We start from the raw sequence: 121,896 nt of genomic DNA, 5'->3' as shown, positions 1-121,896 counted from the left end.
CCTGTCCACCTTTCCCTTCTCCTTCCCTGACCCTGCGTCAGTGGGGAGGGTGGCAGACGGTGAGAGGGGCAGAGCCTCCACGTGTGGTCAGATGTTCCTGATTTTCTCGTACCTATCTCCTGTTCAGCCCTTGAAGTGGAAACCACAGTGGAAACACATGACCCAGCTTTACAGGAAGAGTGGAGACGTACAAGAGGGATGTTTCTCAGACTTTCTTTAAAAGGATGCAGGAAGGATCCTTTTTTTTAACTATTTAAACCACTCAGCATCGTTGCTATTTGTGCCCCCGCTCCCACCAGCCTGCACCGCTGCAGCTGCACTGCTCCTGCTCAGCCTGCACCACTGCTCCTGCTCAGCCTGCACCACTGCAGGGTGATGTTGCCAGCCCAGAATTCTGATGGGCAGAGTTGGAATCAGGCATATGGGGAGCTGCTCTTCTTTTCCCACAGCAACGACAGAGGTATTTCCTACCCACGCCCCTCCCTGCCCGACATTTCAGAAGAGCGGCTTTTGTTTTGGAGAAGCACCGCCTCGTACCAAAGCACCCGGTATTCTGCAGTAAATTATCTTAAAATAGAGACCTCTCCCACCAGATGTTTGTCTTGGAACTGGTCTCCAAACTCTGTGACAGGAACGAAAGGATGGGAAAGGCGAGGCACGTAAGGCAGAGCAGAGGATGATGCTGTTTGTGGAGCAGGATAGAGCCCCATCCACACCAGCCCAGCATGTCCAGAGGGTCAGGGGTACAGCCAGACAAATCTCCCTACTCTGTGCCAGGTCACGACAGGTCACTAGCATCTGGAAAACCCCTCAAGCTCATAAGATGTGAATTTTCCCTCTCAGGCAGCCAGCAGCTCAGACACGACCCAAGGCTGTGTCAGGCCACTCCCACAGGGCTACACTGAGTAGACAGAAAAATCTTCAGCCTCCAGAAATTTTAGTTTTCACTCTTTTTCCAACTCTACACATTTTCCTGTTACATCCCAAGGCATCCAATTCCATTTTTTTTAGTTTCAAAGGCACATCTTGATCTGGTATACTTTATCATGCTTTTTCCCAGCCACAGAGGATTTCTCCTTCCCCATGGGGCTCCCAAGCCAAACAAAACTTTGCTTCTCCTGGGAGGAGAGCCATGAGTGTCTCCAGTTTTTCTGCAAGCTGAAGTCTGTGTCTTCTACCGACTTTTTCCCCCGTAGTATCATTTGAACAGGGAGTAGACACAGGTGCACATCACATTATGGCACCACTGCTGCCATTTTCCTTTTATTTTCTGTTTGTTGTAAGTGCCTGCATTTGTTTTTGACCACTGCTACCTTAAGGAGCACAAATCTTTCATCTAAGAGATCAGGGTGTCCCTTTAGCATGCAGGACAGGAGCTGGGGTATCCTTGGCAGGAATTTGTACCATTATCTAGGTCTAAGTGTAGGTGGGCTGAATCTAGGGAATGTGTGTGAGCTCTCAGGGGGCCGGGAACACTCTGAGCACACTAAAAATGCAGCAGGAACCTTCTCACATCCATTGCTTTCACCACATCAGGTCCCTCCAGCTCACGGGCATTCAGATGAGCCTGTGCCCCTGGGGAAGTTTGTGGCTCCCCTGCCACAGGCACGGCAGGCTGTGGCGTGCCCGGCTGCATGGCTGGTCTCTCTTCCTCCCCCCAGCCCCTTCACAGGCTCACTCATCCACTTTGAACAGAGAATTAAGGAAGAAAAATCTCCAACTTAAGAAATTCTGGACCACACTTTCAATGTCTCAACAGCACTCTGTTTGCCTGCTTAAATTATGCTTTGGCAATCAAGGTTGTGTAAGTGCTGGTCCAGTGCCTAGAAAACATAACATTTTAAGAGGACTGTGACCTAGCAAGGTCTCTTGCAATAGCTTTTCTCACTTTTCTAAAAAAAAAAAATAAAAATTATAATACCACAGTAGCAAGTATTTGCTCTTTTTTTTCCTAATCTTTTAATCTGTTTAAGACAGGAAAGCTTCATAATGTACAATTTTAAACTGTCAAAATTTACAGAACAAAAAGAGTCAAATGTAAAACTGGTCATAACTCACAAATATCCCCATTAAAACTGTATAATACAGACATTAAGCCACAGGTCACTTTTCTATTTTTAGGAAAGTGTGCAAAGAGCTAATTGTATAGTACATGTAGATGTTAAAAGTGATGCCATGTAAGCAGGTCTGCTGCTGCTGCTATAAAAAATAGACAAGTATAAAATTACTTCTACAAAATTGGTTCATTTTTTTGTTGCTTGTAATAAAAAAGTAGACTTGTAAGAACTTTCCTCCTCAACAAACAACAACTTTTTGAAACCAGTCATTGTAACTGTTATCCTGCTACACAGGATGAAACATAATTTAGCTAAATCAGAGAGTGGTAGGGAGAACTGTTTGTTCCAGGACCCACATGTGAATGCAGGAGTATGCTGCCCGATGGTGTATTTGTTGAACAGCACAGTCACTGTATCACTGCAGGGTGGGATGATTGCAGGTGTTTCAAGATTGCTTCCTCTGATACTACAACAGATAACCTAAGGACCACAAAACACAGTCACTGAGCTACTCTTATTTGTAACACCACACTTTGCCGTTTGCACTGATGCACAACCCTTAGCACTCACTAAACACTTAAGGGGTAGAGGGCACGGTTCATACACAAAATGCTTGGTTTCATTTGGACAGGAAAGGAGAGGGAATGAGAGGGGAATAACGTTCTTTTTCTTTTCCTTGTTTTTGGGTTTCCCTTTGGCTTTGTCACCTTCCCAGACGGGCAGCACGGTCTGGCTGCAGAGGTCGGTGTCAGCCGGCTCCCGCTCAGCCACACACGCACGCACACGACGGGTCCTCAGCGCCGGGGTCCCGCTCTTGTCACTTGGTCCCACACGTGTTGATGTTCTTCCCGTTGGCAGCATCCTCCACCAGCGAGATGTGGTAGTCCGTGGAGAGCGTGAGGTGGGAGATGCAGCCCACCAGCCCGCGCAGGTACTGCCGGTTGGTGTGCAGGGCGATTTCCCTCATGCCCCCTGCGGGAAAGGCAGCTCTCAGAAACTGCTCCTCACCAGCACGGGCCCCTGCTCCTGCCTGGCAGGCTGCACACCCAGCAATGCCACCCCTAGTAATGCAACTCAGAAGGGAATTTTGATTTATAGGTTGCTTTGTGTTGTTTTAAGTAACGATTTTAAGCACTTGAAACTACAGAGGGGATAAGCAGGAGGTAATGAATTAGGACACTAAGTATTTATTCAGAAATTGTATCATCAGTAAGACCTGAGTCAGCTTGAGCCCAGGTGGGGGGTTTCTAGCTGCCTCTGGCTGTTTCTCTATGTACCTGCCAGGAGTTCCACAGGGTGTCCTATAGTGCTCATCCCTCCTGATTCCCATTCCCCCATCCCACTCAGAGAGGCCTCCTCACACAAAACTCCTGTGGCAGACTGGAGGCTGCTCTGTGACACCTCCACCAGGAGCTGGACAGAGCTGGACACCCCTGCCTTGCAGCTGACCGCACTTATGTGTCCTGAATATGAAGAATTAGCACCCACCTACGTAGAGATCTCCACTGATATTTAACTGCCTCATCTTCCCAGGGGATTTACCGGTCCTGGCACCATAATCGTCCACGGTTACTTTGCCAGACTGTCCATCCCTGAAACAAAAAGGAAACCACTCTCATTCAACCAGCCTACAGTCAGAAGGGAGGAGGAGCAGTGGCATTTTCCACTTGCCAGGAGACTTGCCACAGCAACTCAGAGCAGAGCCGGGCTCATGGTGAAGGCTTGGATGGAACTGGGAAGCCCCACAGACACAGCGTACTCAGGCCATCCAGACTTTTCAGGTTTTAGGATTTTTTTTTAGAGATTTAAAAGACCTGCAAAGTGTGCAGGACACATTTTCAGAGCAGAAAATGCTGGAAAATAATCAGATTGTACAGGTAGGGGACATAGGAGAAGGGCACATTCTGACCTATTGTTAAAAATCAAAAGTAATGTTAAAAGTGAAGAGCAGAAGTTTCAACACCAGGGAAAAATGGGCAAGCTATGGTAAAACTTACTTTTAGGCAGTTTTGTTACTCACTAGAGATATTTTACATATGGTTAATAACAGTATTAACAGGAAAGCTACTTGATGGGTCCTATTCTCCCTGAATTTGGTAACAAGTTGAGCTAAATGTGATTTCCAAGGAATCAACCTCTCATGAAGAGAGGGATGTATGCTTTCCCTGCTAGACACAGCAGCCTCCCATGAGGTAATGAGTTATAAATATGAGTTATATATACACTGCAAGATGTCTGCACCTCCTCCAAATAGAAAAACTAGGTTTACACTGTCTGTTCTCCAATGCTTGTGCCAGCCCACAAAACGCTCACCAGGGAATTTTAAAATGCAGACATTAAAGAAAAATACTCTTGACCAAAATGGTACGGGTTTAACAGAATGTCTGTCACAGCCCCAGAATAGCCCTGCATGACTTTGGCAGCCTGCCCTGAGCTGTGCCGAGCTGGCACTGTCACCTCAAACACAGCAATCCTTGTGCACTTCATCCTGAAACAGCCAAGCTGCTAACAGCTCCACTCTTAAGCGAGGTGTGAGTGTGGAGCCGCAGTGATTCACACCCCACCAGCCCCCAGGGACACCAACCAGCATCTTTAATGGCAGGGTGGCCCCCTGGTGCCCCCAGATGGAGCCTGCCCACTTATTGAACTCTGGCTCTGTGCCACCCAGGTGCCCCAGATGGAGCCTGCCCACTCACCGAACAGCTTTGACTCTGTGCCACCCAGGTGCCCCAGATGGAGCCTGCCCACTTATTGAACAGCTCTGGCTCTGTGCCACCCAGGTGCCCCAGATGGAGCCTGCCCACTCACCGAACAGCTTTGACTCTGTGCCACCGGCCGTCGCTGAAAGAGCCGTTCACTGTGATGGAGGCAACGCCGCTGCCCAAATTGTAGCTACAGTTAAAAAAAAAAATTGAAATGTTACTGCCTTCCTTGAAAGGACCTGCTCAGGCATCCTTACTCCCTTTTGGCTCAGATTCTGAGGCAAGCAGTGGAGTCCCAGCACAGCAGTGCTCTTATTTTGTAAAGTCAGTCTCATGGACAAGCAGGAGAACTCCCTGAGTCAGAGTGGGTGCCATCTCCACCTTCCCATGGGAGCAGGATGAGAGCCTCTGCATGGCCATTCTTCCCCAAAGCAGGGGACTATGAAGGTCAGTGATCTACAGTTTCAAATATGGCAAATAAATAAATTTCTGCAAGACCAAATAAGCATGCAATCCATAACTGATCTACAAACCGTCTGGAATATAGGGAAGGTTGAGACCTGTGATGTTAGAAAAGATGAAGTCTAATAAATGCAGCTGCTTCAGCTTGCCACTCTAATTATTTCTTTGTGCTTGCTTCTACTAAAATAACTCAGCAGATATAATGTCCCCATCATGTTTACACTTCAGGCATCTTAATTTCTGGGTCCCTGAAGCTTGGGCCAACCTTAACAAAAGAGAAGTAGCTGCTACAGCACAGTGAGCTATTGAGTGCTCCGGATGAGCTAGCTGCTGCTGGACTTCAGCCTGTACAAAGCAGGAGGGATTAAAGCCAACATCACCCCCTCTCCAAAAAAGACTGAACATGGAATGAATTCATTGCCAGGCTGAGGTTCTGAAGAACAGCACATTAAACTGTGAGCTGTCCAGTGCAAACTGGTTACCCTAAATTTGTGTCCTCCCAGGGGTTTAAGAGAGTCTCAGGCAAGCACCCCCTTTTACCCAGGATGCAGACACCAGTCTAAGTCAAAAACAGCAAGAGGATTTGAGTGTTCAGGACTGCATCTAAATGTTAGACCTTTGATAACAGAAATGAGATTCATATCCCTTATGAATCCCACTACAACAGCTATCTCCCTACAACAGTGAAGTAACCCTTGACAGAAGCAGGGAGCAACAGAAAGAATTTCTAGCAGCAAGTACACTGTACAGGGAATAAGGGCATAGAAAATGGGAAAGTAGAAGTGTGGTTTGGATTTCAAATTGGATCAGAACACAGACATCTAAACTTGAACTGCAGGAAAATTCTTCAGACAAATTCACAGCCCTGATAGTCTCTTGACTTCACCTCTCAAAAGATGAAAATCTAGCATGAGGATCAAGCTTTCAGAATTTTTTTTTCTGCATTTGTCCTTTCACCATCTTCTCTGATGCTCCCCTTCAGTAAGCAGTTATTGCTTATGAGGGTTTTATTTTGGTAGATTAATTTTTCACCTTCCTAAATGAATGTGGAATGTACAAATATTTCAGTAAAATTCAGCTGGTTTGGACTAAAGCATTTGACTATCTCCGAGGAAGAGCAGCAACCTAATAAAAATTGGACTATGTTTTGGAAACAGAACAGAGTGGCCACTTAGTATCATGCATGCTAGAAAGACAATACCTTCCAAAGACATTTAAACAACACACCACTTCTGCAGAGTCAGTTCCTTGTTTATAAATCAATGAGGAAACTAAGAGTTTTTGCCAAGTTAGCCACTGTTAAATCACATTTTTAAAAAAGCTTTAAAAGAAATTAATTTAAATAGAAATGTGCAACTTATCTATACATTCATGGTAGCAAAGAGCAGCCAGTTAAGTAAAGTAAAAAAAAAAAAATAGCTTAAATAATACTCTCTGCCACATGATCAGTGGTATCTCACAACAATCCATGACAGTGATGGCATCTGTGATTTGCTGTTTCAGTGTTTGTCTAACACAACCTAAAGGAGCACCATGAGGAAACACAAGCCTTTCAAAACACAGGACTCCCAAAAAAGCATCATGCAAAAACTTGCACAGGGTGTGCCTGAGTGACTGCCAGGGAGAAAGAGATGCTGGAGCAAGACCCCAGCATTTCCCAACACTCCCCAGTTTCACCATTTTGGCAGTGGTATTACTGCTTAATTAATGATTCTGTGGATGGTGGCAGAAACAAGGTGTGGTGTGTGTCACAGGGCAGGATATCTGGGGGTTTGAGGTGGTGGAAGCCCTGGTCCTGTGTGCACTGTCTGGCAAAGGGTGAGCCCACAGCGAGCAGTGGCACCACCAAAGTTTGTCTTTGACCCCTGCCAGCCCTGCCCTGCTCCGCCAGAGACAGATTTAATGGGTATGTGGGGGGTTTACCAAGAGTATTCACCCCCTCAGAAGAAGGCTTTCAGAAAATCACTATAACGCCCTGATATCTGAAAAATTGGGAAGGAGGAGTGATGCAAATCTTGCAGCACATCACCTCTTCAACTTACATCCTCTCCCAGACAGAAGATGGGACCCATCATTGAAAAAAACTTTGAGGATGAGATTGTCTCACACTGTGCCAAGGGACAAGTGCACTGTATGTGTTGTAGCAACTCCTTTGAGCCCTGTGTGTTACACAAACAAGGGAAAGAAAAGCTCACCTGAATATTAATGCTCCCTCCTGAAGGCCTAGAGAGATGAAATCACTGTTGGGTCGCATGGGACTGTTTCCCCTCCACATCAAAAGGCCTTCCTTCATTGTGGTTTTAAACCTCATGAACACGTTCGTTCTTGTTCCTGATACCCTGTTTAATGTAAAAGGAGGAAATAATAGTAAAAAAATTAAATTGTGCCAGTCTTCTTTCAAAAAAACATAAAAGCTTATGCAGTATTTAGTCTCTGCTGGTCTGGTGGGTTACTCTCCTGCAACTCATTTACATGCTGATCTGTGAAGGATTCTGGCTCACATCCCCATTTCCATCATTTCAGAGCATGGGAATTTAACTCATCTCTCTACACAATAGCTGCTAGGTTATTCCATATAATTAAGAGAAAATCCTTTTAGTCCTCTAGCATAGTGTGAAATCCAGCCCAAAAAGCAGATTTTGAGAATGCCTAGCAGATGTGATGCCCTCAGAAGCCAGAGGAAGGAGCATTAGAAGGGCAAATCAGTAAGTCCCAGTAGGTGGAAGGTGAGGGCACTGGTGAACCCTTCTCTACTCGGTGCCTGAAATAAAGGTAGATGGAGGAATCTGTTGAAAGAAGCCAACATTTGCGGGAATGTGGGGATGTTCTAGGATACAAAGCAGTCAAAAAAGTAACCTTGAGGATCTAAATGTTAGGCTAAAGCAGGAGTTAAAAAGGAGTTAAGGTCCTTAGTCTCTTTTGAGACACAAGCCCTGTATGGCTGTTCTTTGCCCTCAGGGAAAAACCAGTCCCTCTCTGTGCCAGACATAGGTGTGCTATTTCTTGACAGGCTGCAAGATGCTCAAGTATAATAAACAAAGCCACAAGGATATGCACTTAAAATGTATTTTTCCCTGAAATGTAAAAATATGGCAGAAATATAGTTAGAAATATTGTAAGTATGGCTTAAAACATGTACTACTCTCTCACACATAAGGCTCCTAACATTATAACACTTAAGAAACAGAATATTTAGGTCCACAGGAGATACATTACCTTTTCAGGATATCTGGATTATCATATGTGAGGTAACTGCGACCAATAAATTGTGGGATTTCAATTGCTTCTGTAATGGCTGAGAAGTAAATACAACAAAATGAAGATAAGTGTCAGATAGCTGACTTGGAAATGGAAGGAAAAAAGAGACACGACTCTTTTACTGATTTACTGCTGCAGTGGCAGGTACCTACCAGTGGCACAGAACTGAGCTGAACCCACACTGCTCTGCAAACAGGCACTGCCAGATTTTGCCCAAATGTAGGGGCAGCAGTTAAGGGAGTTTAAATGGCTGACAGTCCCTCTGCTTACAGCCTCCATGTCAGGAGCTTAATGTATTGCTCCACTACAAATGTTAGTGCAGAAAATTATGAAGCATTGGGAAAACATTGCAAATTTTCTCTTTACCCCCATTTCCACATTTCTTCATTCTCTGTGTGCTCCAACACTCCCTCTTGCCAGACTGCGCATTAACCACCTTTGTTTATAGGCTGAGAAACTCCTCCCCAGCTGCTAACAGAGCACCACATGCAGAGCACATTAGGGACCTCTCACCCTGCCAAGGGAGGCTGAGGCAGCACACACAACCTGCGAGCTGCTCTCTGTTTTCTGTTTCAGTGTCTGTGACTGCCCTGAGTGGCTGCTGCCTGCCCAGAGCCCAGCCCTGGTGAGCAGTGTGGGGGGCAGGCTGTCTCAGGGAGGAGGCACAGAGCCCCACACCACTTTAGTCCATTGAAAACAGCTGGGACTATGCTAAAGGCTGCATGGCAGAGGCTGTGGAGCCCTTTGGTGCACTCAACACTGCAGTGCAGCCTTGGGGGTCTTTTTCTGTGTCCCCCATACAGCATTTCTCTAGGGACAGCCCCAGGTGCCCCTGTGGTGTATGGCTGGGACAGTGGCAAACACTGCAGCCAGAACTGGAGTGGGTGCACTGCTGCCCACAGAGAAGACTGTGGCAAAATAATTCAGCTGTGTGACATAAACAACAGAACATCCCTGATACAGAGCCCTTCACCAGGCTGTGAGCACTGGCCCAAACAGATTTTTTTGTTGAGTGAACATCCTACAGTTTGTTGCTGATCTCCCACAACTGACTGCTGCATTGCATTAATATAAGCCAGTTGTATCAATTACTTAAAATAGGTGCCTTCATCCTATTTTCTTACTGAGGAATAATCCCTTCAACCCACAGCTAATCCCATCTATATAAATTTCAAGCTTTCCAGGGCAAGGGCCTGGCTGGGCTTTCAGAGCTCAGCGTGACACAGATATGCAACAATTGGTGTGTCTGGCAGCCAGCAACAGTAATATGAAATTTAGCTCTAGGTGCCAAGACTGAGAATTTTAGACAGTGATGAATGACTGTTTTCATCCATAGTGAAATCAGGAAAGCTGCCTAATGTGTCTAAAGAAACCACCACAGGCCATGTCCAGCCTGCAGTCTGCCAATGGCGTTGGAAGATTGCAGAAAGTTGTGTTACACTGGCCAAACATTCCTCGCCAGGTCTGACACTTCCTGCACTGGACAGCCTCTGATGGCAGCAGAGCATGAAAGGAGCCCTTGTTCCCCCTCCACATCCTGCACTGGAGCCCCACTGCTCTTGCCTTCAGCAGGGAGAGGTGTCCACGCCATGCAGCCACCTTTGCCTGTGCCAGAGTACTCTGATTTCCTCTAGAGAGCTTAATGGGCATTTACCTCTGCTTGCTCTTCGTTTGTTTCTCTGAATCTGAGTGCAGAAAAACAAGCAAATTTTAGCAGTGCCCTTGATGCAGCCAGGATCTTTGCAGCTGCAAGGGAGCAGAGCCAGTAAGGAGATCTAGGACTACACACCTTCATTCTTTGCTCATCATGATTCAGCAGACCAGCACCAAAACCCTCATGCCAAGCAGGAGTGAGCTCTGGACTGCAGGGCAGCCTCAAGTCACACCACAAAACCCTCAGCCAGCTACCTGGCCCTCTGCTCTGCAAATACAGGGACAGCTCTATAGCCACTGTTCTGAGCTTGGCAAATGTGTTGGGTGAAGTTTGAAATATCAACAGCATGATGTTTAAGGAAGTACTATATAACCTTAGAAAATATTTTGGCTTAATGACAGAAACTTGACAGGCTCAATGGAAACCCAGCATCCAGACAAACACACAATGACAGAGCAGTTTTCACACAATTTGCAGTACTTACTGTTCAGGCAGTAACTTCCACACTCTGCAGTGAGTCAGCACAAAACAAAACAAGAACATTCTGGGTTTATTATTCTAAAGCATAAACATTTCCTTTAGCCCAATTTCATATCCACTTTTCTACACATGTGTAATCTCCCACCTACTATTTGCATAAGTGGCTACAATCACCTGTGAAGGTAGTACTATTTTCATAACTGGTTTGCTCCAAGTATCTCTATTTGTCTGCTCAAAACACACAAAGGGACAGACAGGTGGGACCAGCAGCAAGTCCTTCTGCTACTCCTGTTTCTCAAATCTCAGTGACTCACCAGATTTTACCCAGGGATCAGCTCTAGCCAAGAGAAAACAAGAGTTTGCTGTTCTATTCTATCTTACAGTTAAAGTATAAAAATATCTTTAGCACTCCCCCAGCTTGGACAGAAGATATAAAACTTAGCAATGCCAGCAAAAACTCTATTGAATTTTCAGCTAATGATCCATTACATTATAAATCAATATCTCATATACTTCATACAAGCATTACTTGAGTTTTTAAGTGGTGTGTATAATTTTGAACAATGAGGTGAGCTCCATCAAAAGCACTTTGTTTTTTAGGGTTTTTTACAACAGCCTACCACCAAGAAGGATGGAGACAGCACCTTCACCTCACATACCTTCTGAGTGCACTAACCAAAACCCTGTTGTGAAACAGAAGTGACACAGATACGCATCTCACCTTAACAATATCTACATCCCAACAAAGACACAGGTAAGGATTATTTTGAGGAATCTCTTTCAGGTGGTTCTTATCAAGGCTGAGGTTCAGGAGCAACTCCATGCTCTATGCACATCTATCAGAAAAACTTTCAATTTTTTGGGGTGGCTGAGGTTGCACAAGTGCAGAGAGGTTGAGCTGCACCTGAATAGGAGCCACAGATATCAGGAACAGAAACCAGCTGGCTCATGCTTTTGGACACCGTTAAAAATGAATAAAGATTGGATTCACATAGGCAGCAGCACCCAGCATCTGGCTAAGTCATAGGCAAAAGTGCTTCAGACTGTCTCTGAAAGCCTGGACATGCACTGAGGTGACAGCAGGGAGGACATGCCGGCCAAGTGGCACCACTGCTGATAGCACGAGGTCAGACACTGTTCCCTGGGCTCAGCACAGGCCAGGAGCTGAGCAGGGGTGGGGAGCTGCAGCCCCAGCACTGCCCACCAAACAGGCAGGCAGTCACACACCTGGCTGCAAAGCATTCCCGTGAATGACTGCCCTGGGACACATGTTGGTACTGCTGCAGATATCATCTTGAAGTCAGGAATTTAGCACCCTGCACACACCTAGAAAGTCAAAATCCCAATTCTCCTGCACCTCTACAAAAAAGCCAGTGTAAATGATGTTGTTTCAGCTCTTAGTTAGACCACAACAATGTAAGCAAAGCGGTTTCTCGCATTGCATTTTATTATAATGCTTTTGTTCTAAGATATTGTCTGTTTTGAGAAAAAAGCCAATATATTCATTGCAATTTAACCAAAACCACTACATTTAACTTTGAAGTTTATGACTGTGAGAAATGAGGCAGTGGGTGAGGATAATAATGTCAGCCAGCTCTTTTGAACCAAGTTTACTGTTACATTACAAAACCTCCCCTCAGGAATTTTTTAAGATCAAGCTTGACAGAAGTGAAACGACTCCATCTAGTGGAATAACCCAAAGCACAGTTTTTAAACACTTTTCTTGCAATCTTATCCCTTTCCTGAATCTAGGGTTTAAATTATTACAGTGGCTCCGAAGAAAAGAGAATAATGTGCACGTGGATGAATTTTCTCCTTGGTGGTGTCCTTTGCCCCACCAAGGCAGGATCTGGGCAGATGGTGCAATCTCTCCATCAGAGCAGTCAGTGCCTAGAACAGGGGCAGACCCTTCTGTGTGTGAGAACAGCGCTTGCTGTCAGCTGTATGGCGGATAAAATTACAAGGGTTATCCATGCTCATGCTTCAGGATGTAACATAACTGCTGGCTGGAGGACCCTGGCAGGAATTCCCCCTTTGCACAGCACTGCACAATGTGGGATGTGTACCAAGTGTGTGGGTTCACTGTTGTTCACCACAAGCAACCAGATACCAGGTTGCTATCTATGGATCCTAGCCCCGTGCTGGGATAACAGTTACCACATTCCTAAATAACAAAACAAATTCTTCCCTAGATACATGGAAAGTGCACAGATAATAGGGGTTCTCTGGCCTCCAGGGTTTCTATTTAAAGGCATGTGTACAGCAGCAGTTGCAGGTGCTAAATCTTCCTTATTTGTGTGATCAGCTCCTGACCCCTGGGTTGATATCCAGCCCTTGTTACCTTTTTGGCAGTGCTGCCCATCGAAGCCCAGGGGACAGTCACACTCGTAGCTGTCCTTCTTGGGAACACAGGTGCCTCCATTGGCACACGGTGAGGTCACACAGGGGTGGGCAGCATTTATCAGGTTGATTCCAAAACTGAAATCCTGTTTCACATCAATTGTCCGGTCATTCAAGATAATCTATATGTTAAAAAAAAAAAAAAATGGTGTGAAAAGACAATGAAAAGACAAAAGACTTCCAAATCCAGAGTATCCTACTGCTAGTTAGATGACTCCTCTGAAAGACTTCATTGAAATGTAACTCTCAAAGCTTGGCCAAATCCTATTCTTGTGTGTTTTCCAGCTGCAGAGGTCCAACTCATACTTTTGCTCCTCCTGATGCCCTGGAGATTAATCTGTTTTGTGTCCTGTGAAACAGCCTCAGGCAACCCCTATAAGGGGTGAAGCTGTGTGGAATTTTCAGGCCCTTGCCTGAACACTGGTGCAATACTGCTTGTAGCTGAACTGTGAGCTGGGATGGTAAAATTAGATGAGTGCTGCTGAAGAAAAGCATTTCTGAGATCAGAAAACCCCCCAGGAGATGAGTGTTGACAACAGAAATACTAAACAGAACAGCTTGCTTTTCACATTTTCTATTGCTTTCTAGTATCTCATCTTGCCTGAAAGAAGCTAGAGTTAAGATGAATGGAAAACATAAATAATGACTTCACAAAACTGTTTGTATATAAATGGAAGAGAACTGCTAAATGCTGGGATTTTTCCAATATGTCAGTAGCATATGTTCTCCAAAATAAACCAACATTTGTATATCTCAGCTGACATCTCAGCAAGAGAGATTGCATGCAGGCACAGCATCTGATCTCAGCTACATCAAAATAAGTACATCTTTACAAACAATACATTTTAAAGCCAGGACTGAGAAAGGTAATAGCTGCTCTGGCTCCTGATAACCTGGACAATGCACCTTAAGGGATCCAGACCAGAGAAGAGGTTACATAAAGCACCACACAACTCTAACAGCAGAAAAAATATCCAGTCCTGTCATGTAATGAACCAGGGAAACCTCCATTATATTTTCAGCTTCTTTCTAAATTTTGTTGCAGAGGTTAACAAGCCTCCACTCATAAAAACATGTCTTTTGTTTTAAACTTCTATTCAGTTTTCAGCCCTTGTCTCTCATAATGTCTTTTTCTGCATAATTCGATGACCATGTATCCAAAGAAATCTCATCCTTATCTAGGAACTAGAAGACCACAATAAAGTCACTTCTCAGACTTATCTAACTAAACTAAACGTATTGTGATCTTAGGTCTTTCTATGCACAGCATATTTTCCAGTATTTGGTGATGTTTGCAGCTCTGTTTCTGTATAGTTTTCCAAAATCCTACCATGTGTAAAGAAGGCAACCAAATGTTCCCCGTGCCCAAAAGGCAGGCAGTACTTTTCCTTGACATCCCATTCATGCCTCTGAGAATAAAAATCCACCTTACTAACTACATCATAGAGATAAAGGCTCACACTCTGCATTTCCCAATACTTATCAGTGCCTTTATTGTACGACCCCTCACCTTGTAATTGTAACCTCTGTTAATTGCTCCCAGGCTCTCTATCTTGCATCTCAAAATACATTGTGTTTAGTCAAGTCTACCTTCCCAATGGTCTTCACGTGTCTGACCTGTTCCTATCACTATTATTCACTCCCTCAGTTTTCCTGAACTTTATGCTTTCTGCTGGACAGCTGACAAAGGCAGTAAAAAGTGTCAGACTGAGTGACTGAACCATTTACACTGAACTACAATTATTTTTCTATCCTGGAGCAATTGTTAACTGTAGAGCTTTAAATTATTTTTTTTTTAAACCCTATGTTTAAAATTGTGGGTTTATTTGTTATTTCTTTGCACTAATCTGATGCAATTCACTCCTCTAACACTGTGAGGATTCAGGGCCAACCTTTCAACTTTATCCAATTATTTTAGGTATGTTTAGAAAGAAAAATGTAAGTTCAGTTTGCACTTTCATTTGATTATTTACTAGGCCTTTACAAACTGCACTCATGCTGAGGTGACCACATGGGAACATCATCCCTAAGGTCTGCTAACAATGGAAAACATCTCCTCCATTCATGTGCCTCATATAAAATTGTAAGAGGGGAAAGCAGTATGGTGCTCATCTCCATGGTGGTGTAAGAATGCACTAGGCAGACTTTTCACTGTGAAATAATCATTTAACCACTTCATGGTGGGCTCCTGAGGAGAAATCCTTGATTATTTTGAATATTGCCAGTTGAATAATGGCGGGTTTGCATAAAAAGCATGCATGGATACAACGGAAATAAATGCCCACAGTGTGTTTCTCTGGGCACACACCTTCTGGATGCTCCCACTGAAGGGTCTGAGGATCCCAGAGTTCTTCTTCACATCATCATAATTAGGGACTCCACCAATGAATATTTCAGAGCTGCATTTAATCTGTGTAAAAGCCCCCTGCAAGAAACATAGAATAGAATTTTATTAGAATAGCTTCTATATTAGAAATGCTTCTGTCTTCAGATTAGCCCACATGAGTTGTCATATAGCTTATTTCAATGCCTCTTCTTTGTACAATCAAGAAAGCCACTGTGGAATACTCTTGACAGACTTTACACTATCCCTGTCAGAAGTAGCTGAAAAATCTCAAGTATTTCAAAATGGCAATACTGAAGGAAGAAAGAAAGGAAAATGACTCATTGTGTTTTCTGACTACACATCTAGCTATATTTGCAAAGACTTGAGGTACACTGATATAAATCTGTAACCAGAATTGGGTTCATAAAGCTAAAATCAGAGCAAAGTTCATGCAGCAGAGACTCATTCAGTATTTCCAACATCTAAGTGATAACCTACTGGAAGATATGGGGCTAAATTAAAGAGACATTGAGTTTGCATCAATTACCAGAAGCAGCTGCTCAGGATACCTGATGGGAATATTCAGGGTCCTGGAGTTAATGGGAAGACATTTAACAGCTAAATACAGAATAACTGTGTAACTCCAGTCCTGCAGGAGCTTCTGTGCCTTCATGGTTCCCAGTCACCCTCCTCCTGGAGCATTGCAATACAGCACTTAAGAGAAAAAAAATGGGAGTGTTCACCTTAACTCATCTATCTAAAGAAATCTTGAGTGCTCCAGTCAAATGTTTCTCACTCAATTTGTTTCCTGACAGACAACGGGAATTTCAATTTGTTTAAATTTTTGAAGAGAAGTCAAAGTTTTGGTAAAAAAGTTTCCCAGTTTTCTGAAAAGCCTGCTATGGGATTTTTCTGCTATGGGATTTTTTTGCTACAGGATCTGGAGTCTGGTTTTCTGTCTGCACTCTCCACTAGGTAAAAGACATTTCCCAAGCAGGTCTAGCCTTGGCTTTTATCAAGACAGAAAATGTATCTCTGTGCCGGCATTTAAGTGCTTAGAGTGAATATCCTGCTTGGTACAAGTACAGTTTCCCTTTATCACAAATTTGACTCACAATGATCACTTGGTGAGTGAAGAACAAAAAGCAAGTCATCAACTGTCTAACTGCTCCAGCACTTACTCTGGCCTGCAAATTACTTTAGCAAGAAGAAGACAAAGAAACAATTCTCTTCAGGCCTACCTTTCCAGGACAACATTCAGCAAGAGGTAAAAAAAGACTGGGCACAAACTTTTCAGCACGATACTTCCCAAATTACATCTCTCACAGTGCACACATTGCTAACAGACTTAGCCACAACAAGAGCTAACAGAAGAACCTCAGGAGGATATATGAGCCAGAATGAAAATGCGAGTCCAGTTCCATGTCAGGAGCAGGCACAGTCGGGTTCCAGTGAGATCCCTGCCTTTATGGGTGTCCTTGCCCTCAGAGGGAAGACCTTACACACAAATTCCCAACTCTGGGCCTAAGAAAATGTTACCCTAAAGTGTACACTGTTTTAAGCTAGTAAGAGCTTTGAGAGCAACTGTGCAGTCTACCATGCAATCACTTTACAGTCCAAGAGCTGCCTTCAGGACAAGTCTGCCAGGAGCTCACCTCTGCCATCCCTTCCACTGGCCTCTGTGTGTCCACCTGCAGGATCCCATTCTTGGCCGTGCGAGACACTCGCAGCTCGTGCCACTGGCCCAGGCTGACAGGCTCCTCACTCCTGTTTTAAGGGCAAGAAAATTTTCAAGCATGTAACACTGCGCCTTTCTGATACTCTGCAATGTTAAAAAGTCAAGTCCTCTGGGATGATTTTCTAAATAAAAAAGAAGTATCAGCCACTGTGATTCTTCCCTTATAAGGAAGTAACAATCTTCTGAGCCCCATCAGCAAAGACCATATATCTAGAGCAAATAACAAGCACTCTAGTTTTATTTATAAATGAAACACTATCACCAGCGCACACTTTAGCCACCTCTGTGCTAGTTTATCTGCTCAGTCATTTATAATACATAAAAATGAGTTTTTGTCTCAGCTGTACATCCTCAATTCACTAAAAGCTTCCCACTTAATGGTTGGTCTAGCCCCACATTCTTCATCCTCTTTTAAAACAGAACTACTTTGTGTTGGCTTATCAGCTCTATTTATGCATCCTGCTACATTGACATTGACACACACACACGTGCAGCCCGGATGCTGTACATAGAAGGGAAGTAATTAAAAAATTATCCTAATGATGTGATGAGATCTTGGCTAGGAACAATAATCCCCAGTTGTGCAACATATTCACCAGTCTCAAAGGAAGCATTTTTAAGCAGTTCTTACAATCTTTACAGGCACAGCACTAATATGAATAGCAGCCTGTATGAAGGGCAAAACCACATTCCCGTTCACAAGTTCTATAGATCTTTGTATCTTGTTTTCAAATGCCATTTTACTACACTGGTTAAAACATTTTATGTCTAAATGAGATGTAGCACTTTCCTCCAGGAGGACTGGAAACTTGTGTTTGATTTACTGACCAAGCTGGAAAAATCAGACTGTGTTACCTCAGACCCCTAAGATTTCCTAGCTTCAGTAAAAAAATACATAATTTCTGGGGATGAAATAATGTTTTGTATTTTCAGAATACTTGCATTTCAAAACAAAACAAAACAAAAAAATATTTTGAAATTAAAAACATGTAAAAAATTGTAATCTGGAATAGCGAGTCAATAGTGATTCAAATGCTGATTAAAAAACTTATATAATTTTGAAAATGTGAAAGCAATATTTTCTTTTTTTTATTAACAATCAACATCAGTTTTGAAACATTTCTGTTGTGGGTTTTTTTTTCTGATCCTTCAAGTTTTCCTAAAGCTCATTTTTGTCTATTTTAATGATGCTGGCAGTATTACTTGCATTTCTGAATGATACTTGGTTCACAAAACCTCCACTAAAAATATTATCAAGCAATGCCAGTCACTCGTCCTCCTTCTTATGTAGCACCATTGAGGGTTTAACTGTCTTGGGTAAATCAACAGCTAAGGAAATCTAATCACCTTGAAGAAGTCAACATATACATATAAAGGAATCAGATAGGTTTGGCTACATAGTAAGTGGCCATACAGACATTATCTCTTCTGCTGCTTAGGTCTCATCCTGCTGACCCTCCTGCTTTCCTAGATTTAATTACAATCAGGGATGATTAGGCCTTGCAGAGTCATCACTTCAGAGCTGCAAGCTCTTTTGTGGAATCATGAGCTTTTTGAAACCAGCATGAGTTTGGTAACACTTTCTTGTGATGTTTGAACACTCCTGGCTCTTCATGTGCTGTGGTGTTACTTTTTCCCATGTAAACCAAAGCTTAAAAAATATATCAGATCATAAGATCTTGATGCTGCTTGGCCAAGGGAACTCCCAACAGCTTCTCCTCTGAGACATTTCAGAGCTCAGGTTCTGCATGCCTTCTGCCTGTGGAGCCCCCAGAGCACACTGTGCTGCTTCCATCTATCAGGAAATCACAACCTTCACCAGCATCAGCTCTCCTACTGCTGCAGCTGATGTACACAAATAAGCTTGCCTCATCCTAATTATAAAGTTATTATGGCTGTGTTCTGATTATAATACAAAATCTAACAGCCTGGAGGTCCTATGGCAGAGGTATCAGGATGACCAGAGGTATACCCCTGTTACAGACACAGTGTAGGCATGACACAGTATAATTAAGATGGACTTTTAAGTAGACATTGACCAGGCAGGCATGAAAAGCAGGGAATCTATTTGTCGTGTTTAATCACTGACAGAGCTGATGACAGGGTGCGAGTCGCACATTTTATCTAGAAAAAGAGCTAACAGGACAGCCTGACAACTTTCACTGAATCCTGATGGTCTCCTGAGTCTCATCCATTCCTCAGCTACCTCACCACACTCTTTTCCTCCAGTGCATGTAGCTCAGGCAGTAGCTGCCATCCAGCTTGCTGTTCTGCTTTCCAGCAGAAAGGGGCAGTTTCTACTCCCAGGCATATGCTTGTGGCTCTCTCTACACTTCATAACACTACACATCAGTTAAAATTTAGTACAAGGTGTTTTGAAGTGCTACAATATTCTTGGAAGAAAAAAAATTCTACTGTAATATTTTATGGTTGCCAGTAACAGGAATTAGAAGGCTGCAATCACTAAAGATTGAAGGCTGTTGTAAGAAGGGCTATTCTAAGTTGGAGAAAAGGTCTCCAAAATTAGCTATTTCTGCCACTTTTCAGCAAGTGAATGGAATAGGGCAAGTATGAAGTGATTCTCCCCTTGATATATCATCTCAGCTTCTGGCAACTTGTCATTTAGCAATTTCCTGAGTCAGAGGCTGCATCCGTACGACTGTGTTTGATCTCCTTCAATGGAGCTTTCTTCAAATTTCTCCAATTTTTTTAACCTATTTATAGTTTTGGCATCTGTAACTTGCTGTGACGATTAGTTTCCACAACTTATTTATGTACTCCTCTGAAAAAAAAAACCAAACAAACCCCAAACCCAAAGAAAAAAAGTCTTATTTTCTTTGGTTCCTTATTTTCTTTGCACATTGAAAAAATACCGAATACTCATTAATCTCCATGCCATTTATTATTTTAAAACTTCTATCATACTTTGACCAAACTCTTTCTTTTCCAGGCTGAAAGGTCCTGCTGCGGAAGAGTTTTGTGGAAGATATTTCATTCCCTCTCCTGCACGTCAAAACTACTCTTCCTTCTTAATTTTGTTAATTTCTTTTGAAATGATGCAACCAGAATAGCAGCAAGTTTTCAAGACAGGGTGCATTGTGGGCTTCAGCAGAGGCATTCTTCCTTATTTCATTCCTAATAATTCTCTGCATTGTACTTAGGTATCTGTATTTGTCTCTAAACAGCTTGCTTTGCTTCCACAGAGCTATCCATGATGACTCCAGGATCTTTCTGTCTGACAACACTAACTGTTTTTCCACAGCTGCACATTGTTAGGCTTGTGCATTATTTTGCATTTGCTCCCTTTATATTTCATATCTAATTTTGTCTGCAAAACTGAATGGGTTTGTTTGCTTGAGTCCTCATTCATTGCAAAATCAGTGCATTTTCCCTAATCACAGTATAGTCAAAATTCCTGATGCCCATCCACAGGATTCATTGGTATGCAAGACTTGCAGAGTGTACACATTTTGCATAAACTTTATATAGATCATTTCTAAATATCAGGTCAGCCTGGTCAAACTGGCAGCCTCCTGGGCCATAATCCAAGATACTCAGTGCCTCTGTTCAGTCCAGTGCCTTTTCAGAAAGCCCAGGAACAGCTGCCCAGTGACTGGGCACTCAGCTACACAGGGGGAGAGAACAGTGGTTTTGAGGTATTTCATTGCTTCTATCCTCCTAGACATTAATTTTAGGATGCAATGAGTCACTTACAGAAGGTCTGTCTGGGAACTGTAGTGACCAGGTTAAACCACATATTTATGTTTTAGACAGCTTAGGTTGTATGAATTGGATGCTAGCCTCAGGTCCCTCAAAATCAGCACTATGAGGGAGTGGAGGGACATGGAGCTGTCTCTTCTTGCCCCACCTCCAGCCTGGCATCCCTGCTGGAACTGGAAACCAGAAAGGAGGATGCTCACATAAGTGCCAATATTGTGAAATCCTATGGCTAGAAAGTATATGCATGAAATATTTATAGATCCCCTAACAGTGTCATGGGAGCAAGAAGGGAATTACTGCAATACCATACAGACACAAATATAACAAGTTCAGTAAGACAAAGCATAAAGCTTTGAAATACACTGACATAGGAAAAAAATGGGGACAGGTCCCCTTGACCAAAATTATTGTGATTAATAGTGATTCTGTGCTTCCTCAGAAGCAAGCACAAGAGACCAAGGGGCTCGCACACCTCATGATAGGCTGTGACCCTTTCCAGCCCCCTCCTCTGCTGGATGAGCACCGTGGCACTGCTGGGAAGCAAACACCAGCTTTGGGGGGTGTTAACCATGCATTTACCTGATAACAGCTGTTCCTGAGCCGCAGTCAAACCTGAACTCCACGTAGCCAGCCACCAGGGTGATGGAGAGGAAGTCCTTGCTGTCTGTGTCGTAGCTGTACAAAAGGACACCAGTCTCTAAATCTGGACGAAATGTCAGCTCAAACTCCATGAAGGAAAGGTAATTCTGTGGTTCCAAGGGCCAGGGTGTGCTAGCAAATGATCTTAAGGATTCGTTGAACTGAGGTATGGCCAAGGTGAGTGCTGGAAATCCAGAAATCACAAGCAGATCACTTGAGGCTCAAACATAAAGGATTGACTCTTACCAACCAGTGTCTGTTCCTTGTGTTAAGTACTTAAGCTAATGATTAGCAAAACAGTCTGATAGTCTGATTTTTTTTCATCTAAATTAAAAATATTTTATAATCCTACCCAATACTAGTTAATCCATTCCTTTTCCAAGGATGTATTTGTACTGTAAAGCATTTTGTACCTTTTCTTTAGTGATTCATAATAGTGCCTTTCAAAGTAGCAAGCATGCACACAGTTGGTGGTAGCATGAAAATTTCTACAGCATAAAAAATATCGCCAGATGTATTTTACTACTTGCATCTCTGATATTAGTAGGCAATTGACATTATGTCCTTTACATTTCAAAATATACAACTGACACTGGTTTTAGAGGAAGGATTTTTTAAGATTAATGTGTAGCTGTAGAGTGGTACATTATTTTAACTTCTGAATAGGAATTTCAAGATGCTTAAGCACAGTTAGCTTAAATAAGCAAAGAGGTTTGAGAATAACAGATTATGTAGGAGCTGAATGTAGCTCCAAAGCAGTAAGGGAAGGGTTTCAGTACCTGACTTTAAAAAGATAAATTAACAAGTATTCTCTTCTGTCAGTGTAACAGTATGAGACCTCCTCAGATGTCTTTAAGTGGAAAACACATTGAACACTAAATAACACACACAAAGAAACAGAGGATCCCAGTATCCACTCACCTTCCTCACAATGATGACCCTTAAATCCAAGAGGACAAAGGCAAATATAAGAGTCTGCTTTGCTTGCAGTGCAGGTGCCACTGTTGATGCAGGCTGCCTCATCACAGATGCCACTGCTACACTCACCTAAACACAGGAGTCAGAACATTAAGTTATTGGAGAAGTTTGTCAAAGATTTATTTGCTGTTGATCGCTGCTACTAACCAACACAATTCGCTCTTATGCCTAGATTCTTTCCCAATTTGTCAAATGGTGTGTAATTTAGAAAAGGGAACTTGATTATTAGAATTTTTTTTTATATATAAGACCAGCAAGACACCTAATAAATAGCAAAAAGTAGCTCTTAGAAGCAAACCATGATAGAAATAACATTCAATCATTCCTTGGACTACTTATTGTCTGCTCTTCTTCCTATTTTCTCATAAGATACAAATTTTTCTGAATTGTTTACATGCACCAAGCCTGGCTTAATTGTAATTATCTTAAATGCTTCTTTGCTTACTATAAATTCATGCCATGCTGAGCATGGGAGGTGTTAATCATTATCAACTAATCTTATTAACCAAAATGAGGTTGTCGACCCTCTTGTCCACACTAAAAGGGATCCATATCATCAACATATGGACTTTTTAAGAAGTATCTCTACTATGCTGGCACATCAACTTAAATAACAAGGAGGTTTTTTCTTCTTGCTGGATTTTAGCCGAAATCGTTGTAGAACAAATAAATTCTCGTTTGCTTTTTAAAAGGGATATCTATTAAACTGTCAAACTGAAACTACACAACCATCAAATCTACACCTGATTGACATTCTTGTTGAATTTATTTTCTCCTTTAGTTTCTGATCAAATAACTCTCTCCTTGTCAATAGTAACAAGCTGATTACATTATCTGTATACATTAAGAGAGACCAAGTTGTGGTGTACGGTGGTAAGCACACTATTTGGAGGGGCTTAGTGTCTTACAGCAAACTAAGAATTACACATTTATTTTGAGGGACATTGAAGTATCACCTCTGAGATGACAAAGGTTTCATGAGGCAGTTCTGGCAATAAACACCGGGGAAGTGTTTTGCAACTTGAAGTGATTAAAAGAAGTCTTAAAAAATTATTGCAAGAAGGGGATATGCACTTTTGTTTTTGTTTAAACACAGCACTCTGATTGCAAGGACAGTTTCAACAGCAGGTCTTTACACATCTTCAGTAAGGCACTGGTGTTTGTACAGCACCAGCTTTACAGTTTGAATTCCACAAACAAAAATGCAGATGTAAATGGTGGATGTGCTGGTCCAATCACTCTGCTCTCCACAGTGGAAAACAACCTTTTCTAACTTCAGGGCAGAAGCAGAAACAACTCATAGGTCGTTTGGTACCACTCCCTGATAGACCAGACTTATCTCCTATTGCTCATCTACAAATCTCCTACCAGGACCACTTTTCAGTGTAGGGAGGGCAGGTCTGAGTACAGCAGCCATGACACAGGACTCCGGGGCTCACCCGAGGAGCACAGACAAAACATTAAAGTACCCCAGCAGGGAAAAAATGCTCCTTTTTCATGGAAGGGGACAGTTCTATCTGCCCCATGCACAGCCATGGGATCAGGGTGCTGGCTGTGCTCATTGAGCTGCCTTGCACTGTAATGGCCACAAGTGAACCAAGGCAGGACAGGTATCTTGTCCCTCAGATCCCTCATACACTCACCAACTATCATGACCCTGACAGAATAGCACTAGCCCTGTTTTACAGGCAAGGAAACAGAGCCAAGACATGTGTAAACAAGGATCTCCATGCGTCAAGTGTGTGATCTCTGTGCATCAATGCTCATCTTTGCTGTCTCTGCTCCAGAGTTAATGTTCACAGTGTGTTCAAACAGATCAGAGTTAAACAAAGTCTTTGAGAAACAGAAAAGAACAAGGAAGACAACAGCAACAGGACCAGTCATGGGACTCCTGATTTGAGAAACAGCTTGAACTGGAGTAGTCTTGATGTTTAAGGACAATGCTCTCCCAATGTCCCAGTGGCTTTTCACAGCCTTTGGGCCAGCATAGGTGACTATGCTGATGAGGCAAACCACAAGAGTGGTGGCTGCATTTGCTTGGCTCCAGTGGCAGATGAAGAAGGAGAGAAACTGCATCAGGACTCCCATGTCCTGCCATGTCTGCTCCAAACCATGCCCAGTGGTTGGACCGTCCTCTGCTGCATCCTCAGCTCACAGTAGGATCTCTGCTGTAGCCCGAAGCGAGAGCAGAGAGATGGATGGACCCCTCTCCTCACCCTCAGTTCTGTGATCCATGTAGCATAGCACTCCCAATTTATATACTGTGCCAACAGAAAAAAATCTCCAAGTGACTGACCTGCAAAAGTCATTTCTAAACCCTAGCAGAGCTTACTTGCAATTTTTTTGAGTTATACTTACATGACCTATTGTTTGCAAGTCTCTTCTGTTACAGTTTCATATAAATGTGTGCAGTGACACAAGGACAGCAAGGCTTTATCAGTCAGTTTCGAGTCACACATGGCAGAGCACAGCATTTATTTTCACTGATGTTGATTGTTAATGCAGTAGTATGTGGAGCATTCATGGATGGGAATGAAGCTAGCTGCATCCCAAAAGGCAATAGAGATTAGGGCAAGAGTAGTTCAGCAGGGCTTTCATCTGTCTAAACTCCATAGATTTTCAGTCTATCGTGAAATTACACTCTGATTCCAAAATTTTACTCTTTTCAGCAACTCTTTCTTTGGCCAGTCTGTTCTACCCCTGCATTGCACAGAAGTTTGGCCATGTTATCTAGAGAATACAGCACAATTGTTACAAAGTTTCTCATAAATCATTTCCTTCTTGGGATGTCAGATGCACAGCACAGAAGAGAAGAAAGATGACTTTGTGGCAGAAGCATGGCAGGGAGAGTTCAGTGGTATGGAATTTATTTCTTGCTGCTAGCACTTGCCTTCTGTCTTGGGTTTACCCTTATACTGTTTAGACTGGGAGATCACTGAAGCAAGAATTTTGTAGCCCTGCCTTTTTCCAAGTGTCCATTAAAAGGATGAAATAGACGAATAAATAAGACAGGACTAGTTAATTGGCTTCCCTACTTCTCCATTTTTTACTCTGTGAAGGAAAAATAATTTTATAACAACACTTCATAAAGCTGCTGGAAGTATTTATTTCAAGCTATTTTTAAATCACATCCATGGCTCTGGACAGCAAAACAAAGGATGGTATACAGGAAAGCCTATATGCTTCAGCAGTGGCTGGGTGCAACACAGAAAGCCCTCTGTAACATCCACAGGGCCTCAGAGATCCATGTGTTACTTTGGACAAGTGCAATGATGTCTTTAGGCAAAATGCACTTTGTTGGGCCCCTATTGTTTCAAAGGCAAGCTCAGCATACAGACTATTGATTTCTGAGGACATGACTGTGTCAGTCAGGGGCACGAAGTGGTGCCCTGAGAGCTGCTGGCAGAAATACCGGTGCAGTTGTAATGATATCTGCAACACAGATCCTACTGTTCGCTCTTGAAAATGGGTTTACTATTTGCTGTGCACCGGGTGTCCTCAAAGGGCTTGCTGGTGTCCAGTGTGATGAACTGTCCTACTACAGACCCAGCAAGAGCAATGTGCAAAGGAACAGAGGAAAGCCAGGCCAAAAGTAGAGACCGCGTCTTCCCCCCCTCAAACCTGGACCATCACTCAATTTGTGCCAACAGGATAAAAAGCAACCCCTGGTTAGTCACTGATTAAAGGCCCCACACCATTTCACTCACCAACGTCAGCACCACTGAGAGCTTTCCCTAATGGCCAGGGTCTCATGTCAATTGTCTTCCCATTGATGCTGAGGGCCTGCACGCAGCCCTGGAAGCCGCGGTTGGTGCCGGCGGCCCTGACCAGCCAGTACACGCTGGGAGCACCGCCAACGTAGAAGGGAGTCTGGAACGTGATCTTGCTGTACTGGCCCTAGGGGAGAGCAGAGCACAGCACTCTGTGTAACAGGTATAACACAGCAGAAATCATTAAGCTACAGTGCTTTACAATCCGTTTTTTTCCCCCATGAAAAACTGTTTCAGGAAATGTTGTTTCATTGGTAATTCCTTCCCATTAGTCATTCCCTAAATCAGTCCACCATTTGAAACCAAACGTTTTCACCTGCATCCCATCACGATAACACGAACAACTAAAAGCACAATAAAAAACACTAAAAACCACTGCTTTGAGTGGTCTGTCTTTTGCTGTGATTTCTTCTTTTCTTTCTGCCAAAAAATTGTTTGTCTTCTAAACTGCAAGCCCTGAGGGATAGACCAATGAGATATTGTCTTTTGGACAGAACCCAGCAAGTGTTTGGTATTTAATAATTATGAAATGACAAAAAAGGTAAAAAAACAAAGAAAATGCAAAAGCCAGTCGCAAAAAGTCGCAACTTCAGTGGGGTTCTGCTCATTTTGCAATTGCTAAATGTACTGCCCATCTCTTTAACAAATCTATAGAAATCTACATATATAAGTTTACTAAAATTGCTACAGTGAAAGAACAAAAAACAGAACAGAAAGAACAAAACCAACAGAACCTGTTTGGACCACTGACCCAAACTCCATGCCGCTGCGGCCAAATGAGTCACAATTCCTTCCACAAACTGATCAAAATACGACTTTTGCCTCCTACTCAACAGCTCTTTCAAAACCCCACAGACCTTTAGAAGAAAATAGTTAAAATTCTCAGTTATTTGGGGCCAGGTTTTACCAACCTGTGCTTTTGACAGCACTGACCTCTAGCCTAAAATCTTTCAGGGTTTTTCACCCCTGTCCTGCCCCCATAGTGCTTATAACAATATATTCTATCACCATAGCCTGGATTTGGCCAGGCTAAATAAGCTGAGTTTATTGAGTCTGCAGGTGTTCACTTGCACAGTACACTGCAGAAGCTGTGTACACATCTCTCCTGATCACATCTGCCCTTTGCATAGCCTCATAGCATTGGTAACAGCAACACATGACACACTGAAATTCTTTCCTCTGTCACTGCCAGCTGATGAGAACTCAATACACTGCAATTTTTTCTCTTCAGTGCCTGCACATAAAAGTGGAAAGTAATAAGACATCTGAAACTGCTTTCTTTCAGGGCTAGGGATGGCATGTTAATAGTGGCTATCAAAGGAAAGACATCTGAAACAATTTGAAATTGCCTTTTCTTCCAGTGCCTTAATTTTGTTTTCTGGCCCAGCAACAGATGAGGAAGTCAAAGCATCTTCCTGCATTATATTTTATCTTGTCAGCCTTGTATGAACTTGCTGGTGTTACCATAAGTCAGGGCAGAATGTCTATCTCCATTACTATGCTTAAATCATTGTCCAGAATATGCATGTAATTATACCTCTGTACACAAATCTCGTGTGGGTATATGCATCTTATACATAAATATATACTGATACACACATATGCATCTCATTTTTATGTCTGAGGGAGCAGAGCAGTTCTCTGAGGCTTGAAAAAAAAACCAATCAGGGACAGCAGCTGAGCAATCTAGTAAACTTCCAATGGCCTGTATTAGAGACGGGTATAGGGTAGATGAAAGGTAGCAGAGCAAACACGGAGCACAAAGGGAAAGAGTGATGGGATTCAGCCCTGAGATATCTATCTCTGTGATTTCTAAATTATGTATTTGGAAGAATAATCTGCACTCTGATCTCAGTTCACTAAATGTCCTAACATCAATAAATAAGACTGTACCTTTTAAATCTGATCAGACTTCTGGTGGTAAGAAAAGAAATATCATCACAACCTTGAGAGACCCCAAGATTGAGCCACAAGCGCAGGATTACCAACCTGAGATTTTCCTGTCACTGGAGCATTGTTGTCCATCCTGAGCCAGCCATTCACCCCATCTCTGAACAATGTGACACTGTGCCAGTTCCCCAGCTTGATTTTGTTTTCACTCGTTATGACTCCAACTCCTGTGCCACAGTTGAACCTGGGATCATGAGATAGAGAGGGCAAGGTGACAATCTTACATTGCCCAAATAACCAAAAGTTGGTTTTAGACTCCAGACATTCTTTTTGTACTCGGAAATCTCTCTGTTCCACACTGCATATTAGCACAGGAAATTCAGACAGCAAGTCTACATAAGATCTGTTCCAAACTTCATTACCTGTCTTTCAGGGTGGAGAAGATTTTGCATTCTCTGTTCATACCAAGCGCATTGCTAAGCTTGCCAACAGCTGAAACTCTTTCAGGATGGAGGGTATTACAATCTGAGCTCCTGCTATCACAGTAATTTCTCCTGGGAATTTTTCTAGCTCCCCGGTGAAAGGCAGTGATACATTAATAACTCTGCTAGTCTACTCGAAACTCAGTGCCAATTGACAGGAAGACCTCCAGTAGAGCTGAATGTGCACAAAATGTCCCATTTTCCCTGACTGTCATGCAGTGCAGGTGAACAGAAACACAACTAAGGCACATCACCCACTTTGTTATTCCCCACTTTTAAGGGATTCACCCTCCCAATTTAGGAGGTCCTGGAAATACTCTCTCACTTGCTTCATATCTATCAGATTACAAGAAACACTCTCCATCTTCATTTAAGAAACCTAAACAAGGTATCATCTAAACAAAACATATAGAATGAAGTTCCTGGCCCCTTGCTGTCACTAAATCCTTTGTTTTGCTACATTATCTGCAAGGCATTTTCTGTGGAGCAAAAACACTGACTCAATATACCATCAATGTACCATCAGCTCAGCAAGTACAGTGGCTCACTGGCATTTCTGGTGACATAGCTATGAGCCCCAGACAAATATCTTAAAGAAAACTGATCATTTTGCCTTTACTCTGAGGTCTGAATAAAAGAACTCAACATGGTGCATGTTCACACACTAAAGAAAGATGAGAGAAAAAAGTATTGAAGTACTCTTAAATGAAATTATACTGCCCATTTGGTGCACTGTATGGGGCAGAAGTCAAAGACACTGGAAATATTCATCACATGTAGCAGTCCCAGGAGGCAGCAATAGCCCTGTCTCTTTACATCAGATGTGGGATGGAGGTTTTACCTGAACTGGAGGCTACGTCGGATGATTGCCAGTGACATAAAATCACCACGACCATGTTCATTTTCTCCACAGTACAGCAGCAAACCATCCTCGGATTCAGCCTGCAATCATTGCACCAACATGAAAAACCAAAGCCTCGCAATTACAGATAAAAGCAAGCAGCAGTGGGGGACTTGTCTCCAGAAAAGGGTCATCATTTTTCAGAATGAGTTTTTAACTTGCTGAATCAGAAATTGCTTGATCAGTTTTGAATCCTGCATTTGAAAAACCTAGAAAAACACTGCCTTAATGGTTAAACAATTTAAGACCATCTCTTAAAGTATGATACTATCAGACCAGAAAAAAGCTTGGAAGTATTAAAGACTGTCAGACATATCCCATATGAGACTCCTGAGTAAAATGTCTAGCAAGAATGTCCTAGCAAGCCTGGTAAGTGCTGACACATCAGACTCACTGTGTATGAATACATACACCCTACTTCACATGTTCCATGAGACTGACACTCCTCAAGCCAAACAGGCTGTGCTGGCAGCATTTCTCCATATGCTCATAGCAGCTGACACAGTGGCTTTTTGCAGCCATCCTGCATTTTAAAATGACAAATTGCCAGGGGAGTGTAAGATCAGCACTGAGGCAACTGATTGCTGCTGCTTTAATAGCAGTCTTCTTCCCAGATTGTGAGGCTGGGGAGTCTGCTTCATATGGGGGTACGGATGCATCCAAGAGCTTGGCCACCTTCCCTAGAGGCAGCCCTACATGTTCTGTCCATAGTGAACAGACAGCACTAACACAAGCCAGCGTGGGATGTATCCCCACTTTAGTCCTGCATTTTAAGTAATACAGTATCTTGAATGTATCAGTAGCCTGTGTGGCAGACTTCAGAGGGAGAAAATAATGTGCACTTAAATCCTGCAGAGTGGGAAAGGAATGCTATACATAGGGCAGTGTTTTGCTTAGTATGACAGGATCATCATCTCTTGTCCACAAAGTTACTGTATACCACTTTCAAAGTCTAATTCACAAAAATTCTGTGTGTTCTTCAGCCTGTAGCTCATCCACCTGGCTGTAACCTCACTAATATACATTGCTGCTAGTCCACAGCTACCAGTCCCAGGGATTCTCTCACACAGTGCCTACCAACCATGGATGAAAACCCTTCAGCTGCTTACAAACTTAATTCACATTCACTGAGGGTCAAGCCAGATCTCCACAGATGAAGGTTACACACAGGTTCACCACAATTACACTGAAGCTATGCTGAAGCTAAGTTACTGCTCTATTGTCCACCACATCAGAGTAAATAAATAAAATTTAAAAAACAAGTCTGAGAATTCCTTAAACTTACCCTGAATTCAAGAGTAATTTGAAATGTCTGATAGGACTTTTTCAGTGGTTCAAAGGTGATATATGAGTAGCCAAAGAACTGGGGATATTGGATACTAATATCTGAAAAGCAAAGAGGGAAGCATGTTATTTAGCAGTTCTCTTCTGAATAAAAATCAATATACACATTTAGTACTAGATAACATCAGATGGCAATGAAAGGCAGAGTTCCTCCAGAGACAACCATTAGGCAGTAGCAGTCAACAATCAGTTAACCTACTGCCTTGTCCTCCCACCATTTTTTACAGCTAATTCCTTTATTCCCAAGGACCTGGTGAACTTGGAAAGAAACAGGATACCAAGGGCCAAATAATGCTCAATAGTTTAGTCAGAGAATTCAGAGGAAATTTTGGCAGGTTTTCATCCTTGTTGTAGAAGAAAGACCACATCAACTTTATATTTATCTTCTTTTAAGGACTGATTTAAGAAAGAGAGGACAAAGTAATTTTCTGTTCTGCAGGATTACAAAAACACACACATGGAAAATATGGCCAGACTCTAGGCAGCATTAGTCACTGCTACTCTGTAGATGCTGCGTCCAGCATCTGGAGAATCACTGGATGTCTCATAACAGCCCAGCAGCTTCCAGCACTTCTCTCAAGTCAGCTCAGGGCAGAAGCTAAAAGGAGTGATGGGGAAAAGAGAGTCCTTGCAGCCATCTTTCCATCCCTGGCTGCAACAGCGGCTCTTTTAACTGCTCTTGTCAAATGGCATTATTAACCTTCACCCTTTGCTGTCTTGTGTTAAATCCTGACACCAAGAGAAAATGAAAATTAGAGATGTCTTACTGCTAGCCACTGTCAGCTGTAAAATTACCTTTGCAGCCTATTTTCCTAAGAAGCACTGAGGAGAGAGAGTTTCAGGCCTGAGCTTTTATATGGACAGAGGTTTTAAGTCTAATGAGGAAGGAAGGATGTGGATTCCTATTCCTCTTTGCTATTTAAATACTGAGTTTTCTCACTCAGTTTTTGAATCTGGGTAGAGTTCTCTCATCATTTTTGCTTGCAAGGCATACATTTTAGGCTGAGTTGAAGGGGATTGGTGCTATAAACCTGAATGCAACCGCAGCAGAGAACAATTATCTCATGTCCTGATCACAAGCAGAACTGACTGGACCAGAGTACCAGGCAGCTGTTGAATGTGAAGAAAAGTCTGTTTCCATCAGACTAATATATTATTTAACAATACTGGCTGCTGAAGACAAACTCTGTACAAAGGAGCATTGGCACATGATGTTTATTCTGGAATAACACCCTCCCCTGTGAAAAATAGAGGGTTTGGGCTGGTGTTAATAGACTGCTTTACAAGTTGTATATGGCCTTGTCAGTTCAAATAAATCCTCAACTCTTCATACTTGATCAAGGCCTAAAATCATATCTGCAGCTGTTCCATGTGGCTGACTCACATCAAATTGTTTTCAGAAGGAGCTCTCTTTGTTCCAGCACTCCAGTTAAAGAAGATGAAGCACCCTCAGTGTCTGTATCCCTGATGCTTGACGCTGTGCAACATGAAAGTCTAACATGACCCTGTAGAAGAAACCTGTATCCCTGCTCTGCTGTATGGCACAATCTTGCCAGATCAGATCAGCATGCAGAGGGATGGGCAGATCAGCTCCCTCTTAGCTGGAGGAACAGCACCTCCATAGCCAATGGGACATTTTCTTTTCATGAGTCCTGGCATTCATCTGAACCCTTGGTCACCAAACCAGAAGAAAAATTACTTCCGAGGGAAAAAGTGACCTGCTTAAGGCCTAGTGAGGGAGCTAGACTGACTCACCCAGTGATCTGCTCAGCGTTAACCTTGTGAAAGGGTGGGTTTAGGTCTCTAGAGGGAAAGAACAAGAAGGCAGCGAGGGAAGAAGTAGGACAGCCTCCTTCAGCTCAGCAAGTTCTTGCTATGGCTCAGCTGGCCTGAAAAGAGCAGTAGGATGGGTGGCAAGTCCTGACCAACGCAAACACTTCCTCACATGCTTTTTGTACTGGGGATGAGATTTTGTTCCTCCCTTGCCCAGTTTGCCTGACATGAGTGCTGCACTCCAGACTTGCAGATCATGGGGAAAGCCTCCTCTGGAGGTATTTTTACAATGGGAGTTTTCTCACATCCCTGCTGTGGGACCAGTATCATCTGGACTACACAGAAAATGGGGGTGATTCGGGGCTTAAGCTGCTGCTAAAATGCAACTGTCAAAGAGGGGCTGAATGTCTTCAGTTTCCATCTGAGGGTGCCATGAATGGATCCTGTCACACCTGGGAGATTAACAGCATATCTGCTCCACCATCCCCTGACTCTAGGTGGGGCAAGGATGATTATCCGCCCCTGTGCATTTTTACACAGGTTCTGCATTCAGCTTTATTAGGGAATTACTTTTTCCCACCTGAGGAAAAAAAAAGCAAATGGGGCAATGCCAGAACTGCAATTTGTGGGTAGGGACCCACAAAGCCCAGCTGGCTGTTCCCAAAGTGCACATTGGCGGGCTCTCTGCAAAGCCGCTCCTCGACCCAGGCAAAGAGCTGCCAGCAGCCGTGGGCACCCAGAAAGAAGCCCACCTTCCTGGCAGGCCTCCCCTGCTTTGCCCAGGTTGCAGTGGCAGCGGGAGCCGCCGCGGTCATAGTCGTTGATGCAGAAGCTGTCGGCAGAGCACACGGCCTCGTCGCAGGAGAGCTCGGAGAGCCGCGGCACCGGCGGGGACACTGAGGGCCCCGGACTGGCAGCAGGGACAGCAGTGGGCTCGGAAGTGGTTGTCAGGACCCGTGACAGGAGCCTGGAACTAGACCCTGGAGTGACTTTAGTTTCGACCAGAAATTTTCTGTTGCCTCCTTTAATAGCAGGAAGTGGTCTGAGCTGAAAGGAAGTAGAGAAACACCAATTCAGTAAGGTTAAAATTCTGTGAGGAAACGAAATTAACGCATTTTAAGATACAGATCTGAGACAACAAACTCATCCTCAATGAAGAAAAAGAAGGGACCACATCACTATATCTAAGCACTTAATATCAGATATTAAACTTCTTGACAGGACCAGACACTCTAAAATATTCAGACTATAAAGAAAACAGAAGTGCCAACAACAAATCTTGACATGTACCTCTTCTATATAAATGTCATAGTCTGAATCATCGATATCAAATCCATCACCATCACCAGTCACTGTGTCTGTGATGTACCGATGCCCAAAGCTTCCACTTCCCAACTCCTCAGAGCCTGAAAAGACATAACTGGCATATTCACTTCATATAGTTTTTTCTCTTTGCACACAGCAATTCAGACCTTACTACTCCCCCAATTCACAACACTTCAACCTAAACTGATGCTAATGTTCATGCTGTGCAGACAATGCAAGTGTCAGTCTGGAGAAGTCAGATCCTGTCCAAGTGGTATACACACAGCTTAAAACAAAGTGAAGATGTTCATTTAGTCACTTAGTAGCTGATTAAACAAAAAAAGCAGGCAAAGCTCAGTTCTCTCTCTGCAAACTTGACTTGTATTCATCATTTTTCCAGGACAAAGGTTTCAGACTTTTTTGACTGAATTGTTTTTAAGTCAAGCTTTTCCCTTTTGGAAATACAGTGCCTTACTGGAACAGCAAAAGAGAAAATAAATAGGAAAAGCAAAAGTGATGTGTACAGGTAAGATACACTCTATTTAGGACTTAATCTACCTCCACTGACTCAAAATCTCCTGACATTAGTGTCCTGTGTGTATTCTTAGACTATTTTTTAAAACACAATTCAGCACCTTGAAACAAAAAGCATGCACAAACACCTTCACCCAGAGGGTTGCTGGGCACTGGAACAGGCTCCCCAGGGAAGTGGTCACGGCACCAAGCCTCACAGAGCTCAAGAAGCACTTGGACAATTCTCTCAGGCACATGGTGGGATTATTGGGGCTGTCCTGTGCAGGGCCAGGAGTTGGACTCCATGATCCTTCTTGGTTCCTTCCACCTCAGGATATTCAGTGATTTCTATGGCCGTGTGTTTTGCAAGTACATAATCTACTTCTGCCACTTCCCAGAGTGCTGAACTGCACTTTGGAGGACTCTGGGCTGGGAATGGACGGTTTGAATGAGGGGATCCTCATTTCTATTTCACAGAAAGTGTCTGTACTTTTCTGCACTTCACATAGTAAATTCTGCCTAAACAGTGGTTTGTGCTTTTTAACTATTAAAATTCACTAGGTTATGAAGAAATACAGTAAAAGTAACCAAACCATTACAGTTACTTGTCATTGCAGTGAGGCTGAGAACAAATGTCTTTAAACCATTAAAACAACAGACTGATATAACTGCCTTTTCCATACAGTATTTTTCCATCATTTAAAAACAACATAAGCAACCTTTGGTTTACAAAGTCTCTCTACTAAGCTGAGTGTGCCTACCTAAATCTTTTTATAGTCTCTCCTCCTTTGCTGAATTGCAACCCAGAATTCCTGGCAGGCAGTTGTGAAATCCAACATATGTGCCTCAGAGATGAATGTGTGCCCTGACTTACTGACTGGCCACACTCCCTATGCTCTGCAGGGGTTACTTATCAATGGGCTTTGCACATTACATCAGCATACAGAAAAATTAGAAACAAATGAGTAGACATAAGGAGGCATACACACTTGCAACATAGAAAGCATGCTGGACTGGCACAGAATGTGTATAAGTCTTTCCACTCTAACATGTATACCTAGTCATCTGTAAATAATACATTTTATCTGTACATTAAATAGAAGTATTCAGCACTGAGTTCAACCAAATGAGCCAAGAAGAGAGCTCCCCTCTATGACTGGTAACAAGATGAGGCAAATAGGATAAACTACATCCAGATTATTTCTGCTCCTGACTGTGAATGCACAGGCAAAGGATTAAGTGTTAGGGAATCAGACTGCACATTTATGAACTGGTCCCAGTCCTACAAAAACTGGAATGAATTTCACCATGCTGAAATAAAAATGTAAAAAAACCCTCTTACTCCTAATATTCACCTTTATAATCATTCAGGTTAATCATCATCCAGAACAATTTTACACCAGGCAGGAAGCTAGAGAGACTAAAGCAGAGAAGAGTAGAGTAGAGCAGAGTACAGCAAAGCAGAGTACAGTAGAAAATTATTCAGTTGGAAGGAACCTACAATAATCATCCTGTCAAGCTGCAAGTTCTACCTATCATTGCATCACATCCCCTTCTTTGGTAAACAGTGATTCTGTAAGACATGCATTTCTACAAGAGAGTTCCAGTGTGTAAAGCCACAAATACATGCATTACAAATATGATTTGCAGTTGGATTGGTTTTGCAATGCCTGGTTTTTGTAGCAGGGTGGGGTTAGAGGAGTGCCTTCTGTAAGAAGCTGCCAGAAGCTTCTTCCATATCCAGCAAAGCCAATCTCTGGTGGCCCCAAAGATGGACATGCTGGCCAATGAGAAATGGTGGCAATGCCTCCGTGATAACATATTTAAGAAGAAATCAAAACAAAGTTTGTGGTGCAGTTTTAATCCCTGACAGAGAAGAGTAGGAGATGAGAATATATGAGAACAACATGTGGACACCAAGGTCAGTGAAGGAGGAGGGGCAGGAGCTGCTCCAGGCCCAGAGCAGAGATTCCCCTGCAGCCCCTGGTGCAGCCCTGGTGAGGCAGCTGTGCCCCTGCAGCACAGGGAGGTGCACAGGAATGCAGAGATGCCCCTGCAGCCCCTGGAGGAGCCACAGCAGGGTGGGTGCCTCAGAGGACCCTGAGGGAGACCTGTGGGAAGAGGGCCCTGCTCCCAGGCTGGAGCAGCCTGTCCCCGAAGGACTGCACCCCACTGGAGAGTGACCCAGTGTTTGAGGGGTGCTGCTGCCCATGGGATGCACTCACACTGCAGTAATCTGCAGGGAGCTGCTGTCCATGAGATGGAGCCATGCTGGAGAAGTTCATGGAGAACTGAATCCCACAGGAGGGACCCCACGGTGCAGCGGGAGTGACTCCTCTCCCTCAGCCTTGAGAGAAGCCCTGGGTGATGAACTGACCACAACCCCCATTCCCTCTCTCCTTGCACTGCTGGGGTAGGAGGTAGATGGAAGGACGGAATGGGGTGGGAAAGGTGTTTCTAAGGGTTTTACTTCTCATTATCCTGCTCTGATTTTGATGGTAATAAATTCACTTCATATCTCCAAGCTGAGCTGTTTTGTCTGTGATGGTATTTGATGAGTGATCTCTACAGGTCCTTACTTCAACACATGAACCCTTCATTAATTTTTTTCTCCTCTGTCCAGCTGCAGAGAGGAGAGAGAGAGAGGCTTTGGTGGGGGCCCGGCATCTGGCCCAGGTTAACCCAGTCCTCTAACTGGAGAATGTGGGCAATCATGAAGATTTTCAGATAAGGACAGTAACTGGGAGAAGTAATGGGCAAAACAAGTACTGAAAAGTGTTAAGTATTACAGAGTAGAATGATCATGGGGAATTTTTCTTGTAATGGTGGTGAAGGACAAAGGAGTGAATTTTGTGCAAGTTGTTCATTTTTGTTCTGTGTTGTGATAATTTTATTTTGGATGTAATGTTGGGGTTTTTTTTAAGTTCACCACAAAAGGGATTTATTGGTAATACCATGTACAAGATCTTTTTAGTATCGCATACAATGTCCTTACTTCTGCCTTGATTTAGATGTAGAAGCTCCCAACAAAGAAAGCCAGCTCCAGTTCACAATTTGCTCCTGGCGTTTCTCATTGGCTTTGTTCATTCTCTTGGCCAAGAGCTTTGTATTCTGCTTCCTCCTTGTTCTTTTGAGTGCCCTGCTTCTTCAGAGCAACATGCCTGCACTTATCCTGCAGCACTTGAGTCACTGGATTGTAGGAGCCTTAGTTCTGGGTTTCTTGCCCCCCTTGCTCAGAGGCTTCCTCACAACATACTGGCAAACATCATTCTTCTTAGACAGGTTGGACAGCTTGGGGACTCTGCTGGTCCTCTTAGACAGGGTTGTGTCAGTCATCCCCAGCATGCCCTTTTCACTTTTTTTCACTATGACAGAGTTCAGGACACTCAACTTTGCATCAACAATGCAACTACAAATGGATTTGTGCTTTCTCTCTCCAGTTCCTCTGGGCTGATAGCAGGAATGCTCCTTGCTGAGCAGAAGGCAGACACATCTGTGAGGTAGGACACCTTGCTTCATGGAGAAACTTTTGTCATTGCCACCACTGATCCAGATGACATATCCCTCCCACTCCTCACCAAGGGAATCAGAAAGGCTCCGTGGCCATTTGTTTCTCATAAAATGTTCTCAGTTTGCACCCATTGTCCACTTTAGTGAGCATTTGGCAGCCAGTGGCTGGGAAAGAGATGTTCAGTTTCATCATGGTCACACCTTGATGCTGCTGGAAGGGGCAGCACTAACTCAGCTCCCAGCATTCATAGCAATTTCCAGCTCACTGAATCACAGAATCACAGAATTAACTAGGTTGGAAAAGATCTTTGAGATAATTAAGTCCCACCTATGACCTAAGACCACCTTATCAACAAAACCAGGGCAGTGTGCCACATCCAGTCTTTTTTTAGACATGTGCCGGGATGGTGACTACAGCACCTCCCTGGGCAGATGATTCTAGAGCCCAATCACTCTGGAAGTGAAGAATTTCTTCCTAATGTCTAGCCTAAACTTCCCCTGGTGCAGCAAAAGATGTTTACCGCTTGTTGCATCAGTGGTCGGAGAAGAGATTGACCCGCCAGTAACCTAAACCTCTTCTCAGGTAGCTGTAGAGAGTGACAGGGTCTGAGTGATAAGGTCCACTGAGCCCCTTTTTTTTTTCCAGGCTAAACAACCCAGCTCACTCAGGCATTCTTCACAGGGTTTGTGTTCCAGGCCTTGTTGCCCTCCTCTGGATGCATTCATGCTCTGGAACATCTCAACATCCTTCCTAAGGGCCCAGGCCTGGACACAGCACTCAAGGTGTGGCCTCACCAGCACCACATGCTAGGGGACAATCCCTGCCCTGCTCGTGCTGGCCACACTGTACCTGAGACTGGCCAGGATGCCACTGGCCTTCTTGGCCACCTGGGCACACTGAACACTGTTCGCAAAGTTTCATTGAAAATACAGGGAAACTAAATTTCCATGCATTTTTAGTAAGCTTTTTGGGATATTCTGATTTGGCTCCCACTTCCATCTCACCTTCTGGGAGTGGTTCTGAGAGTTTTTTGTCTCAGCACTAATCTTTAAATTTTGGAATGAATAAAAATAACCTGGGAACAAGCCAATGGGGTATCAACTCCCTCTCAGGCATTGTTTGGAAGCTCACCACTTCTCCCACACTCCCAATATTTTTATCACATGTTGGAGTGGGTAGAGGGATCAGTTCCCCTCTTCCCAACAAGTCCAAACTTCTCAGGCAACATTATACACTCTGATTAAAAGACATAGCTGAGATTAAAAGACATAGCATAGTCTAAAACCCATGTGCTTTTTCTTCAGAAAGCTTTATTTAATTTTCCAACATTAGTAAAATTTTCAAGAGTCTCTGCCCATTGTAATTTAGTTAATTCTGTTGCAGGGTGTGATATCATCACCATCAGCTCTGCTTCATCACATGCTAATGCCTTAAAAAAGAGCAGGCCTGAGGGTGATTATCAGAGAGGGTGGCCCCTCCTCCAAGGTGTGAAGAGAGGTGGCATCAGTGGCATCATGGTCAGGAAGCCCTGCCTCCCTCTCTGCCTCCTCATCTTTTACAGGTGGGCAGAGTCCAGTGTTGTGGGGAGGAGTCTGGCTGTGGGGCAAACTCCTCCTTGGGGGTGAGGTCATGTGCAGGGTGGTCCAGCACTGCATCCAGATTGGCATCCAGGCTTCCCTCAAAGATGTTGATTTGCATTCTAAAGCCCTTCAGCTCTGCACAAATAGGTTTCTGGGTTCTGGGCTAGCTGCTTTTCGGGCATCAGTTCTGCCTCAGCCCTGAGGACAAGCTGTTGTTTCAGCTTTCAAGGCAATTGGCACCTTTACCAGCTCCTCAGCAAAAATGTACTTCTCTTTTAGGGTAGCCATTTAAGACCCCCTTATGTTTTTTATCTCTTTTGGGACAGCCATCTTAGACTGACCACATGCTACCTGGCCAGGAGATTTCTTGTCCCCCTTTGCAAAAGTTCCAGTCCTCTCAGGTCCCAGCTGCAGTTTTTGCCAGTTACTTCTCAGAGACAAGCTTTACAAGTGTACAACTGCCGTGGTATGAGAGGAAGTGAGTTTTTTTGAGATGCTGTCGTCAAACCAATAGGTGTTCAGATTTGAATATTGGCACCTGGTGTGGCCACTGAGGACGTGGATACGCCTCTGAGAACACGGGGGTTAAAAGCAGAGAACTCCCAGGAAAACCTTCTCTTGATTCTGGTCAGGGAAAGGTTCAGATCTCTCCCTGCCCGGCTGCTGTGGGTGCACGGGGGAAGGGAAGCCATGGGCCGGGTGAGGTAGGCCGAGGCCTTAGACAGAGAGGGGAGGTGAAGAGGCCCTTGAGGATGGGAGGGTGGAGGAGCACCAAGAAGCATCAGGCAGCCACCCTCTCCCACCAGGAGAGAGAGAGAGCGAGCCTGTGACTGTGCTTGTGCCACCTTGAAATTTGACAGCACGGCCGGCCAAGAAGGAGAAGGGGGGTGCGGAGAGAAGGTGCCCGGCAGGGCAGCCATGGGAGTTCTGGACAGGCAGAGCCTGAGAATTTTAACCCTTTTCTTGAATGATGGAAACCTTACAAATGCTGATCCTCCTGGAGCTGAATGAGAAGAGAGAGATGAGATAAGAGGAAATGGGCCATGAGAGAAGTGGAGAATAATCTTGGGTGGGAGGAGGTGATGGAGTGGCCTTTGGCTGGACTTTTCTTGTATAGCCATGGACAGAACCATTTTTCCTGTGACACAGAGACTGCATTTAGGGGGAAGCAGTGGCTCAGAGCCAAGAGAGTGCAGTGATGTCATGTGAAGTAGAGCGTGAACAGACAACAGGTGAACAGAGTAGTTGATGCCCTCGATCTTCAGTAGAGGAGAAGATCTCTGTTCCTGAGACCTCTCAGCCCCAGAGAGTGAAATGTGGGGGAGACGGGTGTCCAAAAAGTGAGAGACTGTGCTTTTTTTTGGAGTGCTGTGTCCAGGTCTGGGCCCTTAGGAAGGATGCTGAGATGCTCAAATGCATCCAGAGGAGGGCAACAAGGCCTGGACATAGCACCTTAAAAAGAAAACCCTAGAAGCAGCTCTAGTCCATGTGCAGTGGTGAGAGCACTGAGCATAGAAAGAAGATGTCATGATAGCAAATGATCTCCAGGCAGTGCCACGTGTGACGGGAAACACAAGACGTCTCAACTGTCTTTCCAGGGGAAGCCTGTGGCACAAGAGAGACTCCTCACTCCTTGATGAACTGAGAATTGATTACCTAGAGTAGTGATAGACTGAGAGTTGGTGATCTGAAGGACAGATGTATTGGAAATTTGGTGGGGGGGAGGAGGAGTGTTTTTATAAAGTTTTCATTCTTTCTGTGTATTTCTTTTTACATATAGTTGTAGGTTAGTAAAGTTTTCACTTCTGTATTCCTAAGTTAGAGCCTGCTTTGCTCTATTCCTAGTCACATCTCACAGCAGACACCAGAGAGAATGTATTTTCATTGGAGCACTGGCATTGCGCCAGCGTCAAATCATGACAACAAAAACTCCACTTGGAGAGCAATCCAGGTATGCTCTTGACCTTACTGCTGGAGAACATCAGTTTTAACCAAAAAAGTTCTCTCCTTATGCTGCAGCTAGCAGTTATGTCCAAACAACACTTTGCCTTAACTCAATATCCCTTCCACTCCTCACTGAGGGAATCACCCACGACCTCTGTGGCCATTTGTTTCTCATAAAATGTTCTTAGCTTGCACCCATCACCCATTTCAATGGCTTCTGGCAGCCAGTGGCTGGGAAAGAGATGTGCAGCTTCATCCTGCTCACACCTCGATGCCATGGGAAAGGACAGCACTAACTCAGCTCCCAGCATTTGCAGCAATTTCAACTCCCTGAACACTGTTGCTTTTAAATCAGGTCCATGCTACTGTCACCAAAACCACAGGAAAAACAAAAGCTCTCCAACAACATTTTTTAAGTATTACAAAATTAAGGCATTACTTTATTCTTGCCAGGATCTGTAACAGAAATAACTTCATCCACACATTGCCTGGGTTGTGCAGAGAAAATCATTCCATCACACATGGCTCTTTACTAGACTTTTCACATACTTATACAGTCAAAACCAAGAGAAATCCATTGGTTCATTGGTCCTAAGTTACACAGTTCTTAGTATTTGGTTTCCTATTGGTTACTGATCCCTTCGCCTTCAATGCTAATTAAGTCCTCATTCTTGATTCTCTTATTGATCTTTTTCCAGACCAAGTGTCTCTGACACACCAGGGAGGATGATCAGGCATTGATGTTTGTAAATGGTTAATGTTAATTCCTTCTGCATCCTCTGGCAGCTCCCAGTCCAATGAGATGTCAAGCTCATCACGCCTTGCCCAGGGAACAGTCCCTTAAAAAGAAACTTCCATTCCCTTCACCTCAGGGTGAAGACAAACAAAACCCCTGACTGAAGTTAGTTAAACGTTTTAGAAGTTGCATCATTTCCAACACTATTACTTATTGCCTTTATATTACGTCTGAAAGTATTTCAGAGCTAATTTTGTTCTTTCAATATATAAAAGTATAATTTGCCTAAGAGCAATGGAAGCCATAAAGATAATTTGGAATAAAGAAGGGGAAACTCACAATGATGTGTCAAGGGAAACAATCTAAACTGTATCCAAACAAGCTGTAATACACAAACTCCATTTGCTGACTTAGAAGTCATAAGCTACAAAATAAACATCTGTTATGGTCAAAATGCTGTCATATTTTATTTTCCTTCCAATCAAATGTTCTATTGGCTTAATGGGATGTAAGTTCAATGAGGATGGCAGGAGTGAAGCAATGCAGAAAATGAAGTATCCATATATTCATATATAGGAAAATGTTAGCTCTGGAATTAATATTCAGAAAAATGCACTTGCATGTATGGGTATGATTTTAATGTCATGCCAGTTTCACAGAAATGTAACCCTCCTGATTTGAGTGGTTATCACCAAAATACATTAGTAACCACCAGCATGCAATGAGATGTGCTAGCATAGAAGAGACTGGCAGTTCTCCAAACAGCAGGTATGCCTCTTTCATCCAGCAGATCAAAATGTTCCATGCTTTTCCAACAGAAGACCTTGGGACACCAAATGTACCCACTATTTCAAACTGGACCATGGCTCCTTTCACGTTATTGAACTGGTACAACATTTAGAGCCTGGAGAGAACAAAGAAGGCATGGCTCATTGTGTCTGGTAGAAAAGACTGCTTTGAGCCCCTTTTTCAAAGACATTCACTATGTAAGTTTGGTGTCACCAGAATTAGTGTGACTTAAGAAGATATCCTAACATCCACAGGCCTCCAATTTTTCCCCTTCCTGACTCTAGCTATCTGCATTTCAGCCAGCACATGCCACATTGCTCTACCTGCTGATGTGTGAGCAGTTTTGGTAACATGCAATGCACTTGGTAGCAATGCAGCTACCGGGTGCACTCACTCCTGACCATGTCTGGTCTTGCACAGGTGAGTATACTGATGAGGCGTCAGACTTCTCAGCTGCCTTGTTCTTCCCTACATTTGGTCATCGCTCACTGTACATAACATGATAGCCACATGTGATGTGATGCAATATAACTACAAAACAGGATGCAGAGAAATTAACAGGACTTTTTGTAGATAAACCATGACATCAGCCCATCTCTTAAGTGCACTGTGTTGGTTTCCTGGAGAGCTCATCTCGTAATGGGTGGTAAATCAGGGACAATTAAGCAAAGTAGTACTCTGCAAATACCAAAACAATGACTGCAGAGATTATAAGCAGGCTATATTTAATTAAATCAGTGTTCCAGTGTACAAGGAGATGAAGTCTGAGTAAGACCTTTTACCAGGTCCTATAATCCTGTTTTACAAATAATTGAGGAACTTGCGGAGGTCATGAACTTTAGACATCTTCTTTCCAAATAATTAGGGATTAAGTTATACTGAAGAAATCCTTCTCAAAACAAATACAAAGCCACAAAAACTTTTTTTTTGATAATTAGGTTGCCATCATCATTCTGATGAAGAGACCTGAGAGAGTGTAGCAGGTAGAACAGGGGGCACTGTAACACAGACAGATTGAATGAAAGTGTTAACAGACTGACTGGCTTCATCCAGAACCCCACAGAGGTCTTAATCCAAAATACATCAGAAACATTTTAAAACACATTTTATGCCTTTCAGTGACTCACAGTGTGACTGCATGTCGCTTGGCCTGTCTCTTGCTTTTCGTCACTGTCCCTACAAGTACCAACACTGCTTTTGTAAATTCTCTGGACATATGTGGGAAACAGTTCTGTGGAAAACCTTCTCCCTTTACTATCTCCAGGACACACCACCACCATTTAAATCAAGGTTTGGGCCCCAGAGACTGCCCCTTTTTTTGTGCCTGAGCCTCAGCTGACACATTCAAGCTCCATGCAGAATATATAAGCATCTGTGGCAATGCCCTGCTCTGTGTGATCCTGGCAGTGACAGCCAGGAGCAGAGGAAGGGATGTGCCCTGCTTGAGCAGGCACTTCTGTCACGTTTGCTGTGGAGACAAGCAGGAGGTATTTTTAACAGGAGACACTTCCTCTGTTGGTCTGGTAAAGCCCAAGGCTGGTGACCTTGCAGGCACAGTGCAAATCCCATCTGTTTCCCGAGGAGATGAAGGGTATTTAAGCAATGCAGGTGATGACATTTTTTTTTGTTTCATTCTTTGGGACAGTTTATTTTGTTGTTTCTAAACTGAGTATGTGCAATCTTTTATTTTCCAGTGAATTGTCCATGACATTTTGAAAGATTTTATAAAACAAAATCCCAACAACCATGTAGGTGAAACACCCACAATGTGCAACTGTAATTAAGAAAGGCAACAAAAAATTGATTTATTGCATCATTTTCCTCTAGAAAAAAAATTAATGAAACCAAATCACAAATAAATGAGAACCCTTGGGGAAACTTGCCCTCTCTTTACTCCCTGAAAATGGAGCAATTAACAAAGCAGGCATTTTTTAGTAGGTAAGGGGATAACTCCTTATAATCAAGGCCACATGGTCTTTTTTCAAGGACCTTGGGAGGTCTGTCACATTAGGTGAAACTGTCAGCATCCCTTTACTGGAGCAAACCAAGACAATGTTTTCCTATGCTGACCTGAAACAGTGCAGTCAAGAGTACTGCAAATCCATCCCCATTTTAAAAACAAAATGAGTGAACTACCTGTGAGAATGAGATAAACTTCAACAGAAAACATCCCCAAGTAGCATGGACTCATCTCTGCCTCAGCCTGCCTGCAAGAGCTGCAAGAGAACTTGTGCAAGACATCATGGACCCTGAGGGTCCTCTGTGTTTGAGGTGATGTTGGGAATTTGTTAATCAATTAAAATAAACATCAGAAAAGCACTACTTAAGTCATGCATAAAAAATCCAGCACATACAAGCGTAAATCTGCAAATTTTTAAAATCCAAACACACTAAAGACCTTAGTGCCAGCACCGTGTGAGCTAAATGTAATGCAAAGGAGTCAGACATAACTTCTGCCAGCTTTCTAAGATATTTCAGGAATTTCTGAAGAATACATAGGCAGGCCAAAAATAGCATCAAAAATCTGTGGCATGTGGCAAGTTTCACTGCTTAGGTAGAAGAAGGAACCACAGTAATAATGAAGGTGGTAATTCTTATGATGTGCATTCTGAAGAAAAAAGGTGCTTCAGTTTCAGAGATACCAGCTGTCTGACACCTTTTCAAACTCACAAGTGACAAAGAGGGCACTGGCTGGCACTTGGAGACACTCAAGCACCTGGTGCCACCTGAGCCAGCCCCCGGGGACTATCAGGTGTCTGTGAATGGCACATGCCCTCCTCCAGTGACTGATGAAAACCACAAAACTTTGAGGACCTCAAATCTGCTGAACACTAACTCCTGAGCAGCTGAAGTGAGTGATTAACTGGACCAAAATTCTGGGCTTTCTGGCTGCTAGAAGCAGGAGGGTACCTTCAGATACATAATGTGAATTAGGAGTGAGTTTTAATTGGATGACCTTGAGCACAGTATGTATTTGGGGTTTTTTTCTGTTCCTGTTTTTTTTTTTCTGAAACTTGTCCATTAAATCATTCTTCAGAGGTTCTTACTGTTTTGGGAAAAAATAAATGTTCAGGCTATGCACAGCTTTAATGAAGAAAAATTTTCTTCATTAAAGTTTAGCTTTTCTAGCAATATGCAGAGTACTTGTGTATCTGGCTAACATCAAGTCAGTCTCCTACACAGACACCACAAGTAAAGACAAGTGAGAGCTGCTATCAGCTAGACTATCATCTCAGCTACACTCTTCCCTTCAGAAAACAAAGTAATTTATTTCTAAAGGCACGCATCCCTGACACTTTTGAGCAACACTTCTTGCTCTGCACAAATCTGGTTGTTGTGACAACAGGTATCCAGAAGATAATGCAGGTTTTCATGGGTAGTGGCTATATGTAGCTTTTAAGCCTATTTTCAAATAGTACACTGACAAAAGAACAACATTTGCCAAAGGGTCCAGAGCACCACAGTAGCCCCAAGTAAAAGTGGCCTGTGGCAGGGCTGGAGTACATCATGGACATGGCATGGCCCTGCCCTGCAGGAGCTCTGCCTGCTCATGAGGGTCTCTGCCAAGCACTGCCAGGCCCTTGGAGCAGGGAAATCAACCTCTCAGCCGCTGCAGCACTGATGTGCCTACCCTGGGCCAGCACAGACGTTTAAGTCCAATCAAAGAGCAGTGCAAAATGCATAATATACTGAATTTTCAGATTTGATCCAGGCATAGAGATTCAAGCTAATGTGCCTTATGAACCTCTCTAGAAATCAATGCTTATGCACACCAGATGTGAATTTGATTCCAAGCTCTAATGACAGAAACCCATGTTCTAGAGACATCTTGGCAGGCCTCTGCAGAACAAGCAGTTTCCAAGGCAAAGTGCTTTCCCTGGAGTACTGCAGTAATAAGCACAGCATGAGGATGATTCCACCCTTATTAACTGAGCTAAACACTTTATCTTTTCTGACCAAAGGATGCAGCTGCTAGCATCCAAAGATAAACAAGATACCAGGAAGCACACGTGTGCCTGAGGCAGCAGGAGTTGACCTTGGAGGATCCATGGGCCAAGGAACTCCAGAGTACACTGCACAAGGTTTTCACAAACATTTACTTCAGAAGTTAAACTTATGAGCTCAGCAGCCATAGCAAACTACATGCAAACTGTTCAAGTGACTGAATTTATGACAGAGGGACAAAAGGAATGGAAACTTCCATATTAGAGTCAATGAGAAAAGGGATTCCACAACAGAGAGGCAGTTCAGAAATAAATCTTTATCAGGTTTAACTGGTGGATCACTAAGCATGTTGTTCGTGTTTTTGCAGCATGCAAACTTTTCTTGCAGAGCTCACAGTCCTACCTGAATAATTGCTGCTCATTTTCACTAGTTAATTAGAGATGGTTTGCAATTGAGAGAGTGAGAAAAGAAAAAAAAGGCACTTAAACTTAAAAGTATTGACATGCATTTGTATAGAAAAAGTTTGGAACATTAATGATATAGCTCAGTTAGTCCCCATACCCTGCTGGCTTTGGCTGTGTTTCCTACATTGTTTCTCTTCATGACATTGGGTTTTTTGCTGTTAGAAGATGTGATTTGTGTGATTCCCAATATGCTCTGTGTTGTCATGGTTGGGATTCTCACATACAAGCTATGAATTTGGGTGTGATGAGGAGAAACAGCCCCTTAAAGTCAGCCTACAGAGACACTGGTAGTGGCAGAGAATTGCCTCAGTTGCTGCTGAGGAAGCCCAGCAGCAACTGGACCAACACTTACTGTAGTGTGCATGGTCTATATTGCTACACAAATGTAAATATAATATTTAACAATTTGATATGTTGGCAGGTTCACCTCATATTTTTGCTATGCAGCTTCTGATCAAAAAGGGGTGCTTATTCCCTTATATAATTATTTTCATGACTGTGCTTAATAGTTAAGAGTCTTACTCCTCAGAAAACTGTACAAGTTTGATTTGATCTTTCTGAGTGGCTGAAATTATAAATGTAATATATAAGGTTCAGCTTCAAAGAATAGAAAAAAAGAACAATAGACTTATCTCTCTCATTTCTCCCCTTGATATTCAATTATTAGTACTGCATGAAGGCAGCACAAAATTCAGAAAGTAGTGATCCAAAAATACCTGTCAGTGACCTCCAGAGCAAAGAAATGGCACGAGAGTGATGCTGCCTGGGTCTTTTCAGATCTTTGCTCATGGCTGGTCTTTCACAGGGTGCTTGCTTCATGGTCCTCAGGCAGGACTGAGAGGTGTCAGAATGGAGGTGACTGTGCCTGGAGAGCAACTCTTTCCACCAGCAGGCCTCCACAGCTGCCCCAGATACACTTTCTTTACAGATACACTTCATTTTTGTTCGGCTTTAATGACAAAAAGGTGTCTGTACTCACTGAATGTGCGGATGACGTCGCTCGGCGCACTGGCAGGGCTGGATCCAAAGGAGTTTGCTGCTCGGATGGCAAACTGATACTTGGTGTTTGGGAGAAGTCCTTTGAGAACCATGGAGTCCATCTGGATCTGCTCTCTTATTACCGTCCAGTTGCTGTCAAGGTCTGGCCTTGAGGATCAAACAAAGACCAGATCTTGAATAATTAAAGCTGGCTGTATAAATTAGCTGCATTTATACTTTTCCAGGAAATACACTAATACATGAGACAGAATTCTACTAAATCATCACCGAAACCCTTCACTCTTAAAGGATCAGACTGTGCAACCCATCATTACCAAGCTGTGAAGCCTGTGATGCCAAAACTGTATAATCATAGAAACGCAGTTACTCAGATTTTGCTTATAAATACGAGGAACAACTGACAAATACAGTTAAGTTTATCTGTTTTGTGGATTTTGGATTCGTAGTTTTCAAGTGAGGGTCTCTTACCCACAGTTCCCACCTCCCTACGTGGCTATATAAAGCAATAGTTTGCAGTAGAGAGAAAGGTCTTGATTTATTTCTTAAGAGTTTGTGTTCTAATGCCAGTAAGTCCCTTCAAACATACACAAGCATTAGCAAGATGAGAATCCAACATTTGATCTCCCAAGTAATCAGGTTAATACACTTACATATGAACATACAGATCCAAAGTCTTCAGGAAAACAAACAGACAAAAAAAGCAACTCAAATCAAAAAAGCCCAAACAAAACCACCAAAAAACCCCACACAGACAACCCACAAAACCCACAGAACAATAATGCACAGAACATGGCCTCTGTGCCCAGATTTTGTAACAACATTCCTATAGCTGCTTTTGGACAATGCCTGGTTAACTCCCAATTCATACTGCAAGCCAGCTGCCAATAAGTACTTCTCTAGGTGCCATTATATTTCAAGTGAAACCAGTATAACCATTCACATGACAGTTTGCTATCAAGTGTTTTAAGTTCATGCATACAGGCACATTGTAAAGGGGTGGGCAACTTCAAGTACTCTGAAAGAGTATTCTGATGCTTTCACACCATTTCTACTCTCTCCAAAAGTGGCCTCTTCTTATCAAAGAGAGAACAAAATAAGAAGCTAAACAAATACAAACAACACAGTAATGTAAACATTCACTCTAGGCCACCCAAAATATTAAAATTAAAGTTTATGAAAGTAAAATAAGGACAGAAATAGCTTGCAGAGAAAATTATTCCAGTGTCCTTGCAATATTTATTACAGGAAATAACCTCCAAGTGCACCCTGAATCTACCAGTGTTTACATAGGACTAGCTGCAAATGTCTCCAACAGTCTTCAAATTAAAAATTATAGCACAAGGCAGGCATTTTGTATTTGTTTATTTTCAGCTGGAAGGAAATGCCGAAGTTAATTTATGTTTTCTTTTAGTGGTCGATACAGGATTTATTGATCACTGAGGTCCATTGCTGTCTGCCAGCATGGCAAATGCAGTGGCAAAGCAGCAGTTCCCAGTGCACAGTGGCACACAGGACATGAGTATTTCATTGTCTCACTAAAAATAAAAACAAAATCAGACAAACGCACAAGATGTAATGATAGCTAAACAGACCATCTTAAGTCACCCTTCACCACCATTTCCTGGTAGACAGAAGAGCATTTATTTTGGCTACTCTTCCATTGTTTCCCTCCTCTGAGCTTTTGATGCCTGCGCCAAAATGAAAATATATAGTGTTTCCCAAATAAAAGCTGTTAACACTGCCTCCTTCCAAAGGCTCGCTTAGTAGTGTTTTCAATTTTCCTGTACACGTCCTTTTTTGGTTTTAATTCCCATCCAAGGAATTCCTGCTAGCTCAAGAGCTGCCTCTTTGCAACAGACCTTGCCCGTGTGTCCACCCAAGTGGAAATAACACACCTTTGATGAAGGGACCCAAAGGAGGCACTGCACCCTGAAAAGATTTGGAGATAACACAAATAGGAGGCTAGGCTTCAAACACACTGACTGTCCCTCCCAACATTTCCTTCTGCAGAAGTTTATAATAAAGGAAATGCCTGCAAACATGTAAGGATCTGCAGCTGAAGGAGAGGGAAAGAGGCAGATTTATCACTTGACCTTTGCTACTTCTCCAGAATGCTCCGTGTGTGAACAAAACAGTATGAGATGAAAACATGGCAAACAGATGGGGAAGGGAACACAAATTCAGCTGGTGAGTGCATCCAGGGCAAGCCAGCTCCCATGTTCCCTGAGATGGGAACATTTTGTTGAAAACTATCTTCATGGTCCTTTTCTTTATGTTTTATTTCAATGTGTTGTCAACTTTTACACTGGAAGGGCTCATTCTGATACCACTTTTCCCATTTTTCTGCAGCAGTACATTCCCCAGCACAGGGGACAGCACCTTGCAGGGCAGCTCCAAGCACTGTATCTGTGACTGGGGAAATCAGACACCTTCCATGGACATTGCCTGATGCAGCTCTGCATCTCCAACACATAAATGATATGCAGAAAAAAAATCTAACACAAGTCATAGTGCTTTTAAGATAATAAATATATGGCTAAAGCAAATAAGACTGGATGGGTATAAACCAAGGGCAGAATTCCATGACAAATGTACCCAAAATTTTGGATTATTGCTTTATGTTGTAACTTGGGAACTGATTCAATCCAAGAAGGTAATTCTTTCTGATGCAGAGAGCAGCAATTTTATAGTGACTTGAACTTCCTTTTAAAATCACCTGGAAATTATTTAAGTGTGAGGCACCCCCTAGCAATCCAATTTTTCTAACGTTTCTGATTGTTCTTCCATGCTGTATTTGTACTCATCTCAAGGGAAAAATTCATCTTAAAATGGTTTTTAAAAGTATTCCAGCAAATAATAAATATGATGACAAGTACAATACATCATCATTTGCGATGGAAAAATGTCTTGTATAATATACTGCACTACAACATATTATTTTTAGTAACTATTATTATTTCACATTACTGTGACACTTTGTGCAAAATATATCAACTGATATATGCCAGGCCATCTGTGAGGAAAGGAAAAGTGAACAATTTTGGTAACTTTTTTTCTTGTTAGATATTCTTCTGATACAATATAATGTTGTTAAGCACTTCCTCCCTAATATCTTTCACTCCTCCTTCTTCATCAGTTACCTTCTCCTTCAAGGAGTTAATCTCACAAGCAGTGAGCTAAATACTGAGTCAAATATGCCTGTTTCGTCCAATAATCAGGGAAACAGTATTAAAAGTATTTTTTCCTAGACACTGGGAGGTGTCTCCCTGGTCAGATCTGTTGTTTCAGGTTCTTTGCAAACAAAAGCAAACAATGACTGTCTGGTTCAGTGCAGTGCCAGAGATAGTTCAGCAGGGAATGGATTCAGGGGTAGAATTTTCTGGGAGGGAGAGGGAAGGCTTCAAACTAATCAAGAAATCTGTGCGCAACACTATGCTGAATCTGCACCATCCTAACATCTGAATACTAATAAATCTCCCAGTTTTATCAGCAGAACCTGACTAGTTCATTGCAGCAGAAGTTTCATGTCACTACCAAGATACTGAAAAATTTCCTTTGCATGCCAAGATTAATATTAAAAGCTTTTGATTTCATCTACATACCAATGAGATGAAAAGAAAGTGACCTGATTGTTTTAGGGCATGTGCTGCTAAACACAGTGGTTCTGTAGCTGCTATGTGGCTGTAAAAATTCAGGTAAGTTAATCACCAAGTTTAAAAGATCATGTAGGCATTCAACGGATTAAAAATTTGAGTATTTGAGTGAAAATATCCAAGACATTTTTAAGAATTAATTTTGCATAGCATCTTTAGGAAAAACACCTAAGCTCATATGCTTAAGTCTGGGGTCTCACTTTAGAGACTTCCATAATAATGTAATTTTTCATTAAATACTTTTCACCATTAACCAATAGAATATTTACATTGAGCCTAAAAAGTCGCACGGACATATATATGTCTGTTTTATTCCCTTAGAACTATCCAGTGAAGAATGAATCCTACAGTCTCCTTCCAGACTTCCAGCATTTAGACAAGTGGGATTGTGATCTCCTTAGCATCCTCTGCTAGTCAGCAGCACAGTAGAGTCTGAATTAGCACAGCTCATCTTTTACCCGAAGCTGTCGGCTACCCTCCACTGCCTGTACTGAACAACTACTTCCTTGGATGCCAAGGGAAGTCCCTTAGGCAAGAGCTTAAATAAAGCACCATATTTAGACCCTGAGTAGAGACGGGATGCAGCTAGTTCTGGTTCTGATTAGATTCCTGTATCTCAAAACAATTAATATACTGAGTTTTCATGAATGCAATGAATTTCACCAGTATCATAGCTGAGCAATTGAGAGGAGTGCTTTGTCCCAACATGTTTTTCCTATTTTTAAAATCATAAAGTTAATTCTAAGGAGATGGAAATTGCTTAAATAATGTCAGAGTTTTTAGGCATTTGTGCAGTGCCCAAGAAATATTACAGATTTGCATTAGAAAGTTATTAATTTTGCAAAATCACAGGATAATGGTGTATTTCTTTGACATTAGAGGACCTAATTCTAATTTACTTGAACTGATTTGTTTTAGTCTTACAATGGTTTAATTTACTGGCTTTAACTCATGATAATACATTTTATAGTAATTAAAACTATATGCAGCGAAAGACAATGAAGCTTAAAGTTAAATGTTTACCTTTAGCTGCCATTAGGGCTTATGGCTCATTGAACTTACTCCAAATATACAACCAAGTTTCCAAGGCTAAGAGAGCATAATCCCAAGATTAACAAAGGCACTTTCAACTTAGCTTTAAACCTCAAACTAAACAGTTAATCAAAACATTTTGCTGTTAGCAAATTCTTTCCCAAAGTCTAAAGCCAATGAAACACTGAAATTTCAATCACTTGCATCTTTTGACCTAAACAGCGGCTTTCCACTCCCTGGCTGAACAAAAACATTCAAGGGTCCACTTTTGGTGTGTCAGATAGAGATGATGGTGCCCACTTCTTCCATTAGCAGGCTCCTGGTGCTATGAAGAAGTTTACATAACCCTCCAGGTTCCACTGTGCAGTCAATGAGAGGGCAACAAAATCCCTTCTCCATCAACTGAGAAAATGAGAGAGAAGAGATGGAGAGAGAGCAAAAAGCTCAGATAAAAATTATGTTCAAAAATAGATATTGAAGAAATTTCACTGTAGGTCTACAGCAGACATTACACAAAGGAGATAAGGATCTTCAGCTCTCATATCCTGCCTCGCAGTGCACTGAATATTGGATGGCCTCCAGCTAAATGTGGGGGCTTTCAGCCCAACAAAGTGCACCAGTTAACAAGTAGGTTTTAGGTCTGGGTATTCTTTTTGCTATATCAATATCTTTTTGCTATTCTTTTTGCTATATCAATATCTTCTAGATTGTACCCATACTTTGAAAATCAAGTTCTTCCTGTGTGTTCTAACAACAACAATTCTTTTTAAAAAATTACTATGCTTTCCTTAAGAACAAATTTTTTTGACCTTTTACACATTTGAGTAGTTTAAGAATCAATTCTCTCTTTTCCAGGAACCTCAACTAAAACCTCTAATCAAGTATTTGCTCAAAGGATTAAAAGGGTGAATTTTACATTCACTGTAAGGGTAAACACGGAGACAAATAGATTTCTATGCAGATATTAGCTCACACACACATATGAACAGTCAAGTACAAATACTTGTTTATGGTTGCAGATACAATCACCTCCTCCTGGCCCTTTTAATGCAGTTTATAAAACCAATTTGACTGGAAACTTCTGACAGTTCAGTTCTATTGTTGAGAATTTTAAGAGTTCATCATAAAAGAACAAAAAAGCACCCCACCAACACCCCACTTTTCCGCCAGATCTAAACAGAGAGATCAACATTTCATGTAAACTTGATTAGCATTAGCATAACAAAGCAAGTCTAAATTCTGCAAACTCAAGACAAAACAACTTCATGTTCAAGAGGCGTCTGGGTCTGGTACTGGATTATGTGATTTTTTCCTTTAGGGGCTACAGTGTTGGGTGGATGATTGGGCTGGATGATCTTGAAGGTCCCTTCCAAAACTGATATTTCTATGATATTATAACTTTTGTCAGGTAAAACTGTCAAACACACTGAATTTCCAGTCCTCAGATTATTTTCTAAAGCAGCCCAGGGAAACCACTCTGCCAAACATCCTTTTCTCAGCATGATTTGACAGCATTTGATAACAGGAGAAACTTAAAACTTCATTAATCCAGGCCGCTGTTAGAGGAAACAGATCAAATCAGACCTTATTTTTTTTTCCATCAGAAAGTACAACTTATTGGTGATTTTATAACAAATTGGATCCTTTCTGGTTTTGTCTTTAAATTTCCATGGTAATTCAACACACACTGAGAGGAAAACTAAGCATACAATACAAAGTAAATAAATCATATCTATATGCAGTTGAACAGTGCAATTGAGGTTAAAAAAAACCCCAAAACACTATAGTGCTCAAACACTGAAATTCAGACTCCACTAGCAAACTTGCCTGATAAACTCCACCATGTAGTACTGGATGGGAGAACTTCCTTCACTCACTCCAGGCTTCCAGGACAACGCAACTTCTGAATCAGAAACCACCACGATCTGGGGCTGATAGGGTGGCGCAGGAGGCATGCACTTATCTAAGAAGAAGTGCAAAGGAGCAGCATTAGAGAAGCAGCTGGGTTGCTGCACACAACACCCAACACACACAGACTTAGCAATCAAATTCATAGGCTTCTCCCCTCACGCTATTGCCCCTCTAAAACCCTACATGTGTGGAAAAGTACCAGTGAAATACCATGATGCTGCACACGACAGAGGTCAGGTGTGCGTGCTACAGGCATCTGCCCTGCCAGTTGTGCAGCAGAGCCCTGCAGGCAGAGTTACCTTGGGGTAAAGTTGTCACCTCCCTGGGCATCTGCCCTGCCAGTGGTGCAGCAGAGCCCTGCAGGCAGAGTTACCTTGGGGTAAAGTTGTCACCTCCCTGGGCATGCTGGGCCGTCCTTTCCCTGCCCAGCTGTACGCTCCAACGCTAACGCGGTGCACAGTGCCCGGCTTCAGGTCCCCAATAACAACATCCTGCCAAGTCAAGAGCAGAAAAGCACGTTGTGACAGCACTTCTGTGTGTGCTGTGAGCTGGGACCCAGGGGTCTTTCATGGTGTTTTCCCTGTACTCTCCTTGGGAGATTGTCCCCTGCCCAGTACAGCTCAGAAACAACAAACACAAATAGAATCATGTTTCCTCTCAAGCTGCAGCTTCGCCCCAGGGGAATCCACAAGGTCGACCTGGACCCATTTCTCAGCATAACTCATAAGGTTGCAGATATTTGCATTTTATATCCAGCTTTTTCAATGGTGAAGTCAAAGGCACATATTATTCCCTCTGTTGAGCCAACTGCTAGCATTTGGTATCAGTCTGGTGTGTTTTCCTCTTTTTTTTTCTTGTTTGTTTTTATTTCTCTTTTAAATTCATAAAACCTCCTGAGAGTAAAGCAATTTGATGCAGTGTGAACTGATGATCCTTAATTTCTCACGGAGCAGAGCCCTATCCCATCATCTCTCACAATTTTATGAGCTCAGCTAACAGCCTTGACCTGAAGCAAGCATTTCCCTTATTTGTCCTTCTGCCATAAACACAGAAAGATTAACCCACAGACAACTACCGTAAAGGAGACAGCGCTCAGCTCTGTGTGGAGAGCTTGAGCTGATGAATACTCTTCAGAGGAGCCTGTTCAAATCTCCCAGAAAATAGAAAACATCACCAAAACATTACATTTCATCACTGACTGCTTCACATAGCATGGATCGGCATCAGACATTTAGATCTGATCTTTAATGGAGAGTACATACATGTGTACAGAAACTGAGTATTCTTTACCTGCAGCCTACCTGGAATGCCTATGTTAATCCCAGACTTATGAATTTTGACAGCATATACAAGGAAAGAGAAATATCAGGTTCTATACCACAGACTGTTATGGTGTGAAAAATAAGCACTTACAAAAAATCTGTTTTACAGCTATTATTCTTCTGGGTTTCATTCTCTGATGTTAAACACATTAGTCACAGTGTATTTGAAAATGTAGAGTTCTCACTTTTCTTCATATTGGAACAAATCTGCACTTCCAGTTGCATTAAAATAGTAAACAATCCCAAAATTTTATTAACTGCTAAATTTCCTTTTGATGGTCTTTTGGAAAAAAACACTTCCTCTCTACTCTTTGGGGAACTTACATTATTACTAAAACATTGTTCAGCAACACCCTGCCATCTGTCATTTCTGTGGACCTGGTTTTGGAGGTCCAACACTGATTTCCTATTAATACAGATCACTTGACCACTATCTTGTTTTTCCATCATTCACCCTTGATCTGCTCAAATGATCTGGATAGGTCTGAAATGACTCTGAGATGATAACAATGCTGGAATAGTAACTGTCCAGAGAGAGGCAGCAAGAACGCTCACTCTGAAAGATTAATCTGGGTGTTTCAGTCTCATAGCTGGAGGGCCTGACATCTTTTACAATGTGATCTGAGAAGCCAGTTGCTGAAAACCCTGTACCTCCTTCTGGTGACAGAACTGATACCCTGCTCCGGCCTTTCTATCCTCCATGACATACATACTGTCTGTCTGCCCTTAATTTATCTGCATTTTTTTCCTGCCAGTATTCCTCTTTATTACACTTATGCTTATGAGGAAAAATCCTTCATTTATCTGTCTCACTATTTTCACACTATTCAGGAATAGTATGAAATAGAACTTGGCCCTTGGAGAGAGTTAGATATTCATGTATGCGCCTCATATTATTAGTCTACAATAAACTGAACTGAGAGAATTTCTTTGAGTTCCTGCCCAGTCAAGATCAAAGCCCTGACATCTGCTAAGGTATTCAGCAAGTTCAATGTGTGTGCCCTCAAAACCTCAGCAAGGTGTACTCATGTCTTACACTCATGGCTACCTGCCTCCTCCTGCAGTGCCCTCTCCATGAACACAGCCCTGGAACACACAGTGAGTATCTCTGAAACCAAACATCTCATCTTCAAGGACAGGGATATCAGTGAATAAGTAAAAATTCAGGACACCATCAAGCTACCCTAACCTGTGGCAATGTCAGGGAATACCCTCCTCACACCAGGAACATTTTCAAATCAGATTCTGGAAAAGAAACACAGTTCATTGTGCCCCACTGTCCAGTAGCCTTGGAATACATAGTTATTTTATTTTTTCCTTGTATTTCAAAGACAGGTCTTAAATCCAAGTTCTGTCCCTCTCAGAAGAGACAGAGCAGCCTCACAGATAACAAATTTAGGTAGTATGTGGAAGAGTTATCCTCATCATTTTTGTAGTGCCCCCTCCACTCAGCTTAGCTCTATATTTTGAAGCCTGATGCCCCAAACTCAACACTCAATTACTGATGACGCTTCAATAGTCACCAGCTTCACCTTCTTGCCTTGCACAATTCTCTTGCTAAAATCCTGAAAAATGACATTTGGTGTTCTCGTTACAATCTCACATTGTTGAACAGGGTGAGGCAATGTGATGCCTTTTTAGCGGCAGGAGAGCCAATTTTACATGGGTTATCCCATATATCCCTCCCAGCCCTGCCACACTGCTTCCCTTTCCTACAAGTGTGTTGAAATTGTGAGGCTCAGTAAGCTGCCTCACAGAAACCAGGATTACAAATTGTTTTCCAGAGGAATGTCTGTTTTCTGTTTTGTTTTAATCCAAAAGACCATCAAACCAGGATTACAGCTGCAGGAACTGAGCTGGTTTTAATGACACTCTCTCCCCTGGCGACAATTCCTTCCCTGAACTACTGGTCTCAGCTGGTCACTTCCCATTTTGTACTGGTATGTTTGTGATTTGACAGTGGGCAGTGCTGCTCTCCAGGGCTCTGTGCCCAGCCTAAAACCTCCCACCTTTAGAGCCTACTAATTTTTATTGATTTTTCTTGTTTTTTATGTGTACTGGACTTCCTGAATATTATGCCCCATTAGAACAACTGCCTGTACTAAAAGGAACTGCATCTGCACTTCCCCTGGCTGCTGTCACTTACATATTCTCTGCTTTACGATGATATAATACACAATAATACATTATCCACTTTGCTAATACACAGACACATAAACAGGAACATGCAGTGCAAATCAGCTCTTGCTGCTAAAGCAGTCCCACGTGGCCAAGAGAAGCCTCCAAGAAAGCAGCAGGGTCACACCAGCACCAGGAGAGGAGTGATGGAAACATGAACTATGCAGACTTAACCACAAAACTATTGCAGATTTCTGTTGAGTTTGGTATGAATACAACAGAAAGCATTTCATCGAGAACACCACTTCCTGGAGGATTAATGACAGCTGGGAACTGATTAATCCCAGCCATTCATACTTCTCCACAAGTACCCCTCAGAAGTGTTATTTTTATCAAGCAGGAAAAAAGTGCCCAGCATGGAACCTCAGTTCTGAAATGCCATAATCCAGACTCAGCTCATCTAGGATTGAACCAGATAGTCCTGGTTCAAGTGCATCCTGAGGACTCAGCCTCCTGTAGTCCAAACAAACTCCCCTTATTTCAGACCACAGAAGCTCTGTGAGCTCCACCAACCATGTGAGATCTCTCTATTCCTAAAATAGCTCTCAGAAAACAAAAGTTTGCAAGAGGCTGTTGATGCTAGGGATTTCAGTTAAACACTGAAATTTCTGTCCTTCTCCCATCCAAACCCAAGCACCTCCTGCTTGCTTCCTGCTCACAATAAACCCAACCTGTTTACTGCTCACAGGAAGCAGACTGGACTGAGTGCAAGACTGGAAATAATCAATCTGATTAATTCACCAGCTGCAAAGCCATTAGGAGAGTTGGTATTTCTTTCAAACTTGTTTTATACTAGTAGCTAGTCTCCCACTCCTTCCTCCTGGGTGTTGCAAGGCTGGCCTCTTCCTGTGCTCCTCCTCCTCCTTGGCTCTCTCTGGACTGGCTCAGGTTCTTCCCTCTTCACCTCCTCTCCAAATGCCAGACTTTGTTCTTCGCTTCTGCTATCTGCCTGACTACTTGACTGTCCCCATAATCTCTAAATCCTCACTGCCTGGATATATCTCATTTTTTACAAAATTTACTCCATCAAAACAAGACATCCATAGATACGTCTGGTTACTGAGAAAAATTCATTGCTAAAAAGGGAGCTACTTTGCCTATACGTATCCACCTTGTCCACCTGTGGATTTTGAGCTTTTTGAGACTACTATCTGCTACATTTTGACCACAAAAGATCATGTGTAAATGCTACATAGAATCAACTTTTGACATCAACTTTTGCATATGTCTGTGGAGACACCGAGTCAGAAACATTCAATTTTATTTTTAATCACATCTGTGACCAAGTTTCATGTGAAGCAATACTTACAAAAATTGCTTGTCCTTCAAGTTGACCCTGGGAAAAAGCAAATAGGACTTGTTAAAAACTAAAATAATAAAAAGTGATGGCAAAAACACATAAATAATGGGTCAGGGAATTAAAACAAGACCAATGCTCCAGCATATAGCAGTCTATGTGGCTGTTAATCATCTGCATGACTACGGGGATACAGACTTTCCTCTCCCACTGATTAAGAAGCACTGCTGTTAGGATTAAGATAAAAAACCAGTGCTGTTTGATCTTTCTCAGCACTACTAACAAAACTAGTTTTTAAGAAACAAAAAAGGCAAGAAAGGAATACAGAGATAAAGATAAGAAGGGAGAAAATAATGCATGAATAAAGAAATGATATATCATGACAACAATATTGTTTTATTCGCTGTGATCCCAGAATCCTGCAGAAGTCAGAACTGACAACCAGAGTGATGGAAACCTGCAGGAAATCTGAGCACCCTCCTCACTATTGCTTCTAGTGAGGAACTGGGGCAGAAAAAGGGAAGGAGGAAAGAGAAGGGGAAAATGGGAAAAAAACCCAAAGCTATAAAAGGAAAAATATAACTTTAAAAACAATGGAGAGCAATGAGAAAAAGTACTCCTTTCAAGAGCAAAATAAACACCAGCAACTGGGGGAATCTTCTAGAATATGAACTTGCAGAACAGCAACTAAAGTGGCCATATTTCAGGAGGCCACAGTCTCACACAGAAACAGAAACACTCTGTGTGTTAATCACACAGCTGTGTCAGACACTGCAATACACATACAGTGATAATGCAGCTCTCTCTCACAGACTCATGCAATTCCACCCCTTGCATGTGTGAAAATGCATGCATTTAAGATTAAAAGTTCTATTTTAGTAGATTTCCTGACAAAGGTCAGTACTAGGAAGCTGAGAGCAAGTCCCAATAGTTTTACATGATAAAACGGTAAGACAAGAAGGAGGAAAAGTGCATCACTCAAACACAAAAACACTGTGATTTCCTTCTGCTCAATATCCAAAGCAGATTTGCGACTTGGATCCTCACCACCATATTTCACAAGACTACAAGGAGACAGTTGCAAGTTTCCACTTGCATGTTCTGCTCCAGTGGTCTGATTGTTGAAAAGAAATACTCACCATGCTAATCATATCCAGACTCAGGGGAACATCGTGTGAGAGCTGTTTAACTGCTTTGTCACCTTCAACTTCTGAGTAAAAGACCTTGGGAAGAAGATATAGTCAAACCAGTTACAGCAATAGCTCAGTATTTCAGAATAGCTTAAGAATGAGTGCACCAGTGCATCACTCTCATACTGAGGACAGAATGTGAGCCCATGATCCCCTGCCTTTTCAAATGCAGGAAAAGCTGAAATCCTTTAATACTCCTTACATATTTGCTACAAGTTGTCAGTGTGACCAAAGGACACCATCACACAGTGAATACACCTACCTAATGTGGAACACAGTTGTAGTGCTTGTAGCATAGGCCTGAGTTGTTTCATTGTGCATCATTTGTCTGTGGTTGACATGGACAGCTGAAGAGCTGTGGGACTAGTCTGCACTACACAGACACCTTATTTCATGCAAGAAAAATGTTGACATTTCATGATTATGACATTATAAAAATTGCTCTATCATAAAATGTCTCTCCATGTCTGTTGCCACTGGGGACTAATGAGACAGACAATCAGCTTTCCTGTGCACATAGACCCAGAGATGCCAGAGGGTCAAGACACTACAGTGAAGACATTTTGGGTAGAGCACTATTGTTGCTGCTTGTCATTGGTTTTATGATCATGCCACACACCAGCTCAAGGCTTAATAAAAGAAGCGGAGCTCAGATTCTTGATCTGCATGCATGAAGAGTGACCACTGTGTATGACTTAGGCCACTTACTCCCTGCACCTCTGCTTTCACAGAGAAGGGTGCACCCAGCTACACACAGAGAGTACCTGAGGTAGCTCCTGGCTGTCAGCAAGTCTTTTTGGAGTTTTAGACTACTATATGCTAGTTCATAGCACTTTCATAACAATAAAATGAACTCTGCAGCTGGGCTACACTGGTGCCATTTACAAGACTTGTGGGATAAAGGAGCATGTGTACCAGAAATGTCTATTGCAGGGATTTTTCTCTTTATCTTAGTGTACATTAATAGTAAGGTACTCAGTAGTATTCTGCTTCCCACCTTTTTACATAAAGCTGAATTTTGGGCATTTTATTTCTGGAAATTTCAAATCTGTCCACAGAAAATGCTAATAAGAAAAACTGCTATTCAGGTTTTTGGTTGTTGAGAGGGAAAGCAACACATTCTAGTCAACATCTCGCACCTTTGGTCCCAATTTCTCACTGACACACTTCTGTTTTGGGACTGAGTTTCATTGCCATGGAATACCTGTTAAAACAATACCTAACAAAAATGAATGAATGGCATGTTAGTGCTCATTGTTTTTCTTCTTGCACACTAAAATACAGTAACCAGTTTAGCCTAGCCCTTCTCTTTTGTCCTATAGGCAGAAGGTAACATGACAGAGGCTTGATGGGGGTCAGAGACTTCCCAAAAAACTGCTGAGTGCAACAGGAAAATCATTCAGCTTCTTTAACAGAAACTAACTTCTGAGGTAGGGGGGAATAAAACAAAAGCCCTTTTGATATTTATGGCTGCAGGTGGGTTCCCAGGGACTCTATGCAGCACAGTACCTATCTAGGAAGAGATTCCATGAAACAGTCCTTCCCTTGTACCTACTGCAAATCTGGGAAGTTTTAGAGGCTTAGTTTGAAAACATATTCCTGCTAAAGTAATCCTCAGGCTGAAAGTACAAGTCAAAGGATCTGCATGACCCTTACTTGCACAGTGCAATATCAACCTGCTCTGCTCCACTTTACTGTTTTATCAGAGAGCACTTGAAGGAAAACCACAACAGAACAGCAATCTATATCCACTGCAGGCCCTTGGCATCCAATCCAAATGCCCATCACAGCTTGTTTCGAGAACATGAGCTGCTTGTTTTTTAAGGTTACAGCTCAGTCCCTCAAGCCCACTGTCCCCTGGCTGTTTTCTGGGCAGTGGCACTGTTTGTGAGGAGCAGGAGCTGTGCTGCTGGGTTCAGAGTGTGCAGCCTGGGCCAGGCAGCAGCACAGAGCATCACTTACCGTGTACCCTGTGACGGTGCTCGCGTGCTGCTTTGGCATCTTCCATTGCACACTGAACGCCGTGCAGTTCAGTGAATCCAGCAGAATATCCAGAGGAGGCCCCAGCCTATCTGCTAAAAACAAAACAGCATTGTGTGAGGAGCCATAGGACAAAACCCCTCTCCTTTTGCTGCCTGGCAGGTACGTCTTTGAAGAACAGGCCTGTGCTGCTCTCACTCCAAACTCCAAACACATACCACTACTCAGATTTGACTTGGATGCCCCTGTTCCCTCTCCATTTCTGACTTCCAAGGTAGCAGTGGAACACCAGGAGAGGGGGTGCAAAGGGGGACATCTCCTCCTCTTAGTGGGCAAGCTGTTGCTTAGCTTAGGAGCACCCAGTGCTTCAAGCAATGCCACTGAACAACTCATAGGCCTTTACATTTGTTTGTGACATGCTGGATACTACCCAGGACCCAAAGACAGTGACATTCACACATTCATACTGCTTGTACAGTACAGTACAGCTGTGGCAGAGATTTGGACTACTGGGAAGGTCTCCCAGGAATGGTCTGAAGACAGCACTTCTCATACACCACAGGTGTAAGTCAGTATGGACATCTTTGGGGAATGAAAATCCAACTGTGTGGAAGAGAGCCAAGCCATGCCACGTTCCCTGGGTCCTCACCCATTTTCTTCATTAGCACGGACTTAGTTCCATGGATTCCTGTTTGGCCCAGTGGCTCTCAACACAGCATATGCTACCTCCTATGCTCACCTTCTTCCCTGCACTCAGCAGTAGCAGGAACCACACACCACCTGCTACCTAAAGGAGTGATACACCAGGGCTGGTGTATCAGTGGCCACTTAAAAAGCATTTCACATTCAGAAAACAGCTTTCCAATCTTCACAACACCCAATGAGACGGATTAGCATTTCAGCTGCATTAGTAATAAGGAAGAAAGAATACCCCCTAAACATTCACTCTTAACATATTCATAGCGTCCTTGTGTTACTTTCTGGGGAAGCTCTATGAGACAAATTTGCTGGAAGGCATAGTTGCTTAAATAATGAATTTTAACCAGCAATGACAAATAGTCATGTAAGGCAAGTTTCAAATTCATATTCTGAATGCACTATAGGCCAATAACATTATTTACTGAAAGTATTTGGTGAATAATTTGGAACAACAAATAAATTTGAACAAAATGCAATCCATTTGTAGACTATCTGCAAACAGAGAGACTACATCTGTTTAATAAGGAGCCACATAATGAATTATTCACTCAGCCCTAGAAAACACTACTATCTCCAGGTTGCAGATGATGAAAGAGACACAGAGAGCCAAACAGTGACCTCAGTTACACAGGCCTATAAATTGTCACTGTGGAGTAAATACAAAGCCCTGGACTATGCCAGGGAAAACAAGAGCAAGGAGCCAGAGAGGCCTATATTTTTATCCTCCCTGTTTAGCTATCCCTAGAAGTTAGGGAATTCCCCTAACACAACAGGGATATGGCTGGATGCTTGCTTGGGAGCCAGGAATAAGCACCATCAGCCCGAGAAGTATCTTTGCAAGCAGCCTCAGGTGATGGCCAGGCTCAGCACACACTGCATCCTGCCCTGTCTGTGACAGAGCCGTGTGACAGGCAGGCACATGGCACCAACACTGCAGGGAACCTGCTGCCTCATGCCCACACCAGCAGCCAAGAGGAAGAGGAAAGCCAGTGGCAGCTGTGACCCCTGCACAGAGTTATTTCCTGGGGAGGCTAGAGGGCAAGGCAGAGGGGAGTATCTCATGCAGCATGGCAGCCCCAGAGTCCTCTGCTGTCACCACTCCTGGCCTGACAGCCCAGTGATGTGCATCTGGGGATTCAGAGTCACTTCTGCTCGTCAGAATTTCGCACAACCTGGCAGAAAGTAAAAAATGTCCATTTCTGGACTGAACTTTCCCTTCTCAGCCACGGCAAAGTGACAGCAGGATCTGACACAAGCACTGTTTGTGGCACTGAGCTGCAGGAGATGTCATGGCTTTTGAACAACCATATCAAAGAGGTTTGTCAGCTGACCACAACTGCTGCAGCACATGTCACTGCTCTACTGTCAAGCCATTTTGAGATAAACCTGAGCTTAATATATTTTGCATGATTTTACAGAGCATCATGTATTAAACACACTAAACACAGATATTGAAGCTGGTCTAAACATTTACATCTTTATGTCAAACGTCATGTTTAGACTATTAAAAATAATAAAGAGTTTTCAAGGGTAAAACTCTTGGGGTATTTGTAGTTTCTCCCACAACTGGGGTCAGAATTTGGTCTTCTCAAAACTCAGCATGAAACCTCTGTTAATCTGGTAGGACCAGGCACAGTGCAAAACCGCAACAGAGCCTCCTCCCCTGTGCACCCTGTGGATTGGGAATCTGCAGACGAGGGGGGTGAGACATATCCACTACTTGTACATGCTCTGAAGATCTGCCTGAGTGATGATCCCCCTGCCAGTGCCCTCTGCAGCTGGGTCAGTGAATACCTATGAAGGCATGGAGGTCTGCTCTGATCATAAAGAACAAGGAGCCAATTTATATAAACAATAAAATTAAACATGTTTTGTACAAACACAGTCGTTCTCCTTTCTGGCCCAACAGGCACAGACAGTTCAATACTGTCCAAAATGCTCTTATGATAATGGAAGCAATGACTCCAGTGCCATGCAAAGGAGCCATTAATCAAGGGGGAGCACTCACACACATATATTATGACAATACATTGAGAAAGTATATCAAACACAAGAACTTAATGAGGATTTAGCCTCATTAGATTAACAATGTTGAACTGACAATGTTGTGTTTAGTCTTCTGCTTACAGCTATTTTCCTTCCCGTTTATATGTCTTTGGTTCCATACTTTAAAAATATGCAAAAAACACTAAACCAGTAAAAAAGTCACCAAAGAAGCTCTCCAAGTAAGCTGAAGAATACATAAGAAGTCTTCCTGAGGTGGAGTAAATTTTGCTATTTCAAAATAATGACCCATTATTTAAATTTCTGCTTCACAAAAGCAACTCAAATTAAAAATGGTGAAAAAGCTCATGCCATCAATACAAGTGTCACTTTTATTTGGCTCTCACTGCCACATACAACAGACTCTGCCCAAATATTAAACACCCATGGGCTACCATCAGGGTGGCCACAGGCTAAAGGTGTGCCTCCTGGGAATGGCCCCCAGCTTGGGCCCACCAATGGTGTTATCCTTTACTGCAATGACGAGCTGAAATTATTTGCTGTGAGGGTGGTGAGGCACTGTCACAGGCAGCACAAAGAGGCCATGGATGCCCCAACCTTGGCAATGTTCACAGCCAGGCAGGAAAAGGCCTTGAGCAACCCAGTCTAGTGGGAGGTGTCCCTATGGCAAGGGGATTGGGATTAGGGGGTCTTTAAGGTCCCTTCAACCCTTGAGCATGCTACCATTCTACCAGCGCCGTCACTGAATCCACCAGCAGAAATGTCACTTCCATGTCTGCCCCTGTGATTTTGCGCAGTTACCTCGGGTACACAGCAGAAACACTTCCAGTGAATCCACCCTCTGCTCCCAGGCCAGCCATGCTGGCCTCGTGCGGGGCTCAGGAGCAGCCACCTCATCCGGATCCTTTCCTCCAGCTACCCCAAAAAAAACTGCTTACACAGGAAGCTCTTCCTTCCTTTCTTCTGGTCATGGACTGAAACCAAAATCTTACTACAGTGATGAACAGTTGTGAGAAAAAACCTCAACTTCAAGCCAAATACATTTCTAATGCTCATAAGCTTCACATTTGAAGCACTTTGGATGAACTGGATAAAGCTTATCTCTACTAGTATATACTACTAGTAGTACTATTTTAGAGCAAATTTCAAAACTGATTCAAATTTAAAATTAGATTAAAATACTAGTGTTTGAAAACAGTTTTAATCTTAAATACTGATGAATGGAATATCTGAAAGGATTTGTATTAGAAATCTTTCTTTTAGAATTTTAATCATATTTTGAATTTAATCTTTTCTTTTTAGATGTTGTTGCTGTATCAAGGCATGCAGGTAGTCACAGTTACATGCAACATGCAAATTCACTGATACAATCCACATGCAATAATACAGGAATACATTCAAGGGAAAACAGATGGTTAATTTCATCTTTATGAGTTTGTAGTTTGGAAAATCAAACTATATATACTACATTTTCTGTACTACTCTTAACGAGAGAGCACAAGCCAATGAAAGGAGATAAGCATTTCACTATTTTACTCCTAAATCTCTATGGGTAACAGCCTAGGAGGTACTGAATGAAGGGCTGCTTATTTTCCAGGTTGATGTGTCTCCCATTTCATGAAACAAGTGAAACTTGTTGATGAAATGCCAGCTGTCACTACTAAAATGTCACAATGAAAGAAAAGAGGAGTAAAAAAAGCTCAAGAAAAACAATTCCAACTAATTTTAAATTGAAGTTTTCTGGAAAAAAAAAAACACTTTCCAGAAATACCTCTGAATTTCTTCTGTTTGAAACATTATTTGTGTTCACCAATTCACAAGAAAAACCCTCTACGAATTTTATTAAAGTCGCATTTTATCATTGTAATAGCTGTTTTTGAAGGAAAAAAGTCTGTCCACTCCAAGAGGTGAAACAAAGTGTAGAACAGCCCATTCACTCTTTCACTGAAATATTGGTGAAATTCTTATTTATTAAACAGTAAACAGTGATAAGATCTTTTGCTTGCCTTATTTTACAGACTGAAAGTTATGCAAACACCACAGTGGAAGGAAGACAATGTGACAAACTGAAAAGGTCAGGAAATTCTAAATGAAAAAAATATGCCATCTTTAAATTTCTTTGAAGCCTTTTCCAGCTCCCACTGCCCAGCTGCAGTATGTAAGAGAGCAAGAATGTCGCAGCCACAACAACTACAAAGGACAAGGACTCAAAGCTGGAAAATCTCAGCCAGCCTGTCCTGGTTCTGCACCCGGAGCAGCAACATCCACACACTGAAAATCTTGATAGTGATTTCTCTGAATGAATCACCTACCACTGCATCAGATCCTGCAGCAGAGATGGCAGGTAACATGGTCCTAGAGAGGCACCATGGTTTTGGATTAAAACCACAGGGCACAAATCATTGGAGAGACTAACCTGACCTTCATTAGTCCTTTAAAAATACTGCAAAAGAAACCACAACTAAAATAAAAATCTCTCAACATTTTAATAAATAACAGGCTTGGACTCATGTGATGTTTTGCTGATGCTTATATAGCATCTGTTATCTGCCCCAGGGACAACTGAGGTGACAGTCACTGGGATTTTTATAGCCCAGCAAAGGGGAATGAAGGATACAGAGCTCAGAACTTAAGCTACAGTGCAACACCATGAATCCCATTAAGAGCAAACAGGCACAATGTCACTGGTGGCTTTGTCATGGCTTTTCCTGCTGTACCTTGGCCCTGCAGATCACTGAACAGAAAGGCAGCAAGGGGAAGTTCTCTCCTTGCACTCCTTCCTGGAGCAAGGCTCTGCTCCCAGGAAGGCTCCAGCTGCAGCAAAGGGAAGGAGAGAGGAGGTGACCTCTGCACAGTGCAACAGGGACTTCCACAACTGAAAAGGAAAACTAGTAACTACTTTAAAAAAAAACCAAAACACTTTTGGAGAGCTATATATAAGAAATTCTGGCAATGGATGGTTATGCCCTGGACACACTTTTGAAGAACTCCAGGTGCTGAAGGTTATAAAAAGCAGGGGACATCATATCTCAGAGCAAAGTTTGTAGCTGTCTTGCCCTAGTCAAAATGAGCACATCAGGCAGTCTCTAGGCAACTCTTACAAGCTTGTGTTTTTAATAATTACTGCTCAGAGGCCAGTTTGATTCACACAAGTGCATACATTCATACCTTGTACCTGCACCTGGATAACCTGGTGGAAGGTGCCTGTAAAAACCCCCTCCAAGACACTCCACTTGCATAATTTCCAGTGCATTTCTGGAAGTCTGAGTCAAACCTAGCACTTACTCCTCTAAAACCAGGCTTGTGCTTTGCCCACTGAAGCCCCAGTGCTGGGGCACGGCTGTCGCAGCTCCTGATATCTCTGCAGCACCTTGGCCTGGCGGAGGAAATTGATAACCAGGTTCCTGTCCTTGGAGAAGGGATGGGATGGCACTGAGGCTCACCTCTCCCTTCTCCAGCCTACAAGCTGCTCGAGTGCAAAGCTCAACACTTTTCCTGGCTTGGGATTTCCAGTCTGGGCTCCAACCTGCCTGGTCCCTGAGGATGTGTCCAGTGACTGGCAGGCTGCAGCCAGCCCTGCCTGCTGCCAGCACACTGCCTGCCCTGCCACGGCCTGCCTTCCCATCAGCTGCTTCAGCAGTTCTCAAAGCAACAGTACATCACCCTGCCTGTGTGATAGATTTTGTAAGCAGTGGGGTGGGCTGCGTAGGAACCAGCATGCCAGTACCATATCCTGGCATCTCCTCCCACCTCTTTTGTCTCATGGGTTATGCCTCCGAGGTGCTAGGAAGCACTGTGGAGGAGCTTCACAAACCACAGCACTTCAAAAAGTAAAAACGCCAATGAAATTTTAAAAATGCCAAATAAATAACTTGAAAATTTATTATCCCATTAATATCACTTATTTTTCAGGTGTTTGCTGTCCAAATCTTATTAACTCAATGGAACACATGGCAAAATTGCTCATGAGAGTTGAAAAGTGTTCTCCTTGATGTACCTTAATTGTTCGCTTTATCTACTACACATTTCTTCCTTGCTGAAACCCAGAACAAAACAGTTCTTGAAGAAACATCTTACTTGGTACAAGAAAATAATTAAAGGGGAGCTTCCTGAATAGTAGTCAGATAGAAAAAAATTACAATCAGACAATCACACATGCATTACATACACACATGCAGAAAGATTAAAGTGTAAAGAGGACAAAGCTGACCATGTGACAGGCCACAAATGTGCAGGGGAAGGATGTGACACATGAAGCATTTGGGTTCCCACAATCCTTCCAAGTCCTGAGTGACTGTTTTGAAGCTCATTATTCATGGACACAAATGATCTGGTCCTGCCCCAGAAAGTATCACAAAAATCAGCGTGTGGGTTTATTATCCCTGAGAATCTGGCACAGGCCTCATAGAGGTACACAACACAAAGTGCAGTAACCTCCCACCAAACACTTTATACTGAGCACAATGCCAGAAAACACTAATTTCTCTGCAGAAAGCAGAGTAGTTGGCCCAGTTGGTGTTTTCAGTCCATGACTGGGTGCAGGAGAGCTCAAAGGAAGCTAAACCTGCAAGGTGAAACAGACATTTTCAGGAGATCCTCGTGACACTCTGCAAAACCACAGAGGGAGCGAGGCTGGAAGGCATATTTGGAGATCACCCAGTCCAAACCCCTGCTCAGAGCAGGCCCAGCTGCACCAGGCTGCCCAAGACTTTGCAAAGAGAGGTTTGAATATCCCCAAGGACAGAGACTCCATTGGCTCTGGAGGCTAAATTCTCAGTCACCCTCACAGTAAAAAAAGTATTTGCTCATGTAAAAGGGAATTTCCTGCTTTTCCTTTGTGTCCACTGCCTTCAGCCCTGCCACAGGGCACCACTGAGAAAAGCCTAGTCCCATCTTCTTTACTTCCTCATCATGTACATACACTTGTATGATTCCCACAAGTATTTTACTTCTGAAGAAAATCTGGCATCTTCTCAAGGAGCAGGAAATTCTTCCCCAGCTCAGTTCCTCCATAAGAAATGGGATCATTTCAATACCTTCTGCAGTCAGCAAGTCTCTCTATTCACTAACACTATCAGTAAAACCAGAGGAAATTCTTTGTCTGTACTAAGTGACTGAAATAACTGTGGTTTTTAAACCTGAATCCCTGCACTGATTTAGCGTGGGACACGGCCTGTGCTTTCAAAGAACCAGCAACAAGCAGCAGGATGTGAGAGCTGAGAGACCGACAGGGAAGGACAAAACCCTCTTTGGTGCAAGAGACAATGAGACATGGAAATATATCCCAGCATAAAGAACAAATACATGACCCAGGCACAGCTATGATGTCCACACAGCTATGATGTCCACACAGTATCTAATGCTCCCTAATCCTCTCAAAGCATTCCCTGCTCACTGCCTCCTGCAGCCTGTAGAGTCCAACCCTTTGTCCCAAACCTCTGCGAGGGCCACCTCATGCAAACTATGCCCTTTACTTGGCATCAGCTGGTCCAAACAGCTCACTTTTTTCCCCTTTAAAGCCCTTTTAGGTGCTGTCTTGTTCTTTGTCCAGAAAGAACTGCTTATATTCTGCAGGTTTCTTCTTCCATCCTGTGCCCCTATGGCTCTGCAGGGGTAAATGGCCTCACCTCACTCTCCTGAGGGAGTCTTTTGGCACACACATGGACAGAGAAACAGTTCTTCACTGCCAAGTTCAACTCTGCCATTGTGACTGATCAGTTAAGATGGGAACATTAGCAACCTGCACACCACAGGTTTACATGGGAACAAGAACACCATGAAATGGGAATGGGAACTAAAAATGCCAGCAGGACACCAATCTCCATGCATGGCTGGAGTATCAGCTGCAATGCCAACATCTCCATAAACAATCATCTCCATAAAATGCCTTCTTATTTTTGGAAACATGTTACCTTCTCCTGTAATTGTCTAGAAAGCAGAATATGAAAGAGACCTCACATTTCAGTTCCAAGGAACAGATTTTGGCTTCTGCAATCTCTAATTAAACCACAAAAATTTTGGTCCTAGACACATACTTTCCATCATGTACAGTTTGACGGGTTTTGTTCACAGCTTGGCTTCTTTTTTCCTAAAATGATACTCTAGCTGAAATTTTTAATGCATAAAAGCAATTAAGCTTGAGTGAAATACTGTATAATTTTTGCCCTTAGGATTTTTTATCAAAAGATTTTTTTGAGTGTAAAAACACAAAGCCAGTCTTGATTTAAAACTTTGTATGTGCAACAATACCTCTGGCACAGCAGAAAGATCAGAATGATTTCTGTAGTATGATCAACATTCACAGGATGTTCATTTCCCATCATTTTAGAAAGACAATTTTGCAAGTTCCAAATGTACATAGGTATTGATATATACCATCGTTTTCATAGATGCCAGCAATTTTAACCTACTTTTAAAATTGAGAGAGGTTTGAAGAGTAATCTGTTTTAGGATTCTTCCAGCTTCAGAGATCTTTCTGTGCAAATAACACTGGATTGACTATCCTCTGAGGATGTGGGGAAACTCAGACCCACTCAGTGTCCACATCTCAGAAGAACTGCTCTTGACATGGCTGCTGTCTGCACTGGTGTATAAAATGTGTCTATTAGCTGTAAGGTTAACATATAAAAGGGGGAAGACACCCTATCACTACTTGGGGATACACTCAGAAAGTCATGTTCATCTCTTGGCATCTGCACACAGTTTCTATTTCCTTGCTTTAAAAATTATCCAGGATTACTTTGGCAATGCTTGAGTGAGACACCTTTTTAAGAAAAGAAAGCCAGTGCATTTTGGCTATCCACCTACAGTGATCCAGCCCAGGAGAAGACAGGGTTTCTCCCACGACCACATTGCTGTCCTATCCCTTAAGAACAAATGGCTCCCTTTATCAATATCATGTGGATTTCTTTTTCATTAGAGGCCAATATCCTGAGGGACTTTCCTCAACAGTAATCTTTACTCCCGACTGTACTACCCTGTGTTCAGTGGAGGAACTGGCATGAACTTGGTGTATTTCACACTATACACCTCTCACCTGCAGAGTTTTATGGATCATCACACAGCATATCATTATCTAGGTCTGAGTTAGCCACCTGGTTGTGCAAAAGCTTTCCTCCTAAGCCTTCAATTTTCAGTGGCTTATGGCCTCCTGAAGCAGTTACTTTCAAAGATGAATTCTGGTGCGCTTGTTCTCAGCTCAGCGGCTCTGAGAAGTCTGAAAAAGTAATGTTGATATTTCACTGTGGTTTGAATGGTGACATTATCTGAAATAACTAATCTGGTTGTCATGTGAAAGCATGTCCACTAAAAGCAAAAAATAAAAGAAAAAATCTTGCCTAGCCTTACCCAAAAATATTTCCTTTCAGCTGGAATTAGTCATGAAGAAATTTTATTCAAGATCACACATCTAACATAATCTCCTGTGTCCCTGTGATTTAGGAAGTCTTTTGTTACGCAATCATAGGCCACCATCACACATTCACTGATAAATATGGCACCCAACTGTACAGTCAACAATGAAATAATAAATTCTGCAAAGATCTATTCATAGCTGCTTGCTTAGATTACAGGTATCTTTAATATCCTTTAATGACTTTTTAATATGAAAAAGTTTCTATAAGCATTTGAGAGTTTCATTTCCTTGTGATGGAAAAGTTGTGAAAGGGTCCTCTCAGTCCTGTTTTGAGGACATGAAGCAATAATAGTCACCTTTTTTGAATTAATTTTATTTTCAATTTTAAAAAGAGTATAAACACATATTAAAAGAGACTAGAAACATGCAAAAATTTGAGTGCCAATTTAAGCATGAAGTTACAAACTTCCAAGTATTCTCTGAGCTAATCAATGAGTTTTAAGGGGCACTGAAGAGAACTCAAATACTGAAATTTTCCAGTTTAAGAAAACAAGGTACTATTCTGTTCCTCAGCATGTCTTTTGGGTGACTGACACTCAGAATCTCTGCCATTAAGTTCAAGGTGAGTATCACTATTGGATGTGTTCACCTCTAATGAGCTGCAAACAGTACACAGTGCTGTGTCCTGCCTAGTCCAGTGTCACTGAGAGAAAAAGAGGGGTTTTTTCTGCAAGGTACGCCACAAGACACCGTGAAAATCACCCACACATTATCACTCAGTTAAACCCTGGAAGCATTGACTAAAATTGGGGTACAGCTGTGATGAGCACCCTATAGGAGTATTTTCACTGTCTAAAGTGGCATGGTTGGAAAAGGATAAAAGCATAAAAACACTCCATTCCTATTTTTAAAAATAAGAATCTGGCCTGTGAAGGACTGGCAAGCCATCAAAGACAGGCTGTGACAGCCTCAAAGGCAGAAAGATTTCCCCAGATTCACTGTAGTGCCCTAACTCCAAAACAACCCCTCCTCTCCAAAGCATCACTGTGAATCCCAGTATCTGGTATAGAATGCCTTGGTTTATTTTACCCTTCTGAACACTGGTGGAAGTCTGAATAGTCATTTCAGACATTGGCATTGGCAAAATGTGCCAACAAAAAATATTTACTGAAAGTTTCCTTGTACAGAGAAACATTGCAATTACATGATGGAAAGGGCACAAGACATTTTGCTGCAAGTGAGACTAACTAAAGTCAGAAAACATACTCCAAAATGAGTAACAGTGACACACAGAGTAACATGCTCAAGTGGACTAATTCACCATATTCATATTGCTGCCCTGGAAAGTATTCTCAGAATGCTCCTGTCTGCATGACGTAGTGATGTGACTGATCAGAATTTACAGCCCATGGATCCCAGAGGTACAAGAGGAACTCCAATCAAAATCAAAATGTCACATAATGTTGTGATGCAACTTACACCTGAAGGTGACAAACAACAAATACATATATAATAAGTGCTTGATTTTATTGGTGTTGAATAAATCAGGCATTTTTGAAACTGTAAGAGGATGATACTAATCTTCCATCAAATAAATTATTCACATCTTCTTTATTAGTTCTAGCTCACAGGTATGCATAGACTCTGACAGCTCTACATCCCTCACATTAGGAATCATTCAGCTTCCAAGTCATTCCTCTTCTCAGACACTTCACATCCAGCAGCAATTCAACCTTACCCTTGCATGCTTTACATGTGGGATTAATGATGACAGTGAATAAGAATTCATCCTATTGTTGTTCCAAAAAACTGTAATATTTAAAAACTCAAATAAGCACCTTCTCTCCCAAAGACTGTTGCATTTTTCATATCTGTAGACCTGATTTCAAGGCAGTTTGACCTATTTTGCATTTTTCATATCTGTAGACCTGATTTCAAGGCAGTTTGACCTATTTTGATACATAAATACGGCTAGAATTTCAGAAGTGTTATTTATGTAGCAGCTCTTATTATACTCAGATTTTCTAAAGAATTCAAGTATCCCAGTGCCAAATCCATTGGAAAAAAAAGTAATTTACTGTAGTCCTGACCAAGGATCTGTACTCTTTTGAAACTCTGGCCCTGGTATTGAGCGCTGCTCTCTTGTAAAGTCTTCAGGCTTTAACTGGTCTGATTCCTCCAGCACTTCCACAGAAAGCTGGTGATATCTACTGCTGTGGACATCTGGGAAAGAGATACAAGCCAAATTCTTTATTTATATTAGCTGGCAAGCATAATATATTTATAAAAGGAGAAGCATTCCTAAGCATCAGATATGATTATTTTTACTCTCCACGCAGACCATCTTACCCATTTTATTATTCTACAGGGCGTTGGAATTTTACACTCTGTTACTAAAGAAGCATCAATGCAATAGAGTGCAACAACTTTATGGAATGAACATCCACAGGACTGGTCAGCTCTTTTCCCTAAAACTCTCTAAAATCATACAACCATTAAAATTAAATACTGTGTTTATATTAGTAGCAAAGGAACACATTGGGAGCTAGCTTCAGACTCTCTATTCTTCAACCAGTTGAAACTTGAAACAGAGATGGCAAAAACCTGTGCCTTTGCAGAAGGCAAAAGCAAGAAAACGATGTGAAAACAGCAGCATGAGTGCCAGCTTCTGGGAGTACAAGATATAGAGAATCCTAGGCTAATCTGTTCCCAGCTATACTATTCACCACACGGTGTCTAAGGATTTCTTTTAAGCCCTTCCCAAAGGGTCTGTCATCCCATTTTCTTGTCTCCAGAAAATGTATTATGTAACTGTAAATAAATGTTCAAATTATTTTAGCAGTCATCAGAATCTCTTGTATTTGAGTAGGACAGCCCTTTCCCCTGAAGATTAATTTAAGAAGGTGCATTTGTGGCCATTTTACTACATATTTTTAACTTCACAAACAGATTTCTCACTTTGCTGCTTTCTTGGGATTACAGAACTGGTCTTTGTAAACTAAATCCTGAACTGAAACCTGAGAAAAAATGGAGATCCATTTTACTCCCTTTTTTCTTTTGATCCACAGGACCTCAAATTCAGCTTCTGTTATTGAAGATCAATTGGTTTTATGACTTCTCTCTTGATATAACCTCTTCCTGTCACCTCAGTTAAAATTCCTGTACAAGTCTCACTTCTATCCATATTAAAAGGGCAAAATTTAAAAAAAAAAAAAACCTAAAGAACTTTTTACTATCTTATCTCTTCTTTACTCACTGAATGTGTAATTTTGTATGTGTGAGCAAATTATAGCTCTTTTCCACTCTTAACTACCCAGCATACGATATGCTGCAAAACAAGGCAGAGGTGTTCCAGCTGCTTGAAACTACACCTGTTCTGAGTGTTTTTGTTTTGAGGGCAACATTTCATAGTAAGGACCCGGTCATGGCATGCTTGGGAGCCCTCAATTCCAACAGTCCCCACAAAATACAGATGGGATTTAAATCATATATATATATATATATATATATATATATATATATATATACACTGCACACAATCTCTGTGGGGGGTCTCCCTCTGCAAGTCTTGTTACAAGTGGATTTTCAAATGTTTGTACAGATTTTGAAAAAATTTTGCCCAATAAAACTCATTACTTCTTATACAGCAAAAGAAGAAAGAAACGAATGATTGAATCAGTAGGTGAATCTGAAGCGTGTTATAAAAAATTAACATAAAAATGCGTGCTAAAAAAAGTAAGGTAAACACAGTACAAACTTATTAATTAATTTCCTTCACAACACTACAGTTAAATTTCCAAGCTTTAAGCCGTTTTAATTTAATGCACAGAAATACATTTTCCCCAGGTCTGCCATTCTCCTGTGACTAGAGGGAAACACATGTAACAGTATGTTACAGTGAAAGAATATCTTAACATATTCACATATTTGCCTCCCCAGCTCCACATATCCAGTATTTTTAATGCAAACTGCTAATCATTTCATTCACAACGTCTGTCTGCCTAATTTCCTCAAGTACTTAATGGTGGCTATTATGACAACCAAGGATCATGGGACTAGATCCCTAAGAGACAAGGTCAGACCAGTAAAATTAGCCATCTGTCCAGTAAGGGTTTTAAGCTCAGGCTGTATTTAAGTATTAAGTTTCCAACTGTACAGGCACTTGTTTTCTTCTCATATGAGCAAGAAAAGGCACAATAGTGATTCTAAAAACCAGCAATAAAAATCTTTCAATACTGTGGGATAGATACAGAAAAGATCTAAAGCTTCAAACATTTTGTGAGATGAGGCAGAACTTACTAAACTTTTTGTATTTTCAGCTGAACTGATCTCAGTGAACTTAGTGATAAGAGCCAGTGCTGGTCACAGACTCCAGGACAGTCCCAGTGCTTGAGACAGTCCCAGGCATTGTTATCTTCTCTTAGCACCGCAATTCGTAAAGTATACAGAATGTCAAACTTCACCATGCACTATGTCTCATCTTATTGTTTACATTTTACCTTACTGTTTCATATGCTGCAGACTGTAAAAGGGTTTTAGCAGACTCGGGGTTTTAACTTTCAACCTCTCAGGGCTGTGCAGGACCTCCTTGATCAGCGCAAACCTCCCCTCGACAGCCGCGGGCACTCCCGCAGGACACGGGCAGCGCTCAGCCGGGAGCAGGACCCGGAGGCACACAACCACATCATGCTTGGTACACGACAGCTGCATTTCTGGGACAAAAGCATTGCTTCTCTGGTCATTTTTCTTTCACATGTACTACTCTGTGTCTTAGGTAAATCGCTGCCACACATACCAATGTCACAGCCGCGGACAGCCTTCCCGACAGGTCACCCCTGACTGCTTAGGGGTTCACCTGGCTTCTAACTCTGCTCACGCCGCACCGCAGGTAACGGCATCCAGGGAAAACCGGATAAAATTTCCGCCAATTTCTTCCGCAGTAGCTGCAGCCTGGTCCTGGTTTGTAAACCGAGCGCACCCACCGGCACTGGGCGCAAGGAGGGAGGGAAGGGGTCCCACACCGACCCGACGGGTTATACACCGACCCGACGGGTTATACACCGACCCGACGGGTTATACACCGATCCGACGGGTTATACACAGACCCGGCAACTTGGCGGGTCCCTGCCATTGCCTGGGCATCCTCTGTTCCCCGTGCCAGGGCGGCAGGGGCTCCCAGCGAAGGGCGAGGAGCGGCGGACGCCCCGCCGGGCTCCCGGGCGAGCTCCCTGACCGGCCCGACCTGCGGCGCTGCCCGCTGCCCACCCGGGCCCCGGGGCTGCCTGTGCCGAGCCGGGGCAGCCCCAGCGCCCAAGGGAACTCCGCCGGTGGGAGCGGGTCGCGGGGCAGGCATCGCTCGTCTGCCGCCGCCGCCCGTCCTACCTTGCCGGCGGGGGATGTTCCTGCGCGGCGTGGCCGCACAGCCGATGCACGAAGCCAGGAGCAGCACCACGGCGAGGCAGCGGCCGTGACAGCCGCCCGGCACCTCCATGTGCGCCGAGTCCCCCCGCCCGAGAGAGCGCGGAGCTGGGGCCGCTGGCCGCGGGCGAGGGGCGCCGGCGCCCTGCCGGGAGCGGAGCGGAGCCGGGGCGGCGAGCAGCGGACAGCGGGGCTGGGACGAGCGCCGGGCAGGGCGGGGAGGGACGGAGGGAAGGGGGGAGGAGGCTGGCTCCGGCCCTTTGATGGGATTACGGCCGCTCGGAGCGGGGCACGGCTCGGCGCCTCCCCCCGGGGCGCCGCCCGCCCCAGCCCCGCCGGAGGGGTCGCGGCGTCCCCTGCCGGGAGACCCCGTGCCCGCGGGGCCGCTCGGCGGCGCGGCCCTGCCCTCAGGAGCCACCCTGGGTACAGCGGGGCCCTGTGTCACCCCTGGGAGCAGCGGGGCCCTGTGTCACCCTGGGTACAGCGTGTCACCCCTGGGAGCAGCGGGGCCCTGTGTCACCCTGGGTGCAGCGTGTCACCCCTGGGAGCAGCGGGGCCCTGTGTCACCCTGGGTACAGCGTGTCACCCCTGGGTACCTGGGGCCCTGTGTCACCCCTGGGTGCAGCGTGTCACCCCTGGGAGCAGCGGGGCCCTGTGTCACCCCTGGGTGCAGCGTGTCACCCCTGGGTACCTGGGGCCCTGTGTCACCCCTGGGTGCAGCGTGTCACCCCTGGGTACCTGGGGCCCTGTGTCACCCTGGGTACAGCGTGTCACCCCTGGGTACCTGGGGCCCTGTGTCACCCCTGGGTACAGCGTGTCACCCCTGGGTACCTGGGGCCCTGTGTCACCCTGGGTGCAGCGTGTCACCCCTGGGTACCTGGGGCCCTGTGTCACTCTGGGTACAGCGTGTCACCCCTGGGTACCTGGGGCCCTGTGTCACCCCTGGGTGCAGCGTGTCACCCCTGGGTACCTGGGGCCCTGTGTCACCCCTGGGTACAGTGTGTCACCCCTGGGTACCTGGGGCCCTGTGTCACCCTGGGTACAGCGTGTCACCCCTGGGTACCTGGGGCCCTGTGTCACCCCTGGGTACAGCGTGTCACCCCTGGGTACCTGGGGCCCTGTGTCACTCTGGGTACAGCGTGTCACCCCTGGGTACCTGGGGCCCTGTGTCACCCCTGGGTACAGCGTGTCACCCCTGGGTACCTGGGGCCCTGTGTCACCCCTGGGTACAGCGTGTCACCCCTGGGTACCTGGGGCCCTGTGTCACCCTGGGTGCAGCGTGTCACCCCTGGGTACCTGGGGCCCTGTGTCACCCCTGGGTACAGCGTGTCACCCCTGGGTACCTGGGGCCCTGTGTCACCCCTGGGTACAGCGTGTCACCCCTGGGTACCTGGGGCCCTGTGTCACCCCTGGGTACAGCGTGTCACCCCTGGGTACCTGGGGCCCTGTGTCACCCTGGGTGCAGCGTGTCACCCCTGGGTACCTGGGGCCCTGTGTCACCCCTGGGTACAGCGTGTCACCCCTGGGTACCTGGGGCCCTGTGTCACCCCTGGGTACAGCGTGTCACCCCTGGGTACCTGGGGCCCTGTGTCACCCCTGGGTGCAGCGTGTCACCCCTGGGTACCTGGGGCCCTGTGTCACCCCTGGGTACAGCGTGTCACCCCTGGGTACCTGGGGCCCTGTGTCACCCCTGGGTGCAGCGTGTCACCCCTGCCTCAGCGGGGACCCCTGCTCATTCCTGCCCCCCGGCCCGTTCCGCCCGACGGGACCCCAGCCCCGGGGCTGCTCGCCCCGGGGAGCATCGGCGTTTGACGCGGGTTTCCTCCTTTTTCTTTCCCCCGAAGGTACGGGGCTGAAATGCTAGCCAGCTGCTGGGCCGAAGGCGAAGCTAGGAAGAGGATTTGGTGAGGAAATTGTTGCTGAATTAAGAGGATAAATTAAGTTTAATCCTCCCCCCCCCAGATGGAGGCTGAGACCTATCCAGCCACTCAGACTAATATAGAAACCCCCGTGGAGATTAGAGGGGATGGGGAGGGCAGGGGGAGGAAGGCAAAGGGATGTGCCGGAGTTTGACCATACGAGAAAAAAAACTGAGATAAACAAGAAATCCGAGGCATCTCTTCAGAGCAATGAAACATTGGTGGGATGAAGGACTAAGTCCATTTGGTTCAGTATCCCGTCTTTGAAATTTAAAAGAGAGAAGGAAGTGCAGAAACTTTGTATTAACAGACATGAGATTATCTGTCCTCTGCTCCAGGTCTCATCCTAAGCTTGGTTAGTTAGAGATCAGTATAAACCCTGAAACACCAGAGTTGTTATGTCTTGAGGGTTCGTGTGGGCTTTGGTTTGGAAATTTGCTTCATTTGTTTATTTTGCTCTTTGCTTTGATAACTTTCAGTGGGTTTGATGTCCATATAAATTATGTATGTTTACACAGCCTCTTTGTGAATCTGTAAAACTGATACTCTGTTCAATGAGTTCCATGCTGTAATTTTATGACATGTGGAGAAAAACCAGGAAGAGATAAGAAGAAAAACTGTCTCTCTGTGGGAGCAATGCTGATATAGGAAAATAAGGAAATCTGTATCTTTTTAGGGTATGAGAGGAGGCAAGGAAATGGTGATGAAGTCCTTTTGGACAGAAAATCAGAGGAAGGGATCCTGTAAAAGTACTGCAAGTACCTCGTGAAGTTGTTGGAGGCAACAACTTTTAATCAAAACCTTTACAGGAGACAGTGGAGAGGACAGCCCTTGCCTGCCTCAGGAAAGGAGAGGAGACAGAAACCTGGTCCCCTTAGAAAGGGCATCATCCAAGCTTGAGAGTGATCACTGCCAGGAGAATATGCTCGAGGCTACAGGAATTAATGATGAGGAGTAGTTTTGTTAGCATGATTGGGATGCCAGTGGTGTGTCTGTCTCACACTCTTATCAGCCTGCCTTTGCAGAGACAGAGGAATTGCAGTACATGTGGGAGAGCTGCAGGACTCATGGCAGGAATTCCTGGCAAGGTCAGTAACAGTGGTGTGCTAAGAAACTGCAGTTCACAGGGCAGAGAATGAGCTCTGGACTCCATATTTGCCCAAAAGGCACATGGACTGCTCACTCCTTGGCAAAAATGGCAAGCAGATCACAGCCAAGGGTGGAGAAAAGCAAAGCCTGTCCTTTATATACACTCCAAGTAATTGTGGTTTGTACAGTGTGCTGTCATCAAATTCATTACAATTTCTGCTTTTCTTCTAGCTTGATCACCTTCCTCCCTCCCTTCACTCCCCCACTGCCTTCCTCTGACTTTCTTTTCTGGCAGTACTCATAATAACCACTGTGGTTTGTCTTCTCACATATGCCCATCTACCCAAAGTGTTCTGTGATTAAGTTGTAGTTGGACATATTGAGGGCAAAATGATTGGAACACCAAAGTTGATACTGCTGAGTTTCAGGCAGTTATAAGATTCAGACAGATTTTGTAATTTTAATTACAGTTTTAGGAGATTATCTCTGCAGCCATGCAAGTTGGCAACTTGCCTTCTGCTGTGATGGAGCAGGATATTCAGTTCTGGATGTATGGAGAAGTGCTCTTCCTGAAAATCCGACCAACAAAGGTAATCCACCACAAGCCTGGTGAATTCCCTCTAAATAACAACACAATTCCCAGTAGCTTTCTCACTGGTAAGATTTTTACACTCTCCTCATTGGCATAGTCCCTGTTGTCTTCCAGTAGCATACTGATTAACATTAATAAAACTTGGCACACATTTGTTAATGCAACCTCTATCAGAGGGAAAAGCATTTTGGTAGAGTATATAGAATTAAAGCTTAGAATTCTGTTTAAAGGATAAACATATGCATTGCTGTTCACTGATCTGGGAGATGGCAAGATGAGTGAAGACTTACGTGAACTTCTGACAGTGCTGAGTTTTGGGAGGTTTGACTGTTGCTGAGTTTTGTGCCTGTCTCAGACCATCTTGTGAGATAGTGCATCATCTTACAGACAAAAAATTACCTTTATCATGGAGGAGTGTGTTGTACCAGAAAAGCACAGTTGCCATTGTTACCTCTTGTCAGCATATTCTTCCAGTTGCCTCTCCTTGTCTTTACCTGAAATTTGTTCTGTCTGGATTTGGCTTTAATCAGTGGTCTGCCATTTGATTCAGCCTCAGAGCCACCTCTATACCAGTGATGAGATTTTTGCTTTGTTCCAGAGAATATGCAAAATATCCTTCAGGTGCCTGGTTCTCCAGTGGATGTAAATAATTGTTGATAAGGACTGAGACACAGTCTTTCAAAAGCCCATAAACCCAGGAGTCTAGTGGTGGTGGAGGCAATTTTCCATCTGTATCTCCACCACCACAGAAGATGCTGACTAAGCCAGCACGTGAATTTGGATATACTAGCCCTGTGTTCAGGTTGAATATTCCATTCTTTCTCTTGCTCTGTAGCTCTGGGAAGGAATCGGACTCCAGTCCACATAGTTTCTTACTCATTGAAGCAAAGGGATACAACACAGACAATTTTCCTCTCACCTCTTTTCCTTAAGAGGCAATGCATGTGCATACAGCAATAGGGATGCAAGGAATGATGTCCTGGGAAGGCAGGAGAGAGTGTGTCTCCTACTTCTATGTACTCAGACCCTTCTAAAAGCTCCACATCCAGAAGGATCAACTCATCAACCTGATTCAGCTTGCATCTCCATTAGCCTGTTATATCAACATGGGATTTCCAAGTGCTGGAATCTAGAGCCACCCCTTTTCCTTGAAAAGGTAAAAATAGATACAAATGCAAAGCACTAAATTTTCAAGCATGGCCATAACCTCCCTTTCAGGTTTTGGAGGTCCAGTGTAGCAGGACTTCATTTTTTGGGTAAATTTCAAAGTTGGCACATCAGGACTCTAAGAAACAAAGTGTGTTTAGTAGGCATCTAGAACATTATTCATTCATAGTTAAAAATAGATCCCCACTCTTATTTTCAACACCTGATTTTACAATAAATCACTGTGGAAGGGATCTAAAACAGGATGTTTACCCCAAAACTATTTAGTAGAAGCAAGGAAACCTTTGTTTGTGGGCAGTTGAGTGAGCAGATGAGAGGCTGGGGAGCAGAAGAATCTGGCCAGTGAGGTGATTCATGGGGGTTGGAGGGTCTCGTCTTTGCCTTGGAGCTTGTCTTCACTTGAATCAGGAGTGTAAATTTATAACATTTCCAGAGTTGTTGAACATGTGAATACATTTAGTCCAGAATAGGATTAAAATAAAAACAGTGAAAAAGTCTTTTGAGATAGAAGTGTAAAAATGGTGGCATCTCATGTTGAAATGGGATATTTTGTACCTTTATAAATCTTTTTATGATAAGAGTATAGGGGGCAGATTAAGACATTTGGAATCTGGACATTTTCATTATTATGAAGAATGGATTATTTTCTCATGAATTAAAGCTTTAAAAATTCTGTTGTTCTCCCTCTTTTTTTTTTTTCTTAATAATCAGCATTTTTTAAAAGACAACTTCCAAATATGTAGCATTGTGTCTATTTGTTCATGATCCACTATAGACTTTTGTCAGGAGTTTTCCATAGGTTCTTCTTAAAGGAAGAGTGTAAACTTTTGACCTATTAAGGTCCTTTTAGTATGCCAAGGTCACTCTATCTGTTTTACCATCCTGGTATTTATTCCAATGAGATACTGATTAAGAGGTTTACCAATCTGTATATGTGTTGAATAGAATTATATAGAAGAAAAGATCTTTTTATTGACTTTGGTAACTTTATATATTTATGGAAAATGGAAGGACTATTACTTACTAGTTTTCAAAATTAAACCTCAAAAATGTCATATCACTTAAAACCAGCAAACTTTAATTTAGCAAGTCATATTTTGTTTTATAGCAATAACAAGCAAACCAATGGTAATTTGTATGTTATTATTAAATTAGAAACGAGTGATGTTTAATAAATTAATATATGTGTTTCTTCTACTAATCTTTATAGTAAATAATTGCCTAACTTTCAAAATGCCATAGATGTGCATAGAGTGCATATGACAATATCTCACTTAAAGCCATAACTCTTCTGCATAAACTGGTTTTTCCTGGCTTAACTAAAAGGTGTCTTGAGTAGAGCTTCTTTCAGCCAATGTACATCTGAACAAGTTAGGAAGTTCAGGCTGCCCAACAAACTCAAGGGTCATGGAAACTAGTTTTCCTGCAGAGTTGGTAGGGCTTCTTCCTTAGCATATTATTAGGAAACACATAATGATCTATGTGAATTTAAACTACATTGAAACAGTGAAGGGATGAGTTCATCCAATAGGTTCTTAGCTTCTGACACTATCAACTTATTTTGGATCTGGATCTCAACTGAGCCTTCAAGGCTCTTTCTTTCTTTCTTTATGTTTTCCATAAGACAGTCTATGAAGTCCTGATTTAATTCATTTAAGGGAAGGAACCCAAAACAATCCCTGCCTGCCATTTACTCATATCTCACTATAGAAACAACTGTACATCAGAGACATACTACACATGGACAGGTACTAAATGCTGAAAAAACAAGACCAAACATCATCAGCCTTCTCTTGTCACATAAATAAATATTTTACATATATTTATTGCCCAGACTGATGAACTTCAAACCATCAGCTTCACCAAGGGCTCAGATTCTTTCTGCCCTCCCTTGTCTCTCATATGGACTGGCTGTAGCATTGCCAGAAGCACACATGAGAATCTGCAAGCAATGACTGTGCTACAGAGAAGAGAGTCTTTACAACCTTCATTCATGTGCTGTCAGCTCTTTCTCCCAACCTCCCTGCCCCCTGCTGTGCTCTGGGCTATTTTTTGGTCCCTCCATCTCTTTGCTTGCTATGACATTTCAGGATGGTTTTACTAAATACATTTCACAGGTTACTTTGTTCCTTGTACTCCATCAGGACTTACAAACCACAGCCAGGACCTGTAGCTCTACACTCAGAGACCAGGACATTACATAGAAAGGCCTTGTTGTGCCCCAGACTTCCAAGCATGCCACAAGTAAATGCTGAGAACAAAAGTGGGGAACGGGAGGATGATGAGCAACAAGAAAAATCGTGGTCACAGCCCTGCAGTCATCTGGCCAGCACAAAACATTGCATTGCTCATTGTTGTCTCACTCTTTTGCCCTCACTAATTTTCACTTTTTATGTCACATTTGTACTTATCATATTATCAAGGGTTCTTCCCTAACACACTATACATTTTTTATTAGTCACGCTTTGCAGTATATTTATAATTAGATCATCTATATTTATAATTTATAATAATTTATAATGAAGAACTGGTATGCATTACACTGCTAAAAAAATAGGATTACATGCTATAAACTATAGGTCTTCTGTTTGTGGGCCGACTTTGTTACTTTGTTTAAAATTTAAAATAAATGTGATTAGGAGTGTGCACAATCACTCATTTGTGCCAGCACTCCAAAATGGATGTTGTAGTCTATGTGTTCAAATGCAAAAATGTAATCCTCTAGTTTCTTTTGGTAAATATTACTTTTTCTGACTCTTGTAGCAACGAATTTGACAGCTCCTCTGTCATAGATTAGGGTTTCAGTGTGCTACAGAGGTCCAAAGTAAGCTCCAAAGATTGTTCAATCTAAATAAATTTAACTACAAGATTGGAAGATTCTTAAGCAAAGGAGCCCCATGGAAATGGGGCCCAGCAACATGTGGTAGCTTGTGAGAGCCAAATCTGACACTTGTTATTTAGAAAGATATTTAGTTATTCTTTCTGTCAGAATTGTTTGTGGATTTGTAGGTTCCTGGTTTAATAACCTTATTTTCCTTCTCCTTTCTTCTTCCTTGGTTGTGTTTTGGTAAGGTGAGGAAAGCATTGTTTTGAACTCAGACACTCTTTACAGTGTCCTTTATTCAACTCATAAAGAAATAGCAGAAGGACAAGGACCAAAATACAAAAAAAAGTCACTTAAGAATATGAGCATATTTTTATACATCTCTCTCATCCTTTCACCTCAAATAAGTCAATAATTCCAGTTTATTGCTGGTGATTTAGCAGAGCAAGATCTCCTCTTGTCAAGTCAGTTCGTTGGACTAATGGTAAATGCAATGAAAAGCAGCAGAAGGAAGAAATGTGGTCTTTTATAAACTTGATGTTGCTTTAGACACTCATAAAGTTTACATGCATCAAATATTAAATATTTATTATTTGTAAGTGTGGGAGGTGTTGGAAAAATGATGGGTTTTTTGTCTTTTCTGTTTATGATAACAATATAATGAAAAATGAATGATCCACAATGCTTTGAGGAGCTCAGGGCTTCCTATTTGTTTTTCCATTTCAGTCCTTCTGCTGCTCTCAAAAAAAAGTGACTTCAAAGATTGTCTTTCATTGTTTTTTCTGTTTAATATGATATGTACCATCTCCCCACTCTCTCATCTGTTAACTTCACAAACTATGTATAACTCCTGCTTAGGATATAATTTGCCAGGATATTTTTCCCACGTTTGTGATCAGAATTCCAGAATCACAGGACGGGTCAGGTAGGAAGGGGCACTCTGGGTCATCTGGTCCAATCCCCTGCCCAAGCAGGGCCATCCCAGAGCACACGGCACAGGATTGCATCAAAAAAAATGGGGTATCTCCAGAGAGGGAGACTCCACAGACTCTGTGGGCAAACTGTTCCAGTGCTGGGGCACTGCACACTAAAGTTCTTCCCAATGTTCAGGTGGAATTTCCCGTGCACCTCTCACTGCCCCTTGCCTCTGTTCTTTTGCTCAGCAGCACTGAACAGAGCCTGGTCCCTGCTCTGACCCCTCCTGCAGTCTCTGACAGACACTGATGGGGTGCCCTCTCAGTTATCCCCTTTCAAGGCTGACAGGATCAATTCTCTCAGCCTTTCCTCATAATGGAGATGCTCCAATCCCCTGATCACCTATGTAGCTCTCTGCTGGACCCACTCGAGGAGCTCCATGTCTCTGTTGTGCTCCAGAGAGCAGCGCTGAGCACAGACTCCAAGGTGAGACCTCACCAGAGCTGAGTGGCAGGGCAGGATCACCTCCCTTGAATTTCTGGCTGTGCTCTTCCAAAGGCAGCCAGGATTCTGTTGGCCTTCCTGGCCACACGGGCACAGCTGCTCATGCACAGTTTGGTGTGCACCAGGAGCCCCAGCTCCTGCTCCACAGAGCTGCTTCCCACCAGGCTGGGCCCCAGCCTGTGCTGGTACCCAGGGCTGTTCCTCCCCAGGGGCAGGACCCTGCATTTGCCCTCAAAGAATTTCAAACTGTTCTTGTCTGTCTATCTTTCCTACCTGTCAAGGCTCTTCTGAGGACTGTGCAACACTCTGGGGTCCCATCCACTCCTCCCTTCTTCCTTGCCAGAGAGGGCACTAAAAGATGAATTTGCAGAAGGAATGACATTTCTGGGAAGGTCATTGAAGACATGGAAGACCAAAAGATCTACTTGCTCATTTTCACTCAGTCATTCTCTTCTCCTCCTTCCATAGAGAAATATAAGCACTGGAGGAAAAAGCAAAAGTTTTAATAAGATGAATTTTTATTTCCAAGTCAAGGAGAAAACTGCTGAATGAGTGTCATGTACCTTGTAGGAGCCACGGTCTTGAGTGTTCCAACATTATTTCCATAGCTATAACATCATGTACTAGTTTACCTATTGAACCTGCCATTAAAAACCCTCTTGTAGGTATCACATGGTCTCCAAGTTTGCATGAATATAAAAAATAAGAGGTGTCCAGCTAAGTTTGATCATTGATTCATCTAAGATCTTCTTTCTCTGTCTCTTTCCAAAGATCACTGAAAACTTCACTTGTCACACATTATTCACTGTCTTGAAACACAGAGAAAATACCATAGAGATTAACTCCAGCTGTCTTGCAGCTTTACAAGCCTCTAAGGAGTTTTTAAAAATCATAATTTTTGAAGATATACTTAAAAGCACTTTTTAGTATTTGCCCTAGCAGAGTAGTAATGTTTATATAAAAATAGCTGGTAGCAAGGTCCAGCCAATAAACCATAAAGGCACCAACAGCACTAGGGTAGGATTAGAAGGTGAATAAGTTGTGAAACCTTTTAACTTTTTCTTTTTTTTAACTAAGAAGATTTAAAAAAATATGATGTGTTATTTATTTCACAAAATATTTTATTTATTTCACTTAACTCAATCTGATCTTACATCTTTCTTGTCATTATAAAAGCCTCCTGCTTGTGCAAATATGAAAACAGTGGGTTACTGAGGTACTCATCCTAAAATCGTGATTCTTATTTTTAGGCTGAAAGATGTTTGAAACAAGACAACAATTTCCTTTTGCTTACCTGCATAGGGTAATATCTAGGTTCCATAAAATTCTAGAGGGACAAGTTCAACTGTGGCTACCAAGGGCCACTGCTTGGTGGCAGTCACTAGTACAGCACTGCCCAGACTAACATAAGGGATCTGGGAGATTCTTTGTTTCTCCAAGAGCACAAGACCAAATGAACTCTTGAGCAGTCACAGAGCAGCAGATTTTATGGGGTAGGAAATGTCATCATTCATTTTATTTATGTTTATAATGACTATGTTGTGGATCCATATTTCAGGTTCCAAGTTTCTTGGCGGGCTGCAAAGTCCAAGGGAAATGGGGCTGATCTGTAATGCAGGAGATGAAGGAACTGTTCCATTGACGCAGCATAACTGTGAAGGTGACTGATGGTCTCTGTGCAGGGCAGCTGTGCACTCACATCACATGTGATATCCATGCTATGTAAAACTGTAAAATCCATTCATGGATTTTACATATCCATGCTATGTAAAACTCTCTCAAGCCTGGGTCAGTTGTGCTGCCTTCTGGCGTGTTCATGCATCTCCCTTTCCTTTGACTTTTAAATTCAAGGCCAAATTGTTCCAGCACAGTTTTCTAATGCCAAGGCAGTTTTGACATGCATCTCCACCCAACAGTCCTGTTATATTGCAGAGTGGGATACTATGTTCCTGTCCCAATGTCCATCTTGAGCTTGTTTTCAAAAACTTTCCACTCCAGTTTCAATGCTGACCACCTTGCCATTTGCTTCTCTGGTACCCACTGCTGAGACCCAAGTGCAGAGCAAAGTCACTGTGAGGCAGTAGTTTTGCACTTGAAGTTATGCATTAATTTGGCCAGCTGTCTCCTTGCCAATGGACAAAGCAATTTATTTTCTCTCAGAGACAGGGAACAGAATGGTATATTCAGCTTGTAATTAGAATATGAGTTCTCCATCTGATTTAGCATTTTTTGTTATGGGTCTAATACAAATAAGACACTTTGTAACTTAGACCACATGGTTCTGGAAATCTTATTAATGGAATTGCCTTACTGGACTGGAACCAAAGCTGGTAAAGTCAACTGAAAACCTTTTAGTGACTTCGGTGGATTTTGCACTTGTCAGATGAATGTCGAGGTGTTCAGGCATGATTTTTAATAGCTCAGTGCTTGGGGATACATGAAGCTACAACCATGCTATTCCTACTCTAGGCAAAAAAGGGCAGCAGTTGGGAAACACCACTTTGTATTCTGATTTATGCACATATGTAGGACTTTGTATCCAGCTTCCAAAAAGTGTGGAGGTCTCAGAGCTACACTGCTCTTGTGTAAGAGCAAAAGTTTTGTGTAGTCTTAGTGAGAAGAGAAACCTGATGTGGACACTGTAAGAACCCATCAAATTTACTTTTTAACAAAAAGTTAAAAAGCAACAAATTATGTGTTGGCTTACAAGACAGGAGAGAGGAAGCCATTGACCCAGCTCCCTAAAGACTGCCCTATTTCTTCAGATGCACAAGCTACAGATTATTAGGGTTTCCTAAACAGTCTTAATATCTGCACAGACATGCTGTAACAAGGACAGTTAACCTAAGGCTGAACTAAAACAGCTGTAATATTGAACAAAAAAAAGAGCTAAAAGGGAAAAATAAAATGTTTGTTGCTTTTTTTCAATATTCTTTTATAGGAATTGAGAACTTCATGTTTTTGAGAGACTTCCTTACTATGAGCCACATCTTTTTAAAATTGTTTTGAATTGTAGTACTCTTAAATATTATCATTTCAGTGGTACTACCGTGGCTTTAACCAGGTTTTCCTTTCAGAAACACATGTCTGTGTGCGTGGTCTAGTGCCTACTCTGCTGGTATAAGGAGCATGTGTACTGGGTGGGATATGGATTCTTAATGAGTGTCATCTGCTCTGCTCCTTCATTAGGCCTGATTCCAAGGGATTGTGAAAATGTGCAAAAGTCCTTAAATTCTGTCCAGATAAAAATTTCCAGACAGAACAAGAATAGCCAGAAAAATGGCTGCTCTAACTACATTGGATAGTGCCTCTTTCATGTTTATGTTCTAGTAAGCAATGAGCTCTATCAATATTAGATAAACCACCTTCTTTGTAGAAGGAAGTAAATACTGACTTTTACACAATTTGAAAGCAAAAATACAACAGCTTATACTCAGAGTAATCTGTCCACCTCTACCTATATGTATGGAGCTATTCTGGATTTATAGTACCATTTTTCAGTTCAGGATCATTTTTCAGGTCAGGCTCAAGACAGAGCAGTGATAAAGGGCACATACATAACTTTAGATTAAGTAGAGTGAACCAGGCTGTATTTCTCTATTCTAGTTACTAAAGGACCCTCCAAATAATAGAGAAAAATCTCATAGACACTGGGTGCAGGATGTCCAGGGATTTTATTAAGAGGAGATACCAAGTAATTTTTTGCTCTGTAACTCTAAGCTCATTGTTTTGTATCAAATTGCCATAGCAACAAATGCCACCTGTATCTTTGCTTTGCAACCATGTTTCCTGAGGTCACTTTGCTGCTGCCAAACACACAGATGACCAATAAGGATATAAATGTATGTCCCCTTTACATCAGCTATATTATATTTTGTAATTTATTAGGTCAGGTCCTTTGTTGATTTGAGTCAGGGCAGCTCCTAGGATGCTCCACCAGCTTCAGAAAAACATTGCCTCTCACAGTCACCAAGGGTCTGTCCCTAGCACATTACCTTATAGCAGTAAGGGCAGAAGGGACAGCCAGCTCATGAAATAGGATTCCAGTGTTTATGTAGCCTGTGTTTTCCAAACCTTTCTTTGAAGTCATCAAGACTTTCTTTTTCTCACTCATCCAGGAGGAATACAATGACTGAGTCTTCCTATGAATTGAAAGCATCCTAACGTTATATTTAACACTACAAACTATTTTTACATTTTATTTTACATGGTGAAAGAACAGGTGTGATTGTTCTCCCTTTGTCTACCATCAGGAAAAAAATATTTTCAAAAGAAAGAAGGAAACAAATTATGCCCATAAAAATTTCTCAGATCTTTAGGACCTTCCAGATGCACTCTGTTAACAGAAATAATAGAATCTTGAATCACATGTATCATATCTAAGAGGCATCACACTGTCTCTTGGATTAAGCCAATTTAAAATGTATTGAATGCTGCTTTGTTGGTGTCGCATTTAGATATCTTTCCTCAAGGATACCATTCTGTATCTTCCTAGAGTAATTTTTCTTTGATTTATTTCTATTACTGCACCAAACACAGAGTTATGCCATTCTGTTTTCTGTTAAGAAAACACCACTTGGATCCATCTGTTTTCTTCTTCATATGCAGCAGAATGGCAGTTATTAAAGAGGGTCATTCTTTAAATTTCTCCGACCAATGCACTCCATATATTTTCATTTTCTGTAGCCTGTAAATTTGTCAAGATCTCAGTTAACCAAATCTATTGTGATTGTGTTATGTGCATGTGGCATGTAATTAAGAGCATAAAATGTTTTATATCTCCATATTTATAGATATTACATTAATATGTATACTGCTGAAAAAAGTACTGTAACCTTTGCTCTCACTACTAATCTAATGCTGACTTTATGCAGAATTTAATTCTTAAATAGCTCCTGTTTTTTCTGTCCAGCACAGCCACATCAGGAAGACGGTGTCTGCAGTGTTCTGTCTCTGGTCTCACCAGAATTCTCTGGCTTTTGGGCTGTGGCTCTCAGCTGCACTGCAGCTCCACTCACTACCAGAATCCAGAACCAGCACCAAAATATAGCAAACTGTTCTGCAACACCAAAATATAGCAAATTGTTCTGCAACACCAAAATATAGCAAACTGCTTTGTTGGCCCCTGACTTTGAAGCACTTGTGACAGCACAGACATCTGAACCCTGCTAGCCTATCTGTCACCTTTGAGTGCAATAGAGTTGGTGTCACAATGATTGTGGCAAACCGTCCAGATATGCTTAGCTGCTGGTTATAATCACATGCTGTAACCACTTCTTTTGCTATTTGCAAACCCATTGTTCCTGAACTCTGGAAAAAACAAAAATAAAAATTGGTTTAGGTGGTAAAAAACAGTGCTTAGTTTTCTTCATACGAACAAGAAGGATTTTAAAAACAAATAGGACTTGGAAATGCAACCATGCATTGGGGGCTTGGTCTAGGGACACTTTAAACACTTATGAATACCTAGCAATGTAATAAACAATTAAATTCCTCGCCCATGTTGTATGTACACAAGATAGTTTGAATGTCATCCAGAGCTCCCAGAAACAAAATGTGAACAGACCTTTTCAGCTGCAGTGGGAGTCTCAGAAATCAAATGTCAAAGTGCAGGCCTGTGAAAGCTGTAGGGGATCTTTGGGGTTTGTTTATTGGCTGGTGTGACCTGCTGTCTGAGAACTAAATTGACACTGCTCCAACTTAGTGGGTGAAGAAAATAAAAAGACCTTCATTCTCCCCACACTACAAGAAGCAAACTGGTGACTTAGGGAAAGGATAGCAGTAGAACAGAGAAAAATTAGTGCCTCTCATTCCTGTGGAAGCCAGCCACTGTTGGGCACTGACACTGAAAGGGCAGGGAGCAGTGTGGTGCTATTCTGTAGGCTAGTTATATGACTTTTCCAAAACAAATGGGGGAGCCAGAGGTAAGGATAAAGCCTATACTTTGATCCCCACACAAAGTGATGCTGCTCCTCCCATCCATCTCAGCTTAGACTGGAGATTCACAATCCAGCCCTAATCCTACTCTCTTGTCTAAGACCTGGTGGGTCAGTTGGGATCTGGGCAGGCTAGGTCCATGTCCCAAGGACAATTGTAGGAGGCTCAGTAAACCAGGTCATGCCTTGGGTAACAGCAGCCCCAGGCAGTGCTATGGCTGGGGTAAGAGTGGCTGGAAAGCTGCTGGGTGGGAAAGGAACAGGAGTGCTGTCAACAGCAGCTGAACATGAGCCAGTGTGTGTGCCAGGTGGGCAAGAAGGCCAAGGGCACCCTGGCCTGCATCAGCAACAGTGTGGCCAGCAGGACCAGGGAGGGATTGTTCTCCTGCACTGGGCACTGGTGAAGGCCACAAGTCATGTTCTCTATCCAGCTCTGGGCCCCTCAGTAGAAGAAAGATGTTGAGGTGCTGGAGAGGGTCCAGAGAAGGGCAGTGGGGCTGGGGAAGGGTCTGGAGAAGGAGTCTTTTGGGAAGCAGCTGAGGGAGCTGGGGGTGTTTAGCCTTGAGAAAAGGAGGCTCAGGGGAGACCTCATCACTCTCTACAACTGCCTGACAGGGGTTGTAGCCAGGTGGGCATCAGCCTCTTCTTCCAGGCAACCAGTGACAGCAGAAGAGGAAATGGCCTCAAGCTGTGCCAGAGAATGTTCAGGTCAGACATCAGGAAGAATTTAATCACTGAAACAGTATTAAGCATTGGAGTGGGCTGCTCAGGGTGGTGGTGGAGTCACCATCCCTGAAAGTCTTCAAGAAACATGGGAATATGCACTTGAGGACTGGGTTAATGGTGAACATAATGGTGGTGCTAGACTGGACTTGATCTTAGACATCTTTTCCAACTTCAACAATTTTATGATTCTGTGAGCGAGGATCTACTTTGGAAGACGGTGATAGAGGGATACAATACCTTTCACAAAGGAAAACATTGGTGAAGTATGTTCCAGAAAAAACTTGCATGAAAAGGGAAAATGAGTGGATTCATTAGAAAATTGAAGGACAGCTGCAAGTAACTGGAACATTTCTTTTCCAGAGCACTTCTTGGAAACAAAGGAAATGAAACCTTGAACTGACTCCTATCTGTGTAAACAGTTGTCCATGCCTGACACAATTTGGTAGCTACAGTGGATGCTGTCCTTCATGGCCTCCACACTGCAGTGCAGCAGCCCAGTCTGAGGTACAAAACTACTTTTGTTATGGTTGCTGGTCCTCCCATGCTACCGGACAGAAAAAAGATGGTCAAAGATGAGGTAGGACAGCTAAACTTTTTCCCTTTTGAAATGAACAAAGTGATAGGGAGAGAGGGCTCTATACCAGCAGCGGCTGTGTTGTTCCTCCCTTTCTCCATGAACAAAGGAGAATGATGACTTAGACAAGACACAGGCTTTTGCAAACCTTTCCTTGCTAATTGGATATTAGGTCTATAAGATGCCCTTGGCCTCATCGAAATGGTCCAGCTCTCCATTTCTTCCTTTGGAAGTCTGTGTACCTCAGTAACTATCCTTTGGTAAAATGGATGTACTTCTAGTTGCTGGAGAAATGAAATGCCTAACTTCTAGTAAGTGAGGGACAGGATTTTCTTTGTAATGAGTTAATCTCTGAAAGAGTGAGAGCCATCATTTCAAAGCAAGGTTAATATGGTCCAGTTGCTTAAATTGTGTGTGTAAATGACATCCGTGCATAATCAAGGCAATGGAATACCTAACATAAATCACTACAAGGAAGGAACAACAACAAAGAAATTACTAGTGATGGCTGCATGCAGGAAAGTGGTACTAGTTTTTTGACCAGAGTCAAAAAAATCTTCATCAGAGGTGAGTGCAAGAATGTTTAGCACAGACTTGACTATTAACAGATAAACAGTACAAATATAGAGGATAAAAGAAAATAAAAAAGCAGCTAAAAGAGAAGATTAAATCCACTTTGTTTGCAAGGAAAAGATAAAAGTACATAGCTACAGGCCTGAAATGGGTTTAGTATAATGAAAAACAGGGAGATTTGAGATGTACACTCCAAAAGAGGATGTATCTTGATAGAGAGAGGAAGTGAGTGCCAGAGAGAAGAACCAGTGAAGAGCAAAGTCCAGGGGGAAAAGCTAGAGCCAAGTATGTAAGTGTGCAGGGTATGTAAGATCAGAGACATTAAATAAGTCTAGGGAGAGTGCTAAAGATAGCAAGTCAAAGATGAAGATAAAGGAACCAGCTCAGAACTGCAGCTCTATTGAAAAGATCTGTAGGAGCTCTGAATCCCTCAATTTTTTGAGGAAATAGTTGGGGTGACAATTTTTGCATTATAAAACTTGAGCTCCAGGAGTTACATGATCATATAGAGAATTAGATGTTAAAATTCAGTTTTTGTAGTTTAAATTGGAGGAAAAAAGAAGTGTTCTGCATAAATCCTAAAAAAAATCCATCAGCAAAAGGCAATCTGTGGGAAGGAAATTTATTAATCTGGGTAATTTTACATTATCTTAAAGTAAATAATATTATTTCTGAACATCCACTGTCTTACCTATTCCCCAGTCCCACTTTGAGGACAGAAGTTCAGAGGAGTCAGGAGTAACCTCTCCAGTCCTTTTCATATGCCCTCACAGCCCAGTGATGACTACTTGCATGACATAGGTGTTAGGATGTTTTACATTGGAACCAGAAAATACATATTTTAAAAGCATTATCCTGAAAAAAAATCATAGGATCACTGAGCAGTTTGGGTTGGAAGGGACCTTTAAAGGTTGCCTAGTCCAGCCTCCATAAGCAGGGAGATTTTCAACTGGACCATTTTCTCAGAGCCCCATCCAACCAGACCTTAACTGTTTCCGTGGATAGGGCATCCACAGCTACTCTGGTTCACCTGTTTCAGTGTTTCACCACCCTCAGCATAAAAAATTTCCTCCTTATATCTAGTCTGAATTAACCCTCTTTCACTTTAAAAACATTACACCTCCTATCTCTACAGGCAGTCCTACTTGAAAAAAAATCCTCTTCAAAGAAGATACCCATGTACGAACTTATATTCCTGGGCTCATCCCAGGAATATCCTTTTGTGTTTGAGCAGAGGGGATGCTATAACAGAACACACAAAACCACACTCCCTCACACGCCTTTGAAGCAGGGGAATGCAAAACGAAGGGTTGTGAAAGTGTTGGACTTCCCTTATCCAGTACAACTTAGTGCTTAACAATGAGAGGCCTTATGTCTTCACAAGGAGGTGTTTGTGTTGTACCTCCAGTAATAAATAAAATAGTCCAAAGAAAGAGAATGAGTGATGAAGAAACAGGATGCCCTAGGGCTGCTCATGAAGGTGGCTCTGGGGCTGGAATGCTCTGTCTGGCACCCATACAGCCAGAGGTGGCTGCACTGGCTCTGCTTTTGCTCACAATGGCCAAATGACAGCAAAGCCCTGAAAAATGAACCTTCTCCCATTCTGTGAGGAAATGGGAAGATAACCTGGGGTATCTGCAGCAACTGTCAACTCCATTTGCTTTTCACTGTATTCCAGGATATCAGTCTATTTTCTACTTGGCTACCGGTGTCAATCAGCTACTAATAAAAAATCAAAATAAGGTCCAGACTTGTGATTTCATGCTGTGACAGTGCAAAACTTGCAAGCTAGTACCTGAAAGGAAGTGACATGTTATCTCAGGGGAAATCTGGATTCTCCTGGGCACCAGAGAATCAGTACTGACTTCTTGGCTGTAGTGGAGTGTAAAGCACAGCTGGGTGGAACATTTTGTAATTTTCTATCAGCAAGTTCAAGTTCGGGGGGCAGGGTGTTAAAGAGCTGAGAAATGAGCAAGAGCACATGTCCTTTGTGCTGTGACCTAAGCCTGGTGCATACCCTGGCACAACATGGTGGGGAGGACACTGGAGCAGGCTGGAAAGCCAGGATTGATGGCTACTTCATCTCTTTGCTAGGGAAAAACTAGGATGAGGTGAAACACATAACAGTGCAGTTTGTGAAGGACTGAGTTAACCAGCTGTTTCTTTATATGTATGTACATATACATATACATATACATATACATATACATATACATATACATATACATATACATATACATATACATATACATATACATATACACATATACATATACATATATATTTATATATGTATATAAATGATTCCACTGGTAATCCCAGCGTCTTTCTGCCAGCACTGAGGCTGGTTCAGTGAGTTTAAGCACAGCACATCTCTGGCAGCTATCACCAATCTTGTCTGGCAGCTTTTGGTCATCTGAGGCCTGTCCTTAGTGCACCCAGCTGAAACAAGTGGCTCCTCCGGATGAAAACCATCATGTAAGGTTAAATTGCAAATCTTCAGCTATGAAACTGGAACAGGATGAGACCGACTTACCGTGTTGGACATTAGAGCTGAGCTTCTAGGCTTAGCAAGATTAGTATCATCTCTTTACCCAGCACAAAGGTACTGAGTTTGTCTGGAGCATGAATTCTTTTCACCCCAGGAAAATCTGCAGAAAATCAGACAGTGTAGAGAAGTGACGGTCTTGAAGGAGGAAAAAGCTTCTAACACAGATATGTGCTAGGCATCAGAGCTCTGAAACACGTGAGTGACACAGTCTGGAATATGCTGAAGAGCAGCAGAAGATCCTGGCACTTTCCTGAGGAATATTTAGAAAAAAAACATTGATAGAGTGAGTGTTTTAATCTACCTCCCTGGGACGTGCAGAAGTTCTATTCATTGGCTTATTAAACATTACAGTGAACTGGACAAACCAATTTTGGTTCTTGTTAGCACTGTGGTGAAAATCAGGATATTTTTAGGTTAAGCACAGCACAGATGTATAGTCTCTTTCTGTTCCTGCTTTGCAAAATGCAGAAAATATTTGACATGATCAAATATTGTGCAGATGGAGAGATACACTAGAGTTTATTCTTCTTTATAGACACTCAGTTTTCCTTCAAAGAACTGCCTCAGCTTCATTCTCAAATTCCAAAGTCAAGTAAATGAATTAGTGGAGGAGAAAAGTTTCCTGCATTTCCTAATTTAAAGAGTCCCATCCACCCCTGGGAAAATAGCAATTTTGAGAAAATACTTCCATTTTTTAAAGCAACATTTTGAAACTAACCAAAGTGCTTATTTCAAAATGTCAGTGCTTAGTTTCAAATTTCTGTTTTAAGTCAGACTTTATTTTCTCTAATGCAACAAGGAAGTTCCTAAAGAGAAAATGTAAATCTTTTCTTGATGTTTGGTTTCAGAGAAATCTGCAAAAGAGTGAACTCCAAGGATAATTTACAGTTCAAGAACATAAATTATTTTCTATGGAATATATAATGATTCATTTTCCTGCTAAAATTTGTGTCCTTGTTATATCTTTTTGCCTTGTTAACATTTCTGTGACATAGCTTCAAGTTAATAATAATTTATCCAACGTCACAATCAAGCAAAGATTTAGACTAAAGCCAGTGGGAAGTTTGCCATCAGCACTGCTAAGGACAAGGTGTAGCCTCAGGTTCATTGTCTCTATAATTTTACGTTACCAGTGTGTTTCATCTGACTGCATATAACCTGATTCACAGGCTGATGCTGGATATTCAGAATCCACCATTCTCTTAAATTCAGACCATCAGACTGTGACTTCATCAGTGAAAAGCCACTCATGCTTCGTCTGGAATTAAATCCAGAAAAATCTTTGCATTTTATTAGGAATTAATCAGAAGAGCAAGCCTAGGAATATGATCTATTTATTTATTTTGCTACAGTATTTATATTATTGTTCTCTGTTTCTCTATTTTCCCTTTGAAGAAATAAACTCTTTTCTTTTTGTCTTTGAGGTATTCATATAATAAAAATCTAATTTTTTCATATAATCCGTTGCCATTTGTTTGTTATTGCATTGTATTTTATATGTCTTATAGCAGGTAAGCCAAGACAAAAGAGTGAATCCTATCCACAGAGAAACTTTTTCATTGACTTCAAAGCACTGTGAAGCTATGGGGGGTGTAACTGTATAGATAATTTAAAAGGCAAAAAAAATAGATGTGGAATGCAATTGCTGAACATACACTTTTTGTCAGATGTTTAATATTTTTTGTCAAGGGAATTAAGTTAGTTTTATTCTACACCCAAGCTGCTAAAAATACAGACACACACACAGAGTGAAACACAAACAGCTTACGATAGCAATAAAAGACAAAAGTGCTTTCTTGCATTAGCTGTACTGGCTCCACCTGACTGACCCTGTAGTTGGTCAGTGTCTTTGTCAGTGAATCAATGTAATATTCTCTAAATCTCTAGTAATTTAAATATGCTAAGCTAGCAGGTAATGTTACTGATGGAAAATGTATGTGAAAAAAAGCTTCAGTACTCTGGGGAAAAATCTCCACTCTCTTGTCTACCTGCTGCCCTCCTGAAGATACTAGACATGAGTGTGGGGCTGCACCCCTGTGCTGCAGCAGAAAGTTCCTGCCCTTCTGTACACGGATGCTGGGATCATCAATATGTTGCTGTTTGCAGCTGTTTCCATGCTGCAATGATCAGCAACAAAGAAAAATCTGAGTGTAAAACCCTGCATACAGAAATGGATGTTTCTGTCACAGGTCAGGAGTGCAGATGTGATTTTGGGCACACAGAAGATGTGGGGGTTTTTTTCTGTTTTGCCTAGAGGAGCCCAGCTGTTAGAGATGAGCAAAGGTATTTCATGGCCACTCTGTGCTGGGTCTCCAAAGAGGTCCTGCTGCCCAGACTGCTCCAGACACAGATGCTCTCCAGCCAAGCTGGTGCAAATTTCTCTGTGAATGTTAGTATTTCAGCCAAGGATAAGCATGGTTTGACACCAGCAGTTAAAACAGTTTACAGCAAAGCAATGCTAAGCACACATTTCACTGCACTGGTTTAAGATCACGGCGTGAGGAATGCTTATCTGCCAGGAGGGTCACTGACTGGCAAGGGAATTGCAGTATTTTGGTTATCTCATGTTAATTCCCCTGTGAGTGCTCCTCTCAATTACTCGCTGTGGAGGAAACAGAACACATTGGCAGGTTATTCACTCATTGCTGCAATGTAACCTCAAAGAAACTCTGTGGCACTCAGCTGGATGTGCTGAGACCATAATCAGGAGATGTCTCACAACCTCCCACCCAGCCCCCTAATCCAGCTTTGGCAGAAGAAAATGAAGCATGACTGATTCTTATGTGGAAAGCGACCATCAAATAATAAGAGGTATTTAGTAGCATTTTCTCTGAAGGCAACTCTGAAGTCCTCTGTCTCAGACTTATGTCCAGATTCAGATTGAAAGAACAAAAAAGAACAAGGAGACTCCCATCTTCTTTCTTATATTTACATAGCAGTGGTGTAAAGGCAAAAGAGACTTCTGTGGGATATGTGAGGAAACTTGCTGTTGTTAGATATGGGCATTGTAGCATACCCCTGCAAAATGGATCATTTTCCTTGTGAAAGGTGAGCAGCGCTATAACCTCCATCACTGATTTCTCAGAAATTTCTGCACAAACGTTCCTGAATTACCCTTTCTCCTATAGCACAGGGCCTCCCTACTGTGGAAGGATGGAAAGCTGTGCTGTATCCAATTTACCATGTAGTAAATAGGACAGACACATATTCTTTCTGTGGCAGAACACTTGCAGTGATGTATTTTCAGGGGGACTGCTCGTGCTGAACAGGCCTTTGCATGACAAGCTTAGCTGTTACCAGATTTGGTCCCTGTGTCCAAGAGCTAAGTTTTGTTCCTGGTCTGAGTTTCCATGCCCTGGTCCCCTTTCCACTGTTGCCTATGGTTGGTAAAGTGCACGGTGCTGTTCTGATAAATAGCTCCAGCACACAGCCTGACTTTGTATTCACATACCCATGGGCATTGCCTGATGAGAGGGGGCTTTGTGCTGCCAAGAGCTGCTGGTTGGAAAAATACTTCTGATCATGTATAGAGCTATTGTTGCTCAATACCACTGCTTAATCAGCAAAGCTGCATCCTAACTTCTGCTACAATATTCAAGGAAAATGTGTATGTCAGTGAGGGATCCTGGGCAATAAACCCTCAATGGCCCAAGAGCTGGTAAGCAACAGAATCAAGATGTACAAGACACAAAATTCACCCCCTTCAAAGGAGAAGACCCACTGGAATATTTAGAAAAACTGGGAACTTTAATTTCCTTTTCTGTGAACATCATGTCAGGTGCTGAGGAAACACTCACCCAATGCACTTCAATGCTAATTGAGCCTGTCGAAGTCAGTCTTCTGTAGGAGATGAGAAAAAGGCAGCAGCTGATGACAGCAATGGGCTGAGAAAGGCATTGAGAGGCCAAGAGAAGCACAAAGATAGAGAAGTTGTGAAGTATGATCTGAGCTTTGAGCTTATTTCAAAGTGGAGGTTAGGTATTTAAAACTGAAAATAGTGATGAACAAGAAGAAACCTTTGGAAGAGGGGTTAAGCTTAGCAACAAATGATCACAAGTGGAGGATCTACACCAGTGAAACTGAAAGTCACTGTGAGTTCTTACGCCCAGATAAACTAACAATTTATCTGATCTTTTTTTCTTTAGGATATTCAACCCATATTGTAAATATTACCATACCAGACTGAGAGTCTCATGCTCCAGAAGCATAAGATAAAGCTTCCATCAAAAATAAATAAGATCCCAGCCTTTGCAGCAAGAAGGAAATCTTATAAACATGAAGGTAACTGATACAAATAGCTGGAATACAGGGTAATGAAGCCTAAGAGCTACCCCTGTATTTGAGCAACAATCTTACTTCAGCCCACTGTGTGTCTCAGGGAAACCACCCATGGTGTTGTAGGACAAACAGGAGTTCAAAAGGGCCCCCAGCACAGGCTCACAGGACTAAGAGGGGCCTTCTGTATCACTCTTCTGGGCATTAAAGACATTCATGGAAGAAAACTTCAATGTGATGACACCAATGCTCTTTGGGTACCAGCAAGAACTACTAAGAGCCTTGCTCTGCCTAACAGCACCAGAGATTATAGATATAAGGTCAGTTCATTGAAAGAAATTGAATTGCTATACACATTACATTGTGTTTAAGAGAACCTTTATACTTCCTCTGTTTTGGCAGTGGAAGAAAACTCCCTCAGATCAGTTTCATGAGTGATTCTGTGAGGGTCTCTGACTATCTTCACAGAGCTGTTGTATGTTCAGTGCCTACCTGCAATGTCACTGGAGTATTGCGGACACACTGTCATGCTGCATTACAGTTTGACAGTCCCCGGTCTCAGACCACCATCAGTGAGCCTGAAAGTGCACTAGGAGGGGGTTACACCCTCCTAGCTGGTGAGGGAGCTGAGCTATGGAGAAGGGACCTTCTGGAGGCCTCTCAGCCTTGGCAGGCTCAGAACTACTCAGTGCAGTCCAAATTTCTGAGGTCTTTCTAGGACTGGAGGGTGCCTCTGTTCCATCTGTGCCACTGGAGTGGTTTAAGTCATCACAAAGGCCACCTCTGAACGTTTCTTGTGTTACAAAGAGCTCCTCATCCTTAAGAGAGGAGATCTAAAGGTAAAGCAGGCACTGGAAAGTTTGAATATAAGCATTCGGGTCAAAACAAGCATTTGCCTGTAGCTTAGTGGAAAGATTCCAGTACCTGAAAAACTGCCACATCTGTGCTTCAGTTAGTTTTACTGATCCTATGCATGTGCCTTTTCCTGTCTTCTTATTCCTTTAGAACTGACTGTGTAGTTATTTTGATAATAACCCCAAAAATCTGATTTTCAGAAAAGGCTGGATAAGACTCTGTCTGTTGAAACAAAATAAAACAACACAAAAATAGCTCAGATTAACCCCAGGTCATTTTGCTAGCAAAAATGGAGGAAATGAGCCATGGAAGAGAAGGATGGATGGGAAAGGGAGGGTGCTGGGGAATGATACTTCATTTTGCAAACATCAAGATACCATCTGAGTGTTGGCAAGACACTTGAATTCCTGAGGCTCCCATGTGTTGGATATGTCTAATGTCTGAGGTAGGAATAATCAAGAGGCTGCTCTAACACTTGTGCGTCATCTGCAAAGCAGGCACATCAACCCTCATTGCCAAAGCAATGTTAACTTGGATACCTAAGCTAACAGTTTGTCTATCCACAGCCTTTTCCTTAGATACCTAAATACAATTTACTTTCACCCACCTTCACATAAAACATAAACAGGAAACTCACCATACCTGTCCATAGCAGGATCTCCGGGTAAAAATTGATATCAAAAACAAAAGGATTCTTATTCCACAGAAGCACAGTCCCCCCACCCCCCACCAAGTTTTTCCTCTTGTTTTTAAATGCAGCAATACAAATATTTATTTTGTGATAGATTGTGGATGTACAACTGCTAGCTACACAGTGCACTGAAAATTAAATCTTTGCCCAATAGCCTTAGATGGAACTTGCAGGAAGCAACATAAATAAAAAATGTATTATTCATTATTTCATTGCTTATTTGCTGTGAAGGATATAAGAGTCCAAGTGTTCAAGTGGCTTATGATTTCATAATGCAATAAAAATGAAACCAATGGCCAATATGCCCAACATTTAAAAACAATTCTTTATGAAATAAAACCTTATTTCCTATGGCGCCTTTCATACCAACTATATTCCAACAAATTATGCATACTGAAAGAATCCAATCACAGAGATAATAAATAGGAAAGGGGAGTGTAATGAAAGAGATACTGTGAGACAAGGGGAGAAACATAAATAACATGCTATAGAACAAATGTTTCTGTATTTAGCTTTGTACATAATGATTACCTTGGTGGGATCCTGTTGGAAGTGGTAAAAACCCCAGCATGGTTCATTTTCAAAGGCCACAATCAGCAACAATTTATCAGCTGCTGCTCTGGAGGATATGCTGATGTTTAAAGGGCCCATAAAAGCTAATGGAAGGCTTTTGCTTTCTCTGTGTATTGGATCAGGCTTGAGTGTACATATTAAACCAATAATACACATTTATCTTTTTTTTTCTTTTTTTAATCTAGATCTCAACATCAAAAGAACAAAACTCCAAAAGGACTTTTTCAAGAATGGCAACAAATCACCAAAGGAAGATAAAAACTCTTTTAACTCTGCAAACTTGATGTCTTTCTGGCACTTTTTACTTGAGTGTCATTTCACAAGGTACTTGGAAGAAAATGTGTTTTCAAACTTCAAAATAAACTTAGTGGGGTGAAAAAATGAAAGTGTTACGTTTTTCTGAAATACAAAATGTGGTACCTGAGGTAGTTGCCTAATTGAACTATTACTTCAATCAGGCAAATATTTTCTAATATGAAAATTTAGCTCCTCAGTCCATTATAGTGAAAAACAACAGACAAAATATTTGCAAAGACAGAGACCTGAGCAAAATAAAAACAAGTGTTAAAAATACTATCCTTAAATTAACATGTTCCAGCTTCAAAATCTACTTTACAAAGGCTCATGACAGACTCAGTTTTCAATCTGGCAAAACAAGTATGTTTACAGATACTTAAAAAAATTATGGTAGTATAATCTCATTTCTTTTTTAAGTGTTATGCTGATTTCACAGATAATCAATAGTGATTTTCAAACATTTATGAATGTATACCAGATTTAAATACAGATGTTCAAATAAGACACATTTTTAATGTAAAAAAAGAGAGATTCTATGCTACTGGAGTGGATTAAGTACTACAAAAAAATCATGAGACAATGATTTCTATGATCATATTCTAAAGGTAAAAATCAGGGAAAATAAAAACTTTCCTCAGCTGCTCTCTTATCACTGCACTGCAAATTTCCCCTCCGTATGCATTGTACAGCCAGAGTCTCCGGTGCCTTTTTCACCCCAGGCCTGCTAGAAAGTCTCCCTTGAGATTTGTCATAAGTAGAAATATGAAGTCAAAGAACCCCAGATTTTGGCAGCAACTGCTGAGAACATGCTGAAAATATGAAAATATTTTCATTCTCCAAAGGGAATACCATTTTGTGATAGGCTTGAGAAGGGGGAAAAAAAAGAAAAAGGAAGCACTAAAAATCTCTTTGCCAACAAGGAAGACAAGCTCTGTTAATCTGTTTTAACACTGAAATAGCCAAAAAATTCCTAAGCCATGTTATTTCAGACTATCTTAGTTTATCTGGTTATCTGGGTTTACAAAGACACCACTTCCCAAAAAGACACTGCGATATTTAAGAAACATTAGCTAGAGAAGAAAACCCTTCATCTTCATTTGAACTTTACCAAAAGTTCTACCAAGCAGTGCTGTAGAAACACAAATGTTTTCCTTCCCACTAAAACACACCACACTAAATATTTTTTTTCTAATTTCTCAGTCTCTAACTGAGCAGGTACTTGAAGGGAGAGCCATTGTAAGTGATGTAACAGTCAAGACCTAAGGTTTCTCCTAGTAATCTAAATCTAATTTCTGTGGACTCTTCCTCTCTTTTAAACAGGTACCATGCCATACCCTGACAGGTCCTAAAGTGTTTCATCAGAACAAATGTTCATTAGAACAAATAGAAGACTCAGTATTGGCTCTGGTGGTTTTTAGCCTAATTCAGAAAGGCAAAATCAGGTCCAGGGCTGGAGTAAAGGCAGGAAAATTCCATGTGGAGAAATCTACACATTTTAAGTAATGAGAGCAATGAGTTAGCAGAGCAACACACCTGGGATCCCAGTGGATTTTGCATTCTTCCTTGCAGTTTAGGTGTCTATAGGTAGCTGTGTTACTCTCGGCAAACACTTCAAGTGTTGAGACCTTTCTAAATACCTGCATTAGCAACTGTATGGCCAGTACCTCTGGTCTGTACTAAAAACATGTCTGAAAAAAAGTTCTTATAATTCTTTGCATTTATATAATAAAATTTTAAAAAAGCAAACCCAGCCTATTCAGATATTTTTGAGTAGTATTTCTACTGCAAAATGAAAAAAAAATTAGCTTTTCACAGTAAATGTAGTTTAGCAACATTTAGAATAGGGTATCCCAAATTCAGCTGCCTAGATAGCACAGGAAAGAAATTCCAGGGCACTGTGATAGCTGTAGAGTCAATAATTGCAACAAATTTTATCTTTTAGCTCGCAAATCCTGTGTTCTCGCCCTAAAAGCAGGAGCAGGAGCCCTTGACTGTTTTTTCAAATAATAAAAAGACACAGGTTCTCAGGTGGCTAAATTTCCATATCCTCAGTGGAAGAGTTATTAAGTGGATATCTGTATGCTGTATACAAGAGAAACTTGTATATCTGTGGGGGTCTTATATATGTTTAGAGACAGAAGAATTGACATTTTGAAAGAAAAAGCCTTATTTAGAAAGGCAGTACCACAAAAGAAACAAAAAGCCCCAAACATTATTAATAACAAGTTAGGAACCAGCTTTGTAAAGAGCCCTTGTGTGTGAGCTGTGAATAGCATTACCGCCCAGGTCCTAAACTGGTTTGTTCATTCTTGTCCCCTGAGGTCCAATTAGACTTTCACAACTTGCTCGACTTGAACCCTTGAATGAAGCCCAGCTTCTAACAATAAATTCCCACTGAAATCTAGTTTAATCAATGTGATTTTTGAATATTAAGCTTCTTCTCCGGTATTTCTCAAGCATCAGCATAGAGATGAGTAAAGAATTTGTCTTTGCTAGAACCTTTTTAATTTAGAGATGATAAACTTTCGTGGCGGAAAGAAGTGCCAGTTGAGCAGAATTATTGCAATCGCTGGGTTTGTGGGACATCTAGTGGGAAAAGAAGGTTACTGTCATGGTAATGCACTTTCTCAGAAACGATTCTGAGCTTTCTCTTTGTGTCAAACAGAATTTTCACACTCAATGAACAAATCCTGTCTTTTAATCCACACTGCCACTCACAAACTTCTGCCAATGTTTTCCACAGTTCAGAGCCCACTATGAAATACATAATTTTGATGTTAAGACTGGCACTACCTTGTTTCATTTGACGTCTCTCCATTCTATACCATTATGAAGAAGAATCACAGAATCATTCAGTAGTTTGAATTGGAGGATACCTTTAAAGGTCACCTTGCCCAACCCTCCTGCAATCAGCTGGGAGATCATCCACTAGGTCAGGTTGCTCAGAGTCCCATCCAACCTGATCTTGAATGTTTCCAGAGGTGGGAAGTCCAACATATCCTATTTCAGTGCCTCGCCCCCTTCCTTGTAAAAAAACCTTTCTTTCTTATGTAATGTCTAAATAGAACATCTGTAGTGAAACCCCACTACCTGTAGAAATTGTCTTTTGCATTACACAATGCAAAAAACAATTTATTCCCGAAGATTGGGCTATTTTTCCAGATACCTTCTCTGTGTTGCTCTGTTTAGACATCTTTTCTTTCTCTAACATGTCTTTCTTTGTAGGTAGCAGAATCTTTGCTCAGTTGACCTTTGAACTGATGCTGCTGCAAATCTTGGTTCATCTTTGCCACCCTTTGAAACTTTTTCTTTCTTTATTATTTCTGGTATGTCCTCTCAATGACAGCAGTTCTGAGCTGAAAACAGTCATCAGGATACACTCACACCATGAATTTCTGTAGCAGCATTGTGGTATGTCCCTGTTACTTTCCCAGTAAGTCTTACTATTGTATGCTTGTCACTGCAAAGTGAGCAGACACTTCCAAAGAAATAGGTCCCTTCCTCAGAGGTAGTGATTAGTGCTGGATCTGTCATAGCACCTGTGTTTTTTTTCCTTCCAAATGCATTTCTGCATCTTTGGTAGCATTGGATTCTACTAGGTATTGTATCTTCTAACCTACCAATAGCATTAAATCTTTCTGCTCAGCACATTCTCCTGTACAGCTCTTTCTTGGCTTTCTTGTCATGAGTAGTTTATCGTATGCAAAATTTGCTATCTTCTTCTCCTTTTTCCTACATCATTTATGAATATGTCAGACAGCACAGTCCTCTAGGTTCCCCAGAGGACTGAGAAAACAATTTTATTCCTACTCCACATTTCTACCTGTAACTATTTATCAGTCTAGGAGGAACACTTAATCTCATTCTTTTACAGATTAGCAGGGCTTTTTTGACACTTTTTTTGACTCATTGTTGAAAGTCTCCTGGAGATAAGCACATGCTCACATAACCAAGAGCTTCATCAAAGAGACTCAACACAATCCTGAGGTGCTGTTTTCTTCCCGTAAAATCACACCCAACCCTTCTCCACTATGGCATGTCAATTCATGTCTCTACTAAATCTAATTTGCAGTGGTGCCATGGAGCCTGAATTGAGTTTCCCTAGGCTGCCTTTTTTGTCACACTCTTTTCTATCATCCCTCACAACCAGTCACTGCCCCAGGCAAGAGCAAACTCAACAGTGCAAGGATAGAATCTCAGTTGCAACCAATTCATACATCCTGAGACTAGGAGGGGGAGTATTCATGTCTGAATGTATATTTGGTGTCTCTGGTTCTTTTAAGATCCCCATCCTTTTTCTCTTAGAAATAACTTATCATTACACCAATGCCCACTGGGAATAAGCCCAGCTCAGGACATGACATTTTTCCCTAATTTAGGTAAGCTCATAAAACTTAAGCTTTACCTGTTCAACACAGGTAAGGAAGAGCAACGTAAAATGAGTGAGAGCTGTTCCTGTTCCTGACCTTGGCCAATTCTCCTTTCAGTCTTGTATATCCCAGTTCTCCTCTCTCTGTTCTCCTGCCCTCAAACCTCTCTTCAAACACAATTCTTTTAGAACCAGATCAAGCTTCACTTCTGCACAATTTCTCAAGTTCTTCAGAGTTGGGATGCTTGCCTGTCTTCATGAAACTGCTAATATTGGAGATACAGCCCTGAATTTTTATATTGTAAAGTCAAATAAATATAGGTGTGTAACTTCTTTCTTTCTTATTTGAACAATAGGTCCTACAAAGACCTTTCTTTCCTCATAAAATACAGTTAATGAAGCAGGAGAGTTTACCTCATGTTTCACAATCACTGCACCAGCAAGGTTCACTAATGTAGAGCTGATGTGTTAAGATTAGAGAAGAACATTGCCTAAAAGATCAGCTTTGTATCGTGCTTTGAAGGTGACAGCATCTGGCTTTGATTGACTGCTGCAGAAATTCTGGGACAGTTTAAAGAGGCTGCCGTGACTCTAGTTACGAAAAATACTCATTTACAGGCAGCTAGCAAAAGAACAAGAGAATAAAGCATGTTATATCTGCCTTTTTGCCATGAGTCACAAAAAAGAAAAATTGGCTGAGAGATATATTCAAGTAGTTAATTGAGCACTGCTTGTAATAAGAGGCATTTTTAATGCTAGAAGTTAGCCATGCTACTGCTAGCAAAGGGATATTCAGAGCATGTCCTCATACATCAAATCTCTGCTATGTTGTTTATGAGCAGCAATTTGAGATCAGGATTGGATTTGCAGAGGTATGTGAATTGTAAACAGTTTGCAGAAATGGCAACCAAGATTCCAGCATGCTTACTGTAGGCCTGGAGAGGTTTGTGAGGCCTTATTGTTCTTTAAACTTAATTACCAGGTACAGTTAAATCCTAGGCCAGATTTCTATCTTACATCATGCAAGGAAGGCTGAATTTGATCTTTTGGAGGCATGTCAGTCAGTTGCTGGGAATATCATATGCATGGTCAGCATCAGATATGCTCGCTTATGCTATTTCAACACTGCTGAAGGAATCTCTCCTAGTATTTTGTGTTCAGCCCTGAAATGAATTCTAATAAATATGGTGAACTCTTTGTCTAAAGTCCTGTGTAGAGGACTGTTCTCTCTAATAAAGCTTAATCAAGAAAGGAAAGTAAGAGCTCTCTTATAATGCTTTGGAAGAAACTGAAACCGTTTTATGCAGTACTGCAGTGTCAAAACTTGTAGACTCACCAAATACATTATTTGGGGATGAAACAACATAATATGATAATTTCAATCACAGCAAGTCCAGGAGTTCAAACTTTCAATTAATTGGAAGACTTCTAAGGAAAACAGGCTTCCTACTAGTGAGTTTAAGTTGAAAGTGAGAAGAAGCTGAAGCCCTCATGTTAACATCACCAGACAAAGCATCCCAGGAATAAAAATGCAGGACAACATCAATGTTTTTAGTTTTCAGGGTCCAAAGTTTTACACAAACTTGCAGTGAGTTCTAAAGATACGAGCTGCCATTTCAAAAACTTTATGGCAGTATTCAGAATTTGATTTGCACAGTGTGCAACTCTGGCCAGGGGTTCTCTTGGTGCTTCCCCTCTCTGCAAAAGTCTACACAAGTGTGCTTGTGATAAGAATATTCAGTCAATAAATGGGGATTTGTAAGTTTAAAATAGCATCAGCTGAAATAGTAGGCTAGCATCATGTAAACGTTTTTGCACTTTAAATTCTGATGTCAAGCTTTTGGCAGTTGACACAGCCAACATTTTTTCAAGCCACTTATATAATGCAGGTTAAGTACCGGACTTAGCAAAGGAAAGGAGAACGAGTTTGACAGCTGAAAATTGCTGCTCCAAGAAGTAAAAAGAGACGGGCGAGCAGGTTTAAAGGGCGGGGTGACCAGCAGGGATGCGGGGGACACAGGGACAGGGGCTGGTGGCCGCCAGAGGGACCCTGGACCCCGCAGGACCTCTCTCCGTCCTTCTCCCGTCTCATTTCGGCGCTCCCGCTCCCTGCCCGCGGCCCTCTCCTGCCCGCTTTTACCTCATAGCCAGGATCTGTTTGCACCGGCCTCAAATGCCAGAGATGCTCCCTGGGGAGACAGGTGGGGAAGCCATCCTAAAAACAAAAACCCCCCAAAAACCCTAAAAAGAAAACAGTAGAATTGGAGAGATTCAAGAGGAGAAAAGGTACAATTTTCAGATTGTATCAAGATTCGATAGAAGAAAAGCACAAAGGTTGACACCTGAAAAAAAATAATTTGAAAAGAGCAACAAGTCCGAGGGCTTATAAAGAATGGGGAGTGAGGGGAGAGGGAGGAAGTGAAAAATGCACAACAGTAGCTGGCATAGGGTGTTGTTTTCTCTACTCTTATTAGAAATAGAGAAACAGCCAGGAGAAAATCTGAACAGGAATGTTATTGCAGAATTTTTGCAGATGAGACAAGCAGGTCAAGGGAGGTGATTCTGCCCCTCTACTCCGTCCTTGTGAGACCCCACCTGGAGGGGAGCTGCATCCAGCTCTTGGCTCTCTAGCATGAAAAAGACATGAACCTGTTGAAGAGGGTCCAAAGGAGGCCACAAAGCTGATCAGGGGGCTGGAGCACAGACTGAGAGGGATATATTGGGGATATTCAGCCCGAGGCACGCAAGGTTCCAGAGAGAACTTTTTGTGTTTAAACAGAGATCATAAAAATGATGGGGAGTGACTTTTTACAGCAGATAGGACAAGGGGCAATGGTCTAAAACTAAAAGAGGAGAGATTTGGATTAGATATTAGCAGTAAACTGATACTCAGAGGGTGATGAGGCACTGGAACAGAGAAGCTGCGAGTGCCTCATCCTGGGAAGTGTTCAAGGCCAGGCTGGATTCAGCTTTGAGCAACCTGGACTGGTGAGTGGCATGGAAAGGAGCTGGGTTCAAACTAGGCGATCTTTAAGATCCATTCCAACCCAAGCCATGCTCTGATTCTGAGTTAAGCTTTAGGATGCATATCTTCAGCTATTCATAAAAAATTTTAAAATTTGTTCTCATTTTTCTTACATTCATTGAGGAGAGGTTTTTTCTAAGAATCTGATGAACTGCTGCTACTAGATGGGAGCAATTTCCAGATATTTTACATGAGGCTGAATAATTTCAACATGATTTGGGGTTTGATTTCCCATGCTTGAGATTCTCATATTACCAAGATTAACCTTATTTTCATTATAAGTTCTTGGAAATGAATTGAATTGTTCCAAGTTAAAATTAGTTTGTTCAGAAACTATGCCTTTAGATTAAAAAAAAAATAGGATTCAGAGTTATTAGCAGAATTTTGAATATTCTGTTCTGTTGTTTTGCCTATGGAGCAATAGGTCTGAGTCACATAATTATACTTTTTGTGGTCCAATTTCTTTTTAAATGTTATGCTAATATATAAGCCTTGCAATTCTCAGGAAAAAAAATCTGAGGATTAGAGGTGAGTAATGCAGTTATGTCTTTGGAATTTGTTAAGGTTTTCCCCCCATGAATGAACATAAAAACCAGCTTTCAAAGGTATTAACTGCCCCATTTACTTCAACAGGTAGAGTCTGAAATCTGCTGTAAATACTTGACTTCATGAACTTACTTTAGTGCTTCTGCATTTACACTGCCTCAAGTTCCAGAAACACTACCTGCAAAGGTCTCCAGCTTTATCTCTCCTCTTTAATGTTTTAATTACTATCTACTAATACAAAAATGCCTGAACATACTTCTACAGTCAGACCAGTCCAGTGAAACTTTTGAAGGACCTACTTTAGATACAGTATTTTCATCAGAGATAAGTATAAAGATCATGCTTCATTTGAAAGCCTGCATGTAATCTTAAAGTAGTTGGTCATACTATTAGATGCTTCCTAAGTATGTTTTGGGTTTAACAGCTCTGGACTTCTCACATTTTTTGCAGAGATTGAAGTTGTAACAAGAACTGGAAAGGCTGTAAAACAACCATCTTAAATATACCAGGAATTTCAATAATTCAGCATGCAATTCTTTCAGTTAATAGTGGCTTCTGCAATTATTTGTGGTACCCATGCAGCTGAAGTCTTTTTGAACAGAAGAAACACTGGACACAGCCTTTGCATGCATTGTCTTCCAGTTGTGCTGCCCACTCCAGTCAGCTTCAATTTTTTCAAATGCCAATTAACAGGTGTGAGAAATGCTACTTCTTACCCAGGGACTGATGTCTGCATAACACTGATACTATCTTGGCAATCCAGTCTGCAGCATAAATATCATGGTGTTTGAGCCCTTGGGGCCTGTGGAGTTTACAACTATGCTGTCAAGATCTCTTCGTTGGGATAGTCCTTGAAGTCCTGCCAAGTTGTAGGGGACTCTGGTGCTTTTATGTGCTCCCAAGCACAGCTCTGGCTCCAGGAGTCAACACTCTTGTCAGGCTGAATGATGGTGTGAATCTCAACTCGCGAGCTGAGATTCCAGTGGGGAGTGTGACAGTGCATGCTTGCATGATGATGCCAGAGAAGCAGGTGACACTGGCAGATAGCTGCAAGGAATAGTAACTGGGTGGCTTCTTGTTACATATCCTCAGAACTTCACAGGATGGAATTTGAGAGAGAGGAACAGTTATAAAATGAAGTTACAAAATCCGGATGTCCTGATCAATTCGAGACAGTTGTAAGGCACCTAACACTGCATGCACAGGCAAGAAGAGCATTCAGCACTGGGTCAGGATCTGTTTGCATCATATTTTTACTTAATCCAAGGATTAATCACATTGCAAGTCAATGAGCTGTTACACTCATCCAGGCTCTCCAGAGACTGCCTGGAGAGAAAAGAAGGGGTTGGTATGTCAAAATAGTGACACGAGGAGGCGCAGAGCAAGTATGTTTTCCTTGTAATAAAAACTACATGGGCCCAAAGTATTTAAGCACAGCTTGTAAAGAAAAACAAGAGTTAAAAGGGCAAAGTTTGCCTCGGCCACATCCCAAAAAAAGTTGGATCAGTTCTGAGTTTGTCCTTCTGCATATACAATAAATGGACAGAAAGAGTAGTAGTTTGTCATCTGAAGCACTTCACATTTGCTAGCTCTCAAGAATCCTGAAAGCCTTCAAAACTGACAGAACTCTTGCAACACGGGACATTTCTAACAGGTTTCTGTGCATTACATACATTTCTGCTGCTGTTAACCATGAATATTTAGATAGCAGCATGCCAGCTTTTCACCTGGGCCAGAATTCAAAGGCCAGATCAAACACAGCGTTTAAGCAGACGTATTCATTCTGCTGACAGTTGGGGCTGATTTTGTAGTTATCCTCAAGCTCTACTACCTGCCACAAAGCAGGTAAAATCTTAGCCATGGAAGATCTGCTGAATGTCAAGTGGTTGTTCCACTGTCCTGGTTTTCCAACTATTTATCCAAGGGTACAAGCCTATCAAGATCTTTGTGCATGCTTCCACTGGCACCAGCAGCTAGCCATGCAGTTCTAGAATGGTGAAGGAGGCTGCTGACTACTCACTGCTTCTGAAAAGCTTTTCTCTTGTAGTCCACCCCTAGTAAAAGGGAAGGTGTCCAGATGAGACAAAAATCAACAACAGAAACCATATCTGAGAGACGCCATTAGTGGATGTATTGTACCTTTCCCTGTGCTGACCTTCAGGGACAAATGCATTTAGATAAGTGTTTGTTTGAAAAGGCTTTTGCAGTATACAAGGCTGTTAAGTTTCACCAGTCTCTTTTAAGACCCCATGAAATAAATCCATGTTCAGGATCAGTTTTGCAATGTACTCAATGTCCTTGACCTCTCACAGGGAAGGACTGCTCTTGATGAAACACTTCTGGCAGGATTGTCCCAGCTTCAATACATGCTGAGTGTCTTCTGTTCACTGAAACATGCAAAAATTCATACAAATTACATATTCAGAACAAACACTGTTTTCCCTGATAAGATTAATTTTGACCTCTATTCTGCAAGGTGTTTTCTATTTACTGGAAGCCTCTGGTTGACAGGGCTGATGGTATTCATTAGCCCTTTGTAAAAGTGAGCCCCTGTGTAAAGCACTGTAAGTGTTGATTTCTTAATAAATGTGAAATAAAGCAAAAATAATTCACTGGTAAAAGTGGTTTCTCCATAAAGCATCAAGGAAAATTACTCAGGTAAGTTAAGCCTTTGAATGGAAATCAGTGTTGCACTACTCAAGGATAAGGAAAGTTATAGCAGGGTTGTATACAGACACTTTTAAATTCCATTTGAAGTTTTAAAAGGACGGGTTTGTGCCTTCTCACATGGCTCCTAATGAAGCAGTCTCACACTGACAGATGAAGATGAGATGGAGGTAACCTGCAGAGGAAAAGCAGGTTGGTACTACAACCTGCTGTTCTTGTTGATGCTCATGGTAAACAGGTGGATGCTGATTGCCCAGTGATAACTTGATGGGTTACAGTTACAGCATGCAGATTGATAGAATATTCCCAGCACTCTGAGAGATAGAAGAAGGAGCTTACAAGTTGAGAGATTTAGCTAAATCAAGATGCTCTGTGAGTTTGTGTGAACAGATTTGGCTTCACAAAAATCAATGGTCATGTGGGTCTGGAGTAACAGTGCAGATGCCCACACCAAGGAGCTGCAGGTGCTTCTTTCTGCTGTCATTTGCCCTTGAGCTACCTCTATTTCTGTCCAACACAGCTCAAGAGCTTAGGTACTTACCAGGCACAAGCTTTGCTTCTACTTCTGCAGTCAACAGAAATTTGCACCATGCTGAAACATTGGGAACAGAGCTCTTTCCTGTGAGAAAGATGTGCTTTATTAATTCCCTTCCTCTTATATGGAAAATGCTTTCAGGTTTGGTTTCCTCAAAGATGTTTGCAGAGAAATCTCTGCTGGTCCTGTAATTCCTTTTATTTCCCCTTCAGGATCTATGCATCTACTAGCATGTATTCTCTTAAATTAAGAATTCTCTTAACTTTTTTCATCGCTATCAGTTTGTGTCCTGCTGCATTATGCTAAATGAAGCACGAATATAGAGAGAAAGTAAAACCAGCAACCCATTTCCAAGCACTCACACTATGGTCTCAGGTGGCTGCAACCAGCAATCTGCTCTAATCCCTTGCCTGTGTGGATCATTATCTTGAGCAGACAACTGCTGCTGACCCTGTTCAGTGTGTGGAGGGGTGACTCCATGCTGATGGCAGTGGGTAAATGATACTGCCACCCACAAGCACCTGTTCTGCCCACGTGGCAGGCTGCTGGAGCAGTCTGCAGGGACAAGGCAGACTCCTCCAGGCACAGGACAGCATGCCCTCTGAACAGGGGCATGCCTGGCTGCTCCTGGGCACACACACTCCTCTGGATCTCAGCTCAAACCTCCAGGCTCTAATGCAACTCACACTTAAAACCTTGTGCATCGCAAGCTTGGAAATGCAGAGCAAAGTCTCCACAGCAATGTAGAGGCTTCAAGGCTGGAGAAGCCGTGTCTAATCTCCATGCAGGGTGCTACTCAGGTTTTATAAACCCTAATTATCTTCTCAAGCTATCCCAGGAATTCAGAGGCTGCTTTAAACAATTGTTTAGAATTACTATACTCTTGCCTACAAAGGGATGGGAGACACAACATAGTAAGATGAACCTGCACTCTCTGCCTTAAGATTCCTCAGATATTCCTTCTGCAAAAAGAACCGTAAAAGCTGTTTTCTTAGACACAAGGTACTACTATGACAATCTCACCACATAATTCCAAATGTTCCCAAAAGTAGGGAAAAGGTGTTCTTAACATAAAGGCATGACCCAAAAATAGGCTACTACTGAGCTTTGTGCCTGCTACCATTGAATGTACTGCTGAATCTAAGTAGTAATGTTACATTACTAAAATGAATTCCTATAGGAAAATTAACAGGATTCTCTTCATTTAGGACTTCTACTTCAGAAAAATGAATACTGTACCATAGTGATTAAATTATTTGTCCAACTTTATTTTGCTCTTTATCATACTTTGCATCACCCTATAGGAAGGAAAAGGAAGTATATGAATTTCCAAAATGAGGAGGTATTACCTTCAGATACTTCAGTCTGTTGTTCCACCATTCCCAGAGACAAGGATGCAGGTTTTCTATGTTCATAGGTGAGATGAGGATAGGGATAGGGTTAGGAAAGCTGAAGGTAAATGTGAATGCAGAGAGGAGAAGCTAAGGACATAAGGAAGTTACTGAAATTGTGGTATGCAAAAGGGAAGCAAAGTACTTTGGGATGTCTTTGATCTAGGAACTATTGCTAAAGTTTCTTATGCTGTGCTTCACCAAAACCTCTTCTTATTCATCTCTGTCTGAACCACTGTAGGATGGTACTAACACATTAAGAGGATCTTATTTCTGGACTCACAGTGGCTGATGTTACATCCTCAGTGCAGGTGTGCAATGTGCTCCTTTAGATCTCTGCAACTCAGCCTGGCCGAAGTCTCAGCTCACCAGAACGCTGCCTTCCATTAAGAGCCTGAGCAAATCCAAAATTCAACTGCTCCTATGACTGAGATAGGATTAGGAGATTTTTCTGGACTAGGAATTTAATTCTGAAAACAACCAAGTAACCAAAGGCTCTGTGATCTTTGGGCCATAACAGCTGTTATAGGACACCACAGAAGAATGGTCAGCTGATGGATGATTAAGAGCTGGCTTTAGGCTACTGCGACAGGGAACAGTTACTTTCTCTTTACCAAGAAATTAATCTGCTCCAGTCCAACCACACATAGTTGCCAACACAAGGAAATTCCTTTGCTTTCAAAGCCAGGTGATGTCTGGCGCTATCAGAGTGGAGTTGATATCCACATCATCTGCTCACTAAGCCTATTTCTATGGACAGCTAATGAAGAATAGGACTGCAGTGTAAATCACACTCTACCTCAATGTGCAATGATATTCCTTGCCTGGACCAGCCCTCTGCTGAAATGGATGCCTTGCTGCAGTCAGCCTCAGCTGGTCGCTTTGCTAGAAAGGGTGGTCAGGTCTGGATCACCAGACTAGCTGAGTACAGAGTTGGCAAGAGCAGTCCAGCCCTCAGCTACAGACAAGTCTAGGCAGGGATATGTGCTTAGAATGCAAGTTTAAGCTCCATTCAATAGAAAAAAAATTATATATATATGAATACACATATATATACACATATATATATATACATACACGCACGTAAGACTGGGTTGCACTTATTGAGGGAAAATCAAACACCATATCCACAGTATTAAAAAACCTCCAAAAAACAACAAAAAAAGACCAAAAGACCCTCAACCAAGGAACCAAAAAGAAAAACAACCCACAAAAACAAAAACAACAACAAACAACAAAAAACAAACAAAAAACAAAAAAAACCCAAAAACAAAACTAAACAAAAAACGCCACCAAAAACAAACAAAAACCCACCAAAAAACAAACATAAGTAAACAAAAAAAACTCCACAAGCAGAACTTCACTCATTTAAATGAGAAGATGAGGCTCTGACATATCTTTTGCCACCAAAAACAAATGCGAATCAAGACTTTTATTTATCTAGTTTTGAATTTTTACTATGTGTGGTCTACTGCGTGCAGTTGTGCTGTGGTAGGACACGTAACTCTTTTATAAAATGAAAAAAAAACCTTCCTAATTCAATTTTCCTCTTAATTCAATTCAGAAATTTGCATTCAGTTCCCAGAAGTGTTCTATCTTTAAGCTTTAGGAAATGAAGAAAGTGTTTGAACTTCAGAAATTCCTTGCCTCATTAGTTTTAGCAGATGTACAATACAATAATCATCACGAGTGCTGTAACACTCATGTAGCTGACATTTTATTAAAAAATGGAAATATACAGATGTGCTAATCCCTGCAAAGTGCACATGTATCACCACAGATGACTTTTTATTCTTAGGCCACGGTGACCAAGGGAACAAATGTGTGGGCATTAATGATTTCCCCTGCAGTGTGCTCCACTAGGTCATCACAGTGTTTATTATGGTTGAATAAAATGCTCTGGGCAAGTAATATGAAAGAATCTGCAAGGTTGGTATTTGGGGCTTTTCTGTTGTTCTAAAATGCTGAAAGGATCATTGCTATCTATACACGGTTGTGCGAGACAGCCCGTGGCTGGTAAAGTGTACAAGCATCGACTGATTTCTTATAGAACTGCAATTTTCAGACATGCTTCCCAACCCTTCATAAGATATACAGCAGGTATTAGTTATACTTAAGGATATCAGGTCTGTGAAAAGTGGAAACATAAGTTAAACAGAGGTGCTGACATTCTGTCTGACATTGTGGATGACACAAGCAGCCAGATCACTAAGTGAATAAACAGAGCTTTTTATTTTCCCTGCAGCTATGTGAGCTCTGGTTATTTCTGGCTCACCTGCAAAGCCTCTGTGGAGCTTAGGATAAGTGTCTCACAGAGAAAGTTTGACTTAAACATACATTTTGTGTGTGGGATCTGATTTTGGAAGAGATGGGCCAACAGTACTATTAGAGAGCCATACCAAAGGACTGTGAGCTTGTATCTCTGCCAGTTAGCATCAAACCCTTGTTCATGAGGGAGAGGTTTTGTGTGCACTCCTCATAAAAAAGGTAAAACTGCATATTAAGGCAGATAAAACCCACATTTGGCTTCATATGCTCTCTATGTCTTAGGACATTTGGATTAAAAGAAAGAATCTCTGTTCTGTCCCATTGCCTGTTTCAAGAGTAAAATCATCACCACTTTCATTAGGAAAAGTTACAAAGCATCAGTTGCGTTGCTTATAAACAGGCTTTGGAAAATACTGTTACCATAACATATGGACAGGATGCTGCTTCTGCTCAGAACTCTCAGCACGTGTGGTGCACTACTCTTTGCAGCATAATTCCTGGTCCAAGCAGGACCAGTTGTTGTTGTTGTTATTGCTGCTGCTGTTCTTCTTCTTCTTCTTCTTCTTCCTCTTTTTCTTCTCTTCATCTTCTTCTCCTCCTCCTCCTACTACTACTAGAGTAGAGTAGAGTCCTTCTTTCACTGAAAGAATAAACTCTTTCTGAGTATGCTAGAGAATGTACCAGAAGAGCCTTCTTTCTCAGGAAAGATTATCACCCTAATATATCAAAAAATATTTGCTCAGACAACTTTTTCACCTCCCCAATCATAAATGAAAAAAAAAAATCCTTTCTATTTGATTAGTACAAAGAGATCAATTATTTTTTTGTGTAGAAGAAAGTGGAAGCACCTTCAGGAATGTGTTTCTTAGCTCCAGTTCCTTCACTACCCAGAGGGAAGCAGGCTCTTTAATGAGATGACAGTTGACTAAACTTCATTTACACAACAAAGCCAGTGGGAAACAGCTTGAGAGGCAGAGGTGCAAATGCTACTGATGCTAACTCTCCACTCATCTGCCAGAAATGTCAAATAGTCAATTCTTCCATTTTCTGATTCTTTCCTTTGGGAATATGTTATGGGTATGGTCAGGATCTGGAACAACAGGTCCAAGGGGAAAGCCTAGAAATGGTGCTATTTGTTAAATCACAGCCCTGCAAGCCACGAGCTGCCTGCTATTTGGTTTCCTCCTCACCTATAAGGCTCTAAACTAAATGTCAGGTCCCCAAGAGTTTCACCTAGTGACAGTGAAGCTAGAGAGAGCTCTGCTATCACCACAGATCAACTATCATGCATAGGAGTACTTAGCGTCATTAATTAAAAAAAAAAAAAACAAAAAAAACAAAAAAAAAAAAAAAAACAAAACAAAAAAACCCCAAAAAACAATTTGTCTCTTATCTTTCCTTTGAAGACAGCATGGCAATGACTTTTCTCCATGGGAGGCAGGCAGTGCTGCCTGCAAGTCCAGGTTGTGACTGAAGATGAATAAGGAAAGGGAGGACTGGGCCAACAGCAATATTCATTTCCCAGCACTTCTACTGCTCCTCCGACGTGTCTGTTATTAAGAACTTGGTATTTTCGTAACACTTAGATAATGGGCAGTGGGTGTTTCTATGGTGACATATTGAGAACTCAAAGATTAATGTGTCATTTTACTATTTCCATTCTGATATCTCTAGGCTGATAAAGGCTTGGCAATCTCACCATCCCATTAGCAATATTAAATACTGTGAACCTAGGGTTTAGGAAGAGATAAACCATTTTAAAATTGAATGTGACCAATAAAATTCTCTCTGGGCAGCTTTCCAGTGCAAATACTCTCCAACCTCACTATCAAAACACGGTGAAGAAAAGAGCTACTAGACATTTCTTTCATAATTGAGAGTAAGGGATGTGAGTTTCTGGGGTAGTCTTTTATGAACAAGATGAACATGCAGATATTTCCAGTTTCAAATAATATTGCAGCAGGGATCAGAAATGTTTGGAGGAGCTTCATTTAGATTTTCCCATCGGTGTTGGATTGAATCTTTGGCAAATGGAAGCCTCTCTGTTATATCACTCGGTTCTGATAAACTCCACTCCTCCCATCCATAAAAGATGGCATTGTTTTTGTAAAAGAATACTCAGAGTAAAGCCCAGCAAGCATGAAAAGAGCTGAATTAAGGCCTTGGTGGGGGCTTTCCTTTCACACAGAAACCTTTCTTTTACCAGTACAAGGCTGAGATGAGTTAATCACCAGCCTGATGAAGTCAATCCCTGTTCCAGTACACTTTCTCCAAGGTCATCCAATGAGTCAATGCATAAACTGGGCTAAGAACACAGGAATTGTGTCCTACAAGAGCAATAGTTCTACTATTTATCCAAGCTCTTGGTATTCCTAAAGTTTTCTTTTTTATGGGGAACATCACCAGGCTGCTCAAACCAGGCAGTTTTTGAGACCTTACACAAAATAAGGAATGCAGCAAATCAGCATCAACAGACAGGTGTGAGTGCTTCAGAGACCTTTGGGAAGGGTTCAGAAATTCATCTGAGACTCACGATGAACTTTAACTTTTAAACATTTTCTCAAGAGAGAAAAAAAACTAATTCAAACCCCAAATGAATGGGAGTAGAACGTGACCCCAGGAAAGGTCATTAAAGC

The 121,896-nt window shown here is 42.2% G+C and overlaps 1 protein-coding gene across 6 annotated transcripts; it reads right to left on the bottom strand.

The window, feature by feature from the left end:
- Positions 1 to 1,935: 1,935 nt before the first annotated feature.
- On the bottom strand, positions 1,936 to 78,471 carry EGFLAM (EGF like, fibronectin type III and laminin G domains). Of its 6 annotated transcripts, XM_063180138.1 has the most exons (25): positions 78,363 to 78,447; positions 62,906 to 63,015; positions 60,893 to 60,976; positions 59,766 to 59,792; positions 55,330 to 55,447; positions 54,873 to 55,008; positions 48,341 to 48,507; positions 47,300 to 47,323; positions 33,865 to 33,980; positions 33,327 to 33,621; positions 30,743 to 30,843; positions 29,398 to 29,498; positions 28,174 to 28,318; positions 26,122 to 26,311; positions 22,358 to 22,483; positions 21,377 to 21,620; positions 16,995 to 17,106; positions 15,322 to 15,438; positions 12,955 to 13,135; positions 10,618 to 10,641; positions 8,438 to 8,516; positions 7,417 to 7,560; positions 4,866 to 4,949; positions 3,546 to 3,649; positions 1,936 to 3,029 (listed from the first exon to the last, which is right to left on the bottom strand). In XM_063180138.1, the coding sequence occupies exons 2-25, from the start codon at positions 62,942 to 62,944 to the stop codon at positions 2,875 to 2,877; spliced, it is 2,913 nt and encodes a 970-aa protein (XP_063036208.1). In that variant the 5' UTR covers positions 62,945 to 63,015; positions 78,363 to 78,447; the 3' UTR covers positions 1,936 to 2,874. The 6 variants fall into 6 exon arrangements, with proteins under 6 accessions (XP_063036208.1, XP_063036205.1, XP_063036206.1 ...); XM_063180135.1 differs by lacking the exon at positions 47,300 to 47,323 and having other exon boundaries at positions 62,906 to 63,018; positions 78,363 to 78,471; XM_063180136.1 differs by lacking the exon at positions 47,300 to 47,323 and having other exon boundaries at positions 78,363 to 78,471.
- Positions 78,472 to 121,896: the final 43,425 nt, after the last annotated feature.

This window comes from Melospiza melodia, chromosome Z (genome assembly GCF_035770615.1).
Source record: "Melospiza melodia melodia isolate bMelMel2 chromosome Z, bMelMel2.pri, whole genome shotgun sequence".
In the NCBI taxonomy this organism is placed as follows: domain Eukaryota; kingdom Metazoa; phylum Chordata; class Aves; order Passeriformes; family Passerellidae; genus Melospiza; species Melospiza melodia.
The sequence above is the reverse complement of the archived record's forward strand: the minus strand, read 5'-3'. Positions and strand labels throughout refer to the sequence as shown.

What these genes read in the sequence shown, in the direction of transcription:
- EGFLAM (XM_063180135.1), bottom strand. Translation starts at nt 78,471, where the DNA reads ATGGAGGTGCCGGGCGGCTGTCACGGCCGCTGCCTCGCCGTGGTGCTG. An exon ending in TGGAAGTTACTGCCTGAACA is followed by an intron (nt 8,517 to 10,617) that starts GTAAGTACTGCA and finishes TTTACTTCTCAG; the next exon opens with CCATTACAGAAGCAATTGAA. An exon ending in AATCCAGATATCCTGAAAAG is followed by an intron (nt 7,561 to 8,437) that starts GTAATGTATCTC and finishes TACATTAAACAG; the next exon opens with GGTATCAGGAACAAGAACGA.